General features: G+C 47.3%; 1 protein-coding gene across 1 annotated transcript; it reads left to right on the forward strand.

Moving 5' to 3' along the window:
* Window positions 1-29,924: 29,924 nt before the first annotated feature.
* LOC149442380 (vomeronasal type-2 receptor 26-like) lies at window positions 29,925-74,719 on the forward strand. The gene is made up of 3 exons (XM_089656172.1): window positions 29,925-30,002; window positions 36,804-36,927; window positions 73,321-74,719. The coding sequence occupies exons 1-3, from the start codon at window positions 29,925-29,927 to the stop codon at window positions 74,211-74,213; spliced, it is 1,095 nt and encodes a 364-aa protein (XP_089512298.1). The 3' UTR covers window positions 74,214-74,719.
* The last annotated feature ends 69,460 nt before the right edge of the window (window positions 74,720-144,179 follow it).

A 144,179-nucleotide genomic window follows, 5' to 3' on the forward strand; every position in this document is an offset into this window, starting at 1 on the left:
CAAATCTGCTCACCCTTGTACCTCCTGCCTCCAACACTTCTCACCTCTGCACCCCCTGGAACCCTAATTCCACACTGCTCCCCCTGCAATCATCCTCCAACGCTTCTCACCTCTGCACTCCCTGGAACCCTAATTCCACACTGCTCCCCCTACAATCCTCTTCCAACGCTTCTCACCTCTGCACTCCCTGGAACCCTAATTCCACACTGCTCCCCCTACAATCCTCTTCCAACGCTTCTCACCTCTGCACCCCCTGGAACCCTAATTCCACACTGCTCCCCTGCAATCCTCTTCCAACGCTTCTCACCTCTATACCCCCTGGAATCCTAATTCCACACTGCTCCCCCTGCAATCCTCTTCCAACGCTTCTCTCCTCTGCACTCCCTGGAACCCCAATTCCACACTGCTCCCCCTACAATCCTCTTCCAACGCTTTTCACCTCTGCACTCCCTGGAACCCTAATTCCACACTGCCCCCCCTGCAATCCACTTCCAACACTTCTCACCTCTGCACTCCCTGGAACCCTAATTCCACACTGCCCCCCCTGCAATCCACTTCCAACACTTCTCACCTCTGCCCCCCCTGGAACCCTAATTCTACACTGCTCCCCCTGCAATCCTCTTCCAACGCTTCTCTCCTCTGCACTCCCTGGAACCCCAATTCCACACTGCTCCCCCTGCAATCCTCTTCCAACACTTCTCACCTCTGCACCCTCTGCAACACTTCTTCAATACTATCCCCCCCAAAATCTTCTTCAAGTACTTCTGATCCAGCACTGATCATGCACTCTCTTCCAAAATTGCTCGGAACCGGAACATACCAGATATCCTCAGCAGTCTGCTGTGTCATTTATGCGATCTGCAGTTGCCTATCAAATTACATTTTTTTATGGTTTTCTAAGAAGTGCTAAGCCTAGCACACATGACCAGAAAATCGTACGGAAATTCCCGCTTTTTAAGCGATCGTACGATAATCTGATCGTCCGTACACAGCTATATGAAGGGACGAAATGTGTCTCATATGATATCAGATCATAAGATTTAATCAGTACAGTTTTCATCCGAAAATACAATACAAATACATGACATCACTCTAGAATTTTCTTTCTGTTGTACAAGAATGTTCGTAACGTTGGTAGACTCTTCACTTTCGATATGAGACTAGGACGCAACCCCCCAAAAAAAAACAGACGGTCATTCGTCCAATATTCTCATTGTGTATACGGGGCTTTAGTTTTGTGGGCTGTGGCCAAACTGTCCTCTCAGAAGTAACCATTTTCCATTTAAAACCTCTCAATATCTGGCAGTGTTGACATTGAAGAGTACAAAAGCATCTTGGCGATGATTACTGCTGTCGATGAGATAAACCAGAACCCCGATCTCCTGCCCAATGTCACCCTGGGCTATCATATATTTAGTACTTGTTCTAATCCAATGAAAACTTTGGGATATGTCATGAAGATATTGTCTGGAGAGAAGGAAGCTCCCAACTATTACTGTAAGGGAGACGGAGAAGTGGCCGGTTTTATTGGTGACAGTACTTTCTATACGAATAATGCGATGGCCCAATTGCTCAGTCTGTATCGGTATACACAGGTAAGTGATCACTTCCATATATTATGTATGTGTAGCGCTACAACAACTTTGTTGGGGTCTAGGGGTATGTGGGATGCCCAAGGAACTGTAGAACTTGAGGACAACTTCTTAGCACACACTGTACAAAATGTGGAACAAACATCAGCAACAGCTAATTTAAGGAGCACTGAGTCCCCTTTGTTGTACCTCCTCATACCCCAGGTGAATCCTTCCTCTTGCACCCGGCTGTCCTGAGGGTATCTCTGAGCAAGGCATTCTAAGATCTGCAATTAAGTAGTCCCAGATGAGAAGTTGGGTGTTGCACCTGACTGCCCTCTCCCTTCTGTGGCCCAGGGGGTGGAGGAGTACTCATACTGTCCTGTCCTGTAGCTTGGTGGGTTGGTAGCTGCTTTCAAACCTTACACTGGACTAGCTCCTTCCCTGCTGACAGGTTGTTCTCCCTAGGAGACTTGTGGCACAGTAGAGATCCTTCTGTCCAGCATCCAGCCAGTAGGTAGGCTCCCCTCCCTGGGGCCTTCTCCCGGGCTACACACTCCAGCACCTTCTCTTAGTCCATCTTCCACCAGACTCCAACAACAAACCCTGCTGCTCAGGCTCTGCCACATTTAAGGGCTGACCTTGACCACACTACCTGGCCTCTTGCCTGGGGATTGGCCAATTTCCCCTAAATATGCAAATCTGGGCCTACTCCCCTCCTCTGCCCCTCTTCCAGAAAGTGCCCGAAGTTTCTGGAAGGGTGGGAGAGCTCCAGAAGCCCTGACCTGTAGAGCCTCCCAGCTTGTCCTGAGGTGAACTCACTACCTCATTCCCAGGCTGGCTCATCCCAGACCGCTTCTCTAACAAAAATCCTATCTAGCTAGCCTAGAAGGGGCTACATATGTAAGATGGTGTGTTCAATAGATGGCTCTGTACAGTCTGGGTGGAATATTTTAGATTTACTTTTCCACAATGAGTGCAGATCAGAATACAGGAAATTTGAATATTTGGTGTACACAGAACATTGCAACTTGGGGGAATTATTCAATGATTATTATCCACAAATTCTTCTGGGTCCACCATTTTGCTTAACAGGTTTAGTTGCTTGAATGAGAGAACACTCCAGGTAGCATGAACTCAGCATGTTCATTTGGTAGGTTTTTAGAATTGCCTTTCCAGTGCCCAAAAAAATTAGCTCAGCAATAAGGAGATGTAAGAAAATAAGCTGTGCCATTTGTGGAAGTCTCCTTTATGTAGTTGTTTTTACACCAATCAGAATTGAATGTATCTGGACAGCTGCTGACAATATTTTGATTAGCACAAAAAATACTACTATTACTGAAATAATCATCCCCCAAGACCGTACTCAGTAGAGTACTCAATGACTTCCATCACATTAATCATCCTCAGGAGGTGCCATCAATATTTCCAATTTGAAATCTCACCATCCATGGATGGAAGCTTTAAACAAAATCCATCCCACACCTTGAATCCCTTGCAGGTGACATATTGGGATGGTGGGACACAAGTGGAGTTTTGACAGATCCAAGAAGATAAAGTAGAAGTGCTTGCAATAAAAATCTTAGCTTCCCAGCACCAGTGGAAATTCGGGCAGCACAGGAACCCATTTATTGTACTGAGAAGCAATGTCCAAACAGTACAAGAAGTAAATATAGCACAAATTGTGGGGGGGTGTCCAAGATGGCATTCTGAGAAGGTGCACCTGCACAAAGCTCTGTGATATGATCTCAGCTCTTATTAATCCCTGCAGTGCATTGTGTCCCCCGTAGCCTGTTTCTGCTCCTCTGTTCCCTGCTCCACAGATTTGCAGAGTGGGCACCGATCTCCAAGTCTGTAGTATGGTGGGATACACTGGTGACTTGGTGCTGTGAGTCCCATTCAGCCTGTTCTGCTTCAATAACAAGCTTTATCCAGAGATCCTGGCTGGGAGGTGAAGGAAACTAGAGTCTTGTAGAGTGGGAATCGCTCCTCAGCCTAAAGCCCTGGTGGGAGACATTGGAGGCTCTGTGAAGTGGTCTCTGCTGCTCTCTATCCTCCTGAAGCAGTTAGTTCCCGTAAACCTGTGTCTAACTTCTCCTTACCCCACCTCCTCAAGAAACTAGTTGGGAGGGAAGAGACACTGCTGCCTTGATTTGTAGAGCTTCTGTTTTCTGCCTCATGCTCTTGATTTTATCTTTTTGCGGCAGTGATAACATGCCTAACCCCTCTAAAGACCAGTATTTTCAAAGAAGGTAGGGGAGATGTTTCAAGATATTCTTTTTGGTGTTTTTCAAATCCATGATCAATTTTGTTTTTTTGTCTGTGCTGCCCCAGCTCCTCGGGTCTTGTGCTCCTCAGAAAGGAGTAAGAGACGGTCATCGAAAGGGAGGACTAACATTCCCGGGGAAGGACAGAGACCTTGTGTTCCCGTTCAGCCTCTAGGGGCCGGTGCTCCCCATCACGATACGGCAAGGATTCACATTATGACCAACCCAGACCAGGAGGATACTGAGCATGCCCTAGAAGAGCCATGCTGGGCAAGATGGCTTGTGAGACTTGCTTCAAAGAAACAACCAAACACCAAGAGCCCGATAAGGTGGAGATGGTATCGCTAATGAAGCAGGCATTTGAGGAGATGCTAACGGCGTTTCCTCGGAGGATGAGGGCCATTATGGCGGTTTTGATTGTGCCTTGGTCCAGCATTTCTTGAAAGAGATTAGGCAGCCTCTGATTTGGGAAGACACCAGGGAAGAACTGCTGAAGAAGCAGAGGATGTTTTTCATCAACATGAAAAAGGAGGGGGTGAATTTCCCATTCATGGAAGAAATTGAGAACATAATTACGGATAAGTGGAACCAAGCGGATAAGAGAATCTCTTTTAAAAATAGGTTCACAAAGCTATACCCCTTCAAGGCGGGGAATATTAAGAGTTTGGAGGAGCCTCCGGTGGTGGACGCAGCACTTATGCGCCTTGCTAGACACATAACCCACCTGCTAGATGATGCAGTGACATTCAGGGATGTGTTGGATAGAAGAGTGGATGTGGATCTTAAAAAGATTTACACACTTGCTGGTGGAACGTGTAGACCTTCTATGGCTTTGGCAGCTATTTCGAAGGCCATGGAGTCCTGGGTTCAGAAGTCAGAAGTGGCAGTGGGAAGTGACCTGAGCAAAGCCGAGGTCTTGGCCTCCTTTGCCAATTTGAAGCTAACAGCTTCTTTTATGATGGAGGCATCCATTGACCTAATTAAGATATTGGCCAGGATCATGATTATTGCAGTGACAGCCAGCAGAGCCCTATGGCTGAGGCCCTGGGTGGTCAACCCAGCCTCCAAGCAAGGATGGTATAAGATACCATTTGAGGGGCAGTTCCCGTTGTAAATAAATTTGACACTGCCATCGCAAAAGCCACAGGGGGGAAGTTGAGATTTATTCCCCAGGATCAGAGGCTCCTGCGCAGAAGAGTTGCTTACAAAAATTTGCCAAGGACCAGAGGTAGAGATGTTAAGTTTTACAGGCTAGGAAGAGAATTTTGTCGTCAATGGTCCAACACGGCAGCTCAAAGTTGTCACGTAGGAGTTCAAGTTCCGTCAGGTGTGAGCACAAGAGGTAAAGGAGCCTTGGGTAATTTCCACCATCCAGTTCTGCCATGCTTGGAAGTTCCTGAGGATTCCCTGCAGAATCTTTGTCCCGACAAAATTACCTTTGGCAAGAGAAAAGTAGGAGGTTTTATGGAAATGCATAGAAACCCTTCTCAACCAGGAAGTGATAGTTGCAGTACTCTGGCAAGAATGTTTTTCTGGAATCTACTCACCTCTATTCCTAGTATGAAAGGAGTCGGGAGCGTTGAGACCAGTGATAGACCTCAGGAGGTTCAACATGTACAGTGAAGGAAATAAGTATTTGATCCCCTGCTGATGTTGAATGTTTGACCACTCACAAAGAAATTATCGGTCTAAAAATCAAATGTTTGGTGTATTGTAACACTGAGAGACAGAATAGCAACAAAAAATTCAGCAACAATGCATGTCTAATAAGTGATGACTGATCTGCATGTTCATGAGGGAAAGAAGGATTTGATCCCTTATCATTCAGCAGGATGTCTGGCTACCAGGTGTCTTTCATACAGGTAACCAGCTGAGATTAGAAGCAGTCTCTTAAAGGGAGTGCTGCTAATCTCATTGTGTTAACTGTATAAAAGACATCTGTCCACAGGAGCAATCAAACAATCAGATTCCAAACTTTCCACCATGGCAAAGACCAAAGAGCTGTCCAAGGATGTCAGGGACAAGATTGTAGACCTACAGAAGGCTGGACTGGGCTACCAAACTATGGCCAAGCAGCTTGGTGAGAAGGTGACAACAGTTAGTGCAATCATTCACAAATGGAAGAAACACAGAACAAGTGTCAGTCTCCCTAGGTCTGGTGCACCATGCAAGATCTCACCTCGTGGAGTGTCAATGATCATGAGAACAGTGAGGAATCATCCCAGAACTACACGTGAGGATCTTGTCAATGATCTCCAGGCAGCTGGGACCACAGTCACCAAGAAAACAATTGGTAACACACTACGCCGACAAGGACTGAAATCCTGCAGTGCCCGCAAGGTCCCTCTGCTCAAGAAAGCACATGTCCAGGCCCGTCTGAAGTTCGCCACTGAACATCTGAATGATGCCGAGGAGGACTGGTGGGAAGTGTTGTGGTCAGATGAGACCAAAATCCAGCTCTTTGGCATCAACTCAACTCGCCGTGTTTGGAGGAAGAGGAATGCTGCCTATGACCCCAAGAACACCATCCCAACTGTCAAACATGGTGGTGGAAACATTCTGCTTTGGGGGTGTTTTTCTGCTAAGGGGACAGGACAACTGCACCACATCAATGGGATGATGGACGGGGCAATGTACCCTCAAATCTTGGGTGAGAACCTTCTTCCTTCAGCCAGGGCATTGAAAATGGGTGGTGGATGGGTGTTCCAGCATGACAATGACCCAAAACACACGGCCAAGGCAACAAAGGAGTGATCAAGAAGAAGCACATTAAGGTCCTGGTGTGGCCTAGCCAGTCTCCAGACCTTCATCCGATTGAAAATCTGTGGAGGGAGCTGAAGGTTCGAGTTGCCAAACGTGAGCCACCAAACCTTAATGACTTGGAGAGGATCTGCCAAGAGGAGTGGGTCAAAATCCCTCCTGAGATGTGTGCAAACCTGGGGGCCAACTCCAGGAAAGGTCTGACCTCTGTGATTGCCAACAAGGGATTTTCCACCAAGTACTAAGTCATGTTTTGTGCAGGGGATCAAATCCTTCTTTCCCTCATGAACATGCAGATCAGTCATCATTTGTTAGACGCATTTCTGCTGAATTTGTTGTTGTATTCTGTCTCTCAGTGTTACACCGAACATTCCATTTTTAGACCAATAGTTTCTTTGTAAGTGGGCAAACATTCACCATCAGCAGAGGATCAAATACGCATTTCCGTCACTGTACATCCCGGCCCACATTTATGAAGAACAATAATTTATTTGCAAACTTTTATAACAGAAAGTTTTTTCAAAATTTTATTTTTTTTTTTAATTTAGCAAAAAATAAAAACCCCAGTGGTGATTAAATATCACCAAAAGAAAGCTCTAGTTGTGTGAACAAAATGATAATATTTTAGTTTGGGTGCAGTGTTGCATGACCGCGCAATTGTCATTCAAAGTGTGAGAGCGCTGAAAGCTGAAAATTAGCCTGGGCACGAAGGGGGTAAAAGTGCCCGGTATTGAAGGGGTTAAGGACAGTGGATATCAGGGAGGACTTACTGTTTTACAGCAGCCTATTCCCCCTGAGGTCATCACAGAGGACAAGGGGGCGCGGTTTACATCTGGAGGAAAAGAAATATAATCTCCAAACACAGAAAGGGTTCTTCACAGTAAGAGCTGTGAGAATGTGGAATAGACTCCCTCAAGAGTTGGTTGTGGCCAGCTCAGTGGATTGCTGTAGGAAAGTCCTGGATTCTTTCTTGGATACACAGAATATAACTGGATATATATATAACTAGATCTCTAGGATATAAATTCTGGCAAGCACTTTTTATTAGAACAGATAAAATAAATATAGTTACATAGTTAGTCTGGCTGAAAAAAGACAAAAGTCCATCCAGTTCAACCATAAAAATATGATAGAGATCTTTGTGTGTCATTTATATATTGTCTTTGTTTGAATAATATTAATACCATCCCATGAAAATATCTCCCAACGTATCATCCAGCTTAGTTATCGAGTCACTCACCCTCTCTCGAGTGATGGAAGAATGTATCCAACTTTATTCCGTATGACACCGGACAGTCGGGCCTATTATACGGCTGTTGTACATTTCTTGAAGCATTTTGGGTGGAACTGGGTTGGAATAATATCATCATATGATGGCAGCGGTGATGAGGAGGCCCAAGAACTGAGCAGGATGATGAGCCAACACGGGATCTGCACATATTATATCTTTGACATCCCTTCAACTGTTGAAGATCAATATCGGAAATTAAAGATGATGAATGAATCAACAGCTAAAGTCGTGGTAATGTGTGGAACTTTCACAGAGTACTTTTCTTATATTGCTAATAATATGCCCTCTGCTATAGAAAATACCACATTTATTTTCCCGCCGTCGTGGAGTAAAGTCTTAGATATCGACTTTGGTAATTTTCCACCAATCAGCTGCAGCTTCATATTTCAGTGGCCACAAATGAAAAGCGTGAACTTCAATCATCGTGGTGTTGGTGTCAGCTTCTCCAGCTGCTTAACTGACCCAATACTGCAAGATATTGGGATTTCTTTGTTTCAGTGCCTTTCCCCAAATCCGGACAAAAATAACAATTTTCCGCCCTCTCTCAGACCTTGTACAGATGTAATTGATATTTCTGAAGTATTTTTTAATTATACATCTATACCTTCCTATGCATACAGGGCTGTGTATGTTCTGGCCCACGCTCTACACGGAATGTACACCAAGAAAATACAATCTGAACAAACTGGATTCCAGCACAGAGTGAGTTGGATAATAAGTGCTTATGTTACTCGGGGGTGTATATACCACAAGGTTAAACAAGGCATTTGCCTAGGGCGGAATTTTTTTAGGGGGGCAGCACTGGCCCTCAGCGGAGGGACATGGGGACCAGGTGGGATCCGAGAGAGGCTGTGGGCTGCTTGATGGTGTATGCAGAGTTCCACTGTCATTCCTGGGGATGGCCAGAGCTGTGAAGGTGATTGAAGGCTGTGTCCTCACCTTCACAGCTTTGGACATCCCCCCCCCCACGGAGAGAGCAACAACACCCCTGATCCACCCTCACCCGAGAGAGCCTTTGTCAGGGCTCCGGGTATGACCAGAGGTATGTTAACTGACGCAGGGAAACGCAGGCTTCAGATATGTTATAAACAATATAAGTTATTAATACTAACAATACAAAACGCAGTGCAATACTAAAACATAACACAGTGCAAACGAACCAAACCAACCACAGATAACAATACATACAATGCAAGCGTCGTCAGGCAGGCCGGGTCAATAACAATCGGGCAGGTAGGAACAGGAGGAGCAGGCAGAGAGTAGTCAGGTCACGAGCCGGGTACAGCAACTAACGGGCAGGTAGGTACAGGGGGTCAGGCAGAGAATGGTCGGGGTCACAAGCCAGGGATCAAACAGGAGAAGTCAGCAGAGGTCAGGATCAGGCAGGGTCGGCAACGAGTCAGTCAGGCAGGAACAGGAAAAGGAACAGGAATGCAGGTAACAAGATACAGGGGCCCATAGAAAAACACACACCAAGGTCCAGACTGTAGGTCTGGCCATCCCTTAAATACACCTCCGTAATCAGCTTCAGGTGTTTGGCTGACTGCAGGGTTGAGTCTCTGATTGCTGAGAGCACCCGCTGGCCAGCCCTGGTACTGCAGCCCACAAGGCAGGTGAGTCCCACCATTACTGGCAAGTCCATTCCTGACAGTACCCCCCCCTCAAGGAGCGGCCTCAGGACGCTCCAAACAGTCCTAGCTGGGCAAAATGTTCCACCGCCCGGGTCTGGTAACTGGTGGGGTATCAAAGACTGGCACATTGGGCTGGACTCCGGGCAGAGGCACATCGGGCTGGACTCCGGGCAGAGGCACATCGGGCTGGACTCCGGGCAGAGGCACATCGGGCTGGACTCCGGGCAGAGGCACATCGGGCTGGACTCCGGGCAGAGGCACATCGGGCTACCAGGCGGGGCAGCAGACATCGGGCCACGAGGCGGAGCAGCAGGCACCGGGCCCCCAGGCGGAGCGACAGGCCCCGGGCCCCCAGGCAGAGCGGCGGGCACCGGGCCCCCAGGAGGAGCGGCAGGCACAGGGCCCCCAGGCGGAGCGGCGGGCGCCGGGCCCCCAGGAGGGGCGGCAGGCACCGGGCCCCCAGGCGGAGCGACAGGCAACGGGCCCCCAGGCGGAGCGGCAGGCACCGGGCCCCCGGACGGAGCGACAGGCATCGGGCCCCCAGGCGGAGCGGCGGGCGCCGGGCCCCCGGGCGGAGTGGTGGGCGCCGGGCCCCCAGGAGGGGCGGCAGGCACCGGGCCCCCAGGCGGAGCGACAGGCACCGGAGCGCCGGGCACCGGGCCCCCAGACATGACAGCGGGCATCGGGTCACCAGGCACGACAGTGGGCTCCGAGTCAACTGGCATGACAGCGGGCACTGGGTCAGACATTGGATTGTCTGGCTCGACAGCGGGCATCGGGTCACCAGGCATCTTGTCATTTGGCTCGACAGCGGGCACCGCGTCATCTGGCAAGGCAGTGGGCACCGAGTCACCAGGCACGACAGTGGGCTCTGAGTCAATTGGCACGACAGCGGGCACCGGGTCATGAGGTACTGGATCGTCTGGCTCGACAGCAGGCACCGGGTCATCTGGCGCTGGATCCTCTGGCTCAACAGCGGGCATCGGGTCACCAGGCATGACAGCGGGCACCGGGTCATCAGGCATTGAATCGTCTAGCTCGACAGCGGGCATCGGGTCACCAGGCTTGACAGTGGGCACTGGGTCATCAGGCATTGGATCGTCTGGCTCGACAGTGGGCATCGGGTCACCAGGTATGATAGCGGGCACTGGGTCATCAGGCGTGATAGAATCATCAGGCTGGATCAGTTCATCAGGCTGGGTAGAGACATCAGGCTGGGTACAGACATCAGGCTGGGTAGAGACATCAGGCTGAAGTGCGGGTGCCGAGGCACCAGGCTGAACCACGGAAGGCAGGTTCTCAGACGGCAGGCTCACCGGTTTGGATACTGGCAGGATGGTATTGGTTGGAAAGAATTTTCGCTTTTTTCTGGTTTTAACTACTGGAGCACTGCAAGTAAACGCAGGTCTGCAAACAAATGGAGCAGCTGAGGACAGAGAAGAGCTGGAAGGTGGAACAGAGGAGGGAGCAGCCGCCACAGCGGACCTCTCCACAGGGCCAAAGAAAGGATAGGTGCAGCGAGTGGGAGCAGAGGACTGATATGTGGTAGTTAGCAGAGTATACTGGGCAGTCACTGGGGGTGCTGTCGGGGATGTAGGAAGAGTGCCTTGAGCAGAAGAATGACATTGCAAGCTGACTGAGGCTGGGTGCAACAGGTCTGTCCATGTCTGCAGTATGGGTTGAACAAAGCTGAGCTTACACAAAGCCTGTCTGACCAAAGACTGCACTGCGTTTATACAATCTCTTAGTACCTGTGGTGAACATGCAGCATAACGCTCCAAGAAGCAATCCACATCATCCTCTAATAACCATACCAGGGACTCTACCTGGTCGGCACTAAATGGTGGCAAAATGTCATCCCTGCATTCGGGGGTACCAGATGAAACCAACTCAGCACAAACCTGAATCAATGGCTGCACCTCAGAGCACTCTGTGCCCTGATCTACTAGAACATGAGCGATCGTATACATTCTAGCAGTTCATCCCGGGGATACTCCCTCAGAGCCTGATAAGCATATTCTCTGTCATCAAAAACCAACAGCGACAAATACACAACCTCATCAAGATCCATCCTTCCCAGCAACAAGCCAAGATGGCTTCCCTGTGCAGCCACTTCTGGTCAGGATTGGCCTTGGTGTAATGTCAGGGCTCCGGGTATGACCAGAGGTATGTGACTGACGCAGGGAAACGCAGGCTTTAGATATGTGATAAACAATATAATTTATTAATACTAACAATACAAAACGCAGTGCAATACGAAAACATAAACACAGTGCAAACAAACCAAACCACCCACAGATAACAATACATACAATGCAAGCATAGTCAGGCAGGCCGGGTCAATAACAATCGGGCAGGTAGGTACAGGAGGAGCAGGCAGAGAGTAGTCAGGTCATGAGCCGGGTACAGCAACTAACGGGCAGGTAGGTACAGGGGGTCAGGCAGAGAATGGTCGGGGTCACAAGCCAGGGATCAAACAGGAGAAGTCAGCAGAGGTCAGGATCAGGCAGGGTCGGCAACGAGTCAGTCAGGCAGGAACAGGAACAGGAATGCAGGTAACAAGATACAGGGGCCCATAGAAAAACACACGCCAAGGCCCAGACTGTAGGTCTGGCCATCCCTTAAATACACCTCCGTAATCAGCTTCAGGTGTTTGGCTGACTGCAGGGTTGAGTCTCTGATTGCTGAGAGCACCCGCTGGTCTGCCCTTGTACTGCAGCCCACAAGGCAGGTGAGTCCCACCATTACTGGCAAGTCCATTCCTGACAGCCTTCCACTAACACCCCCCCACCCGACAGAAAAAAAGACACTCACCTTCACAGCTCTGGACATCCCCTAAGTGTCCTCTACCCCTCTGCCAATGTGTCAGGAATCCCCGGGCTCGTGGCGGAGCACAGGTCGGCACATGCATAGAACGCCAATGCGCATTAGCCAGTGGGCACTAGGATATAGGCATCTGCTTCAACAGCGGCATCATCGCATGAGCACTCGCGATCACCGACACACGTCTAGCACCAATGACAGCGCAGGGCACGCTATTTAAACCTGCCCTGTGCATACTCAAGTTGCCGTATGGTCTTTGTTCCTTTTTCCCTGCTCGTCTATTCCTGAGAGATATACCTTGTTGCCAACCCTGCTTGATCCTGATCCCTGTTGACCATCTCCTTCTCTGACCTCTGGCTCGTTTGACTACTCTTCTGCCTACTCCTGATTACTTGACCTCCTGTTGCTGAACCTGGCTTGTGACCCGACTACTCTCTGTCTGCTGCTCTGTACCGTTCTGCCTCCGCTGTTACCGACCTGGCCTGTCTGATTACGCTATACTTGCACTGTCATCCGTCCATCCATCCTGCACGGATCCAGTCACTACTGCCCGGGCCTGCCAGCCTCTTCACATCAGGCTCTCTTCCATTACATTCCTTGGTTCCATCTACCACAGTTGGGTGTACTGAGGGGCCGCGACCTGGTTTCAGTCTGCTCCAAGTCCATCCCCACCATCAGGGGCTCTGGTGAATAAGCAGATTGAGGCTTAGACCCCGGGCCCTGGGGAATCCCGTTCTGTGGGATGCTAGAGGTACCGCCGGGCGGTACTTGATACAATCCCTGCACTGACCTCCATTCAGTGTCCTCCACCCCTCTCTGCCAATCCCTCTACTGGCCTCCATTCAGTGTCCTCCACCCCTCTCTGCCAATCCCTACACTGACCACCATTCAGTGTCCTCCACCCCTTTCTGCCAATCCCTCCACTGACCACCATTCAGTGTCCTGCACCCCTTTCTGCCAATCCCTCCACTGGCCTCCATTCAGTGTCCTCCAACCCTCTCTGCCAATCCCTCCACTGACCACCATTCAGTGTCCTCCACCCCTCTCTGCCAATCCCTCCACTGGCCTCCATTCAGTGTCCTCCACTCCTTTCTGCTAATCCGTCCACTGGCCTCCACTCAGTGTCCTCCACCCCTTTCTGCCAATCCCTCCACTGGCCTCCATTCAGTGTCCTCCACCCCTCTCTGCCAATCCCTCCACTGGCTTCCCATTGCCTAATGGATAAAATTCCAAACATTAACAATAACATATAAAGCCATTTATAACTCTGCCCCAAATTACATCACCAATTTTGTCTCCAAATATCACCAAAACCGTCCTCTCTGCTCCACCCACGACCTCCTGCTCTCTAGCTCCCTTGTCTCCTCCTCCCATGCTCATCTCCAAGACTTCTCCAGAGCTTCCCCCATCCTCTGGAACTCTCTACCCCAATTTATCAGACTATCGCCTACTCTGCTCACTTTTAGGCGATCTCTGAAAACCTCTCTCTTCAGGGAAGCCTATCCTGCCCTCAGCTAATACCGGAATCTTCTATTCCTCCTATCAGTCCATCCCCCACAGTTACTACCTTTTGTACCACTAGCCCCTCCCTCCTAGATTGTAAGCTTCAAGGATCGGGGCCCTCCTATTCCTCTTGTATTGATCTGTATTGTTGCTGTATTGTCTCCCGTTATATTGTAAAGCGCTGAGTAAACTATTGGTGCCATAAATCCTGTATAATAATAATAACTTGGATCTAACCACTTTGTATTTTGTAATTAGACTTTAATTTCAGAACCTTTATACCTGTATATAGTAATGTGAGTATTTCTGTCTTCCATGAAAAGCTGCACAAATATGTGAGAAATGTTCATTACACCGACCCAGACGGAGGCGAGATCTACTTCAATGACAGAAGAGAAATCCCAACCGATCTTATTGTACAGAGCTGCCTTTATTTAAAAAATATATCTTTTCCTCAAAGCAAAATTTCCGTTTTTCAAGGCCCGGATTTTGTACCCAAAACGTTTGATATGAGTAACATCTTCTGGAAAAATGGCAACGTAAGAAATGACTTCAATGTTTTCTGTTCATATCATTTGCTGAGGAGGTTCATAATTAGGATTTCTAGGAATTTGTGTCCTTGTTTTAAGATATTCCAGCAGATACGTATGTTCATGAAAGGGGTCATTCTTGGAGTCGGTGAAGGTTGTTAACTGCCATCATTTTGTGCAGTTTCCTATAAGTGATCTATTTCCTACTTTGTGTATGTATGTGTTATGAAATAAAGTTGTCATAGAAGGTAATGAGGTCTGTAAATCTCTGACATACAGTATGACACGGGATAGAATTATTACAGAAAACAGCAGCATTACAATCAGGACATTATTAGTAATACATCCAATTGGGCCCTCAAAGCAGTTCAGGATGTCCATGAAATGTATAAAAGAAATATAAATGTATAGAAAATAAATCTAACTGGGCAGCTCTTTGTGTTTTCCATGTTGCTGGTGAACATAAACTCCATAAGAACATTTAGAATCCCCTAGAGGTGTCTCCTGGATAAATGGTGACTGATCTAATGTGACCAAACAAGAATGTATCTTCAAGTTGGTGACAGATTATATACAGTGACATGAGTGGGTGTAACAGTTGTGATATACACTCACCGGCCACTTTATTAGGTCCACCTGTTCAATTGCTCGGTAACACAAATTGCTAATCAGCCAATCACATGGAAGCAACTCAATGCATTTAGGCATCTAGACGTGGAGAAGACATCTTGCTAAAGTTCAAACCGAACGTGGCATGCATGTTGATGCCAGACGGGTTGGTCTGAGTATTTCAAAAACTGCTGATCTATTGGGATTTTCCTGCACAACCATCTCTGGGGTTTACAGACAATGGTCCAAAAAATAGAAAATATCCAGTGAGTGGCAGTTGTGTGGAGGAAAATGCCTTGTTGATGTCAGAGATCAGAGGATAATGGCCAGACTGGTTTAAGATGATGGAAGGTAACAGTAACTCAAGTAACCGCTTGTTACACCCAAGGAATGCAGAATACCATCTCTGAACGCACAACATGTCCAACTGTCAGGAATGGACTTGCCAGTGGTGGTGGGACTCACCTGCCTTGTGGGCTGCAGTACCAGGGCTGGCCAGCGGGTGCTCTCAGCAACCAGAGGGTCACTCCTGCAATGAGCCATCACCTGAGGCTGATTACAGCAGGTGTATTTAAGGAATGGCCAGGCCTGTGATCAGGGCCTTGGTGTATGTTTCCCATGAGCCCCTGTACCTGCATCCTGTCTGCTTCCTGCCTGATCCTGATTCTGCTTTAATCCTGACTCTGCATGAACTCTGCCTGTCCTGACCTCGGCTATTCCTGACTACGCTTCCGCCTGCTCCTTGTACCTTGCCTGCCCGTTTGCTACCGACCCGGCCTGCCCGACTACGTTTAGTATTGTTCCTATTGTTATCTGTTGGAGGTTTGGTTGCACTGTGTTTATGCTTAGTCTTGCACTGCGTTTATGTATTTAGTCTTTAATAAATTGTATTGTTTATGCTATACCTGGAGACTGTGTTTCCCTGTGTCAGTCCACACATTTCTGGTCATACCCGGATCCCTAACACCAACCTTGAAGAAAATGGGCTAGAGCAGTAGAATACCACACCAGGTGCCACTCCTGTCAGCTAAGAACAGGAAACAGAGGATACAGGCTCACCAAAATTGGACAATAGAAGATTGGAAAAACGTTGCGTCTGATGAGTCCGGATTTCAATTGCGACATTCAGATGGTAGGGTCAGAATGTGACGTAAACAACATGAATACATGGATCCATCCAGCTTTGTATCAGCGGTTCAGGATGGTGGTGTCCTAGTGTGGCGGATCCATCCAGCCTTCTACCAACGGTTTAGGATGGTGGTGGTGGTGTCCTGGTGTGGGGGATCCATCCTGCCTTGTATCAACGGTTCAGGCTGGTGGTGGTGGTGTCATGGTGTGGGGGAGATTTTCTTGGCACACTTTGGGCCCCTTAGTACCAAATGAGCATGGCCTACCTGAGTATTGTTGCTGACCAAATCTATTCCTTTATGTTTCAATATTTTTATTGAGTTTTCAAGGATAAACATGGATAAAACAGGGAAAAACAGGGAAAAGAAATAAGGTTCAATCATACAACATTACAGTAGACAAATATGGTTGATCAATTAGTTGTAGATCTGCCCTCTGGACAGATGGGGTATTGGTCTTGTTTAGCAATATCATCAGAGGTATTTGTGTGCCTTTGAAGTGCCTTGGTGAGGAGTTAGGGGAATTAGGGGGGGATGGTGGTGAAGAGGTGGGGGAGGGGAGGGTTGGGGAGGGAGGAATATAACTGGGGAATTGAGTTGATACCAGTCTAAGTGCGGGGTGTGAGTTCATTTCCTGAGATGTCATCAAGGTTGTATAATACATTTAGGGTGGTTTAGTCATCAGGTCCACTGGAGATTGAATGTGTGATAGGAGGAAGTGTTGATTGTGGATAGTTTTTCCATTTGGCATTGAGTGTTAAGGTCTGTAATCAATGAGGTGATTGTGGGGGTATTATTTGTGTTTCATAGTCTAGTAATATTAATTTTTGCGGCAAAGACTATATGGGTAATAATTGTTCGGGAGCTTGGAGGGAGTTTCTCGATTCCAATGTGTAGGAGTGCTAGTGATGGGTTCGGGACTAATGGAAATTTGTGTATTTCAGAAATTAACTGGAATGTAGCATTCCAGAAGGAACAAAGTGATTTGCATGACCACAAAATGTGGATTGTTGAGCCTGGCTCACCACAGAGTCTCCAGCATGTAGAGGATTGTTTCGGGTAGTAGATGGAAAGTTTGACCCAAGTCAGGTACCATTGGTGGAGTATTTTTAAGTATGACTCCCAGTGGGAGCTACATTGGGTAGCTTTATAGGTGATGCTGAAGGTATTTTCCCAACACTTTAAAGTTATTTGGGTTGAAAGGATTTTCTCTCAATTGGTTAGGGAGGTTGTTTGCAGAGTGAATTGTGAGTTTGTGAGGTGCGTGTAGAACGTGGATATACCTTTACCCGGGTACTGGGGTTTGGTGAGGAAGGTGTAGGCTGTAGTTGGTATTATAGTATTAAAAAGGTTGGAGAACCACAATCGGGCTCAGGGTAGGATTTCTGCTGCTGCTCCTAATTTTGAGATATGGATTGCGTGCACGCCGGAAAATAATTACACGGACAACTGTCCAGTACAACCACTTTCACATCATCTCATCTCTGTTTATTGCAGGGCGGTGCTTAACCTTTTATACATAGAAAACAATAGAGTACACGTCACTATTACGTATATACAGTCACATTCTAAAAGGCACATGTTGCTTGGTTGAAATATAGGAGAAATGTAGAAACTTGATGCTTGCTTCTCATCCCGTTATCTCTTCACTCCTCCTCACATTCCCAAAGTCTAAGTGAAGTCCTCTGCGAAGGGAGGGGTTGAGAGCATCGCTCTGAGCAAAACAAGTTAAGGAGGACTACAAAGCCCAGCAGACAAAATATATATATATATATATATATATATATATATATATATACACACACAACACATATATTTAGAAATATAAAAAAGTATAAAAGTAAATATGTATAAAATGTATATTTTAAACAGAAAACAGAATAGGCATTTTACCAAATCCATCACAGTCCCCCCTTAAAATGACTATTTTCCTCTGTCCCTATAAAGCCTAGCTCATCTGTCCTTATGTACCTTGGAACTCTTTTATGCTGTACGTTAGACAAGTGATGACTATTTCATCACCTCCCTTGCCACAGACTTTGTACATAAGGAAGTCAGATGCTATCCCTACAAAATTGTGAAATTGCTGTTGACTTGGAGGGACCGTAGAGGAGTGAAAAGTTTATCCTCTTCCATCACAAAAGGATCCTCCTCTTCTTGATGGAGAAATATAGGTGTGCTGTTGTCTACAACCTTGCTTATTAACTTCTTTACAAATGATAGAATACAACATACAATCAGAGCTAAAAGAACTAGAATTATTAATACCGTTACCCCTATTTTTACCCCTATTTGGGCGAGCACTTTTTGCCACCCACTCATCCAGCTAAAATATTGGTCCCACGGGTCTGTGATACCTGAGTTCTTTTTCAGCTCCACTAACAGACCTTCTAATTTCTTTATAGCCAATGTAACCTTACCATTCGGCCAGTATTGTCAGGAATATATGTACAACATGTTCCGGTTCCTTCTATCATTTTACAGACACCTCCTTTTTCCGCTAAAATCATGTCCAGAGCCATCCTATTCTGGAATGTCATGTAGGATGTAGGGGCTAGCTGGTCAACGATTCCTTGGAGGGCATCCCTGGTGTAATTCACAAACCTCTGTTGGTTGTAGTATATGTAATTTATCCAATCTACATTTTTATTAACAGTTATCATGGGAATCAGGCATTCAAAACCTGCTTTACTTGGTCTCTGGCTTTAAATTTATTAGGCACCCCCCTTGGGACTCCAATGGCATCTATATACACATGTGGGTCAAAACTGCCAGAAGGAGCTTTTCGCTTTCTCCTACGGCCAGGCGTTGGGTCAGGGATATTTTCTGCTAGGATGTGGAGAGGCATAATGGCCTTTGCAAGGGCACACTCACCAGTCCAAATCCCTTCCAATCTGGTTCTAATCTTTTGGTTCCCAGTAATCACCCGTGACACATATGTATATTTACTCACTACTATCGGAACATGCTCATTATGTCAAGATCATATAGATTACGGTCATAGCACCACATGGGATCTATACTACAGAAATCAAAGATAAAAATAACTACATGAATATTGGATAAATTGTACCAAAATATAGTGGTGTCACCTATTTCGGTGATATCCACCTGTTGAGCCTCTGTCAGACTTATAGGAAAAAGGATATACAACATAGTTGTCATGGTGTAGATGACACCTTTTCCTCAGGGGTTGGACATTCTTGCAGTGGGAGGCGTGTATCCAAGTGTTCTTCCCGGCCACCTTGACAGAAGTGGCTGTGGTCAGCAGAACTTGGAATGGACCATTATATCTTGGCTCAAGGGAATGTTTCCTCATAAATGTCTTTACTAATACCCAATCTCCGGGTAATAGGATGTGAATTCCTGTATCTGACTCAGAATCTGGAATGGAGAAAACACTTGGACATAGATACAGGTTAATTCACGTGATAATGCAGTCACATAATCAGTTAACACATGAGATTGTAATTGCAACTGTTGCGGAAAGTAACAGCCAAGTCTAGGGGCTGAACCAAACAAAATGTCATAAGGGGACAGAGCATGTTTCCCCCAGGGGGTGTGTCTGACACTAAACAGAGCAATAGGCAAACTGTCTGGCCAACTCATGTTAGTCTCTTGGGCCATCTTTAGCATCCTGTTTTTTAGAGTCCCATTCATCCTTTCTACCTTCCCACTTCTTTGAGGGTGATATGGGGTGTGTAGGGCCAACTCGACCCCCAGTGCTGTCCAAATCTCTTTTATAAGGGTTGCTGTGAAGGCTGGACCCTGATCACTCTCTATCACCTCTGGGATCCTAAATCTACAGACTACCTCACTCAGTAGTTTCTTAGCCGTGGTCTTGGCTGTCATGTTTGTAACAGCATAGGCTTCCGGCCAACCAGAGAACATGTCCACCACCACTAGGGCATATTCATATCGTCCACTTTTTGGCATCTGTATATGATCAATCTGTATCCTCTGGAATGGATAGAGACGTTTTGCCAGATGTTTTTGTGGTGTCTTTTCCGTCCTCCCCGGATTGCATTTTGCACATACTACACACGAGGCGCAGTATTTTCTGGTTAAGGTGGTTATCCCTGGAGCCCAGTAATACTTGCTGATCAGTGAGTTCATTAAGTTCTTGGAGAGATGTGCCTGTCCATGCGCCCATTGGACAACTGCTGGATACATATGTTTTGGTAAACAAGTTTTTCCTTTCATCGAATACAATTCTCCATCGTAGTCTGCTCCTTTATCAATCCATTCCAGCCTTTCTTCTGTATAAGCGGCCATTTGCATAGAAATCAGGTATTGCTTGTCAGATGGCACATGCACTGCCAAAAGTATCTGTACTGAGGTCTCACTATCCTCTTCAGCCACCTCAGATGTTTTTCGTTGGTTTTTCGCTGCTTCTTTAGCAGCTATATCCGCCAAGTGGTTCCCTCTGGCCTCTTGAGAATTCAGTTTACCATGTGCTTTAACCTTCAAGACAGCCACTTGGTCAGGCAGGAGCAGTGCATCTATTAAATCCTTGATGGCTGGGCCGTGTTTTACCAGTTTTCCAGCCTCTGGCTTTCCAGATGATACCAGTCATGAGCTACTCCAAAGGCGTACCTTGAGTCTGTGTAAATATTGACTCTTTTACCTTCTGCCATCTTACACGCTGTAATGAGGGCTTGAAGCTCTGCTTCCTGGGCAGAGAAAGTTGGTAATAATGCTCCTGCTTGTAGAATTTCAAATTCCGAGGTCACAGCATAACCTGTGTGGTACTTGCCTCCTTCATCTGCATATCTGGAACCATCCACAAAAAGTGTGTAGTCAGGGTTTTCCAGAGGAATTTCACTCACTGTAGGGAGATGTGTGGTTTCCATGCGCATCATATCAAGGCAGTCATGTGGAGTAGTGCAGGGGTCTCCTTCTTCACCTTCTTCTCCCCCCTCGAAAAATGGCAGAAGAGTGGCTGGGTTGAGGGTAAGACACCTTTGGAGGGTCACATTGTCAGGAATGAGGAGGGAGATTTGCAACCGTAGATGTCTGGCTGTGGACAGGTGTCGGGGTTGTACCTGATTCAGGATGGCGGCAATGTCATGCGGCGCCAGGAGGACAAGTTCATGTCCCAGAACAATATCAGAGGTCTTATCCAGCAGAGCTTGAGCAGCAAAGACAGCTCTTAGACATGAAGAACCACCCCTAGCTACGGGGTCCAAATGGCAAGAATATTACCCAATGGGTCTGGTTTGCCCTCCATGTACTTGAGCTAGGACCTCTGTGGCGTGACCTTGCTTTTCTGATACAAACAGTTTGAAAGATTTCTCATAATCTGGAAGTCCCAAGGCAGGAGCGGTGGATATTGCTTGCTTCAGCAGAATAAAATTGTCCAGGGCCTCACTTGACAAGGTAAATGGCATAGACTTGAGAGCATCAGGGATTCATGTCCTGCAGTAGGATATGAGTCCAAAAAAAGGCATGCAGTTGTTTAGCTGCTTTAGGTTGGGGAATATCCTGGATTACAGCTACACGGTCCCCCAGTCTTGTTTGAGGATACTGCCATAAGGGGTGACACGGGTTTGCCCATTTCCTAACGAGAGTTGGGGCGTGGTGGTTGATATTCGCACTGCCCTTCCCGGGGGTCCCTGTCTTGTCTAGGATATCTTGGGGCTCTGCATTCTCTTCTAAAATGTTCCCATTTGTCACAGTTATAACAGGTGATCCTTTCCCTGATATTTGGCAAAGGTGGTGGACAAGTGTAGGTGGGATCTTCATCATTGACCACCATAAGGGGCGCTGGTTTTTTTTTTTTTTTTTTTTCTATGCCTCTGGCCGCCAACAGTAAGTCAGACATCTTCATAGAGCGGTATTCAGGGCAGGGCCACCATCAGACCTTTCCTAATATCCTCTTTGAGCCCTGAGACAAAAACAGTTGAGAGCATGTGTGTATGTGCCTTTTCATATTGAGAGAAGCCCAGATCATCAAAGGCCTGTATGAGTCTGGCATAATACTTCTCCACAGACTCCCCTTTATCTTGGGTGATGTCTTGAATCGTGGTAGTCTGATCCGCCAATTTCTCCTTTGCCCAGTCATGGAGCTGGGCACAGAACTCCACGCCTGAAGAATTGGAAATAACACTTGTCAGGCAGGCATCATTAAAGGCCATCTGCATAACCGGCCAGAAAACATGTCCTGCTTTAATTTGGCATAGACTGAGCAGGTCTTTCCAAGCAGCTGAGTAAGTTTCTTGTATCTGCACTACCCTGCGATAAAAGGGTATTGGCTGTTTCTCTGGGTCAGGCAGACTCGTCACTAAGGCCGCTGCTTGTGATGGGGTAAAAGCGACATACATTACCGGTGCCCCTTCCGGTAATCTTGAATGTCGGTGTTGTCTTGTGTACTGTTCCTGTTTAGGTTGTGCTCCACTGTGCGTGGGTTTGGGAGTCAAATCTATTGGCGCCCTTGTTGCTTGCAACTGTTGATCACTCCATTCAGATGCATTGTCATTCAATTGGACATCTGGCATAGGTTTGGGAGTCATACCTATCAGCATCCTTCCTGCTTGAGGTTGTTGATCATCCGACTCGAATACATTGTCATTCATGTATCCGGCTTGTGAAGGTGACACTTCCATATTGGGGAAAACGGGAGTGTGGTAGGAACCATCCTGGTTTAGAACAGGGAGAACTGGGTATATGCCTTATTTAGGCTTTCCGGGTGTACCAAGATGGCTGCCAGGCAGAAGTGCACTGGGCTGGACAGGAAATGACAACACAGGTGTAGCAAGATGGCTGCTAGCAGGAAGTGTACTGGGCAGGAAGTGACAACACAAGGTGTAGCAAGATGGCTGCTAGCAGGAAGTGTACTGGGCAGGGCTGGGGTAATGGGAATAAAGTAGGCGTTAGACAAAGGGCAGGGCTGTCCCTCCCCTCCTCCGCCCCACATTCCAACATAGGGCGGTGGTTTTAGAACACCTCTATTTACAATTTTGTGATACACATACATTATACAATTGCCATTTTCTTGAATTTCTTCCAACTATCCTTCTTTATGCAACACTTTTCCAGTTCTGTACCAAACTTCTGTCACTTTCAGCAAACCTTTATCACATAACATTCCTCTCTGTTCCTACAATGATTTATGCCAATCCTGACCTTCAGCTTACAAACTTTTGCTACTTTAGATAACTTTTTAACTGCTTCACTTCCTTCTCTCCTTTTTACAATATCACATACTAATAATCCTTTCTGTGGCTTGACTATCTTCTGACCCATCTTCCCCCCTCTCTCTGGGTCACCCAACTTCTCACTCTGTTCTGTTCTTTCACCATAGTCTCAGCTATCGGTTTCAGAGGCAGCGCGGGCAACTATTAGATTAATATCCCTATTCTGCTGCTTTCTGTCTTATCTCAGAACAAACAGTGATTCACAAATACACTCAGAACAGGACATTACACCTGCCGCCCCTTGCTCCGTGAAGCCTCAGCAGCTGAACTAAACCCTCAGGGGTCTCACACCGTCAACCCCGAGTCACCGTCCGTAGACGCTTGTTGCAAGGTTCCGTCTTCCAGGGGCCCACAGCTCACCTGGTCAGGACACTCATTGCAACATATTGCAAGGTTCCGTCTTCCAGGGGCCAACAGCTCACCTGGTCAGGACACTCATTGCAACTTATCTATCAGTCTACTGAGTTATCACAGTCGCACAGGATGACAGACACTGAACAAATACACAGTCAGCAGAAATCCAGTGGCAGGTTCGTTAAACAGCCCCAGGCGAGCAATAAAAATTACCTGCCGCTCTTGATGACCTCTGGAAGCCGACAAAACTGGCGCCAAGGCTGGACAGAAACAAATCGTACAGTGGTAAGTATAAAAAGTACCTACCGTACTCTCAGGGGTGCGCAAATCCCTTTTGGTCAGTCCTGGCCAGCCGCTCAGTCTCACGTGCGGACTTCCATCGGTCACAACCTGGGGCCCCACATTGGGCGCCAGCTAAAAAGGTTGGAGAACCACAATTGGGCTCAGGGTAGGATTTCTGCTGCTGCTCCTAATTTTGAGATATGGATTGCGTACACGCCGGAAAATAATTACACGGACAACTGTCCAGTACAACCACTTTCACATCATCTCATCTCTGTTTATTGCAGGGCGGTGCTTAACCTTTTATACATAGAAAACAATAGAGTATACGTCACTATTACGTATATACAGTCACATTCTAAAAGGCACATTTTGCTTGGTTGAAATATAGGAGAAATGTAGAAACTTGATGCTTGCTTCTCATCCCGTTATCTTTTCACTCCTCCTCACATTCCCAAAGTCTAAGTGAAGTCCTCTGCGAAGGGAGGGGTTGAGAGCATCGCTCTGAGCAAAACAAGTTAAGGAGGACTACAAAGCCCAGCAGACAATATATATATATATATATATATATATACACACAACACATATATTTAGAAATATAAAAAAGTATAAAAGTAAATATGTATAAAATGTATATTTTAAACAGAAAACAGAATAGGCATTTTACCAAATCCATCACAGTATTGTGGGGTAGGTTATTTGTTGGTATACAATGAGCGATTCTGAGGTATGTAAAATTTTCAGCAGTAGGAATATTGTATTTGGATTGAAGAGTTTGGAAGGGATACAAAGATTGATTGATGTAGAGGTCCCTTATGTTGGTTATTCCTTGTTTTGTCCATTGCGATAGATCCAGTGAGGGGATGAGGAGGTGTAGTATGTTGGTTGGGGTGGGTATTTGTTTAGTGTCTTTGAATTTAGTGAGTAGAAGGTCCTGCCAAGCTTGTAGGGAGGCTACAATGCAGGGATGATTTAGTTGGGGTTCTATACGTTTGGACGGAGGGATCAAAAGAATGTTTTGGGGTTTAAGTGGTCGAAAGGGGAGGGTTTCCATTATGGACCAGATTTTTTCCTTCGAAGGATTCCACCAGAAGTATAATTGGTCTAAGAGGGTAGCTGTGTAATAAGATTTGAGGTGTGGGAGTCCTGCTCCTCCTTTGGTTGTAGGTCTGATGAGAAGATTGGTGGTACATCTCGGTTTTTTTGAGTTCCATAAGAATTTTGTAAGAATTGTTTGTAGTTTAGTGAAGAATGAATTAGGAACTGGTAGGGGAAGTGTACAGAATATGTACAAGATTTTGGGTAAAATATACATTTTTAGGGTCGCCACGCGGCCTAGTTTGGAGAGTTCTGAGGTGCGTAGAGTGTTTAGTTCTCGGGGTATAGTTTCAAGCAATATTTTGTGGTTTGCTGTGTATAGATGGCCTGTCGCTGGTGTGAGTCTAATTCCTAAGTAAGGAATGCTGTTAGTTTCCCATGTAAACGGGAATTGTTTGGTCAGTTGGGTTTGGAGTTGGGTTGAGATGTGAAAGTTAAGTATGGAAGATTTGGGTTCATTAAGTTTATAGTATGACACTGTTGAGTAAGTAGATAGGTGTGAGCGAATCGTTTGGAGGGATTTTTTAGGGTTGGATACCATAAGTATTATATCGTCCACAAATAGGCTGATTTTGTGTTCCATGTTAAGATGTGTAATTCCTGTGAATGTTCTATCCTCCCTCAGTTTGGAAGCTAGGGGTTCAATAAGGAGTGTAAATATTATCGGGGAGAGTGGGCAGCCTTGTCTTGTACCATTTGATATGTTGAAGGGATTGGATAATGTGCCATCTGTCAGAACTCTAGCGGACGGTTGAGAATATAATGACAAGATGGCTTTCATCATCCAACCTGTGATGCCAAATTTTTGAAGTGTCAGTTTCATGAATTGCCAATGTATTCGGTCGAACGCTTTTTCTGCATCCAATGATAGGAGGAAAGAGGGGGTCTTAGTACTTTCTAAATTATGCAGGAGGGAAATAATTCTCCTGGTAGCATCGGGTGCTTGTCGACCTAGGATGAAACCTACTTGATCCGGGTGTATTAGCAGGGGAAGGTAGGGAAGAATTCTTCTGGATATAATTTTTGCGTAGAGTTTTATGTCGGTATTGAGTAGTGAGATTGGCCTATAGTTCTGAACTAGTTGGGGGTCTTTGCCAGGTTTGGTATAGTCGTTATAATGGATTGCAACATGTCTTAGGGAAATGAGCCTGTGGTGGCAGCGTGGTTGAAGAGTTTGGTCAGATGTGGTGATAGTTCTGTGGCAAGGTGTTATAGTATTCGTTAGTGTAACCGTCATTTCCTGGTGATTTATTAATTGGTAGTGTTTTAATGGTCATTTCTATTTCTTTGGGTGATATCGGGGTGGAAATGGAGTCACGTTTCTGTGGATAGCTGAGGAAGATTGGTTGTTTGGAGAAATTGTTGTATGGTCGCGGTCGTTGGTTGAATGGTGTTAGGGTCGTTTTTAAGATTATAAAGATTTTGGTAATATTCTGCAAAAGCGTTCTATATATCTTGTGGGTTTGTGTTTAGGGTATTTGTAGATGGGTGTTTAATTGAGGCTATTTTGGATTTCAGACGTTTTTGTTTTACCGATTTGGCTAACAACGAGCTGGCTTTGTTACCTGGTGAGTAGAATTTCACTTTCATTTTCTGGAGATTTAGATCATATTTCTGGAGTAAAAGGGATCTTAATTTATTTCTATCTGCTGTCAGAGACGCAGAGATTGCTGGGTCTTGAGATTTTTTGTTTTTTTCTTCATTTGATTTGATTGATGTTAGGAGGTTATCTATTTGTTGGGTTCTATTTTTGTTATTGCGGGCGTTTAGTTGTATCAGAATACCTCTCATGTATGCTTTATATGTTGACCGTAAAGTGGTTATGGATATATCAGGGGTATCGTTAAATTAAAAAAATGTTTTGTGCGCATCAATTATCTGTTGCTTGTAGACTTGGTTTTTCAGCAGGAACGAGTTCAGTCGGGGTATAGTCGAATATTGTTTGCTGTCAAGAGAGATTGTGATCGGAGCGTGGTCTGACCACGTGATAATGCCAATCTTGGAGGAGGTGATGTGCTGCAGTGTCCATTTATCGGTGAGGAAGAAGTCTATTCTAGAGTAGGATGAGTGGGATGGAGAAAAGTAGGTATAGTCCTTTTCTGTACTGTGTTGACATCTCCAGACATCGTGCAGATCGTTGGAATGGAGAAATTGGTTGAAGGTCCGTCTTGAAGATCTTGTATTGGATGAGGAGTCCAGAAGAGGATTACCGATGATGTTAAAGTCGTAGCATTGGTAATTCAGGTGCTATGAAGAGGAGTGGACTGTTCTGTGGTGGAGTCGATGGACCATCAGATGTGCGATTTTGTGAACATGGGACTGCTGCTTTTGTGGACTGGGTGTTCAGCTGTGCAGAGAGCGATGTTGAGAGGGACAATTCTCACTGTTGAAGACTGGTAGCTTGGGGTAAAAACAGGGGTAAAAATGAGGGTAAGAAAGACTTGCAGACAACGCAAGTAACATGTGTAGCAGTATCTTCTACTGTATATGAAGGAGGCGTGAGGAAGCATGACTCTTCCGAGAGCTCATGCTGGGGACGAACTTGGATGAACAGTTTGTTCGATCGATCGGGGCCGATTGCCAGCTTGTGTGTTAGTAATTGGTGCCCAGGGAATTGAGCGTGGAGATAATAATGCAACGGAGTGGAGGCTATATCCGCTCAGTTTCCATGTGTTGTAGTCAGTTGGATGCCGGTTGATGGGAGTCGGGTGGTATAATGCTCCATGACTTTAATAATTCAATGCCTGCTTCTAGGGAATTAATTGTGAAAAATCTGCCTTGGTATTTGACATTGAGTTTCGTAGGGAAGCCCCACTGATATGCGATGTTGTGGTTCCGTAATGCTTTGGTTATGTTGACGAGCTTTTTACGGTTGTTTAGTGTGGCTTTGGACAAGTCTGCGAACAATTTAATGTTTGCTTGGGCTGAAGGGATGGAGGACGGATTCCTGGCTGCAATCATAATTTTTTCCTTCACATGGTAAAAATGTATGCGCGCCAATATGTCCCTGGGAATCGTCGTAGGTAAAAATGTTGGTTTGGGGATTTGATGTGCTCGATCTATAGCCAATTCCACGTCAGTGAGGGTGGGAATAAGATTTTTCATATAATTTTGTATGAAAGGGACAATGGCATCTGTAGCTATGGATTCTGGAATCCAATGGAATTTGATGTTGTTCCGCCTGGAGCGACCTTCTACATCTGCCAGTTTGAGGTTGATTTGTTCGATGTCTGTCGTATGGTCTGTATGTACATCTATAAGATTGTTATGTGTGGTGCACATTTCTCCTAATTTTTTCTCGATATGGCGGATGCGTTTTTCCTGGTTTTGAACCGTGTTGGAAATTTGGGATAGTGAAGCCGTCAGATCATTTTGTAGTGTTTGTTGCAGGGAAAGGAGCATGTTCTTCATAGAAATCTCTGTGATAGGTTGGTCAAAAGCAGGATAGGATTCAATTAGAGATGGAGCAGCATCAGAAAGTAGGGTAGGAGAGAAAGAATGCAGCTGTCTGTCAGGGGGAGATCCCATATCCAGCCTAGGTCTGGATTTTGCCGGGCTGCTAGTTGTAGGAGACGGTGGGAGAGGACTCACCGGGGTCTCCTGGGTAGAGGGGTCCCTTAAGCCTGGGGTCCGGATAATGTGCAGCCTGGTGGTCTGTGGTCTCCCCTTCATGCTGTTGCTGGGCAGATGAGCCGTTTTGCAGGGGACCGGCGCCATCTTGGTTGCAGGGAGTGAGAGCTGGGTAAAAATGTATCATTTTTGCAGGGTGACCTGGCGCTTTCCTCCTGCGGGTCACAGCCCTGTTGGATGGTGAGGTTTTGATGGCTCTATGGAGCTAATTATAATTCCCTGGGGTCGTAGTGTGCCGGCGTTAGGCTGGCGGAGCTCTCTTCAGTGAGCGTCCATCCTCAGAGCCGGCCGCGCATGCGCCCCAATCCATTCCTTTATGACTCCAGTGTCCCCATCCTCTGATGGTTCCTTCCAGCAGGATAATGCACCATGTCACAAAGCTCAAACCATCTCCAACTGGTTCATTGACCATGACAATGAGGTCACTGCACTCCAATGGCCTCCACAGTCACCAGATCTCCATCCAATAGAGCACCTTTGGAATGTGGTGGAACGGGAGGTTTGCTTCATGGATGTGCAGCCGACAAATCTGCAGCAACTGCGTGATGCTATCATGTCAATATGGACCAAAATCTCTGAGGAATGTTTCCAACACCATCTTGAATCTATGCCACGAAGAATGAAGGCAGTTCTGAAGGCAAAAGGGGGTCCAACCCTCTACTGGTACGGTGTACTTAATAAAGTGGCCGGGGAGTGCATATTATTCGGTGGGCAGTGACATCAGTCAGTATCACGGTTGATGGGAGATTCTGAACAATGACTTATTTTATTATGGGATAGATTTAGATACAGTAAAATGGTGAGAGCCAACCTGTCATGACCCTAGTGCTACGAGCAGTCGGGGACCTCAATATAGTCATGTGCAGAATATGGAGCTATAGGAAGATCAGTGATAGGACAGCGTCATAGAAGCTCAGGTTGGGCATGGCCAGAAAGGGAGGACTGCCCTTTTCCTGGTGACCCAGGCTGAATGCAGGGATAAAGGTTTACTATGATTTTTTGGTGGGATCCCATGCCATTTTGCTTCCACAAAACTGTGTACTGTCCCATTTAAGATAAAATGGCATGGGCCCCCATAACATTTATACCACACCCTTATCTTGGCACGTGTGCGGGTGCAGCAGTAAAAACACAGAGTCCAGTTGCAGATAAATTAGAACTTGTGTTGTAGAATAATGTAAACTACAAACAACCCCAACGGGAGAGCGCCGCTAAGGGTATCACTCAGAGTTCAGTTCTTGGCAGAGGGGCGATGTGTAAAGATGCACCAACAGTATCTGTCTTTAGAAGGCAGAATGTGGTCTGGTCCCAAAAGGAAGTTGCAGCACAGGTTTGCGAGTCCCTAGTGTAGAATTAACCCCTTCACTAGTCACTAGAGATTTGGGTCCCCTTATAGTCCTGCACACCCAGGCAACATGCATTTCCTTCCAGACTTGCACTCCAGAGACAGTAACCAGTCCTTGATCTTGGGTTTTTTGTTTTATTAGGGGATTTTGAACTTGGATGGGGTAAGGGGTGTATGGGATGCCCAAAGGAACTGCAATTGAGGACAATCTTCCTGGAACTTTGTACAAGTCTCTTTAAAACAAAGAATCATCTTATTGGAGAGCTAGCCAACCTCTCCTGGTGTACCACCCCAGACCCTAGATACTTCTTTATCCAGCTGTCTGAAGGAATCCCTGAGCAGGGGATCCAGTTCCTGTCGCTTTAAATGTAAGGCAGTCCCGGGAAGAAAGCTAATCCAGTTTCTCACTAGAGTGCTCCTTCCCCTCTCTGGCCCAGGGGGTGCATGTCCACTCATTCAGTCCTCCTATGAGCTGGTGGTTTGGTTGATGCTCTCAGGCCTTCTGCTGGGCTGCTCCTTCCCTACTGCAAAAGTGATCCTCGCTCTGGGGGCTAGTGAAGTCCTGAGCTTTCCTCCTTTCCAGGACTACTGCCTATAGGTAAGCCCCTTCCCACCCGAACCCCCTCCCAGGCTCCTGCTCTTCAGCCTCTCACACATCTTCCACCCAAACTCTCCCTGCTGCTGAGCAGGATTGGTCACTCTTAAGGACTATCCTGGCCCCATGCCAAGCCTTCTGTTCAGGATTGGCCAGGATCCCTCAAGAGTGCAGACTAGCTCCACCTCACCCCCACCCACTGAGTTCTAGAGACTCCCCCAAGTCTCTAGATCAGGTGAGGTGTCAGGGAACTGCTCTACAGAGCATCTCAGCCCTGACTTAATTTCACCCTGCTAACTATTACACCTGGACTGCTGCTCAGCCCTCCCAACTACCAATTGACTCCATCTCCCTCTAGCTATCTAGGAGGGTGCTAGCCTGTTCCTATTCATCAGGAACCTTTCCCTTCCACTATCACTTTCCCTAATAGACGGGATGTGACAAAACATGGTGGTCACCAAAGATGGCCACCAAAGGTCACCTGAACACATAGTAGCGAACCGGAACGCTGCCTCCAGAAACCATAGAAAAAAATGATTTTCCTTTGACTTATTTTCCAGGATGTGTCGGGTGCCACCTACAGTGAAGAAAGCAGACTGCACCTGGCTACAGGCATACAGCCTTGGTGGCTTGTAGGGATGGTCTATATGTTCGAGTGTTCACTGAACACATGGACATCTGGGGCGTTCAACGGGCCATTCGCCCGTATGCCCCACAGTGCAATGCGCTCTGGTGACGCATTGTAATTGGCCAAAGCATTGCACCTGACCACAGGTCAGGTTCAATGCTTTGGCCAATCACAGCTGAATTCACAATAAGAGCCATGATTGGCCAAAGTCTCAGTGACTTTGGCCAATCATGGCTCACGGCAATTGAGTGGAGCTAGTGGTGATGTCACTGCTAGCTCCGCCCAATTGTGGATGATGGTTCTGACAGGTACATAATTGGCTGGAGCTAGAGGGGACGTTTGTTTTCGTCTGACTTGCAAATGTTGGTATCGGCGAGTACTCCGCAGGTGCAGACGGGTCGGCGGGTGTCGGGATTTTTTTAATTCGTCAGGACAACACGGGACGCTGTGATTGATGATGGATTACAACACTGAAACCATTTTTTAAAATAAAAGACTTGTCAAAAACAGATTTTTTGTTCAATAAAGGATATTTTCAAAAGTCTGGTCTATTTATTTTTTACAAGTACCCCTTACTCACACACAAGGGGAGCAGCATCAGGGTGTCCCCTTATTTAAAGGGGTACCCTGATACTAATGAGCCCCCCTGCCCACAGACCCCCCCCTGCCCACTGGACCAGGGATGTGGGGAAGAGGCCCTTGTTTTCCTTGGCATGAGGACATTTGCCCCACCCCCTCTCCTGGCTTGCCAGGCCTGTGCTCAGATCAAGGGTCTGGTAGGAATTTAGGGGGGATCCCATGCACTCCTCCCCAATTTTGGGAGGTGCGGTTCCCCTAAAAGTCCTACCAAGCCTAAAGGGCTAGGGGGAATCCCACACAATTTTTTAAAATACATTTTTACTGTGGGGTCCCTCCTAACCTTCCTACCAGACCTAAGGGGTCTGGTATAGATTTTTTTAAATGTCAGTCTTGCTGCAGCAGGTTTAATACACAGATGTGCAACTTTGCAGGTTGTTTAGGGAGACCCCCCCCAGGCATGATATTTAAAGGAATTTTTTCATTTTTTTTAACTTTTAGCAACGAAAATGACTACGCCTTTAAAAACAATACTTTTTGAAATGTTTTCTTTCACTGATTCATATCCCTCAGGGCAGTGCCCAAGTCCCCACATTTATGGCCAATAACTTGCATATAAGCCGTCCAAATGGGCATTTTTTAAATTTACAAGTTCAAGTCCCATAGACCTGCATTATGTTCAATGTTCGCAGTATAACTTTCTACCGCGACCCGAACACACAGGGGGTGTGCAGACCATCACTAGTGGCTGAGAAATGGGAAGTAATGATCATACAGCCTCTTCCTTAATGTACCATACGCCTCCCCCTTGCAAGGCACCCCGTGCCCATGTTCAGGGGGCAGTGGCCTCATCTCCACATTCTGTGCCCAAATAGGGTGGCTGCCTCATCCCTTTACACCCGAACACATATTAATGACACAGGTTCTGTGGCTGAGTAGGCTGGTAAGTAACTGTTTCCTGTCCACCATATAGCAGAAATACCGAATACAGAAAAATCACGTATATATACAGTAGGGTAGCGCCACCATTCATGGACGTGGCTGTAAATCACTGGATCCTGGCCGGTGATCACTCGCCCGGAGATTGCTGAGCATCTCCGATGAAGAGGACAGTTATCCTCCCTGTCAGCTTGTGCACACAGCACAGCCATCCAAAGCAGTGTGATTACAGTGAAGCACATGGACACAACTTATAGTAACACAGCACACATTTAACCCTTTGATCTCCCCAGATGTTAACCCCTTCCTGCCCAGTGCCATTAGTACAGTGTCAGTGCTTTTTCTAGCAGATCTGAGGGGAAGGCTGCTGGGATTCAGTGTAGTCCCGGGAAAATGGGGTCCTTAAAATAGATTAAATTTTCGGATTTTCTCCTCCTTCCTGGTCCCGATCCTCTCCTGGTCCCGTTCCTCTCCTCCTTCCTGGTCCCGATCCTCGCCTCCTTCTTGTTCCCAATCCTCTCCTCCTTCCTGGTCCCGATCCTCACCTCATTCCGGGTCCCAATCCTCGCCTCCTTCTTGTTCTCGATCCTCTCCTCCTTCCTGGTCCCGATCCTCGCCTCCTTCCTGGTCCCGATCCTCTCCTCCTTCCTGGTCCAGATCCTCTCCTCCTTCCTGGTCCCGATCCTCTCCTCCTTCCTGGTCCCGATCCTCTCCTTCTTCCTGGTTCCAATCCTCTCCTCCTTCTTGGTCCCGATCCTCTCCTCCTTCCTGGTCCCGATCCTCTCCTCCTTCCTGGTCCCGATCCTCTCCTTCTTCCTGGTTCTGATCCTCTCCTCCTTCTTGGTCCCAATCCTCCCCTCCTTCCTGGTCCCGATCCTCGCCTCCTTCCAGTGATGTCACTTCTGCCCGTGCGTTCCACGCGGGTTCCGGTGCACTTCCTCATATACACAGGGCATCCCGGCTCCGTTCTCCCATCTTCCAGCCCAGATGACAGCGGCAGACCCTGCTAAAGGAGGGAGCTAAGGACCTACTAATCTGATACGTCTGAAGTTTGTAGTCATCTTGTGAGTGTTTTAACCTCTTTAACCCCTCCCCCTCCAGAGGATCCCCCCCTCCTGACCAGGCCATTTTTTGCGGTACAGTGTGGCGTTACTTTAATTGACAATTGTGCGGTCATGCAACGCTGCACCCAAATGAAATTTACATCCTTTTTTCCCCATGAATTGAGCTTTCTTTTGGTGGTATTTGATCGTCTGTACATTTTTTATTTTTTGCGCTATAAGCAAAAAAAAGACCAACAATTTTGAGGAAAAAAACAAGATTTTGGACATTTTGCTAGTAAACATGTCCAGTAAAAAAATTTAAAAAATCAAATTTCATCATAAATTTCGGCCAAAATGTATTCTGCTCCGTGTCTATGCTAAAAAAAATCCCAATACGTGTAAATTAATTGGTTTACATGAAAGGTATAGTGTTCACAAATGGCGGTATAGATAATGAGATTTTTTTTTCTACTAGTAATGGCGACAATCAGCGACTTTTAGCGGGAATGCGGCAGACATTCTGACACTGGGGGGGAACCAACTTGGTGTCACTGACATCCCCAGTGACACCAATGCAGTGATCAGTGCTAATAAAAAGCACTGACACTGTACTAATGGCACTGGGCAGGAAGGAGTTAACATGAGGGACAATCAAAGGGTTAACTGTGTGCTGGGAGTGTATTACTAGGGGGCGGTGGTGTGTGCTTCACTGTAATCACACTGCTCTGGATGGCAGTGCTGTGCAGTGTGCCTGAGCTGACAGGGAGGAAGTTTGTAAACAAAACAATCTTCCTCCCCGTCGAAGATGCTCGGTAATCACTGGGCGGGTAATTACCGGCCAGGACCCGGTGATGGACAGTCGTGGGCGCAAATGGCTCACGCACGCCCCCTACCAGGAAATGAGAAATCACATATATATATTTCTTTATTTATTTATTTATTGCAGGTACTTGTATAGCGCTGTCAATTTACGCAGCACTTTTACATATATATTGTACATTCACATCAGTCCCTAACCCTCAAGGTGTGTACAATCTAAGGTCCCTAACTCACATTCATATACAAGGGCCAATTTAGACAGGATCCAATTAACCTACCAGCATATCTTTGGAGTGTGGGAGGAACCCGGAATACCCGGAGGAAACCCACGCATATATATATATATATATACACATGTGATTCTGCGCACAGATTCCCCCCTGGAGCAGTATATCTGCTATAGGGTGGTCCTTAAGCAGTTAATAAACCATCTTTATACACATACTGCACTTAGCTGGCACCTCCTGTCCCTCCCTACATAGCTGGTCACTCCCTGTGGACGGCTGCCGCCGGCAACTCTTTGGATTTTTTGTATATTGTGGAATTCTGGGCCTTAAAAGGACTTTGTCAGAGTAATTAGGACTTATAAGGACTCCCTTACATATTGTTTGCATTACCATTGGTCCTAGTTAAGCACCAGATCATACTGTTCTCTTTGTGGGGGGAAGCCCCCTGCACCAATTCACCCCTCCATGTTCAGGGCATGTGCCCTGGTGTAGTTTGGGGGGGGGGTGTCAATCACCCCCCCCTCTTTCCTGACCTGCCAGGCTGCAGGCTCAGATAAGGGTCTGGTACGGATTTGGGGGAGATCTCAAGTCATTTATTTTTTTAATTATCTGCACTGTCCTGACATTGGGGGATATCTGTACTGTCCTGACATTTGGGGGATATCTGTACTGTCCTGACATTTGGGGGATATCTGTACTGTCCTGACATTTGGGGGATATCCGTACTGTCCTGACATTTGGGGGATATCTGTACTGTCCTGACATTTGGGGGATATCCGTACCGTCCTGACATTTGGGGGATATCCGTACCGTCCTGACATTTGGGGGATATCCGCACCATTCTGACATTTGGGGGATATCTGTACCGTCCTGACATTTGGAGGATATCTATACCGTTCTGACATTTGGGGGATATCTGTACTGTCCTGACATTTGAGGGATATCTGTACTGTCCTGACATTTGGGGGATATCTGTACTGTCCTGACATTTGGGGGATATCTGTACTGTCCTGACATTTGGGGGATATCTGTACCGTCCTGACATTTGGGGGATATCTGTACCGTCCTGACATTTGAGGGATATCTGTACTGTCCTGACATTTGGGGGATATCTGTACCGTCCTGACATTTGGGGGATATCTGTACCGTTCTGACATTTGGGGGATATCTGTACCGTCCTGACATTTGGGGGATATCTGTACCGTTCTGACATTTGGGGGATATCTGTACTGTCCTGACATTTGGGGGATATCTGTACCGTCCTGACATTTGGGGGATATCTGTACCGTCCTGACATTTGGGGGATATCTGTACCGTCCTGACATTTGGGGGATATCTGTACCGTCCTGACATTTGGGGGATATCTGTACCGTCCTGACATTTGGGGGATATCTGTACTGTCCTGACATTTGGGGGATATCTGTACTGTCCTGACATTTTTAGACCTCAAGAAATTAGATTGGCCATCAGTACTTCAGGATTGATCGGTTTTCAGATCTATCCCATAGTTTGTGAACTCTATAACTTTCCTACAGATAAATAAAACATCCTAATTTGGGTTGTTTTCACCAAAGACATGGAGCAGAATACATCTCGGCCTAAATTTATGAAGAACAATTATTTATTTGCAAACTTTTATAACAGAAACAAAGAAAAATGTGTTTTTTTCAAAATTTCGGGTTTTATTGGTAATTTAGCAAAAAATAAAACCCCCAGCAGTGATTAAATCCCACCAAAAGAAAGCTCTAGTTGTGTGAAGAAAATGATAAAATTTTAGTTTGGGTTCAATGTTGTATGACCGCGCAATTGTCATTCAAAGTGTGAGAGCGCTGAAACCTGAAAATTGGCCTGGGCAGGAAGGGGGTAAAAGTGTCCGGTATGGAAGAGGTTAATAATAATGATAATAATAATAATGATAATAATGATAATAATGATATTAATAATAATTTCTGATTTCAGGTTCTGATATCTCGATGCTCAGATCCCTGTTTACCCGGCAGCAGAAAAAAGTTTGGCTCTTCCATACATAAATGCTGCTATGAGTGTTCCCCGTGTCCAGAAGGAGAGATATCCAACATTTCCGGTACGGTTTGTATTTGTTAGTAAGTGATTGTTGGACTCGGCAGACTTTACCAATGTAGTTAACCGGTTCCGTGCCGCCCTATAGCAGAAATACTGCTACAGCTCGGAACGGGTGCGCACAATCATGTATATATATGTGATTTCACTGTTCTGGGTAGCACCGCCATTCGCAGCCTCGGCTGTCAATCACCGGGTCCCGGCCGGTGATTACTTGCTGGCACCCGCTAATGATCACCGAGTATCTCCGACAGGGGAGAGACCTGTGTATAGACAAAACAGATCTCTCCTCTGTCAGCTCCTGCACACTGCTTTGTATGGCTCTGCATAGCAGCATGCTTGCAGTGAAACACAAACACAGCACACAGGTAACCCTTTGATCACCCCACATGGTAACCCCTTCCTGCCCGGTGTCATTAGTACAGTGTTGGTGCTTTTTATTAGCACTGATCACTGTATTGGTGTCACTGGGGATGTCAGTAACAGTAAGTCAGTCCCCCCCCCCCGTGTCAGAATGCCCGCCTCACTCCCACTATAAGTCGCTGATCGCCTCCATTACTAGTAAAAAAAACCCAATTCCAGTATATATCCCGCCATTTGTAAACGCTATAACTTTCACATAAACCAGTTAATTTACACGTATTGAGATTTTTTTTAGCAAAGACACGGAGCAGAATACATTTTGGCCTAAATTTATGAGGAAATTTGATTTTTTTACTGGACATGTTTTATAGCAAAATGTCCAAAATATAGTTTTTTTCCTGAAAATATTTTTTTTGTTTATAGCGCATGTAACGGAACCGGTACCCGACCGCCACAAACAACATGTTTTATACAGAGGGCGGGGAAACACAACCAGGAACAGGAAATACATCATCAGTCCACCCTCTCAGTGGGAAGGGCTACAGTATAGGCAGGAAACACCTCATCACCCCTCCCCATCCAACCAGACACAGAACAATGGGATGCAACCATGTGGCAAAGGACATTGACCAACCCCCACACCAATACACAAACAGTACATCTCATAATAGTTCGCTGGACAGGAAGACACAGCACCATGGGGGGGAGCACATGGCAAACAAACAATGGACAGCCATGTGGCCCAGAACAAAGGAATGGACACATGGCAGTAGACAATGGGCAACCACATGGCAGGGACAAAGGAACACACACTATACACAATACTGGGACATTCACTTTCACACCCTGTACCCCTTAACAGGCACAGGGTGGGTTAAACATAATGAGGGGGACATGAGCTGACCAAGCGGTCCAACCACCCCCAAAAGTCACTCCCGTCACATATCTCCCCTTTCGGCAAGAGAGTAACACAGGAGTAGATCCCAGACGGATGTACTCTGAAGTTACTCTGCACCTCCAGTCTCTCAATGCCGGCACCTGCACAGTACCCCATGCAAATTGTCCCACACCAAGTGTTACTCACCCAGCCAACCTCTGCCTCTCCCGTAGAACATACCCGCCGCTGGGGAGAAGTACGGACTGGTCCTTCTCCCGGAAATCCTCTCAGCCGCTGGAGAGAAGACAGGGTGGCTGGGCCGCCTTCATCCTTCTGTGGGGGATCTGGGCCAACTGCCCAGCATCCCTGGGGTATCCAGGTGGTGGCTGTAGTTGCTAGGCAGAGGCCAGCGGCCCTCTGCCCTGTTGCCAGCACTTCTGCTGGGGACCCCACATCTGCTCCGGCTAACCATAGGGGAGGTAGGCCGGCTTCCTCCCCTCCCAGACTGTGGATCTGCTGCTGGGATGGAATTCCACTGTCACTGTCCCCCTGGTGCACAGATCCTGGCTTGGGAGGGAAAACAGTTTCCTCCACTCTGGCTGACTGTGGGGGAGAGAGGACAACAACCTCCTCTCCCTTCTCACCCTGGGCCTCTGAAACTACCACAGGCATGGGACAGAGGTCCTGGACCCTCTGTCCGGTTGTCAGCACTTCAGCTGGCGGCTCCCCGGCTGGTTCCTCCTCAGAAAAAAAATCAATCAAATCCCCAGCCTCTGGAACTGGGGTTTGGGGATCGGGGCTCACCATCTCCTGTTCGTGGAACTCAGGAGACGTTACCAGTGCTGGGCAGAGTTCAGTACTGTTTGGCCCTGTTGCCAGGTCTACTGCTGGTTCCTCCTCAGCCGAGAGGTCTATCAGATCCCCAGTCTCTGGAATTTCCACTGCTGATTCTTGGGCATGCTGCCGAACATGTCCTAGCAGCTTCCTGTATGCCCTTTCTAGATCCAGTTCTTTCTTCAGCAGGTATTCCAGATCTGCTTTAAGTTCTGAGACCCCTCTGAGACTGAACATAGCCTCTCTGCCTTCTCGTAACTCCTCCAGAGTAGGTTCTCCTCTATCGCCAAACACAAAAAGGTCTGTAAGGCTCTCCCACAGCAATCCAGGCCCACCAAAGTCAAGTCCCTCAGGAGAGCACTCTGTGGACACCCCTAAATATTCCTGCTCTGCGTACCACTGCAGAGCCCGATATCTATTGTCCAGTTCTATCTCCTGCTGGACCAGTCTGTCCAACTCAGCCACCCATTGCTCCTGGGGTTGCTCTCCCAGGAATGGCATCCATGACTTCTGATGGTCCCTGGCCCTCTCCTCTGGGGTTGGATACCACTTGCCTTTGTCCATACCAGCAGCCTGGACGGCTCCTCTCCAAAGCACCTCCTAAATCCGCTGCCTGAGCTCCAGGTACTGATCCGTAGACACAGTCCTGGGGTATGTTGCAAGAACAGTCTGTAGCAGCCCTGGGAACTCTGATGCCAGGTCCATATCTCCACTGGGGTGACTGACGTCTTTTCCTGCTCTTGAATCCCGGTGGTGGTTTGGATGTGTTTACAGTTGGAAGCACAATCCCACCGCTTGCCACCAATGTAACGGAACCGGAACCCAGACTGCACTGAGTTTTTCCGTTATAGCACAACTTCCCCTGTCCGAACACCATCCACGGACCACACCCTCGACATCCCTCAGGAAAATAGACAATACCCAGCTCTTACTAAAACAGGAAGCCAACAACCTTTATTTTACACAAACAACATGTTTTATACAGAGGGCGGGGAAACACAACCAGGAACAGGAAATACATCATCAGCCCACCCTCTCAGTGGGAAGGGCTACAGTATAGGCAGGAAACACCTCATCACCCCTCCCCATCCAACCAGACACAGAACAATGGGATGCAACCATGTGGCAAAGGACATTGACCAACCCCCACACCAATGCACAAACAGTACATCCCATAATAGTTCGCTGGACAGGAAGACACAGCACCATGGGGGGGAGCACATGGCAAACAAACAATGGACAGCCATGTGGCCCAGAACAAAGGAATGGACACATGGCAGTAGACAATGGGCAACCATATGGCAGGGACAAAGGAACACACACTATACACAATACTGGGACATTCACATTCACACCCTGTACCCCTTAACAGGCACAGGGTGGGTTAAACATAATGAGGGGGACATGAGCCGACCAAGCGGTCCCCCCACCCCCAAAAGTCACTCCCGTCACAGCGCAAAAAATTAAAGACGCACAGACGATCAGATACACCCAGCACACCATCCCACCGATGGGTCCCAACACACCATCCCACCGATGGGTCCCAACACACCATCTCACCGATGGGTCCAAACACACCATCTCACCGATGGGTCCCAACACATCATCCCACCGATGGGTCCCAACACACCATCCCACCGATGGGTCCCAACACAGCATCCCACCGATGGGTCCCAACACACCATCCCACCGATGGGTCCCAACCATTCGCTTTAGCTTAAAAGTATGTGCCGCCTCCAAAGATCAACAACCGCCTCCGGAGCCAGAACACACCGAGAATAAAAAAAAAACACCCACACACACCCCCAGGGAGGGTGGGAGGAAAACTTGCTCCACTGATGCCCTATCCTGGACTGAATAGGATGACCCCCCCACAACCACACCCAAAGATGCTGAAGACCCCACCCTGCACTCCCGTCACCAATCATATAACCTGCCCATTTTCTAACTCCCACCTACTTTTCTCTTAACCCTTTCTTGTCTTTCCTACCCCCCTCTTAAGTCATGTCTACCCTGCGCTATTTTCTTTTTCTTGCTTTTTGCTACAGGCATCTCTTTCCAGTCAATGTTAACACCTCAGCCACTTCTCAACTACTCAACTTAATTTCCTCTTTTAACCTAATACAATGGGCACAAGCCACCACTTACTCCAATGGCAACACCCTCAACCTCGCATTCTCCCACTTAAGCACTCCCAGCAACCTCTCCAACATCCCTTTTCCTCTCTCTGACCACAACCTTCTCAGTTTCACACTTCCCCTGTCTCCTACCTCCCATGCCTCCAACCAGCAAACGGTTACCCGCAGGAAACTTGGCCACCTCAACCCTTCCCTTCTTCATCCTGCTACTGACTGCCTTTATGATAAAATTGCTCCCCTGTCCTTCCCAGACCTGGGCACTTCTGCCTACAACAACATTCTGTCATCCTTCCTGGACACGCTCCTCTCACTACACGCAGAACCAGGCCTCACCTGTCACAACCCTGGCAAACAGATGACACCAGAAGTCTCAAGAGATGCAGCCGTGCTCTTGAGCGAGTATGGAGTAAAACTAAATCCCTGAAAGACTTCACCCTCTACAAATCCCTCCTTCTCAAATACAGCTCCTGCCTTCATACTGCTAAACAAACCCACTACACAAGTCTCATCAAAACCCTCTCATCCAAATCCTGTCAACTCTTTTCTACCTTTAATTCCTTACTTCACCCCACACTGCCTACAGCCACCAACTTGCTTACTGCCCAGGATATTGCCAGTCATTTCAATAACAAAATCAATACAATTAGTGAGGTGAGATTAATGAGATAGCCAGCATCCAGCTTTCTCTACCAACCAACTCACCAACTCCAACACCACAATCAACACTTTCCTCTTTCAACCCCATTACCACTGAGGAAGTTGCCAAACTCCTTTCCTCTGTCCACTTCACCAAATTTCCCCTGGACCTGTCCTCTCTCAATTACTATGGCCACCTTCCTGCTCCATCCTAAACTTTCAAACCCACATCTTCAACCTTTCCCTCTCTTCAAGCACGTTTCCCTCCACGCTCAAACATGTACTGGCCACCCCCATACTTAAAAAATCCTCACTGGACCCCACCTGTTTGAATAACCTAAGACCCAGCTACCTGCTGCCATTTGCCTCCAAGCTTCTTGAATGCCTTATCCACAGTGGTATGAGTTGCTACCTCCTTGACAACAACCTTCTCAATCCCCTACAGTTCTGCTTCCTCCCACAATGTTCCACTGAAAATGCTCTATTAAAATTCACCAATGATCTTTTAACTGCTAAAACCAACGGCCATACTCCATACTCATACTCTTAGACCTTTCTGCTACCTTTGACACAGTTGACCACCCACTCGTCCTCAACAAACTCCACTCCCTTGGCCTCCATGACTCTGCTCTTTCCTGGGTATTCTGGTACCTATCTCTGTGCACTTTTAGTGTCACATACAATACCATCTACTCTGCTCCTCTTCCTCTTTCTGATGGGGTCCCCCACGGCTCCGTCCTTCAGCTCCTCCTCTTCTCCCTCTATATCTCTTCTATAGGCCAGTTGATAACCTCTAATGGCTTCCAATCCCACCTCTATGCTGATGACACCCAGATCTATCTCTCAACTCCTCATTTCACCCCCTCAATCCCCTTACAGGTCACAAGTTTACTAAGTGACATATCAGTATGGATGGCACACCGCTACCTCAAACTCAATCTTTCTAAAACTGAGCTTCTAATAGTTCCTCCTTCTGTATCTCCTCCCCATGACTTTACCATTGAGATCAACGGCACAACCAATGGTCCCTCCACACATGCTAGGTGGTGCTTGGTGTAATCCTAGACTCTGACCTCTCCTTCATCCCCCACATCCAATATCAGGCTAAATTTTGCAGCCTCAAACACCGGAACATTTCCAGAATTCTCCCCTTCCACACTAAAGACACCACACAACAGCTTATTCACTCCTTGGTTATTTCCCAACTTGACTACAACTCCCTTCTCACTGGCCTACCCTTACACAGGCTATCCCCCCTTCAGTCTGCTATAAATGCTGCTGCCAGACTAATGCACCTTACTAACCAATCCATGACTACTGCCCCTCTGCCTATCTCTTCACTGGCTTCTACTAGCCCAACATATCATTTCAAAATACTAACCACAACATGCAAGGCCATCCACAACATCGCCCCCAGCTACATCACCAACCTCATCTGCAAATATTGTCCTCTCCTCCCAAGACCTCCTGCTCTCCAGTTACCTCCTCCCACACTCGCCTCCAGAACTTCTCTCCCATCCTCTGGAAGATGGCCACCTAAAAGCAAAGGATTTGAGTCTCTGTGGCATGACCTCCGACAGGTTCAAGCTGAGTGCCACAGACTTCTGATAATTTATTTGAAAATTAGATAATTCACCATAACGTCTAAATTCAGCCATCAAGTTGGGAATGGTGACATCCAGTTAACTGCTAAAAAAGAGCAAATCATCTGCATAAGTAGAGACCTTATGGCATTTATGCCCAGTCAAGATATTATGAATGTTCTGCTTACTCCTAACATAGTGTAGAAATGGTTCACACATTAAAAGGAAAATGAGAGGTGAAAAGGCACAACCGTGTCTTGTACCATTTGTAACAGGGAAAGGAGACAAGAGCAATCCATTAGCACCTGTGCTGTGACTCAGTCCACATTCTCATAGTCGGACTAAGGCCTATGTCTTCCAGTGTGACCCTGATGAAGGACAAATTCACGCTGTCAAAGGCCTTTTCACATCAGTAGAACGAAGGAGAGTTGGAGTAGTCCCTGGCAGGACAGAATGTATAACATTAAGTCTTCGGATCATACCATCACATGCCTCTCTGTCTGGTATAAAGCCCACCCGGTCATAATGGATAATGTTATTAAGATAAGGAATCAGATGGGTAGCTAAGATTTTAGTGAATAGTTTTGGAGCAAGCTTGAGCAGAGAAATAGGCCTTTAGTTGGAGCATCGAGTGGGATCTTTCATTCTTTGGTGATCACTGAGATATGGGCTGTTAATGTTTCTGGGTGTACAGTGTGTTCATGGGCACTGAGCAGGCTTTTCCTGAAAGCACTTTTACTAGGCCAGGGAGAAGCCATCTGAGTCTGGTGCTTTGCCAGTTTTCATTTGCTTGATGACCTGGGAAAAATCCAGAGAATTTATTGGTTAAGCAAGGCTATAGATTGTTTCCAGAAGGCATTCTGGTGCTCCGACCATAATCCAGAATCCTCTCTCTGAGTATATCACAAAGCACATTTATTTATTCTGGGCTGGAGTGACAATGTATAAGGAAGCAAAATACTCCCTAAATGCTTACGCTATCTCAGAGGGCATGAACAGGTGGGTTACAGTAGTGGCGTACTACCAGTAGATATGCTTTGGATTTCCATTGTCTAAGCACTCTAGCAAGAGACTGACCACATTGGTTTCCATATTTGTAGAAACTATGTCTGCATTTAACAAGAGTGGCTTTAGCATTATCTAGAACTCAAATATACTCAAAGGATAAGTTCACCTTTTGTAGCAAGTTACATGTCACAGCTATATTCAGGGTGCAACATGTAGCATGTAATGAACGGACTGCCCCCCTCCACTAGCTGTAACAATTTAAAAAAATGGGGGCTCTGTCCACCCGGCCATGTCACTCATTCACAGTATTCTGTGCATATCTTCTCAGTCTTCTCAGAAGCCTGCCTCACTACCTGCCCCCTGGACCCTATCCCCTCTCAACTCCTCCGGTCACCCCCCTCTTCCCTCATCCGCTCCCTTACCCACATCTTCAATCTCTCCCTCTCTACTGGCGTCTTCCCCTCCCCCCTAACACATGCACACATCACCCCCATACTCAAAAAGCCCTCCCTGGATCCCACGGACCTCAACAACCTCAGACCAATTTTCCTGCTGCCACTCACGTCCAAGCTCCTTGAGCGCTTGGTCTACGATCGCCTAAGCGCCCACCTAACTGACAGCAACCTCCTTGACCTACTACAGTCTGGCTTCCGTCCCCTACACTCCACCGAAACTGCCCTCCTCAAAATCACCAACGATCTACTAACCGCCAAAGCCAAAGGCGACTACTCTGTCCTCCTTCTCCTAGACCTCTCTGCGGCCTTTGACACAGTTGACCGCCCCCTCCTCCTTAATAAACTACTCTTCCTTGGCATCAGAGACACCGCTCTCTCCTGGTTCTCGTCCTATCTATCCCAACGCTCCTTCAGCATTTCCTACAACGGTGCCACCTCCTCTTCCCTCCCCCTCTCTGTTGGGGTCCCCCAGGGCTCTGTCCTTGGACCCCTTCTCTTCTCCATCTACACCTCCTCCCTTGGCAAACTCATACACTCCCACGGCTTCAACTACCACCTCTACGCTGATGATACTCAAATCTACCTATCCACCCTTCACCTGACCCCCACATTTTCCGCCCGCATCACTCACCTCCTACACAACATCTCTGACTGGATGTCGCTACATTTCCTCAAGCTCAACCTCTCCAAAACCGAGCTTCTCGTCTTTCCCCCTTCCCGCGCCCCCCATACATCCTTTCCATCACTACCAACAACACCACCATCAATCCCGCCCAGCAAGCCAAGGTCCTTGGCGTCATTCTGGACTCAAACCTTTCCTTTCAACCTCATGTCAAATCACTTACAAATACATGCAGGCTCTACCTCCGGGACATCGCCAAGATACGCTCCTTCCTTACCCCAGACACCACTAAACTACTCGTACACTCCCTGATTATCTCACGCCTTGACTACTGCAACTCCCTCCTCACCGGCCTACCCCAGTGCAAACTCTCCCCGCTTCAGACCATCCTGAACTCAGCTGCCAGACTCATCCACCTCACCAGCCGCTCCACCTCTGCCACCCCCCTCTGCCTCTCCCTCCACTGGCTCCCCATTGCCCGACGCATTAAATTCAAACTGCTCACTCTGACCTATAAGGCCATTCACAAGACTGCCCCTAACTACCTCACCGACCTGATTCCCAGGTACCACCCTACCCGTACCCTTCGCTCTTCACAGGACCTCCTTCTATCTTGCTCCCTGGTCTCCTCCTCCCACGCACGACTGCAAGACTTCTCCAGGTCCTCCCCCATCCTCTGGAACTCACTACCCCAATCCATCAGACTGTCACCTTCCCTCCTCACCTTCAGGCGCTCCCTGAAAACCCACCTCTTCAGGGAAGCCTACCCCACCCTCACCTAACAGCCGCTGCCCTTCCCTCCTACCACTCCATCCCCCACAGCCATTCCCTCCTGTACCTCTACACCCTCCCTCCTAGATTGTAAGCTCGAAAGAGTAGGGCCCTCTTACCCCTTGTGTGCTGTTTGATGTTACTGTACTGTTTCATGTATTGTCCCCCCCTCTATTGTACAGCGCTGAGCAAACCCTTTGGCGCTATATAAACTCGATAAATAAATAAATAAATATGAAAAAACTACAAGTTCCGACAGTCTTTATAACCATCGGCTTGTAGTTTTGAAAGCTTGAAAGCTTTTGGCCCAGGGGACAAGTACAACCCAGAAGCCCATGGTGCAGTGACTTGGCCCCCTCCCACTTTCCCTCTTTCCTGCCTCCTCCTGTCCCCCATCCCAGGCTAAAGTTCTCCTTCAGGTACTCTCTGCTCACCCGGTGGGATGGGTTGGACAGCGCCTGGTTCAACTGGCATCAACTCCAGGTTCCCAAACTGGCCAGAAGGGGCTGCAGGAGGAACTCAGGGCAGCTTGGTTGGGGCTGGCCAGGGAAGGAGAGCCTCCGCTGAAGCACAGAGCTGGCCAGAAACAGCATACACCATCCATGTCAGGGGGTGGCCTGCGTCTGAGCTCACTCGGCAATGTTCTGGACATGCCCAGAGAATGTTAAATTTGTTGTCAAAATTTGACAAACTGAATTCTTGAAGTGTATATCACAGCAAAAAAAATGTGCAGGACATGAACATTTCTCAGCATTTTGTCCTTTTTAAAGGCCCAATAATAAATTACCTGTTGACCTGCTAGAAATGCTCTGACTTCTTAAGTCCTATTGTGGGCTGACAATACCCAGCACTTTTGTGGACTTAATGGTGTCAGCTCTGTCCAGTTCTCTTTTGCTAATCTACTGAAAGAATCCCCCATCCTGTTCTGTACAAAATAAAGACTAATCACTTTGTAGTCTTCAGATAAGAACCAGGAGGGCTAATTAGACTGTGCTGAGATAACTAAAGGCTTCTCCTGCTGCCCTCTCCTATGGTGGTCTCCAGTGGACTCACTCACCCAGACCTAGTGGATGGAAAGGAGGTGGAGTTGCATTCCTTCTATCCCCACAGAGCACCTTGGACTTGGCTACCCTACTTTCTCTCCTCTGAATTACACATTATCATTCTTGGTGACTTTACCATCCCTGTTAGTGTTAACAGCCGGGCTACAGCTCAACTTCTCAACTTAACCTCATCTTGTGACCTAACACAATGGACATTCACTCTGATGGTAATACGCTTGGCCTTGTATAACCCCATCTCTGCACTCCTGGCAACTTCACCAACACCCCCTGTCCTTTCTATGATCACAACCTCATCAGTTTCACAGTATACTTGTTTTCAACCACCTATCCCCCCAAGCAGCAAATGATTACTTGTAGAAACCTTCACCCTTCTCTTTTCTGTTCTGTTACTGACCACCTCTATGACAAAATCTCTCCCATTTCCTGTCCTAACCCGGCCACCGTTGTCTACAGCAGTTCACTCTCATCTTCAGTGGATGCACTTGATCCTCTAACTAATGAAATGACTAATGAAACCACCAAGTTACTCATTCACTCCCTTATTACATCTGCCTTGACTTTTACAACTCCCTTCTCATATGCCGATCTCTCCATAGGCTATTCCCTCTCCAGTCTATCATGAATGCTGCTGCCAGGATCAACTACCTTACCAACTGCTCACTGTTTGCCACCCCTCTCTGCCAATCCCTCCACTGGCTTCCGATTGCCCAGTGAATTAAATTCAAAATGCTAACAACAACAACATACAAAGCTATTCACAACTCTACCCCCAGCTGCATCACCAGTCTTGTATACAGATATCTCCCAAACCATCCTCTCCGCTCCTCTCATGATCTCCTGCTCTCAAGATCCCTTGCCTCCTCCTCTCCCATTCTCTGGAATTCTTGACCTGTCTGGCTATCCCCTACTCTAGATGCCTTTAGGTGATCCCTGAAAACTCATCTGTTCAGGGAGGCAAAACATTGCAGAACAAACCTCCAAAATTTTTTTAAATATATTAATAGTAAAAAAGGTCCAGTCCGAGCATGTAGGCCCTTTACAGAACCATCTAGAGGGGGTGACTGGGGACAAAGAGAAGGACAATGTATGAAATCCCTTCTTCAGCTCTGTGTATACAAAGGGGCATGGGGGGGCTCTTGTCCTCAATGGGTATGGTATTGACACAGCTCCAGATGATCCACATTGGCTAACAATTGATATGATCCAAAAATATTTAGACAGAATAAAGGTGAATAAAGCCCCTGGACCGGATGGCATACACCCACGGGGCCTTAAAGAATTGAGCTCTGTCATCTCACAGCCATTGTTTCTCATTTTTAGGGCCCCTTTAATGACTGGCATAGTACCACTGGATTGGTGTAAGGCCAATGTGGGACCAATATTTAAAAAGGGGTCAAAATCTTTCCCAAGTAATTATAGGCCTGTTAGTGTAACTTCTATAGTTGGGAAGATACTGGAGAGTTTAATAAAAGACACACAGAGGAGTACTTGCTGGAAAAAAAATATTTTAAGCAACAGACAGCATGGATTCATGAAAGACAGAAGATGTCCAACAAATCTGATTTCTTTTTATGAAGAGGTGAGCAAAATCTTGGAAAGAGTGGATGTGGTATACTGGGACAGAGGGGTGGTTGTGGACATGGTATACTCGGACTGAGGGATGACAGTGGACATATTATACTTGGACAGAGGAGTGGCTGTGGACGTGGTATACTTGGACAGAGGAGTGGCTGTGGACGTGGTATACTTGGACAGAGGAGTGGCTGTGGACGTGGTATACTTGGACAGAGGAGTGGCTGTGGACGTGGTATACTTGGACAGAGGAGTGGCTGTGGACGTGGTATACTTGGACAGAGGGGTGGCGGTGGACGTGGTATACTTGGACAGAGGAGTGGCGGTGGACGTGGTATACTTGGACAGAGGAGTGGCGGTGGACGTGGCATACTTGGACAGAGGGGTGATGGTGGATGTGGTATACTTGGACAAAGGGGTGGCGGAGGACATGGTACACTTGGATTTTGCAAAAGCGTTTTGCACAGTTCCCCACACACGGCTAATATGTAAGGTAAAGTCTACAGGCTGGAAAAATCCAAATGTAAATGGATAGAAAACTGGCTAAAAGATCGTATTCAAAGAGTAGTGGGTAATGATTCATAATCTGAATGACCTAGGGGTTGTCAGTGGGGTACTCCAAGGTTCAGTGTTATTAGTGGGGTTCCCCAAGGTTCAGTGTGATTAGTGGGGTCCCCCAAGGTTCAGTGTTATTAGTGGGGTACCCCAAGGTTCAGTGTGATTAGTGGGGTCCCCCAAGGTTCAGTGTTATTAGTGGGGTACCCCAAGGTTCAGTGTGATTAGTGGGGTCCCCCAAGGTTCAGTGTTATTAGTGGGGTACCCCAGGGTTCAGTGTGATTAGTGGGGTCCCAGAAGGTTCAGTGTTATTAGTGGGGCACCCCAAGGTTCAGTGTGATTAGTGGGGTACCCCAAGGTTCAGTGTGATTAGTGGGGTACCCCAAGGTTCAGTGTTGGGACCCTTACTTTTTAATATATTTATAAACAATATAGGATTTGGGATTATAAATCCCATTTCAGTGTTTGCAGATGACACCAAGCTGTGCCGGGAATAACGTCCTTACAGGATGTCTCCAACTTACAAGCCGACCTCAATGTTCTGTGTAATTGGGGGACTATGGGGCCAATGAGGGTTAATTTTGATAAATGTAATGTTCTGCACTTGGGGGCTAAGAATATGCATACATCATACATACTGGGGGGGGGTACAATTGGGGGGTCAATGGTGGAGAAGGATCTGGGGGGTCAATGATGGAGAAGGATTTAGGGGTTTTCGTAAATCACAAGCTTAATAATGGCATGCAAGTTGTGGGTTGTAAAGCGAGCAAAATCCTCTCTTTTATTAGGAGAGATATAGACTCCATAGAGAGAGATATCATCCCCCCCTCCCCCCCAGGCACATATCATTATTAACACCTCATCTAGAATATGCAATTCAGTTTTGGGCACCAATTCACAAAAAGAACATTGGGGAACTGGAGGGAAAAAAGCGAAGGGAAAGATTAGAGGAACTGAATGTATCCTCCACTTAAAAGAGGAGATTAAGGGGGAATATGATCACCATGTATAATACATAAGGGGGATATGATCTCCATGTATAATACATAAGGGGGATATGATCTCCATGTATAATACATAAGGGGGGATATGATCTCCATGTATAATACATAAGGGGGATATGATCTCCATGTATCATACATAAGGGGGGGATATGATCTCCATGTATAATATATAAGGGGGAATATGATCTCCATGTATAATACATAAGGGGGGATATGATCTCCATGTATAATACATAAGGGGGGATATGATCTCCATGTATAATACATAAGGGGGATATGATCTCCATGTATCATACATAAGGGGGGGATATGATCTCCATGTATAATACATAAGGGGGAATATGATCTCCATGTATAATACATAAGGGGGGATATGATCTCCATGTATAATACATAAGGGGGGATATGATCTCCATGTATAATACATAAGGGGGGATATGATCTCCATGTATAATACATAAGGGGGGATATGATCTCCATGTATAATACATAAGGGGGATATGATCTCCATGTATCATACATAAGGGGGGGATATGATCTCCATGTATAATACATAAGGGGGAATATGATCTCCATGTATAATACATAAGGGGGGATATGATCTCCATGTATAATACATAAGGGGGGATATGATCTCCATGTATAATACATAAGGGGGGATATGATCACCATGTATAATACATAAGGGGGATATGATCTCCATGTATAATACATAAGGGGGGATATGATCTCCATGTATAATACATAAGGGGGATATGATCTCCATGTATAATACATAAGGGGGGGATATGATCTCCATGTATAATACATAAGGGGGAATATGATCTCCATGTATAATACATAAGGGGGGATATGATCTCCATGTATAATACATAAGGGGGGATATGATCTCCATGTATAATACATAAGGGGGATATGATCTCCATGTATCATACATAAGGGGGGGATATGATCTCCATGTATAATACATAAGGGGGAATATGATCTCCATGTATAATACATAAGGGGGGATATGATCTCCATGTATAATACATAAGGGGGGATATGATCTCCATGTATAATACATAAGGGGGGATATGATCTCCATGTATAATACATAAGGGGGGATATGATCTCCATGTATAATACATAAGGGGGATATGATCTCCATGTATCATACATAAGGGGGGGATATGATCTCCATGTATAATACATAAGGGGGAATATGATCTCCATGTATAATACATAAGGGGGGATATGATCTCCATGTATAATACATAAGGGGGGATATGATCTCCATGTATAATACATAAGGGGGGATATGATCACCATGTATAATACATAAGGGGGATATGATCTCCATGTATAATACATAAGGGGGGATATGATCTCCATGTATAATACATAAGGGGGATATGATCTCCATGTATAATACATAAGGGGGGGATATGATCTCCATGTATAATACATAAGGGGGATATGATCTCCATGTATAATACATAAGGGGGGATATGATCTCCATGTATAATACATAAGGGGGATATGATCTCCATGTATAATACATAAGGGGGGATATGATCTCCATGTATAATACATAAGGGGGGATATGATCTCCATGTATAATACATAAGGGGGGATATGATCACCATGTATAATACATAAGGGGGATATGATCTCCATGTATAATACATAAGGGGGGATATGATCTCCATGTATAATACATAAGGGGGGGGTATGATCTCCATGTATAATACATAAGGGGGGAATATGATCTCCATGTATAATACATAAGGGGGGATATGATCTCCATGTATAATACATAAGGGGGGATATGATCTCCATGTATAATACATAAGGGGGATATGTTCTCCATGTATAATACATAAAGGGGGGGGATATGATCTCCATGTATAATACATAAAGGGGGGGGGGGTTATGATCTCCATGTATAATACATAAGGGGGATATGATCACCATGTAAAATACATAAGGGGAGGATATGATCTCCATGTATAATACATAAAGGGGGATATGATCTCCATGTGTAATACATAAGGGGGGATATGATCTCCATGTATAATACATAAGGGGGGTATGATCTCCATGTATAAAACATAAAGGGGGATATGATCTCCATGTATAATACATAAGGGGGGATATGATCTCCATGTATAATACATAAGGGGGGGGTATGATCTCCATGTATAATACATAAGGGGGGGTATGATCTCCATGTATAATACATAAGGGGGAATATGATCACCATATATAATATATAAGGGGGGATATGATCTCCATGTATAATACATAAGGGGGGGGATCGTGATCTCCATGTATAATACATAAGGGGGATATAATCTCCATGTATAATATGAAAGGGGGGATATGATCTCCATGTATAATACATAAGGGGGATATGATCACCATGCATAATACATAAGGGGGGATATGATCTCCATGTATAATACATAAGGGGGGGATATGATCTCCATGTATAATACATAAGAGGGGATATGATCTCCATGTATAATACATAAGGGGGGGATATGATCTCCATGTATAATACATAAGGGGGGATATGATCTCCATGTATAATAAATAAGGGGGGATATGATCTCCATGTATAATACATAATGGGGGGATATGATCTCCATGTATAATACATAAGGGGGATATGATCTCCATGTATAATACATAATGGGGGGGATATGATCTCCATGTATAATACATAAGGGGGATATGATCACCATGTATAATACATAAGGGGGGATATGATCTCCATGTATAATACATAAAGGGGATATGTTCTCCATGTATAATATATAAGGGGGATATGATCTCCATGTATAATACATAAGGGGGGATATGATCTCCATGTATAATAAATAAGTGGGGATATGATCTCCATGTATAATACATAAGGGGGATATGATCACCATGTATAATGCATAAGGGGGGGATATGATCTCCATGTATAATACATAAAGGGGATATGATCTCCATGTATAATACATAAGGGGGGGATATGATCTCCATGTATAATACATAAGTGGGATATGATCTCCATGTATAATACATAAGGGGGCATATGATCACCATGTATAATACATAAGGGGGGATATGATCTCCATGTATAATACATAAGGGGGGATATGATCTCCATGTATAATACATAAGGGGGGATATGATCTCCATGTAAAATACATAAGGGGAGGATATGATCTCCATGTATAATACATAAGGGGGGATATGATCTCCATGTGTAATACATAAGGGGGGATATGATCTCCATGTATAATACATAAGGGGGGATATGATCTCCATGTATAATACATAAGGGGGACATGATCTCCATGTATAATACATAAGGGGGGATATGATCCCCATGTATAATACATAAGGGGGGGGGGTATGATCTCCATGTATAATACATAAGGGGGGATATGATCTCCATGTATAATACATAAGGGGGGGTATGATCTCCATGTATAATACATAAGGGGGGGTATGATCTCCATGTATAATACATAAGGGGGAATATGATCACCATGTATAATACATAAGGGGGGATCGTGATCTCCATGTATAATACATAAGGGGGATATAATCTCCATGTATAATACGAAAGGGGGGATATGATCTCCATGTATAATACATAAGGGGGATATGATCACCATGTATAATACATAAGGGGGGATATGATCACCATGTATAATACATAAGGGGGGGATATGATCTCCATGTATAATACATAAGGGGGGGATATGATCTCCATGTATAATACATAAGAGGGGATATGATCTCCATTTATAATACATAAGGGGGGGATATGATCTCCATGTATAATACATAAGGGGGGATATGATCTCCATGTATAATAAATAAGGGGGGATATGATCTCCATGTATAATACATAAGGGGGGGATATGATCTCCATGTATAATAAATAAGGGGGGATATGATCTCAATGTATAATACATAAGTGGGATATGATCTCCATGTATAATGCATAAGGGGGGATACGATCACCATGTATAATACATAAGGGGGGATATGATCTCCATGTATAATACATAAGGGGGGATATGATCACCATGTATAATACATAAGGGGGGGATATGATCTCCATGTATAATACATAAGGGGGATATGATCACCATGTATAAAACATAAGGGGAGATATGATCTCCATTAGAGATGAGCGAATCGAAGTATCCGAAGTGGAATTCGAGTCGAATATCGGAAAAATTTCGATTCGCGCCGAATCCGAAAAATAGCCTAATTCGGACGCGAATCGAAATTTTTCCGAAAATGGCGGCTGACATGTGCGGCGACGGAGCGGGGATGTCTGGGAAGGCGCGCAGACAAGGCGCGCTGACCCATAATGCATTCCTCAACGACATGTGATCGCATCAGCCAATCAGCAGCCAGCCAGCTAGCACTGTGTAATGGTCGAGCTATAAATAGCGGCCATTTTGGAATTCTTCATTTGCCTGCAGTCATTGAACAGAGGCAGACCGCTCTGTACTAGGGACAGGGACAGAGTTAGGGCCACAGAAACGATACTTGGGGACAGAGAAACGATACTTAGGGACACAGAATTGTTAATTAGGGACAAAGAAACGCTAGTTAGGGCCACAGAATTCATACTCAGGGACAGACAGAATTGTTACTGAGTGCCAGAGAATTGTTATTTAGGGCCACAGAAACGTTATTAGGGCCACAGAATTGTTACTCAGGGACAGACAGAATTGTTACTGAGTGCCAGATAATTGTTACTTAGGGCCACAGAAACGTTATTAGGGCCACAGTATTGTTACTCAGGGACAGACAGAATTGTTACTGAGTGCCAGAGAATTGTTACTCGCACAGACACAGAATTGTTACTCGCACAGACACAGAATTGTTACTCGCACAGACACAGAATTGTTACTGAGGGCCACAGAACTGTTACTTAGGGCCACAGAATTGTTACTCGCACAGACACAGAATTGTTACACAGGGACACAGAACTGTTACTGAGGGCCACAGAACCGTTACTTAGGGCCACAGAATTGTTACTCGCACAGACACAGAATTGTTACTCGCACAGACACAGAATTGTTACTCGCACAGACACAGAATTGTTACTGAGGGCCACAGAACTGTTAGTTAGGGCCACAGAATTGTTACTCGCACAGACACAGAATTGTTACTCGCACAGACACAGAATTGTTACTGAGGGCCACAGAACTGTTACTTGGGGCCACAGAAACGTTAATCAGGGACACAGAATTGAAACTGAGGGCCACAGAACTGTTACTTAGGGCCACAGAATTGTTACTCGCACAGACACAGAATTGTTACACAGGGACACAGAACTGTTACTGAGGGCCACAGAACCGTTACTTAGGGCCACAGAATTGTTACTCGCACAGACACAGAATTGTTACTGAGGGCCACAGAACTGTTACTTGGGGCCACAGAAACGTTAATCAGGGACACAGAATTGTTACTGAGGGCCACAGAACTGTTACTTGGGGCCACAGAAACGTTAATCAGGGACACAGAATTGTTACTGAGGGCCACAGAACTGTTACTTAGGGCCACAGAATTGTTACTCGCACAGACACAGAATTGTTACACAGGGACACAGAACTGTTACTGAGGGCCACAGAACCGTTACTTAGGGCCACAGAATTGTTACTCGCACAGACACAGAATTGTTACTCGCACAGACACAGAATTCTTACTCGCACAGACACAGAATTGTTACTGAGGGCCACAGAACTGTTACTTGGGGCCACAGAAACGTTAATCAGGGACACAGAATTGTTACTGAGGGCCACAGAACTGTTACTTAGGGCCACAGAATTGTTACTCGCACAGACACAGAATTGTTACTCGCACAGACACAGAATTGTTACTGAGGGCCACAGAACTGTTACTTGGGGCCACAGAAACGTTAATCAGGGACACAGAATTGTTACTGAGGGCCACAGAACTGTTACTTAGGGCCACAGAATTGTTACTCGCACAGACACAATTGTTACTCAGGGACACAGAACTGTTACTGAGGGCCACAGAACTGTTACTTAGGGCCACAGAATTGTTACTCGCACAGACACAGAATTCTTACTCGCACAGACACAGAATTGTTACTGAGGGCCACAGAACTGTTACTTGGGGCCACAGAAACGTTAATCAGGGACACAGAATTGTTACTGAGGGCCACAGAACTGTTACTTAGGGCCACAGAATTGTTACTCGCACAGACACAGAATTGTTACTCGCACAGACACAGAATTGTTACTGAGGGCCACAGAACTGTTACTTGGGGCCACAGAAACGTTAATCAGGGACACAGAATTGTTACTGAGGGCCACAGAACTGTTAGGGCCACAGAATTGTTACTCGCACAGACACAGAATTGTTACTCGCACAGACACAGAATTGTTACTGAGGGCCACAGAACTGTTACTTGGGGCCACAGAATTGTTACTCGCACAGACACAGAATTGTTACTCAGGGACACAGAACTGTTACTGAGGGCCACAGAACCGTTACTTAGGGCCACAGAATTGTTACTCAGGGACACAGAATCGTTTAATTAAAGAGTATGTCAGACAACATGCAGAGGAGTGGCAGAGGAGGCAATGTTTTAGGAGCGAGCAGACGTGGCAGCAGAGGAAGGGGTCGAGGCAGCACTATTCGCAGCCAGAGGCTAGTGCTCCCGGTGTCATCCAGTACAGTGAGGAAGAGCTAACAGAGGGCGGTCAGGAACGGGGGGAGACATCCGCCTCTTCAGCAGCCAGGCGAAGAAGTAGTGGCGAGGAGAGTGGCTCGGTAGCCGGTCTAGAGACAGGTCTGTCTCCTGACCCACACGCAGCCGAGGGGGCTAGTAGTGAGGCGGAGACCCTAATTGATTATGATGAGGCTGATCGCACTTGGCAGCCTCGTCGTCATCAGGCTATTGCTTCCGCATCATCAGGAGAAGAGGGTGGCAGCTTGGCAGCGAGCAAAACAGTCGGTGGGTTGTCTCCATCGCCACACTCTGCCATGTGCCACTTTCAGGTCTCCTCACACACTGCTGGTGTGTTGAATTTTTTGACATAGGGTGCTGGCAGATTACGGGCCTCCCATAGATGCTGCCAGGCCCCTAATCTGCCATGGGCCCCTATATACCGCCTCCTCATGCTGCTGCCAAGTCCAAAGTCTCTCATGGGTCCCTGTACGGCCTCCCATTGCTGCTGTCTCCATCGCCACACTCTGCCATGTGCCACTTTCAGGTCTCCTCACACACTGCTGGTGTGTAGAATTTTTTGACATAGGGTGCTGGCAGATTACGGGCCTCCTATAGCTTCTGCCAGGCCCCTAATCTGCCATAGGCCCCTATATACCGCCTCCTCATGCAGCTGCCAGGTCCAGAGTCTCTCATGGGTCCCTGTACGGCCTCCCATTGCTGCTGTCTCCATCGCCACACTCTGCCATGTGCCACTTTCAGGTCTCCTCACACTGCTGGTGTGTAGAATTTTTTGACATAGGGTGCTGGCAGATTACGGGCCTCCTATAGCTGCTGCCAGGCCCCTAATCTGCCATAGGCCCCTATATACCGCCTCCTCATGCTGCTGCCAAGTCCAGAGTCTCTCATGGGTCCCTGTACGGCCTCCCATTGCTGCTGTCTCCATCGCCACACTCTGCCATGTGCCACTTTCAGGTCTCCTCACACACTGCTGGTGTGTAGAATTTTTTGACATAGGGTGCTGGCAGATTACGGGCCTCCCATTGCTGCTGCCAGGCCCCTAATCTGCCATGGCCCCTTATACCGCCTCCTCATGCTGCTGCCAAGTCCAGGGTCTCTCATGGGTCCCTGTACGGCCTCCCATTGCTGCTGTCTCCATCGCCACACTCTGCCATGTGCCACTTTCAGGTCTCCTCACACACTGCTGGTGTGTAGAATTTTTTGACATAGGGTGCTGGCAGATTACGGGCCTCCCATAGCTGCTGCCATGCCCCTAATCTGCCATAGGCCCCTATATACCGCCTCCTCATGCTGCTGCCAGGTCCAGAGTCTCTCATGGGTCCCTGTACGGCCTCCCATTGCTGCTGTCTCCATCGCCACACTCTGCCATGTGCCACTTTCAGGTCTCCTCACACACTGCTGGTGTGTAGAATTTTTTGACATAGGGTGCTGGCAGATTACGGGCCTCCCATTGCTGCTGCCAGGCCCCTAATCTGCCATGGGCCCCTATACCGCCTCCTCATGCTGCTGCCAAGTCCAGGGTCTCTCATGGGTCCCTGTACGGCCTCCCATTGCTGCTGTCTCCATCGCCACACTCTGCCATGTGCCACTTTCAGGTCTCCTCACACTGCTGGTGTGTTGAATTTTTTGACATAGGGTGCTGGCAGATTATGGGCCTCCTATAGCTGCTGCCAGGCCCCTAATCTGCCATAGGCCCCTATATACCGCCTCCTCATGCTGCTGCCAGGTCCAGAGTCTCTCATGGGTCCCTGTACGGCCTCCCATTGCTGCTGTCTCCATCGCCACACTCTGCCATGTGCCACTTTCAGGTCTCCTCACACACTGCTGCTGTGTAGAATTTTTTGACATAGGGTGCTGGCAGATTACGGGCCTCCCATTGCTGCTGCCAGGCCCCTAATCTGCCATGGGCCCCTATACCGCCTCCTCATGCTGCTGCCAAGTCCAGGGTCTCTCATGGGTCCCTGTACGGCCTCCCATTGCTGCTGTCTCCATCGCCACACTCTGCCATGTGCCACTTTCAGGTCTCCTCACACTGCTGGTGTGTTGAATTTTTTGACATAGGGTGCTGGCAGATTATGGGCCTCCTATAGCTGCTGCCAGGCCCCTAATCTGCCATAGGCCCCTATATACCGCCTCCTCATGCTGCTGCCAGGTCCAGAGTCTCTCATGGGTCCCTGTACGGCCTCCCATTGCTGCTGTCTCCATCGCCACACTCTGCCATGTGCCACTTTCAGGTCTCCTCACACACTGCTGGTGTGTAGAATTTTTTGACATAGGGTGCTGGCAGATTACGGGCCTCCCATAGCTGCTGCCAGGCCCCTAATCTGCCATAGGCCCCTATATACCGCCTCCTCATGCTGCTGCCAGGTCCAGAGTCTCTCATGGTTCCCTGTACGGCCTCCCATTGCTGCTGTCTCCATCGCCACACTCTGCCATGTGCCACTTTCAGGTCTCCTCACACTGCTGGTGTGTAGAATTTTTTAACATAGGGTGCTGGCAGATTACGATCCTCCTATAGCTGCTGCCAGGCCCCTAATCTGCCATAGGCCCCTATATACCGCCTCCTCATGCTGCTGCCAGGTCCAGAGTCTCTCATGGGTCCCTGTACGGCCTCCCATTGCTGCTGTCTCCATCGCCACACTCTGCCATGTGCCACTTTCAGGTCTCCTCACACACTGCTGGTGTGTAGAATTTTTTGACATAGGGTGCTGGCAGATTACGGGCCTCCCATAGCTGCTGCCAGGCCCCTAATCTGCCATAGGCCCCTATATACCGCCTCCTCATGCTGCTGCCAGGTCCAGAGTCTCTCATGGTTCCCTGTACGGCCTCCCATTGCTGCTGTCTCCATCGCCACACTCTGCCATGTGCCACTTTCAGGTCTCCTCACACTGCTGGTGTGTAGAATTTTTTGACATAGGGTGCTGGCAGATTACGGGCCTCCTATAGCTGCTGCCAGGCCCCTAATCTGCCATAGGCCCCTATATACCGCCTCCTCATGCTGCTGCCAAGTCCAGAGTCTCTCATGGGTCCCTGTACGGCCTCCCATTGCTGCTGTCTCCATCGCCACACTCTGCCATGTGCCACTTTCAGGTCTCCTCACACACTGCTGGTGTGTAGAATTTTTTGACATAGGGTGCTGGCAGATTACGGGCCTCCCATTGCTGCTGCCAGGCCCCTAATCTGCCATGGGCCCCTATACCGCCTCCTCATGCTGCTGCCAAGTCCAGGGTCTCTCATGGGTCCCTGTACGGCCTCCCATTGCTGCTGTCTCCATCGCCACACTCTGCCATGTGCCACTTTCAGGTCTCCTCACACACTGCTGGTGTGTAGAATTTTTTGACATAGGGTGCTGGCAGATTACGGGCCTCCCATAGCTGCTGCCAGGCCCCTAATCTGCCATAGGCCCCTATATACCGCCTCCTCATGCTGCTGCCAGGTCCAGAGTCTCTCATGGGTCCCTGTACGGCCTCCCATTGCTGCTGTCTCCATCGCCACACTCTGCCATGTGCCACTTTCAGGTCTCCTCACACACTGCTGGTGTGTAGAATTTTTTGACATAGGGTGCTGGCAGATTACGGGCCTCCCATTGCTGCTGCCAGGCCCCTAATCTGCCATGGGCCCCTATACCGCCTCCTCATGCTGCTGCCAAGTCCAGGGTCTCTCATGGGTCCCTGTACGGCCTCCCATTGCTGCTGTCTCCATCGCCACACTCTGCCATGTGCCACTTTCAGGTCTCCTCACACACTGCTGGTGTGTAGAATTTTTTGACATAGGGTGCTGGCAGATTACGGGCCTCCCATAGCTGCTGCCAGGCCCCTAATCTGCCATAGGCCCCTATATACCGCCTCCTCATGCTGCTGCCAGGTCCAGAGTCTCTCATGGTTCCCTGTACGGCCTCCCATTGCTGCTGTCTCCATCGCCACACTCTGCCATGTGCCACTTTCAGGTCTCCTCACACTGCTGGTGTGTAGAATTTTTTAACATAGGGTGCTGGCAGATTACGGGCCTCCTATAGCTGCTGCCAGGCCCCTAATCTGCCATAGGCCCCTATATACCGCCTCCTCATGCTGCTGCCAGGTCCAGAGTCTCTCATGGGTCCCTGTACGGCCTCCCATTGCTGCTGTCTCCATCGCCACACTCTGCCATGTGCCACTTTCAGGTCTCCTCACACACTGCTGGTGTGTAGAATTTTTTGACATAGGGTGCTGGCAGATTACGGGCCTCCCATAGCTGCTGCCAGGCCCCTAATCTGCCATAGGCCCCTATATACCGCCTCCTCATGCTGCTGCCAGGTCCAGAGTCTCTCATGGTTCCCTGTACGGCCTCCCATTGCTGCTGTCTCCATCGCCACACTCTGCCATGTGCCACTTTCAGGTCTCCTCACACTGCTGGTGTGTAGAATTTTTTGACATAGGGTGCTGGCAGATTACGGGCCTCCTATAGCTGCTGCCAGGCCCCTAATCTGCCATAGGCCCCTATATACCGCCTCCTCATGCTGCTGCCAGGTCCAGAGTCTCTCATGGGTCCCTGTACGGCCTCCCATTGCTGCTGTCTCCATCGCCACACTCTGCCATGTGCCACTTTCAGGTCTCCTCACACACTGCTGGTGTGTAGAATTTTTTGACATAGGGTGCTGGCAGATTACGGGCCTCCCATTGCTGCTGCCAGGCCCCTAATCTGCCATGGGCCCCTATACCGCCTCCTCATGCTGCTGCCAAGTCCAGGGTCTCTCATGGGTCCCTGTACGGCCTCCCATTGCTGCTGTCTCCATCGCCACACTCTGCCATGTGCCACTTTCAGGTCTCCTCACACACTGCTGGTGTGTAGAATTTTTTGACATAGGGTGCTGGCAGATTACGGGCCTCCTATAGCTGCTGCCAGGCCCCTAATCTGCCATAGGCCCCTATATACCGCCTCCTCATGCTGCTGCCAGGTCCAGATTCTCTTATGGGTCCCTGTACGGCCTCCCATTGCTGCTCTCTTCATCGCCACACTCTGCCATGTGCCACTTTCAGGTCTCCTCACACACTGCTGGTGTGTAGAATTTTTTGACATAGGGTGCTGGCAGATTACGGGCCTCCCATTGCTGCTGCCAGGCCCCTAATCTGCCATGGGCCCCTATACCGCCTCCTCATGCTGCTGCCAAGTCCAGGGTCTCTCATGGGTCCCTGTACGGCCTCCCATTGCTGCTGTCTCCATCGCCACACTCTGCCATGTGCCACTTTCAGGTCTCCTCACACTGCTGGTGTGTAGAATTTTTTGACATAGGGTGCTGGCAGATTATGGGCCTCCTATAGCTGCTGCCAGGCCCCTAATCTGCCATAGGCCCCTATATACCGCCTCCTCATGCTGCTGCCAGGTCCAGAGTCTCTCATGGGTCCCTGTACGGCCTCCCATTGCTGCTGTCTCCATCGCCACACTCTGCCATGTGCCACTTTCAGGTCTCCTCACACACTGCTGGTGTGTAGAATTTTTTGACATAGGGTGCTGGCAGATTACGGGCCTCCCATTGCTGCTGCCAGGCCCCTAATCTGCCATGGGCCCCTATACCGCCTCCTCATGCTGCTGCCAAGTCCAGGGTCTCTCATGGGTCCCTGTACGGCCTCCCATTGCTGCTGTCTCCATCGCCACACTCTGCCATGTGCCACTTTCAGGTCTCCTCACACACTGCTGGTGTGTAGAATTTTTTGACATAGGGTGCTGGCAGATTATGGGCCTCCCATAGCTGCTGCCAGGCCCCTAATCTGCCATAGGCCCCTATATACCGCCTCCTCATGCTGCTGCCAGGTCCAGAGTCTCTCATGGGTCCCTGTACGGCCTCCCATTGCTGCTGTCTCCATCGCCACACTCTGGCATGTGCCACTTTCAGGTCTCCTCACACACTGCTGGTGTGTAGAATTTTTTGACATAGGGTGCTGGCAGATTACGGGCCTCCCATTGCTGCTGCCAGGCCCCTAATCTGCCATGGGCCCCTATACCGCCTCCTCATGCTGCTGCCAAGTCCAGGGTCTCTCATGGGTCCCTGTACGGCCTCCCATTGCTGCTGTCTCCATTGCCACACTCTGCCATGTGCCACTTTCAGGTCTCCTCACACTGCTGGTGTGTTGAATTTTTTGACATAGGGTGCTGGCAGATTATGGGCCTCCTATAGCTGCTGCCAGGCCCCTAATCTGCCATAGGCCCCTATATACCGCCTCCTCATGCTGCTGCCAGGTCCAGAGTCTCTCATGGGTCCCTGTACGGCCTCCCATTGCTGCTGTCTCCATCGCCACACTCTGCCATGTGCCACTTTCAGGTCTCCTCACACACTGCTGGTGTGTAGAATTTTTTGACATAGGGTGCTGGCAGATTACGGGCCTCCCATTGCTGCTGCCAGGCCCCTAATCTGCCATGGGCCCCTATACCGCCTCCTCATGCTGCTGCCAAGTCCAGGGTCTCTCATGGGTCCCTGTACGGCCTCCCATTGCTGCTGTCTCCATCGCCACACTCTGCCATGTGCCACTTTCAGGTCTCCTCACACTGCTGGTGTGTAGAATTTTTTGACATAGGGTGCTGGCAGATTATGGGCCTCCTATAGCTGCTGCCAGGCCCCTAATCTGCCATAGGCCCCTATATACCGCCTCCTCATGCTGCTGCCAGGTCCAGAGTCTCTCATGGGTCCCTGTACGGCCTCCCATTGCTGCTGTCTCCATCGCCACACTCTGCCATGTGCCACTTTCAGGTCTCCTCACACACTGCTGGTGTGTAGAATTTTTTGACATAGGGTGCTGGCAGATTACGGGCCTCCCATTGCTGCTGCCAGGCCCCTAATCTGCCATGGGCCCCTATACCGCCTCCTCATGCTGCTGCCAAGTCCAGGGTCTCTCATGGGTCCCTGTACGGCCTCCCATTGCTGCTGTCTCCATCGCCACACTCTGCCATGTGCCACTTTCAGGTCTCCTCACACACTGCTGGTGTGTAGAATTTTTTGACATAGGGTGCTGGCAGATTATGGGCCTCCCATAGCTGCTGCCAGGCCCCTAATCTGCCATAGGCCCCTATATACCGCCTCCTCATGCTGCTGCCAGGTCCAGAGTCTCTCATGGGTCCCTGTACGGCCTCCCATTGCTGCTGTCTCCATCGCCACACTCTGCCATGTGCCACTTTCAGGTCTCCTCACACACTGCTGGTGTGTAGAATTTTTTGACATAGGGTGCTGGCAGATTACGGGCCTCCCATTGCTGCTGCCAGGCCCCTAATCTGCCATGGGCCCCTATACCGCCTCCTCATGCTGCTGCCAAGTCCAGGGTCTCTCATGGGTCCCTGTACGGCCTCCCATTGCTGCTGTCTCCATTGCCACACTCTGCCATGTGCCACTTTCAGGTCTCCTCACACTGCTGGTGTGTTGAATTTTTTGACATAGGGTGCTGGCAGATTATGGGCCTCCTATAGCTGCTGCCAGGCCCCTAATCTGCCATAGGCCCCTATATACCGCCTCCTCATGCTGCTGCCAGGTCCAGAGTCTCTCATGGGTCCCTGTACGGCCTCCCATTGCTGCTGTCTCCATCGCCACACTCTGCCATGTGCCACTTTCAGGTCTCCTCACACACTGCTGGTGTGTAGAATTTTTTGACATAGGGTGCTGGCAGATTACGGGCCTCCCATTGCTGCTGCCAGGCCCCTAATCTGCCATGGGCCCCTATACCGCCTCCTCATGCTGCTGCCAAGTCCAGGGTCTCTCATGGGTCCCTGTACGGCCTCCCATTGCTGCTGTCTCCATCGCCACACTCTGCCATGTGCCACTTTCAGGTCTCCTCACACACTGCTGGTGTGTAGAATTTTTTGACATAGGGTGCTGGCAGATTACGGGCCTCCTATAGCTGCTGCCAGGCCCCTAATCTGCCATAGGCCCCTATATACCGCCTCCTCATGCTGCTGCCAGGTCCAGATTCTCTTATGGGTCCCTGTACGGCCTCCCATTGCTGCTCTCTCCATCGCCACACTCTGCCATGTGCCACTTTCAGGTCTCCTCACACACTGCTGGTGTGTAGAATTTTTTGACATAGGGTGCTGGCAGATTTCGGGCCTCCCATTGCTGCTGCCAGGCCCCTAATCTGCCATAGGCCCCTATACCGCCTCCTCATGCTGCTGCCAAGTCCAGGGTCTCTCATGGGTCCCTGTACGGCCTCCCATTGCTGCTGTCTCCATCGCCACACTCTGCCATGTGCCACTTTCAGGTCTCCTCACACTGCTGGTGTGTAGAATTTTTTGACATAGGGTGCTGGCAGATTATGGGCCTCCTATAGCTGCTGCCAGGCCCCTAATCTGCCATAGGCCCCTATATACCGCCTCCTCATGCTGCTGCCAGGTCCAGAGTCTCTCATGGGTCCCTGTACGGCCTCCCATTGCTGCTGTCTCCATCGCCACACTCTGCCATGTGCCACTTTCAGGTCTCCTCACACACTGCTGGTGTGTAGAATTTTTTGACATAGGGTGCTGGCAGATTACGGGCCTCCCATTGCTGCTGCCAGGCCCCTAATCTGCCATGGGCCCCTATACCGCCTCCTCATGCTGCTGCCAAGTCCAGGGTCTCTCATGGGTCCCTGTACGGCCTCCCATTGCTGCTGTCTCCATCGCCACACTCTGCCATGTGCCACTTTCAGGTCTCCTCACACACTGCTGGTGTGTAGAATTTTTTGACATAGGGTGCTGGCAGATTACGGGCCTCCCATAGCTGCTGCCAGGCCCCTAATCTGCCATAGGCCCCTATATACCGCCTCCTCATGCTGCTGCCAGGTCCACAGTGTCTCATGCCATGTGCCACTTTCAGGTCTCCTCACACTGCTGGTGTGTTGAATTTTTTGACATAGGGTGCTGGCAGATTATGGGCCTCCTATAGCTGCTGCCAGGCCCCTAATCTGCCATAGGCCCCTATATACCGCCTCCTCATGCTGCTGCCAGGTCCAGAGTCTCTCATGGGTCCCTGTACGGCCTCCCATTGCTGCTGTCTCCATCGCCACACTCTGCCATGTGCCACTTTCAGGTCTCCTCACACTGCTGGTGTGTAGAATTTTTTTGACATAGGGTGCTGGCAGATTACGGGCCTCGCATTGCTGCTGCCAGGCACGTAATCTGCCATGGGCCCCCGTACCGACTCCTCATGCTGTGACGTTGCAACAAGGTGGAATTCAACCCTACATATGTTAGACCGCCTTTACGAACAGCGAAAGGCCATCACAGATTTCCTGATGTTAAAAGCGGATAAAGGTACTCCCTGTGTAACTTAGATGTCAGCCATTGGCAGCTCATGCGTGACACCTGCGCTTGCTCAGGCCCTTTGAGGAGGCCACGCTATTCGTGAGTCGGCAGGACTATGGGATGAACGACGTCATTCCTCTGTTGCACGTCCTGGAACAAATGCTGTTAACAATGGCTGGTCAGGGTGCGGTAGACGTGGCGCACAGATCTCAACGCCACATGACCCCTGTGGGGGCAGGACAGGAAGAAGAGGAGGAGGTAGAGGAGGACATTGGTGCTCAGGAATTATTGAGTGAAATGGGTGGTTTTTCCACTCAGCGGACAGGAGTGGAGGAGCAGGAGCATCTGGTAGAGGAGGAGGAGGAGACAGAGGACCCAGACGCACCGTGGCAGTATGCTGTGGAGATGGAGGCAGGGAGTCCCTCGCATTCCTTGGCACAAATGGCCCATAGCATGCTCGGTTGCTTGCGTAGCGACAGCCGAATAATAACCATCAGACAGAGGGATGACTTTTGGCTGTCCACCTTGTTGGACCCTCGCTACCGTTCAAAAATGGTGGCCTTTTTCACACCTGCTGAGAGGGAGGCCAAAATAACGTACTATAAAAACCACCTATGTAGTCAGCTGGTCTCTGCCTGTCTGCGCCAACGTCCATCCTCAGACACTGTGGGCCCTGTGCGCTCGCGTTCCGCTGCCATGGCAGCAGGGGAGGGGTGGGGTGGTAGGAGCAGTGGCAGCTCCACCAGCAGCGGCTGCCTCAGTCTGCAGTCGATGATGAGTAGCTTTCTTCACCAGCGCAGTGAGGAAACTACTAACCAGCCGCAGCAGCAGCAGCAGCAGCATCAGGTGGACCTGGAGCAGGACCTCAAACAACAGGCTTAGGCCTACTTGGACAGCACCCTGCCAACCGAGGTAGACAATCCCCTTGACTACTGGGCAACGAAACTTGACCTTTGGCCCCAACTAGCTGAATTTGCCCTTGAAAGGCTGTCATGCCCGGCCAGTAGCGTGGCATCGGAGCGCGTGTTTAGTGCGGCAGGAGGTATTGCAACTCCGCGGAGGACACGACTGTCCACCCAAAGTGTGGAGAGACTGACGTTTGTGAAAATGAATCAGGCGTGGATTAGTCTGGATTTCAAACCACCAGTTCCTGACACAACTGACTAAATCCGCCATGAATCATGCCCCAAACATGTGCCACTTTCAGGTCTCCTCACACTGCTGGTGTGTTAAATTTTTTGTCATAGGGTGCTGGCAGATTACGGGCCTCCCATAGCTGCTGCCAGGCCCCTAATCTGCCATGGGCCCCTATACCGCCTCCTCATGCTGCTGCCAAGTCCAGAGTCTCTCATGGGTCCCTGTACGGCCTCCCATTGCTGCTGTCTCTATTGCCACACTCTGCCATGTGCCACTTTCAGGTCTCCTCACACTGCTGGTGTATTCCATTTTTTGTCATAGGGTGCTGGCAGATTACGGGTCTCCCATAGCTGCTGCCAGGCCCCTAATCTGCCATGGGCCCCTATACCGCCTCCTCATGCTGCTGCCAGGTCCAGAGTCTCTCATGGGTCCCTGTACGGCCTCCCATTGCTGCTGTCTCCATCGTCACACTCTGCCATGTGCCACTTTCAGGTCTCCTCACACTGCTGGTGGGTTCCATTTTTTGTCATAGGGTGCTGGCAGATTACGGGCCTCCCATAGCTGCTGCCAGGCCCCTAATCTGCCATGGGCCCCCGTACCGACTCCTCATGCTGCTGCCAGGCCCGTAATCTGTCATGGGCCCCTGTTGTCGCTTGTTGGCATATTCCGCTCGTTCAGATGCTCCTTCTCCTGCTACTCCTCTTCACGGATTCTGTCAGCAGTCTTTCTTGGAATCCGTTTCCAAGAGACAACAGTTTGCGAGCACGCACCAGACGGTGCAGAAGCTGAACGTCCTCCTGTCCAAGTTGCTGCTGCCAGGCTCGTAATCTGTCATGCGCCCCTGTACCGCCTCCTCATGCTGCTGCCAGGTCCAGAGTGTGTCATGGGCCCCCGTACCGACTCCTCATGCTGCTGCCAGGCCCGTAATCTGTCATGGGCCCCTGTACCGCCTCCCCATGCTGCTGCCAGGTCCAGAGTGTGTCATGGGTCCCTGTACGGCCTCCCATTGCTGCTGCCAGGCCCGTAATCTGCCATGGGCCCCCGTACCGACTCCTCATGCTGCTGCCAGGCCCGTAATCTGCCATGGGCCCCTGTACCACCTCCTCATGCTGCTGCCAGGTCCAGAGTGTGTCATGGGTCCCTGTACGGCCTCCCATTGCTGCTGTCTCTATCGCCACACTCTGCCATGTGCCACTTTCAGGTCTCCTCACACTGCTGGTGGTTTCCATTTTTGTCATAGGGTGCTGTATGGCCTCCCATTGCTGCTGCCTCCACCGCCACACTGTGGCTCCACACTCTGGTTTTGGCCCCGTGACTGCCCAAATGAGTGAAGTGTGCGGTGATTCTAAGATCGACGGCACTCATCTGCATGTCATACTGACTGACAGTATTATTTCTCTTCCCCAGCAGACTCCAAGGGCATTTAAATTAAAGGTACAGTGTTCAGCACTAATATTAAGTCTCTCTGAAGCCTAGAAACACCCTTTTTTAAGTTAAATTCACAGCGAATATATTCGACTCGAATCAAAATTTTTCCACGAATTCGCCGAATCAGTCGAATCGAATTTTTGAATACTTCGCTCATCTCTAATCTCCATGTATAAAACATAAGGGGGATATGATCACAATGTATAAAACATAAGGGGGGATATGATCTCCATGTATAATACATAAGGGGGGATATGATCCCCATGTATAATACATAAGGGGGGGATATGATCTCCATGTATAATACATAAGGGGGGATATGATCACCATGTATAATACATAAGGGGGGATATGATCTCCATGCATAATATATAAGGGGGATATGATCACCGTGTATAATACATAAGGGGGGATATGATCTCCATGTATAATACATAAGGGGGGGATATGATCTCTGTGTATAATACATAAGGGGGGATATGATCTCCGTGTATAATACATAAGGGGGGATATGATCTCCATGTATAATACATAAGGGGGGATATGATCTCCATGTGTAATACATAAGGGGGGATATGATCACCATGTATAATACATAAGGGGGGATATGATCTCCATGTATAATACATAAGGGGGAATATGATCTCCATTTATAATACATAAGGGGGAATATGATCTCCATTTATAATACATAAGGGGGATATGATCTCCATGTATAATACATAAGGGGGGGGATATGATCTCCATTTATAATACATAAGGGGGAATATGATCTCCATTTATAATACATAAGGGGGAATATGATCTCCATGTATAATACATAAGGGGGGGATATGATCTCCATGTATAATACATAAGGGGGGATTTGATCTCCATGTATAATACATAAGGGGGGTATGATCACCATGTATAATACATAAGGGGGGATATGATCTCCATGTATAATACATAAGGGGGATATGATCTCCATGTGTAATACATAAGGGGGGGATATGATCTCCATTTATAATACATAAGGGGGGATATGATCTCCATGTATAATACATAAGGGGGATATGATCTCCATGTGTAATACATAAGGGGGGGATATGATCTCCATTTATAATACATAAGGGGGGATATGATCACCATGTATAATACATAAGGGGGGATATGATCACCATGTTTAATACATAAGGGGGGATATGATCTCCATGTATAATACATAAGGGGGGATAAGATCTCCATGTATAATACATAAGGGGGGGGATATGATCTCCATGTATAATACATAAGGGGGATATGATCTCCATATGTAATACATAAGGGGGGGAATATGATCTCCATATATAATACATAAGGGGGATATGATCTCCATGTATAATACATAAGGGGGGATATGATCTCCTTGTATAATACATAAGGGGGGATATGATCTCCATGTATAATACATAAGGGGGGATATGATCACCATGTATAATACATAAGGAGGGATATGATCTCCATGTATAAGACATAAGGGGGGGGATATGATATCCATGTATAATACATAAGGGGGGGATATGATCTCCATGTATAATATATAAGGGGGGTATGATCTCCATGTATAATACATAAGGGGGATATGATCACCATGTATAATACATAAGGGGGGATATGATCTCCATGTATAATACATAAGGGGGGATATGATCTCCATGTATATTACATAAGGGGGGGATATGATCTCCATATATAATACATAAGGGGGGATATGATCTCCATGTATAATACATAAGGGGGATATGATCTCCATGTATAATACATAAGGGGGGATATGATCTCCATGTATAATACATAAGGGGGGGATATGATCTCCATGTATAATACATAAGGGGGGATATGATCTCCATGTATAATACATAAAGGGGGATATGATCTCCATGTATAATACATAAGGGGGATATGATCTCCATGTATAATACATAAGGAGGGATATGATCTCCATGTATAATACATAAGGGGGGATATGATCTCCATGTATAATACATAAGGGGGATATGATCTCCATGTATAATACATAAGGGGGGATATGATCTCCATGTATAATACATAAGGGGGGATATGATCTCCATGTATAATATATAAGGGGGGATATGATCTCCATGTATAATACATAAGGGGGGATATGATCTCCATGTATAATATATAAGGGGGGATATGATCTCCATGTATAATACATAAGGGGGGATATGATCTCCATGTATAATACATAAGGGGGGTATGATCACCATGTATAATACATAAGGGGGATATGATCACCATGTATAATACATAAGGGGGATATGATCTCCATGTATAATACATAAGGAGGGATATGATCTCCATGTATAATACATAAGGGGGGATATGATCTCCATGTATAATACATAAGGGGGATATGATCTCCATGTATAATACATAAGGGGGGATATGATCTCCATGTATAATACATAAGGGGGGATATGATCTCCATGTATAATATATAAGGGGGGATATGATCTCCATGTATAATACATAAGGGGGGATATGATCTCCATGTATAATATATAAGGGGGGATATGATCTCCATGTATAATACATAAGGGGGGATATGATCTCCATGTATAATACATAAGGGGGGTATGATCACCATGTATAATACATAAGGGGGATATGATCTCCATGTATAATACATAAGGGGGGATATGATCTCCATGTATAATACATAAGGGGGATATGATCTCCATGTATAATACATAAGGGGGGGATATGATCTCCATGTATAATACATAAGGGGGTATGATCTCCATGTATAATACATAAGGGGGTATGATCTCCATGTATAATACATAAGGGGGGATATTATCTCCATGTATAATACATAAGTGGGGATATGATCTCCATGTATAATACATAAGGGGGGGATATGATCTCCATGTATAATACATAAGGGGGGATATGATCTCCATGTATAATACATAAGGGGGATATGATCTCCATGTATAATACATAAGGGGGGGATATGATCTCCATGTATAATACATAAGGGGGTATGATCTCCATGTATAATACATAAGGGGGGATATGATCTCCATGTATAATACATAAGGGGGGATATTATCTCCATGTATAATACATAAGTGGGGATATGATCTCCATGTATAATACATAAGGGGGGATATGATCACCATGTATAATACATAAGGGGGGATATGATCTCCATGTATAATACATAAGGGGGGATATGATCTCCATGTATAATACATAAGGGGGGTATGATCACCATGTATAATACATAAGGGGGATATGATCACCATGTATAATACATAAGGGGGAATATGATCACAATGTATAATACATAAGGGGGGATATGATCTCCATGTATAATACATAAGGGGGGTATGATCACCATGTATAATACATAAGGGGGGATATGATCTCCATGTATAATACATAAGGGGGGATATGATCTCCATGTATAATACATAAGGGGGGATATGATCTCCATGTATAATACATAAGGGGGATATGATCTCCATGTATAATACATAAGGGGGGGGGATATGATCTCCATGTATAATACATAAGGGGGATATGATCTCCATATATAATACATAAGGGGGATATGATCTCCATGTATAATATATAAGGGGGGATATGATCTCCATGTATAATACATAAGGGGGATATGATCTCCATGTATAATACATAAGGGGGGAAATGATCTCCATGTATAATACATAAGGGGGATATGATCTCCATGTATAATACATAAGGGGGGATATGATCTCCATGTATAATACATAAGGGGGGATATCATCTCCATGTATAAATACATCAGGGGTTCATATAGGGATCTCGGTGTAGTTATTCCCCCTGAGGTCATCACAGAGGACAAGGGGGCGCTCTTTACGTCTGGAGGAAAATAAATGTAATCTCCAAACACGGAAAGGTTTCTTCACAGTGAGAGCTGTGAGAATGTGTAATAGACTCCCTCCAGAGTTGGTTGTGACCAGCTCAGTGGATTGCTGTAGGAAAGTCCTGGATTCTTTCTTGGATACACAGAATATAACTGGATATATCATTTATAGGGAAAGTTGATCCAGGGAATATCCGATTGCCTCTCGGGGGATCAGGAAGGAATTTTTTTCCCTGCAGGAGCAAATCTATCTATTATCTATCTATCTATCTATCTATCTATCTATCTATCTATCTATCTATCTATTATCTATCTATCTATCTATCATCTATCTATCTATCTATTATCTATCTATCTATCTATTATCTATCTATCTCCCTCCCACAATTAACTGATGGAAATCCCATTACTAGCTGTGAGACAACACAAGACAGTTCATTTCCTCAGAAGCTCTGACCCCGATGCTCATTGTGTTTATATTGTTCTTCCTGCAGACAGTGAAAACTGCATGAAATGTCCTGATGATGAATGGCCAAATGAGAAGAAGGATCGGTGTGTTCCAAGAGTGGTGGAATTTCTCTCCTACACTGATGACACCATTGTTGCAGTATTTTCAGCCGTCTCCATCCTCTGTTGCCTTCTGACTGGTTTAATATTGGGGATATTTATATATTACCGGGACACCCCCATTGTTAAAGCCAATAACCGGAACCTGAGCTACCTTCTCCTGGCCTCCATCATGCTGAGCTTCCTCTGTGTCTTCTTGTTCCTCGGCCATCCAGTAGATGTGACCTGCATGCTGCGTGTCACCTCTTTTGGTGTCATCTTCTCAGTTGCCGTCTCTTCTCTACTTGCCAAAAGTATCATGGTGTGTATTGCCTTTAAGGCCACCAAACCTGGGAGTCTCTGGAGGAAATGGATGGGAACCAAACTGCCCAATTGTATCATTTGTGTCTTCTCACTGGTCCAAGTCATAATCTGTGTCACTTGGTTGTCTATTTCTCCCCCCTTCCAGGACCGAGACGTTCACTCTTATCAGGGGAAGATCATCATTCAGTGTAATGAGGGTTCAGTTATCGGCTTCTACTCTGTCCTGGGATATATGGGGCTTCTGGCAGCTGTGAGCTTCATTATCGCTTTTATGGCCAGGACATTACCGGACAGTTTTAATGAGGCCAAGTACATCACCTTCAGCATGCTGGTGTTCTGCAGTGTCTGGATTGCCATGATCCCGGCCTATCTGAGCACCAGAGGGAAATACATGGTGGCTGTGGAGGTCTTTGCTATAATAGCATCAAGCTTTGGACTTCTTGGCTGTATATTTTTCCCAAAATGTTACATAATTCTGTTCAGACCCGACCTGAATACAAAGACAGTTATCCGCTGATATGTATGGAGCAACACTGGGCTACCTGTAGTTATGGCATTATCTCTATTATTATATATTTTAGTATTGTACTAGTGTTTGGGAATTTAAATATTTAATACTTACCTCTTCAGGACATGGTCAGTCTAATTGAGTCTCTCTTGAAGAGCTATGGATGCCACTAGTATCAGATACTTTGGGTTTGTTGGAAACCTTGTCCCCTGCTGGGTGTAGTGATTCCTCCCATCAGCCGTTACATCACTACAGAACAATGTAGTCTATTATTGAGGAGGAACCACAGTGATCAGAGGGGGACAAAGTATCAAAAACATCCTAAAGCGTCAGATACCAGAGACACCCATCACTCAAGAGAGGGAAGATTTCTGTCATCACCTTCCATAAAGGTAAATATTAAACACGTTCTCTTAGAAGATGATTGTGATGTCATTTGTCAGTGTCACATTCATTATATTTATCATTGTATGTAGATGTATCCGACTATATCAATAAATTCATAAAGCAGTAAAGGTGTACAGAAGAATGAAGTCATACAAATTACAGGAGCATAAATGACACAAAGAAAAACAGTAATGCAAACAGCAGGTCACATAGTATTAGTAGCCTGAAAGGTAGTTTACAGCCAGTAGTAATGGTGGAGAACAAATGTCTTCATCTTGGGGATGTAAGAGGGAAGGAAAAGGGAGTGTAGAGAGGGAAGTTAAAGTGGAGCTCCACCCAAAAGGGGAAGTTCCACTTGAAGCCTTTGTCCCTCGCTCCTCATTAAGGATTTGCACCTTTGGAGAGTGGGTACCCGAATTTGACAGGTACCCGCTCCCACTTCCCCTGCAATCGCCTGGGCAATCGGAAGCGGAAGTTGTCCTCCCCCCCTCCCTCCCCGTAGTCTTTTGTGTCACGTGACAAGTCCCAGAAGACTATGGGGCCATTCAGGAAGTGTAACACTTCTCACACATGCTCAGTGGGCACCCCGGCTGTGAAGCCTCAAGTTGTCACAGCTGGGTGCCCACATTGAAGATGCCGGCGCCGGGGAGAGAAGACAGCCGGTGAAATCAGCGGTGGTGGTGAGGACACTACTGGACCGAAGGACAGGTAAGTGGCCGTATTTTAAAGTTTTTGTAGCTACTGACTTTTATTTTTTTTCCAGGTTAAACTCTGCTTTACGGTTAAGGCAGGGTAGAAGGAGGAGAAATATTGGAGGAGGGTAATCAAACACGGGAGTGGACTAACAATACAAGGAAATAGTTCCAGTCAGCAATACAAGGCAATGTAAGTACATGTCATCAATCTTATAAAGTACAATCTGCGTTATTTAGCCATATGGACCAAATTAGAATGAATTTTTTGTGCTAATAATTTTTTTTAATTCTGGTATTTTTTCCATTTCGCATTGGTAGTTTAAATCTCTAAGAGTGTTGACCATACTGGGCTGTGAAAGGGAATTCCATATTCTAACAATGTTGCGTTCAGCTGCAAAAAGTAGGTAGAGAACCACAAAATGTAACATTAGAGGGTATTTGTAAAGTACCTAAATTCAGTAATGTAAGGACAGTGTCAGGTGAGATCTAAGTGCCCTATAATATTAGAGGCTAGGAAGTAGATAGCATTCCAGTAAGGGTGCCATAAAATATGGGGAAAATCCTGTTTGTCCACATAGTCACCAGCACCTAGGGGACCATGTCAGGTATAATTTAGGTAACATGAAGGGGGTAGGATACCAATGATGGAGTGTTTTTTGGTCAACTTCCCGGTGACTGAAACAGTACAGCTTATATATAGTGGAGAGTGCGGCTTTCCAGCTCGCCTTGGTGAGGACTTTATCTATGTTCCCCTCGCACATATTCTTGGAAGTACGGCTCATCAATGGTGGGTGATGTAGTAACTACCAGCTGGGACTGGAAACATCCTAGGCAAACGTACACATTCATACAAAATGAAAGAAAATGCCACGATATAGGTGGATCACCCTATAGAATTACTCTGACTCGTCAGTCAATATAGATGTGGGTTAATACCGAAAAATTAGAGCATACAAAAAATAGTCATCCCTGAAGAAGGACTGTAAAGTAACGGTTTAAAATGAACCCAAGCAGAGTAGTTAATGGTACAAAAATTACTTTATTATAAATCTTGCATAAAAAAATATGAAACCTTGCAAGGTGAGAAATACACATCACAATATAAAAACTTGAGCAATCCGGATTGCAAAGGCCTAATGTCACAAGTTAGCCTGCAGTTTCTTGTTTGCGTGTTCTGACCTCCTTGCTGCAGTGCTGTTCCTGATCCCTTTCACATGTGTGAACTGTCTGTGCTCACCTATGGGCGTCGTCTGCTGTTCTCTGGGTTTTATTTCCTTCCCTTCCATCACTTCCTGTCCCGCCTCCTTGTTTGCCTGCCTATATAAGACATGCTCAGTCTAGGCCACTTTGCCTGAGCAACTTCCTAGTTGTTGGAGCTCCTGTGTGTTGCTACTGCCTCAGGGGCGGACTGACAACTCATGGGGCCCCCAGGCAATAGGGAATGATGGGGCCCCTGTGTCCTTGCCCACACTCAAAGCACACCCAAAAAAGCCTATAAAAGTTACCATGGGCATTTCATGGGGCCCCCTACTGACCCCGGGCCCTCAGGCAGTGCCCGAGTGCTCGAATGGTCAGTCCACCCCTGTACTGCCTATATCATGCATTAACTACTTGTATACCGACCCCGGCTTCGTTCCCTGACTGTGCTTGTTTTCTGCCCGTCCTGACCTCGGCTAGTCTATCAGATTTCCATTTGTCTCCTCCCATTGTACTCTGCTCCCCCAAGCGGTCTCCTCATCCTCAGCTGGGAGTACTTGGGGCCACAACCTGGTCCCAGCTTGCTGCAAGTCCATCCCCACCATCAGGGGCTCTGGTGAAGAAGCAGGCTGGGGTTTAGACTCCATGCCCTGGGGAACCCCAAGTTGAGCATCTACAAGGGCTCACTACCACAGGAGCTGACACCTCAGGCTAATAAATATACCATACATCATAGATAAGCTCCATGAAATAAACACAATCCATTATTCACAGAAGTGGTAAATACCATCTTACTTGGTAAATGAATTGCAATATTTCATCATCAATTGCAAAAATTATGTTAGATGGCATATGAGCTGAGCATCAGGATGATAAGTGTTCCAATCACCCCATGAGGATTGAAATGGGATCATGTAAACCCCAGAGGAACAAAAATAATCATACAGGCCCAGGAGCAAATATATACATATCACAACATGCCAATAAAGATGATGGAATACGGCACCGTTAGCAATCAATAAGGGACAACAGATATTAGGCCATGTAAGGCTCCATGTACACGGGACACTTCTGAACGATGGAAACAGACTGCTGGAAAACGTAGGTTAAAAAAAGTCTGTTTAGCTACGTGTTTATGCACGTATATGTGTGTAACGGAACCGACCCCAGACTGCACTTGGGTACTTCCGTTAGACTCCCCCTCCGAACACCGACAACAGACACCACAGCCGACCATACAAGACTAGACAACACCAGTCTTGAAGTAAACCAGGAAGTAGCCTAGTTTATTTGAACACAGATACAAGATATATACACTCAGGGGATAATCCCCCCTCCCTGCATAATGACACAGGGCGGGGCAATCTACATTTATTAACAAGTGACACACCAGCAGACAATCCCATCAGGAAGCAGGGCTGCTGGAGACACCCCCCACCAAGCCAATACCCATAAACACATACATCCCATAATAGTTTGCTCCCAAGCAAGACACACAATAGAACAATGGGATGCAACCACATGGCATTAAACAATCAACATCCCCCTCACCCCAATATTAGGACAGATCACCCTTTACCCCTAACAGGCACAGGGTGACTTACATATAAGAGGGATTTGGGGAGCTGAGACAGGGGTCTCCTCATCTTTCCAAAGTGAGTTGAATTCCATGGGCCCCCTACCCAAGGTGACTCCCGTCACATAGTGCATTTGCGTTTACAAGCGTTTTTTAAAGATAAGCACAGGAGAACCTCCCAAATGCCCGGATTGCACTGAAAAGTGGTAAATTATTAACTATTTCAGACTGTTTCAGAGAAATACAGAGAGTAGAAGCAGAGACCGCAGTATGTGTTGAGATTAGCTTAGGTGTGAGTTGCTCATTAACATTTCTTTTGTTTCCAAGGGTGGGAAAGGTGGCTGGTGGAGGGAGTCATTAAGGCCACCTGGCAGGAATTTGAGGTGTGAATGGTCATTACAATGTGTGGCAAGATTGGTGGGAACATCCTGTGTTCAGTGTTTTGTCCATCTGAGTACCTTGAAAACGCTTTGCATTCATTTTTCATGATGAAAAAAGGCTCTGGACAGCATTGGGAACTGGAAGATTCAATTTGCAGCGTTTACAAGCGTTCACAAGCATTTTTCATTTGAAACGCTGATAAAATCGACTGCTAAACGCAAGTTTTCTGCGTTCGTAAAAACGACTGTAAACTCAACTGCCTGTAAACGAAGATGTGTACACGGACACATAGGAGAACATTAGGGGGAGTTCAGGAGCTGCTGAAAAACAACGCTGAACAGCTCCTAAATGTGAGTTTATCACCCGCAGTGTATATGAGCCCTAATACTGAGCACATTACTGGGGTATCTACCAAGGTAGCCTCATCACATTAAGTGACTGAATTAAACTGACAAGAAGTCATCTGTGTCATATGGTGACCTGATATGGAATAAAGTGTAACATTTGTATGAGATAGTACCAATCATCCCAGAACGGGAGAATTGTTAGATGGACAAGTACTAAGTCCACAAAAACGCAATTCAAACCGTCCAGCACATGTGAAGATCAGTAATAGAGATCAGCTGAAATAATGGCGCTGAAAGTCAAACGTTGCGGGAATTAACCCCGTGGATTTCCACTGATATGCAGACCTTAGTCGGTATATGCTTCAAATGGCACCGGGGTATAGAAGTGCCAGCATGTAAAAAATGTAAAATACGGCATAAATCATACATTGAAAGTCAAATGTTGCAGGATAAAACCCCGGGAATACCTGGAAGTACGGCTCATCAATGGTGGGTGATGTAGCAACTACCAGCTGGGACTGGAACCATCCTAGACAAACGTACACATTCACCAGCACACCATGGAACTTTCTTTTGGGATGTAATCTTATTGCAATAAAAACCTTTTTTGGACCATAGTGGAGATCCATGGTGTGCTGACGACTATGTACGTTGCCCTTGGTGAAGAGCCGCCCATTTTGGTTTCCCATTTGTGCATAGTATTGCATTATTTTAGATTAGATCGCTATTTTCTTTTTTTGTGGTGCTTCTGATCATTGAACAATGACTATACAAAGGAAGGAGGTTCTACGTATTAATGGGGAGGGTTTTTTTATAAAACCGTTTATCGAGATCCCAGCAAAAGGAATCCAATATTATACAAAATACAGTAATGTGAGCGTGTTTACATAGTAGGGATTACATATAGAAACTGTAGAAAGCTTGTACAGGGATAACACAGCAAGGCCTCTCAGAATCTCAGCAGCATTCAGTATCCCAATACACTGGCCTCTTGTGGTATACTACCAGCTCTGAATGGACCGATCTGGGTAAGAAGGCCATCTATATGGGACTGAACAGAGAAGAGAGGGCGCTTAAGGTATCAAATAGCCAAACAGAAACCTGAACGGGAGGAGAACAAAGAAGAACACGTATAGGACCAAAAGGTAAAAGAAGAAAAGAAGAAAGGAAGGAAAAAAATTGAGGGTGTGTCAAATGAGGCAGGAACGAATCAGCTATGAGCTCCCCTTCCTACCCTCCAAAACGGTAGGGGGGAGAGAAGTCCGGTCATTTGCCTCCTGCAGATTATGGCGCTAAGAGTCATCCCAGCGTGCAAGAAATGGGCCATGTCTAGTGTGGTATTTTATAGGTATGATTTGTATTATGGTGTGGTTTTAAAGTGGATCCAGTAGGCCGATGTGGTGACAAATTTGGAACTCATATGAATGAATTCCAAAGATATGTCATCTGGTGACAAATTGTGAAACAATGAATGAGTTATTATTATTATTATTATTATACAGGATTTATATATCACCAATAGTTTGCTCAGCGCTGTACAATATAACGGGAGACAATACAGCAACAATACAAATCAATACAAGAGGGATAGGAGGGCCTGATCCTCGGAGCTTACAATCTAGGAGGGAGGGGCTAGTGGTACAAAAGGTATTAACTGTGGGGGATGGACTGGTTGGAAGAGTAGAAGATTCCATTATTAGCGGAGGGCAGGATAGGCTTCCACGAAGAGATCGGTTTTCAGAGATCGCCTAAAAGTGAGCAGAGTAGGCGATAGTCTGATAAATTGGGGTAGAGAGTTCCAGAGGATGGGGGAGGCTCCTGGAGACAAGCATGGGAGGAGGAGACAAGGGAGCTAGAGAGCGGGAGGTCATGCAAGGAGCGGAGAGTACGGTTTGGGTGATATTTGGAAAAAACATTTCTTCAATGTTGGCCAATCTGGTCAAGCATTCCCTGACCGTCAGAACGCGTGTGGAACGCCAGTGCACTGGTATGCAGAGTCTGTCAGCGGTAACCATAAATATAGCTAAGGATTTATGGTGGGATTCCTCAGATAAGGAAGTGTAATATAAAAGGTATTGGACTGGTTTATAGTCCAAAGGTAGTGCAGACACTTCTGCGGTAATCTAGTGGAAAAAATGGGAGATGTGTAAGTAGAAGTTCTGGTGTTAGAAAATTCAATTTGGTGTATAATGTTTTGAACATTTGAAATGCTTGGTTAGAGAATAGTTGGCTTATTAAAGTGAGACCCTTGGGTTTCCATGGCAAAGGTGCTGGTTAAGGAGGAACTGATGCAGTAGGTCAATGGGGAGGTTGGTCATCTGTAGAGATGAGGAGATATTCGTTTGTGTTGAGGTTTGGGACCAAATATGGTGTGATATAGAAACCCGCTGGGTATTCTGACTTAGAAGGAGGTAAACCTAGCTTCATTGTCAGTTTGGAGTTTTTAGATATAAAAAATGAAGGCTCCATCAGGGACCAGGTTTTATCTGGTGTTGGGTTCCACCAAAGGTGGAGTTTGTCTGGGATGGAAGCTCTATAATAAAGGGATATGTTTGGTAGCACTATGCAATATTTACAGTAGATCTATGTCTAAGTATAATAGTAAGCTTCCATATGGGAGGTTTGTTACCCCCCCATACATATTGATTTATGGGACAATGAATTGCCATAACATATGATGGAGTGAGTGGGTAATATTAGCTTTGAATATGGAGAGAAGTTTAGGGAGCAATATCATTTTTAGAGCTGCTATTCTACCCGCGACAACTGAATGGATAGATAGATAGATAGATAGATAGATAGATAGATAGATGATAGATAGATAATAGATAGATAATAGATAGATAGATAGATAGATAGATAGATAGATAGATAGATAGATAATAGATAGATAGATAGATAGATTCTACCCGTAAAAAAAAGATCATGGGAGTGCAATTGTTTTAGTTTCTGGGGTAAAAAGGATAAAAATGTTTTTTTCATTAAGGTCATAGAGGTTTGAGATGGATGCCGAAATGCATAGAACCTAGAAAGGTGATTGCGATGTTGCCCAGACATATGGGAAATGTAAGTGCTGAGGTGTGTGAAGGCTTTGAATTTGCTCTTTAGCTTTGTTTAGTTTATACTAAGAGGCAGCACTAAGAGGTAGGACATTGTATTTCTTGCAGGGAAGAGTTGGGGGTCGGAGACCATGAGGATAACATCATCTGCAAATACGATTATTTTATGTGCGGTGTCATGAATTGTTATTAAAAATCCTGTAAATCCGCATAGAAACCCCAAGTTCAAGTTGCAACTATCCTACACCACAAATAAAAAAGTACGTGGACCCCTGCACTATCCAACTAATAACAAAGTGAAAATTAACCCCTTCATGTCCTGACACTTTCACCCCCTTCCAGTCCGGACACTTTCCCCCTCTTCCAGTCTGGAAACTTTCCCCCCTTCCAGTCCAGACACTTTCACCCCCTTCCAGTCCGGACATTTCCCCCCCCCTCCATTCCGGACATTTTCACCCCCTTCCAGTCCGGACGCTTTCACCCCTTCCAGTCCGAACACTTCCCCCCCTTCCAGTCCGGACGCTTTCCCCCTGTTCCAGTCCGGACACTTTCACCCCCTTCCAGTCCCGACACTTTCCCCCACTTCCAGTCCGGACACTTTCCCCCACTTCCAGTCCGGACACTTTCCCCCTCTTCCAGTCCGGACACTTTCACCCCCTTCCAGTCCAGACACTTTCCCCCCCTTCCAGTCCGGACACTTTCCCACCTTCTTGCCCAGGCCAATTTTCAGCTTTCAGCACTATCACACTTTGAATGACAATTGCGCGGTCATGCAACACTGTAAACAAATGAATTTTTTTGCCAGTCCGGACACTTTCCCCCCCCTTCCAGTCCGGACAATTTCCCCCCTTCCAGTCCTGACACTTTCACCCCCTTCCAGTCCGGACACTTTCCCCCCTTCCAGTCCGGACATTTTCACCCCCTTCCAGTCCGGACACTTTCACCCCCCTTCCAGTCCAGACACTTTCACCCCCTTCCAGTCCAGACACTTTCACCCCCTTCCAGTCCGGACACTTTCACCCCCTTCCAGTCCGGACAGTTTCACCCCCTTCCAGTCCGGACACTTTCCCCCCCTTCCAGTCCGGACACTTTCCCCCCCTTCCAGTCCGGACACTTTCCTCCCCCCTTCCAGTCCGGACACTTTCACCCCCTTCCAGTCCGGATACTTTCTCCCCCTTCCAGTCCGGACACTTTCCTCCCCCCTTCCAGTCCGAACACTTTCACCCCCTTCCAGTCCGGATACTTTCCCCCCCTTCCAGTCTGGACACTTTCCCCCCCTTCCAGTCCGGACACTTTCCCCCCCTTCCAGTCTGGACACTTTCCCCCCCTTCCAGTCCGGACACTTTCCCCCCCTTCCAGTCCGGACACTTTCCCCCCTTCCTGCCCAGGCCAATTTTCAGCTTTCAGCACTATCACACTTTGAATGACAATTGCGCGGTCATGCAACACTGTACCCATGTATATGTCTTAAAAAAAATGCAAAAAAATTCATAACTTTATTTTGGTGGTATCTATTCACCACTGGGATTTTTATTTTTTTCTATATAAATGAAAAAGTCAAAACTTTTTGAAAAAAAAAGTGTATTTCTTAAAAAATTTTGCAAATAAATAATCTTTCTTCATAAATCTTGACCAAAATGTATTCAGCTATCTGTTTAGTAAAAAACAAAAAACTCAAATTAGTTTATAACCAAAAATTATAATTTTTAAAAAAATTTTTTACATTTTTATTTTTTTTTTTATATTATTTATGCGGTTTTTTTTTTGTATATATACTGTCACCCTAGCAGTACAGTGTCACCATGGTGACACTGTACTACTTGTGGGGGGTGATGAAGATTTCTTTTTCTTTTTTTACACTGATTAAGTTTATACCCATAAAGGCTGTAAAAGCAATCATTTCTCCTTCTCTCTGGCTGCATTCCTGCAGCCATTAAGAAATACTGACTGAGCTGTGATTGGTCACAGCTTGTCACATGGTACAAGGCTGTTGTGAATAGCAATGTACCATATGATCTCTGTGATCATTCACAGATTTCACACGTAGTAAGCAATGATGTCAGCAAGTGACATCTTACTACTATTCATGTGATCACTGATTGGCCAATCAGTGATCACATGAATAGGAACCTCACACAGAGGTCCCGTACAGCCGTTTTATTAGGGGATTTGAACTGGGATCGAGTTAAGGGTGTCCGAGATGTCCAATGAAACTGTGAAATCGAGGACAACATCCTGAAACTATACTGTATACAAGTTTTAACAGCAAAATCCTCTTGGAGAATCTACCCCATGAAGTCAATCTTCCCGACGCGTCGTATCTTCAACCCAGATCCTAGATTATGGGCGAATCCCTGAGGGAATGACACTTTAAAGTAAGACAGTCCGGGGTAGTCGCTAATCTGATTTCCCACCAGAGTGCTCCCTCCTTTATCTGGCCCAGGGGGTGCAGCTTTACTCGCTGGTGGGTTGGTGGCTGCTACCAGGCCTTCTAACTGGGCCAATCCTTCCCTGCCACACAGGTAGTCCTCTATCTATCTATCTATCTATCTATCTATCTATCTATTAAAATTGATCTATTTTACTAAATGATTTGATGAGACATAACTTGTGTAAAACTGTTCTGTTGGTTAAGATACTTTTCTTGTGTCTCTCATGTGCTGTGTGTTGGGTGTCGGTGTCCCCCGGGAAGGTACAGATGATACTATAATAAAATCATTGTATTCTGCAGCTCAGTATAGCTATGAAAACCATCACATTGCCATCACTGTAATCAATAATCATCACTTAGCTGGTAGGGGCGTCTCGGCAGGGAGGGGTGTGAGGAGGTTCAGCAGCTGTGATCTGTCTTTCTATGAATGTGTCCCCCTCTGTAATTATGTCTCCAGGTGACAACGTCCTCTGTGTATGGATACAACTACTGTATACTGATAGACAGAGCCAGGTAAGGATGGAGGGAGGGGGAGGATGACGGGAGGGGGATCGCAGTCTGGCAGATGCTCATACAATTCTTTTCCCAGAAGATACAGATGGCTTACAGTAGACATCCCTATGAGATTTAAAAAAAAAAAAAAAAGTTTATAGAAAATGACATTTCTGATCAAACTGATAGTAATGCCATTACACAGATACACTTCTGATTAAATTTTCACATTTCATTTACAGACCTTATAATTCAACAATACATTTTATTAGTTATGATACAAATTGGAGGCATTTATTTATTTAGTTATTGGGGGAGCAATGCTTTCATTTGGTGATATTGTCTGACAAGAGTGAACTAATTATCTGTATATTTAAAAGGCAAAAGAAGCAAAAAAAAAAACTTAAGTTTGACCACTGATAATATTTAACAAAACATAAATAATTGACCAGTGATAATTAAAAAAAAGAACAAAAAAGTGTTACGAAAGTCAGTCTGTAAGAATTTTATGACCAATGTATTTGATGTTGGCCCAATATTTTCCCAATAATCTTTACCATCTTCCCACCTGCCGTATAGCAGATTGACAGCCGGGCGGGACGCTCCTCCTTCTGAGTGAACGTCATATGATGTCCCATCAGAAGGTGCTGCCCATGTGGCCACGGAGCCGCGCAGAGTAGTACAATCTTACTATGGTAATACTGTATTGCTCTGGTCACAGTGTGTTGAAAAAAAAATTGAATAAAAAAAAGAAAAATGTGAAAAAACCATTTGGTTTTGGTCACAACGGTCACATGGTACAGACAGGGCTAATCACACCCATCTGTATCATGTGATGAGCTTTGCCCAGTCACAGCTAAACATAACAAAAGACTGAATGAATCGGTTTCATTCAGTAACAATGATTGCTATTATCAATGAAATACATTGGTATTAGCAATCATAATGTGTAAAAAAAAAATCCTGATCACTTGCCCAGAGTAGTACAATCTCACTAAGGTATCACTGTATTGCTCTGGTCACAGTGTGTTGAAAAAAAATAGTATAAAAAAAAAAGTAATAAAAATGAAAAATTTAGAAAAAAACATTTGGTTTTGGTCACAACGGTCACATGGTACACGGTCAGATGGTACAGACAGGGCCAATCACAGCCCATCTGTATCATGTGATGAGCTTTGCCCAGTCACAGGTAATCGCAACAAAAGACTGAATGAAATGGTTTCATTCAGTAACAATGGTTGTGTCACATACCTGATGGGAGACTGAAATGATGAGGTCGGCCTCATTTGTGTCACTAGCCCTGACCCCACTGGAGTTGGAACTGAGGGAGTCTAGGACCCAGGGGAACAAGAGCGCCAGTAGTTGTTGTTTGCAGCTCTTGCAGATGATGACTCTGGAAGACTGATGATCTTCTGATTCAGGCACAGTAGTAACAAGCAGAGTGGCTCTTGTAGATTGCCAGGCGTGCACCAGAGCAAGGCAGGTAGTGAGGGTAAGAGACTGGAGCAGTGTCATGGGAATAGCCGGGGTCATCAACAGTTGGGCAGCATGGTACAGAATCAGAAGGAAAGCCAAGGTCAGGAGCAGAGCTGAAGTCAGGAACCAGTATCAATCAGGAGAGCAATCAGAGTCAGGTGAGGAACAAGCCGGGTCAGCAACAAAGGAATCACACAGGAATAAGCAGGACATGGGGGAGCTGAAGACCAGTCAACACTCAACATGGGCAGAGACACTCTTTAAATAGGCTGTCTGGTGGCAATCTTCGCCGTGCGTGTGCACGATCGTGCATTTCTGTGTGCATGCGCACAACCGGTAATTCCTATGCGCATTTCGAAACGCGATTCGTCTTGCCGGAAATCCCTTACATTGCCCCCCCCCCCCTTAGGGGCAGCCTCCGGATGCCCACTAGGGCTTGTTTTTCAGGGTGAAGATGGAGGTAGGCTTGAACTATCTGTGGGGCATGTGGCACATTAGTGGATGGTTCCCAGGGATTATCTTCTGGTCCATAACCTTTTCCCTTGATGAGAAACTGGGTCTGTCCACCCCTCTTCCTACAATTCAAGATAGCAACCTCGTATTCTTCATTTCCCTCAACCAGCAGTGCGGCAGGTGCCTCCGGATCTCGATTGGGAAATCCACTTAGAATATGTGGTTTTAGCAAGGAGCAATGGAACTCCGGATGAATCTTCATATTAGCAGGTAGTTTTAATTTGAAAGCTACAGGGTTAAATTTCTCTTGATAGTAAATGGTCCCAGGTATCTTGGACCAAGCTTTATCGAAGGACAATTCAATTTTAGATTTGCCGTGGATAACCAGACTTTATCCCCTTGTTTCAGTTTTAAGTTGCCCCTTCTTCTTCTGTCAAAAACTCTTTTGTTACTCTCCTGAGCTTCGGAAATAGTTTTTTGCAATATTTTACCGTTCCTCCTGAGGAACATCCTTTCTTGTACTGCCAGGACAGCGGGTTCCACTGGTATTTCCGGAAGGAAAGAGGGGTGATATCCATAGTTGGAGTAAAAGGGGGATTGCTTGGTAGCCGAGCGAATGGAATTATTGTATGCGAACTCCGCTAACAGAAGAAGAGATACCCAGTCATCCTGTGAATATGAGGAGAAGCATCGGAGGTATTGTTCCAGAGTTTGGTTCCTTCTCTCCGTCTGTCCATTTGTTTGTGGGTGATATACAGAGGAGAAGCATAATTCAATCTCTAATGCCTCACCCAGAGTTTTCCAGAACTTGTATGTAAATTGTACTCCTCAATCGGATACAATATTGATAGGAACGCAATCTTACTATCTCTTTGATGAAGGCAGAAGCAGTTTCCGTGGAGTCTCTCTCAAGGGAATGAAGTGAGCCATCTTTGTTAGGTGGTCAACTACTACAAAAATAGCGGTGAATCCCTCTGATGGGGGAATTTCCACAATAAAATCCATGGAGATCATATTCCAAGGTTTTTCCGGTACGGGCAAAGATTCCAACAGGCCCCAGGTCTTGACTTTGTCAGATTTGTTTCTAAGGCAAACTGCACAAGATTTTACATAGTTCTGGCAATCTTTCATTGAGTTGGCCAGCAGAAGGAACGAGAGACCAAATATGAGGTCTTGTGTTGATCCCGAAGTGACCCGCTAAGGGGTGATCGTGACACCTTTTGAGGATAAGAGTCCTGAGTTCTTCGGGCACCAAGATTTGTTCCTTATGAAAATACAGACAGTCCTTTAGCTGCAGATGCATATCTATGGAGGGTGGATGATTGTCCACCACTTCTCTTATTTGTGTTACAAGGTCTGTCTGCAGCACTAAAAAATTCTTGGCTGGCAAAATCGTGTCAGGTTCAGACTGTAAGATTGGGTCAGGAAACATACGGGAGAGTGCGTCGGGTTTACCGTTCTTTGATCCAGGACGGTATGTCAAATGAAAGACAAAGCGGGAGAAGAATAGCGCCCATCTCGCTTGTCGTGGGCTTAGACATTTTGCTTTTTTCAGATATTCGAGGTTCTTATGGTCTGTGAAGATGAAAATAGGATGGGATGCTCCCTCCAGTAAGTAGCGCCATTCCTCAAGTTCTGCCTTGATGGCTAGCAGCTCTCTGTCTCCCACATCATACAGTAGTTCCTTTCAGAGGCATTTAACTTCCTGGAGAAAAATGCAACAGGGTGCAGAAGGGATTTGAGTCCCTGTCTTTGTGACAAGATGGCTCCTACAGCATTCTCAGAAGCGTCCATTTCGAGGACAAAGGCTAGAGCAGGATCTGAGTGCTTCAGGTGCTTCAGGTGCGGAGGTGAACAAGGTCTTTAATTGTTCAAAGGCTGTTTGGGCCTCAGGAGTCCACTTGAAGGGAATATACTGCCTAGTGAGCTGTGTTACTGGTGCGATGATCCCAGAGAAGTTTTTGATGAATTTCCTGTAGAAATTTGCGAATCCTATGAAACGTTGCACTGCTTTCCTGTCTCCTGGAACGGGCCATTCTAATACAGAGGACACCTTTTGGGGATCCATAGAAATGCCCTCGGGGGTGATCACAAGTCCGAGGAACTGAATAGTCTGTTTCTCAAATTCACATTTTTCAGCCTTTGTGCAGAGGTGATGTTGGCGTAATCCAGTCTTTTTTACGTGATCCCGATGTCTTTCTATTGAACTGGAAAAAACTAAGATGTCATCCAGGTAAACAATAATGAATAGATCCAAATAGTCCCGAAATATATTGTTTACAAAGGTTGCTGGGGCATTACAGAGACCAAAAGGCATCACCAGGTATTCAAAATGCCCGAAGCGAGTTCGAAAGGCCGTCTTCCATTCGTCACCATTGCGAATTCTAACTAAATTCTAAGCGCCTCTCAGATCCAGTTTTGAAAAGATACATGCTCCTTATAGCCTTTGGAATAACTCAGGAATTAGAGGAAGGGGATAACGATTTTTGACCGTTATCTCATTCAGGTCACGGTAGTCCACACAAGGTCTGAGGGTGTGATCCTTCTCTCAACAAAGAAAATTCCAGCTCCTGCTGGTATGTAGAAGGCTGAATAAACCCTTTTTGCAGACTCTCATCAATATAACCCCGGAGGACGTCTAATTCTACTTCGGATACGGGGTAAATTCGTCCGAAAGGAATTTTGGCACCAGACAGGAGCTCAATCGGACTATCATAGGAGGGATGTGGAGGAAGAGTATTGGCACTCTTTTTATTAAATATGTCCAGATAATCGTGGTAAACAACAGGAACGAGTTTCATGGTCTCAGGATCAGAGTGAATACTAAGAAGAGGGGTTGCTGCGCTTGGTTCTTTAGGAATGCAGTGATTCAGACAGTATTCCGAAGGAAAGAGGATCTCTCCGGACAACCAGTTGATGGTTGGGTTGTGTGCTCTTAGCCAGGGCATGCCGAGAATAACTGGAAATATCGGGGAAGTAATAATATCCAGACACAGAAATTCCTGGTGTCCCGAGGAGGTGAGGCATAACATTGACAAGGTCTCTTGTGTCACAGGGCCAGAACTGATCCCAGACCCATCCGCTAGATGAACCGAAAGTCTTTGTGCCTTGATACGGAGCGGAATCTTATTCTGGGTAGCGAAGTTTGCATCCATAAAACAACTACAAGCACCCGAGTCTATAATGGCTGGGAACGTGATCATCCTTTCGGCCAGTTGTAGTTGAAGGTGGAAGGAGAGATGCGTTCGGCTTGTTCTTTGGGGATGCATCATATAGAACCAGTTGGGAGAGGGCTTATGAGGTCTTATTGGACACGTCACTACATAATGACCTGTGTCACCACAGTAGAGACAGAGATTGAACGTCTGTTGTTGAATACTTTCTGCAGCAGACAACTGTGGTCTCCAAAAGCTTCTTCTAGATGGATTAAGATGTTTTCTTTTATTAATGGGTAACTCTGATGGAACAGCAGTCGTAGAGGGCACAGGGGTCCCCATTTCTGGACATATCAGAATCTCCCCGTTAGTTTTCTCATCCTGTCTTTCCCGAATCCGACGGTCAATGTGGATAGTCAGGTCTATCAGGTTCTCCAGCCTGGTTGGTACCCCCACTCAGGCAAGCTCATCTTTCAGGGTGTCAGAAAGGCCAAGACGGAACTGGTAGCGGAGAGCAGACTCATTCCATTGAGTATCGGAACTCCAGATGCGGAAATCGGTAACATGTTCCTCAACAGGCCTTTGGCCCTGCTGTAACTTGCTGAGCATGGATTCAGCAGTCTGACACAGGAACGGATCAGCATAGAGTTGTGCCATTGCTGTGAAAAAAGAGTCCACCGAAGTTAGAGCAGGATCGTGTTGCTCACGAAGGTGGTGTGCCCAGGATTGAGGTTCATTCCTAAGAAGTGTGATGATGAACCTCACTTTGGTGCTTGGTGAAGTAAAGGTCCTTGGATGCAGGGAAAAATATAACTCACAGGAGTAACGAAAAGTTCTGAACTTCCTGTGGTCTCCCGTGAAAAACTCAGGCGTAGGCACCTGGGGTTCTGGCAGGGAAGGAGTTCCAAAGATCATTCTGAACTCTGAGTGGTTACATCTGAGGCTGCAGTGAGATCCGTGGCTATGGGGTCCTTAGACTCAGTTTGCAGTTAACTCTCCAGATGCTCAAAGTTTCTCTGCAAATCTTGCACCAAGTAAAACAAGGCAGATACTGATTGACAAATGTCCCCCAATGTGGAGGCCTCCCTTTCAGACTCCATCATTGGCTGACTGGTACTGTCACGTACCTGATGGGAGACTGAAATGACGAGGCCGGCCTCACTTGTGTCACTAGCCCTGACCCCACTGGAGTTGGAACAGAGGGAGTCTAGGACCCAGGGGAACAAGAGCGCCAGTAGTTGTTGTTTGCAGCTCTTGCAGATGATGATCCTGGAAGACTGATGATCTTCTGATTCAGGCACAGTAGTAACAAGCAGAGCGGGTCTTGTAGATTGCCAGACGTGCACCAGAGCAAGGCAGGTAGTGAGGGTAAGAGACAAGAGCAGTGTCATGGGAATAGCCGGGGTCATCAACAGTTGGGCAGCATGGTACAGAATCAGAAGAAAAGCCAAAGTCAGGAGCAGAGCCGAAGTCAGGAACCAGTATCAATCAGGAGAGCAATCAGAGTCAGGTGAGGAACACACCGGGTCAGCAACAAAGGAATCACAGAGGAACAAGCAGGACACCGGGGAGCTGAAGACCAGTCAGCATCTAACATGGGCAGAGACTCTCTTAAAATAGGCCGTCTGGTGCCAATCTTCGCCGTGTGTGTGCACGTGCGTGTGCACGATCGCGCATGCGCACAACCGACAACTCTTCTCTAGGAGTTCCTAATGCATTTCTAATCGCAACTCGTCTTGCCGGAAATCCCTTACATGTTTTCTCTTCTGTGGAGAGCTATCCAGCCTCTCCTGGTGTACCTCCTCAGACCCCAGATGAAATCTCCTCTTCGCCCAGATGCCAGAGGGAATCCCTGGCCAAGAGGTCCCAGAAGCTGCTATCTTAAATGAAAGCAGTCCCATACGCGGGATAGTCAGGTTTCCCAAATTCCCTTTCCCCTTATGCCACCCAGGGGATGTGGGGTTACACACTCAGTCTGTCCTGCAAGCTTGTAGGTTGGTGGCTACCTTCAAGGCCTTATGCTGGGCTGGCTCCTTCCCTGCTTCCCAGGCTGTCCTCTCTCAGGGGACGGTGAGGCTGAGAGATCCTCCCTTCCAGCTCCTCTGCCTGTAGGTAGCCCTTCTCCTTTAACCCCCCCCCCAGGCTCCACACTCTATCCTGCTCACTCCATCTTCCACCCAAACTCTTCTGCTGCTGAGCAGACTTGATCACTCTTAAGGGATGCCTTGACCCCATGCCAAGCCTCGTTCTTGCGACTTGGCCAGGATCCCTTGAGAGTGCAGACCAGCCACTCCTCACCCCCGCACCCACTGACTTCTAGAGACTTCTCCAGATCAGGGGGAAGTTCCAGAGCGCTGGTCTGCAGAGCTTCTCAGCTCTGACCAAAATTTGACCGGGCTGCTCTAACTAAAATCAATCAGCCAGCTCCCCCTACATACCTAGGGGGGTGCTACAGAAGCAATAGACAGACATGTGTGTAATGATTCCTTACCTGATACTTTATTTTCCTTTCTCCAGACCCTTATCTTGTTGTCTTCATCCTGCTTTGCAATTTGTTTAGGGTAGAAAACCTCCACTTTCACCAATGTGTACTTTTTATTAGCTCTTAATTTATTAATTATCCAAACCTCCCCCACCCCATCTAATGATAAATTCAATAAAACTCTTTGGGGCGGCAGATGAGGGGTAAGCACGGCCATTTTTGTGTAAAGGGCCATTTTCTGCCTTAAGTGTTTGGAACATTTAATACAGTACTTTGACAAAGGCGCATCAATAAACACAAGTAGAAGCATTCATGCTCCACTCCAAACAGTCTGCAAGTGTCCTTTCATCTCTTACAGTATCTCTCTTCCTCGGCCTGCTTTTCCCCTCTCTTTCCCCTCTAACATGTTCTCACTGACCTTCTTTTTTGTAATAATGTCCACTCTCCTCAGACTCTCGTTTCTTTACCCCTCTCCTCCACCCCACAACCTATACATATCACCCTTACTTCTGCACATTCAAAATGGATGCACTTGTCATCTCCTGCTCTTTCTGAGCCCATATAACGTCATCTCTTCCAAATCACTGGGGAATTTGCCCTCATATTTCTCCTCTCGCCTCCCTCACTCCCTCCCCCAATGCTCCTAACTTCCAGGGATATCACCCCAGACCCTGGTCCTCCACCATAAACGTCTCACTGCCCAGAACTGGCAGTCTCTCCTCTCTGGCAGCAGCCACAATCCTCACTCACAATTCCACCTGCTTTCAGCTGGTTGAACTGGATGGACTTTTGTCTTTTTTCAGCCAGACTAACTACCGTATTTTTCGCTCCATAAGATGCACTTTTTTCCACCCCAAAAAAGGGGGGAAAATGTCAGGGGGGAAAATATATTATTATACAGTATTTATATAGCGCCAGAAAGGTTTGCTCAGGGCTGTACATTATAGTGGGGGACAGCACATGAGACAATACAGTAACAAAACAATACACGAGGGGTTCGAGGGCCCTGCTCTTTCGAGCTTACAATCTAGGAGGGAGGGGATAGTGGCACAGGAGGAAGTGGCTGTGGGGGATGGAGTGGTAGGAGGAGTAGAGGAGATTGGCTGTTAGGTGAGGGTGGGGTAGGCTTCCCTGAAGAGATGGGTTTTCAGGGTGCGCCTAGGTGACAAGGTGAGGAGGGTAGGTGACAGTCTGATGGATTGGGGTAGTGAGTTTCAGAGGATGGAGGAAGTCCTGGAGAAGTCCTGCAGTTGGGCGTGGGAGGTGGAGACCAGGGAGCTAGAAAGTCGGAGGTCTTGTGAGGAGCGAAGATTACGGATTGGGTAGTATTTGGGTATCAGGTCGGTGAGGTAGTTTGGGGCAGCGTTGTGAATGGCTTTGTATGTCAGTGTTAGTAGTTTGAATTTAATGCGTTGGGCAATCGGGAGCCAGTGGAGGGGATGACAGAGGGGGGTGGCAGAAGCGGAGCGGTTGGTGAGGTGCATGAGTCTGGCCGCTGGGTTCAGGATAGACTGAAGTGGGGATAGTCTATGATGAGGTAAGCCCGGAGAGAAGGGAGTTGCAGTAGTCCAGACGTGAGATAATGAGGGAGTGAACGAGTTGTTTAGTAGTGTCTGGGGTTAGGAATGAACATATTTTGGAGATGTTGCGGATGTGGAGCCTGCATGAGCTTGCCAACAATTGGACATGGGGTTGGAAGGACAGGTTTGAATCTAGAGTGACACCTAGGACTTTGGCTTACAGGGTGGGACTGATGGTGGCGTTGTTGGTCATGAAGGAGAGGGTTTGGGGGGTGAGCAGGGGGGGGGAATTAGGAGCTCGGTTTTGGAAAGGTTCAGTTTGAGGAAATGAAGCGACATCCAATCTGATATGTCGTTCAGCAGGTGAGTGATACGGGCAGAGACCGAAGGGGTGAGGTGAGGGGTGAAGAGGTAAATTTGCCTGTCATCGGCGTAGAGGTGATAGTTGAAACCGTGGGAGTGTATCAGTTTGCCGAGGGAGGAGGTGTAGATGGAGAAGAGAGGGGCCCGAGGACAGAGCCTTGGGGGACCCCAACAGAGAGGGGGAGAGAGGGGGAGGTGGTAGCGTTATAGGTAATGCTGAAGGAGTGTTGGGATAGATAGGAGCAGAGCCAGGAGAGAGCGGAGTCTCTGATGCCAAAGGAGTGTAGTTTATTAAGGAGGAGGGGGTGGTCAACTGTGTTGAAGGCCGCGGAGAGGTCAAGGAGTAAGAGGACTGAGTAGTGGCCATTAGCTTTGGCGGTTAGCAGGTCGTTAGTGATTTTGAGTAGGGCGGTTTCGGTGGAGTTTAGGGGACGGAAGCCGGACTGTAGTGGATCGAGGAGGTTGTTGTCAGTGAGGTGGGAGCTTAGGCGATTGTAGACTAAGCGCTCAAGGAGCTTGGAAGTGAATGGCAGCAGGGAGATGGGTCTAAGGTTATTCAGGTCGGTGGGGTCCAGGGAGGGTTTTCTGAGTTTGGGGTTGATGTGTGCGTGCTTTAGGGGAAGGGGAATGCACCAGTAGAGAGGGAGAGATTGAAGATGTGGCTTAGGGAGCATAGGATGGAGGAGGAGGGTGCCCGGAGGAGTTGTGTGGGGACAGGGTCAAGGGGGCAAGTGGTGAGGTGGGCTTCTGGGAAGACCTTAGTGACCTCCTCAGTGGTGGCAAGGCTGAAGGAACGGAGTGTTGGGGAGGTTATAGTGTGCGGGTTGTTAGGTGTGGTGGGGGGCAGGGCGGTTGTGAGGTCAGAGGAGGGAAGAGTTGGTGGGGTTATAGTGGGAGCGAGGCTATGTGGGGAGGTAGGTTGAGCATTGGCGATGTCCTTACGGATTGCGTCGATCTTATTTTGGAAGTGATTGGCAATCTCGTGGGCGGTGAGTGAGGTACTGGGTGGGGGTGGGGGGGGGAGAGTAGGGAGTTGAAAGTGGAGAAGAGCTGGCGAGGACTGGAGGAGAGGGTGTTGATGAGGATTAAGAAGTAGGCTTGTTTGGCGGCGTGGAGGGAGGAGGTGTAGGTGAGGAAGGCAGATTTGTAGAGGGAGAACGCTCAAGGGGGTCTGGTTTTGCGCCATAATCGCTCCAGCGCATGACTGCATCGTTTAAGATTTGTAGTGAGATTTTTAGTGAGATAGATCAACTCAGTACAATTTTTGACTCTTACATAGATTTTTTAAAGAGCCTCCAGGCATTCAGGTGCAGTGCATCTTATCGTTCTTTAGATTCCAGATTGTGTCTGAATCTGGAGCCGTAGGCTCTTGATCACTATCTGACTCTTGACATTGTCAGCCACTTCCCACTCCTCGATGGCTTGAATTGAAGACCTTCTGATGGCTTACCAAACTCAGCCACAAGAGAAACTGAGAGTCCTTTAATTCCATGGCAGGAGTGGAAGTGGCTACTTTTGGGTCAGATGTGGCTCGCCCAGAGCTTTCTGGATTTGGTCTTGGTCTGCCTAATTGAATTAACTGGGCTTCAATTGAATCAGCAAGTTGGAAACTTCCCCCTTGCAGCACAGCAGGAATTCCTTTCTTCCATTCTGTCAGGACACATTTGCAAAGAGTGTATGGACTTGTCTTCACATTTAAGGATGAATACTTGTTGGCCAGGGACCAACGCTACTGGTGTCTGTCACACCTGTTCTTCAGACCATGTGCCCCCAGGTACACTATACCAATCACCACACAGTTCCAGTTAGGCATTTTGTTCTTGGTACCACTTATCAGCTGCTGTGGGCTCCATGGTTATCTTCTTCTCTCATTAAATGACTTACTGGCACATAAACCAGAGGAATCCTGGACCAGCCCCCACATGTAGTGCTATACCCTCAGGGGCCGATGGTTGATTTTGGTGCTCTGCTCTTGTCTAGCCCTATGTGAGGCCTCAGTCCCACTGACACTACCAGTTTATCTTTCTGTGGACCTTAACAAGCACACAAGAATTAGACTTACAACTCTATGAAAGAATAATAGAATGTATTGAAAAGTTAAATTCAACCAGCATAAACATAATAATGAGCACACAATTAGATTCACAGGGTCCCTTCCAGAGATTTTAAATTCCAGCATATACTGTGCTCCCCAACGGCATAAACTGTAGCTCTCTATATGAGATGATTTGCCCCAAGTGACCACAAAAGTAATAGCAGAGATCAGGCTATGCCACTTGAGAGCTCTCAGACAAGGGGACTAGGGTTAGTCCTGAGGAGAAGAATTTAAAGTTAAACACAAGTCTGCCTTCAGGATTATTATTATTATTATGATTATTATTATACAGGATTTATATAGCGCCAATAGTTTGCTCAGCGCTTTACATTACAATGGGAGACAATACACGAGGGTTTCGCGGGGGGCTGGAGGCTGGAGGGGAAAACTAGGAGCTCAGTTTTGGAAAGATTTAGTTTGAGGAATTGGAGTGATCTCCAATCCAATATGTCGCTTAGTAGGCTTGAGATACGGGTGGAGACTAAAGGGGTGAGGTGAGGGGTAGAGAGATAGATTTGCATGTCATCGGCGTAGAGATGGTAGTTGAAGCCATGAGAGTGCATTAGTTGGCCAAGGGAGGAGGTGTAGATGGAGAAGAGAAGGGGCCCGAGGACAGAACCTCTGACACAGTCTCTGAGGCCAAGAGAGTGTAGTTTTTTGAGGAGGAAGGGGTGGTTGACCATGTCGAAAGCCGCAGAGAGGTCGAGGAGTAGGAGCACTGAATAGTGGCCATTAGCTTTGGCGGTTAGCAGGTCATTGGTGAGTTTGAGTAGGGCAGTTTCGGTGGAGTGTAGGGGGGTGGAAGCTAGACTGTAGGGGATCAAGGAGGTTGTTGTCAGTGAGATGGGAACACAGGTGATCATAGACTAAGCGCTCCAAGAGTTTGGATGTAAATGGCAGCCGGGAGATGGGTCTAAGGTTGTTCAGGTTGGTGGGATCCAGGGAGGGTTTTTTAAGTATCGGAGTGATGTGCGCGTGCTTCAGAGGGGAGGGGAATGTGCCAGAAGAGAGGAAAAGATTATAGATGTGAGTGAGGGAGTGTAGGATGGAGGAAGATGGTGATCATAGACGTTGTGAGGGAACAGGGTCAAGGGGGCAGGTGGTGAGGCGGGCTTCAGAGAAGACCTTAGTGACCTTTTCAGTGGTGGCGAGGTCGAAGGAGTGGAGTGTTGAGGGGGTTTTAGTGTGAGGGATGCTAGGAGGGGTGGAAGTGTGAGTAGTGGCGATGTCCCTAAGAATTGCGTCGATCTTGTTTTTGAAGTGGTTAGCAATCTCGTGAGCGGTGAGTGAGGTACTGGGTGGGGGTGGGGGCAGAGAAAGTAGAGAGTTGAAAGTAGAGAAGAGCTGGTGAGGACTGGAGGAGATAAAGTTGTCTAACTATAGTCCTTAAAGTAAATCTTCTACCGGCTAGGTTGGGGCCCTTGAAGACAATATGAGAAGGACATGTCAACTTCTTGCAAGTGGACACTATCAAAGGCTCAGCCTAACTGTAGGTCTGTGACCCACTCACCACTCTCTCTGTCTGGAATCCTCCTGTATCGGTTGGTTGAAGTGTTGGAGGGGCCCTCCTTTATTTGCTAACTCTTACTTGTGGCAGGAAAGATGACAGGAAAAATGTTTTGCTTCCACCAGGGACCCAGCTCTGTGCCTGTGTCCATGCTGTGACAGGCATCGTCGGCCATCTTGGCTGCAGGAGGAAGAGAGCCACATCCCTCCGCTCTAGCCGCCGACTCGTGGCCGGACTGCGCCGGCAGAAGGTACCGCTCCATGCTGGGGGCCGATGCGGGAAGGTAAGGGGCACCCCTAATCTAAAAAGCGGGTGTCCCCGAGGCAGTATGCGGGCCTTATAAAGCCGGGATTCCAGGAGCCGCGAGTCCCACGAGTCACAACATCCGGCGCCGGAACCAGACGTCCACCAGGGACTGTTTTAAGACATTCTAGCTATCCACTTGGACCAGTCCTCTTGTTCCACAATGGTAATAAACTCCTGCTCTGATGCTAAAATCTTCTGATAGCCTATTGGGAGAATTAACTTTCTGGGTATAAGATGCAAAAATGGTCCCCCAGTGTGGCAGGCGCAGCACCCTTTGGTGCCTAGTGCGCTGTGGCATTAGAAAAATGATGCAATTGCTGTTTCTTTGTTTGATTAGACTGACTTTACTCTGTAATTCCTCCAATGCCGCTCTATGGATGCAGTAGGTTTAAAGAGCACACCGAATACTTTAGTTAACTTCTTTAATAACTTCAATCTTCTTCATATAACAGCTTACAATGGCTTGTTTCTTTCATATTACAATGGTTTAATTCGTATTACATTGGGTTGATTCGATAGCTTGATAAATTCGTTAGATTCGGTAAATTCGTTAGATTATGATTACTCTACAGTGAACTGATTCGTAAGTTTGTAAGTTCGTAAATTCGGTGGAACTACAAGTAAACACACACAACAGATTTTACACACAGATTTACCTGCACTGTTAAACAACAGAGGAACACACAAGTGCATTAAATACCTATTTGGCCTTCTCTGCTTCCATAAAGCTTTTCTGATTGGAACTTTGTCTGTTTCCTCTTCTGTCTGGTGAGCATGTGTCTCTAGAAAATCCTAGCAGGGAGTTTTGCACAGGCACAAATGTGAAACTGCCTGGGATTGGTTAAGGCTCTGTGCAGTGTGAGGCTGTCTGTGATTGGCTCACCTTTAACTAACTCTTAAAGGCATATTTTCCTTTTCTGCTTCTGCTAACACAATGAATATATAAATGTCATATAACAATCAAAGACATAAATCACAGCAATAATTCTGCTTTTGGCTTTAACATGTGCCCATATACACTGTACTGAGGTTATTGGCAGGTTTGGTATACACATATATGTGAACCATATGAGCAACCTAGGGCTGGTCTTAGCTGGCCAGCTACACTCCCACCAAAATTACCTATAATTCTATGTTCTCAGTAATAGGATTTGAACATGAATTTGAGGAATTTTCCATCAGTTTCTCAACTCTCAAGTGTCTTTGTTACTCTCAAGCAGAACAACTAACTTTTGTATTGGACATTCCAATACATTGGACGTTCCGTTGGAGTTGTGAGACGTTTTCCCTTTTTGTCCAGTCTTGAGTCTCCCATTTGTAACAAAACTCTTCTTACTAGTCCTTCTTCATCCTTTCGAGCTTCTAGGACTTTGGCCAATTTCCATTGACTTCTAGGTAAGTCGTCTTCCTTTACTAACACTGTCATCAACATGAACATTTCTTCTAGACGTTTGCCATTTACTTCTTAGTATGAGATGAGCTAAGTACTCCTTGCTCCATCTATTCCAAAACTGCTCTGATAGATATTGAACTCTTCGCCATCTTTTCCTTGCATATAAATCCTCTTTGGTGAAGTTGCCAGGTGGTGGCTGTATGTAATCAGACTTAAGGTGAAGTAGATGGTTGGGAGTTAGAGGTTCCAAACTTGTTGGGTCGTTGATGTTGTTGACTGTAAGTGGACGACTGTTAACAATAGACATTACTTCATAGAATAGTGTCCTAAGTGAAGCATCATCTAATCTTCCGGCGTTCTTATTCAACACTAAACTTAGTACGTTTCTTACAGTTCTGATTTGCCTCTCCCAGACTCCGCCTGTATGGCTTGCATGTGGAGCATTCATGTGAAAATCACACTGTTTCTCTAACAAGTACTCAGTTACTTTTTCTTTATCAATCTCTATTAGAGCCTTGTTCAATTCGTTCTTTGCTCCAACAAAATTAGATCCTTGGTCAGATCTAAGTTCTCTGACAGTACCTCTAATGGCTATGAAACCTCTTAAGGCATTGATAAAGGCGTCGGTTGACATATCTTCCAACATTTCCAGGTGAATTGCTCTGGAGCTTAGACACGTAAATATCAGTCCATATCTCTTGTACTCCTTGCGGTTTTGTTTGGTGATAAATGGGCCGAAGCAATCCATTCCGCTATAAAGAAATGGTGGTGATGGGTTTACACGATCAGCTGGTAGATCAGCCATTCTTTGTTCTTCTGTAGGTCTACGTGTCTTTCTACAGATTACACATTTACTTATGTACTTCGCTATAATTTTGCTTCCTTTCACTATCCAGTAACCACCTTCTCTCAAACAGCTTTGAGTAAAGCTTCTTCCTTGATGCAAGGATTTGTTGTGGTAGTGATTGATAATCAATCTTGTGAAGGTAGAATTTTTGGGTAGAATTGCTGGATGCTTAACTCTGTTAGGTAGCGACGCATTTTCCAGCCTCCCTCCCACCTTCAGTATACCATCCTGCAGAATAAGATTAAGCTTGTACAATGGGTGGTTGTTTGGAAGTCTCTTAGGTTCTTGACTAAGTCTCTTCAATTCTTCACTGTAGAATCTTTGATGAATGAGTCTTCAGCTTTCACTCTTTCCTCTACATTCAACGATTCTTTCTTTCTGATTCCTTTTGCTAAGCATTGAATTCGAGCTACAATGTTTATGACTGTATTCCACTTTGAACATCTAGCTAGTCGTTCAAGTATGTCATCTTGACACTTGGCGGCAGTGCTCAATGTTTGAACTACCTTTACTTCTGGATCACCCATGGACAGTTCTGTATAACCTTCACTGGGTATGATTTTCTTTTCCCAAAGGAACTCTGGACCGGTGAACCAGTTTGAATTCTTCAATTCTGTTACATTTAGGCCTCTTGAAGCATGATCTGCCGGGTTTTGCTTTGTGTCAACATAGTGCCAATGTTCTGGATTCATTGTTTTCCGAATTTTTTGAACTCTGTTAGCGACAAAAGTGTGTAATCTTCGAGCTTCATTGTTTATGTAACCTAGGACAACTTGTGAGTCTGTCCAAAAATGCTCTTCATCTATTTTCAATTCCAATTCTTCTTTCAGAAACTGACTTACTGATGCTGAAACGACGTTTGCCGTTAGTTCGAGTCTTGGTATTGTCTGAATATTGTTGGGTGCGACTCTGGCCTTTCCCATAACTAGGGCACAGTGTATCTTTCCTTCTCCTACTGCTCTGATGTAGGAGCACTGACCATAACCATGACTACTGGCATCTGAAAAGTGATGAAGTTCTATTTCCTTGTACTTTCCGAAATCAGGAGGTACAAAACATCTGGGTATCCGAATTTTTTTCAAATTTTGCAAGTCTCTTATCCAACTCTCCCACCTTGGCCTCAAGCCTGCAGGTATGGGTTCGTCCCATCCCAACTTCTGTCTGCATAATTCTTGCAGTATTTCTTTTGCTCTGAGGATTACTGGTGATAGGAACGGATCATATATTGAGGCTACTGTGGAAAGAATGGTACGTCTAGTTGGAACTTTCTCTTCCATGGATATTTCAAAGAAAAAATTGTCATTTTCTACATTCCATCCCAATCCGAGTACATTCTGAACTGGAAGAGGATCATAGTTAAGATCCACATTCTTTATTGTTGATGCACGTTCGGAGTCACTGATGGATTCTAGTACCTCTCTGTCATTTGAGATGAATTTGTGAAGACGCAGGTTTGCCTTTGCGCATAACTCTTGGCTCTCTCTCACCAACTGAATTGCCGATTCTGAGGATTCTAGGCTTATAAGACCATCATCTACATAAAAGTTTTTCTTCACAAAATTTGCTGCTGATGGACAATCCTTTTCATTCTGATTGGCCAGATAATTCATACCATAATTAGTACAACCTGGGGATGATGCTGTTCCAAACAAGTGTACTTTCATCCTGTATTCTGCTGGCTCTGTATCTGTATCCCCGTCTTCCCACCATAGGAACCTCAGGAAGTCTCTATCTTCTTCCTTCACATGAAATTGGTGGAACATCTTTTCAATGTCGCACATGACTGCTATGGGATACTTTCTGAATCTACAGAGTACTCCAGGTACAGTGTTTGTAAGATCTGGTCCCTTTAGTAGATGATCGTTCAATGCAACATCATTGTACCTTGCTGAGCAATCAAAAACTACTCTGATCTTATCCGGTTTCTTTGGGTGATAGACACCTTGATGTGGGATGTACCACACTTCTCCATTTTTAGGCTGACCATCAACTTTCTCTGCATGCCCTTCTTTGAGGATTTCTTTCATGAATTTCAAATAATCGTCTTTGAGTTTGGGATCTCTTCCCATCCTTTTCTTTAAGCTTTTCAATCTTGCCAGGGCAAGATCTCTGTTATTTGGCAGATGAGGTCGTTCTCTAAAAGGTAGGGGCATTTCAAGATGACCTTGTTGATTTTGCTGAATATTATCTTCTAGAATTTGAACAAACTTTATGTCCTCTTGGGATACACTCTTTTCATTACAACTTGCGTCTGCAAAGTCGGATTCTAGGATTTTGAGTACTTTCGCTGGACTTACAGTTGGTAACTCTTGGACAGATATTCTATGACACAATCCTGTCACCTGTCCTGAATCTGCAATCTGTTGTTTTCCTCCAACAACACCCCATCCTAGATCAGTTTGGACTGCGTAGGGTTCACCCTTTCCTCCTGCGATTATCTTTCGTGGCACCAACGCCTCGGGACAGTCGTAGCCTATCAACAGCCCAACACCAAATTCCTTCAGCGGGGACATTTCATGAGATATGACAGATAGGTGTTCCCATTTGTTGGCTGTTTCACAGGTAGGTATGCGATCTCGATCCAGAGGTATGTCATCTTTTGTATAAGCTGGAGGTAGATCTAATATGCAGTTTGAATGGAGTCCTCTAACTCTCAGTCCTCTGACTCTTTGACTGTTCACCAATGTGTCTCTTCCTGTCATTGTGGTGAGTTTGAGTTTCACTGGTTCTGTGGCCACTTGTAATTTCTTGCAGATTTCTTGATCAATGAAGGTGACGTCACTCTGGGCATCCAGTAGCGCATAGGCGTATACCTTCTTGTTCTTCCTTTTAGGATTTGAAATACACACTGGTACAACCATTGACGTGCCATTGATTTCTCTTTCTCTCACTCTGCAAGAGAATACTGTTGCTTTATTTTCTTCCTCAGTGTCCTTAGGCATTAAGGATTTCTCTTTCTTTGGACGTTCTTCATGTAGTGGTGTAGGATGACGTCCTTTACAAACACTGCAAGTGGCCTTTTTCTTGCATTCTTTAGTAATATGGCCTTTTCTTAAACATCCAAAACACAGCTGATTATCAAACACAAACTTCTTCTTTTCTTCTGGAGATCTTTCCTTCAATCGTTGGCACTTATGTATGGAGTGATTCTCTTCACAGAACATACACTTGAAGGTAGTCTGAAGACTTGTCAGTTCTGACTCTTTACTGATCCCAGTAATGACATTGAACTTGCTCTCATGGGCATCTGGACCTTTAGTAGCTGTGTTGGTTGCAAAGCTAGTTGCTCTTGAGCGTCTTATCTCTCTTGTGGCCTTTCTTCTAAAGGTTTTAAGACATAAGATGCTGTTACTGGATTACACGCTATTCGCGCTTTTGAAACTTGGGAAGTTTTTGCCTTGATCTAACTGTTTAGTCACATAGCGATTCCATCCAGAAGCCACTTGTTCTGGTAGCTTGGCTAGGATCCTGTGGTTTTCTAGATAGTCGTTCAATACTTCTAGTCCTTGAACATGTGGGATAGCATTGCTGCATGCTTGCAGGAAGTCGCCATACTCTTGGAGTTTGAAGTGTTCTTTAAGACCTATTTTAGGCCAGTTTATCAACTTCTCTCTGAAAGCTCTTTGTACTAAGAAGGGATGACCATATCTTGCATTTAATTTTGCCCAAGCTTGCTTGTAGGCTTCTTCATCTTTCCTATAGAAGTTACCTTCAAGAACCTTTTTTGCTTCTCCGCCAGTATACCGCTGGAGGTAGAATAACTTGTCCACTGGACGGGAGCAATTATGTTCAATGATCATTTCAAAACTTGCCTTCCATTCTATAAACTTCAGTACATCTCCAGAGAATATAGTAGGTTCTGGAACAGGAAGTCTAGTGAGAAATATTCTCTGAGGTTTCGCCGGGTCAACAGTTGTAACATCCTCGTGACCACTGCCATGACATATGAGAGTTGAATTATCTGGTTCTCTTTTTCCACTTTGTTCTGAATCAGGTGAGTCTCTCTTCTTTTCTCTCTGAGCAGGGATGAAAGGACTATGACTTATTTCTTCACTACATGCTGGAGATTTCCTTCCATTTTCCTGGGCGTAAGGAAGAACGCAGGAGTCAGCTTCTCCACTTAGCACTGATTTGGATCTATGACTACCCTGATTTGTATCCTCTTTGTGCACTCTGAGTCTGGCTTCTATAATCCTAACTTCCTTCTGCCTTTCCAGACTTTCCATTTTATGGCACTGAGCTTCCAGTTCGGCTTCCATTTTATGGCGCTGAGCCTCTATTTTGGCTATCTGTAGACGCTGAGCCTCAATGGCAGATTCCATCTCAACTTCTGCTCTTTTGGCAGCGAGTTGTTCAGCTAATTCCTTTCTTTTGGCTGATGTACTTGAGGACTCTGTTATGTGGCTGGTACTTCTGCTAGTGATGGAAGTCAGACTTGAGATTGTGGTTCCTCCTAAGGACCTAGCATAGTCTTTCATGAAGAGCTCATTCATTCCCTTTCGGGCCTTGACTTCATCATAATTTGCTGCAGATGATAGTTCTCTCATAAGCTTCACTAAATCCCTAGTGACTGCGGTACATGTATCCATGTTCCTTACAATATCCTGGGAGGGTGTCAAGGACGACCGCAAGTTGACATATGCTGTCATAAGCTCTGACTCAGAATCTTCTACCATCTCTATTATTTCACTCAAATTCTCCTTTATGCTTTCTTGTTTTAGCTTTCTGCGAATGTCTTTGATGTATGCTTTCCACCTCTCATACATTCGGGCAAACTTTTTTTCTTTCAGTGCTGCCTCTTGCTCCAAATTTTCCAGCACCTTTTGGGTTGGTTTTCTGTCCCGTGATGAACGTCTTAGTTCACCTGTTTCAGCTATATTTGTTTGGGGCGAGACTACCGTTACATTGCACCTTTCAGATTCAGACAGGTTCTCTTGCTCTTCACCTTCTACCATATCTATCATTGCATCCGCTAACAGTGGGGTGGCAATGCTAGGCTCAGCCATTTCTGAATGCTATAACAATTAATATGAAAAATAAGGACCTGTCACTTTAAATGCAATACTAACAAATGCAAGAATAAATGACTTTCACTTTACATGTAATAGCACCAAAATGCAGGCAATAAATGACTTTCACTTTAAATACTTCAGAGTCATATATTATAACTGTCTTTTTTTTTTAAAAAAGTCTGTATTCTCTTGAGCACAAAAATGTCTCTTGCAGAAACCTATGTGCATAAGTGAGTAATAAAGGAAAGCTCTGACTTTAATTGGAAAGCAGGATACCGTGATCTGAAGGTTGCAGAAACAAATGTCAGTCTTAAAGGAGACTTTTCTTTTCTTGATGCGGTGACTTTGCAATGCTCTGCGGTGACTTTGCAATGCTCTGCGGTGACTTTGCAATGCTCTGCGGTGACTTGCGATTAGTATTGTGAGCTCTCTGGATGCAACACCTGGTCTCTTGATGGATAGCGGTGCGGGCACTCTAGCTCTGGACTCTGGCCCTCCCCCCATGCATCTCTTTCTCTCTCTAGGGGTGCAGGAGGTTTGGCGCTCTTTCTCTGACTGTCTTGCCTTTGCCGTTATGCCACTTTAAGAGTCGGTTGCAGTCTGACTAATGCGCACGTGCTATGGCCTGTACTGTTCCGCTGAGGTGTCTTCACGTGGCAGTATATGCTGGCGCTCTGTTTCTCTAGTGTACTCTTTACTGTGCAAGTTGAGGAGCGCTGTTGCTTGACCTCAGAGGGTAATAGTTCCACTGTGGCAGGCGCAGCACCCTTTGGTGCCTAGTGCGCTGTGGCATTAGAAAAATTATGCAATTGCTGTTCTTTGTTTGATTAGACTGACTTTACTCTGTAATTCCTCCAATGCCGCTCTATGGATGCAGTAGGTTTAAAGAGCACACCGAATACTTTAGTTAACTTCTTTAATAACTTCAATCTTCTTCATATAACGGCTTACAATGGCTTGTTTCATTTATCATACAGTAGCTTATTTCTTTATATTACAGTGGTTTGATTTGATAGCTTGATAAATTTGTTAGATTCAGTAAATTCGTAAGTTCAATTCGATAAGTTCGGTGGAACTACAAGTAAAACACACACAACAGTTTCAACACACAGATCCACCTGCACTGCCAAACAATAGAGGAACACACAAGTGCATTAAATACCTATTTGGCCTGCTCTGCCTCCATAAAGATCTTCTGATTGGAACTGTCTGTTTCCTCTTCTGTCTGGTGAGCATGTGTCTCTAGAAAATCCTAGCAGGGAGTTTTACACAGGCACAAATGTGAAACTGGCTGGGATTGGTTAAGGCTCTGTACAGTGTGAGGCTGTCTGTGATTGGCTCATCTTTAACTAACTCTTAAAGGCATATTTTCCTTTTCTGCTTCTGCTAACACAATGAATATATAAATGTCATATAACAATCAAAGACATAAATTACAGCAATGATTCTGCTTTTGGCTTTAACTAGAGATGAGCGAATCGAACATGACAAAGTGGAATTCGTTTCGAAGATTAGGAAAAATTTGATTCGCGCCGAATCCGAAAATTAGCAAACTTCGGATGCACAAATCGAATTTTCCCAAAAATGGCGGCGACATGTGTGGCGACGGAGCGGGGATCTCTGGAAAGGCGCGCAGACAAGGCGCGCTGACCCATAATGCATTCATTCATGACATGTGATCGCATTAGCCAATCAGCAGCCAGCCAGCCAGCACTGTGTAGTGGTGGAGCTATAAATAGCGGCCATCTTAGAATTCACCATTAGCCTCCGGTCATTCAAGAGAGACAGACCTCTGTGTATTAGGGACAGAGTTAGGGCCACAGAGACTTTAAGGCCACAGAATCGTTACTCAGGGACACAGAATTGTTACTCAGGGACACAGAATTGTTACTCAGGGACACAGAATTGTTACTCAGGGACACAGAATCGTTACTCAGGGACACAGAATTGTTACTCAGGGACACAGAATTGTCACTCGGGGACACAGAATTGTTACTTGGGGACACAGAATCGTTACTCAGGGACACAGAATCGTTACTGAGGGACACAGAATCGTTACTGAGGGACACAGAATCGTTACTCAGGGACACAGAATCGTTACTGAGGGACACAGAATCGTTACTGAGGGACACAGAATTGTCGTTGAATTAAAAAGTATGTCAGACAACACGCAGAGGAGTGGCAGAGGAGGCAATGTTTCAGGAGCGAGCAGACGTGGCAGCAGAGGAAGGGGTCGAGGCAGCACTAGTCGCAGCCAGAGGCCAGTGCTCCCGGTGTCATCCAGCGGTCGTGTCTCCACCGACAACCCTGCCGTCATCGATTGGTTGACTCGGTCGTCTTCCTCTTCCCAGGTCACCTCTGACACCTACAGTCAACGGTCGGTGGGTACGTCAGACACAACCGTTAGTTGGCATGGCCCGGGAGCAAGCCCACTGAAATCACGTGTCCTCGACCTGCCCCTGTCCTTTGGTGTTCCCTCACCAAGCGAAGTATCGCATGCTGTGGGCTCAGCCCCACTGTACAGTGAGGAAGAGCTAACAGAGGGCGGTCAGGAACGGGGGGAGACATCCGCCTCTTCAGCAGCCAGGCGAAGAAGTACTGGCGAGGAGAGTGGCTCGGTAGCCGGTCTAGAGACAGGTCTGTCTCCTGACCCACACGCAGCCGAGGGGGCTAGTAGTGACGCGGAGACCCTAATTGATGATGATGAGGCTGATCGCACTTGGCAGCCTCGTTGTCATCAGGCTATTGCTTCCGCATCATCAGGAGAAGAGGGTGGCAGCTTGGCAGCGAGCAAAACAGTCGGTGGGTTGCCCAGGAGGCAGCAGGGTTGCAGCAGTGTCAGTGGAGGCAAACGGCCACGGAGTAGAGCACCAGCTCCACTGCAGCCTACCACCACGGCCAGTAGTGGTGCCGGTGTGCACGGAGGAAGTAGCAGTCAGCCAGTGAGGAGTATCGGGGGCAAAGTTTCCTACTCGGCGGTGTGGCAATTTTTCGTCAAGCCGCCCGAGGAAGTAAACGTAGCCGTATGTCGACTATGTGGCCAGAAATGCAAGCGTGGTCAGGGGGCCCATGTTGGGACTACAGCGTTGCGTCAGCATATGCAGCGTCGCCATTCGGTGGCCTGGGAAAACCGTGATAAAGATACGGCGGTTCTGCCTGCCCCAGCCCCCGCTCCATCACCCGCTCCGTTACTTGCTCCGTCACCCGACGTCAATCGCCCTCTATCAGCCAGTCAAGGCTCCAACACCTCTGCTGAGGGGAGTTGTCGCTCGTTGGCATCTTCCGCTCGTCCAGATGCTCCTTCACCTGCTACTCCTCTTCATGGATTCCGTCAGCAGTCTTTCTTGGAATCCGTTTCCAAGAGACAACAGTTTGAGAGCACGCACCCGACGGTGCAGAAGCTGAACGTCCTCCTGTCCAAGTTGCTGGTGCTGCAGTCCCTCCCTTTCCAAGTGGTGGACTCAGCACCTTTCCGAGAAATGATGGCTTGTGCCGCGCCGCGGTGGAGAGTGCCAAGCCGGAATTTCTTCGCCAAAAAGGCAGTGCCAGCCCTGCATTCACATGTAGAAGAGATGGTGGGCCAGTCTTTGAGCATGTCGGTCTCTGCCAAAGTGCACGGCAGCACCGACGTGTGGAGCTGTAACTACGGTCAGGGACAGTACATGTCATTTACGGCCCACTGGGTGAACGTGGTGCCGGAACAGCCGCACCAGCAACTTGGACAGGTCACGCCGCTTTTGCCTCCACGTTTGCACGTCCTTGGTCCAGCAAAGATGTCTGCCTCTACCACCTCTTCTTCCGCCGTGTCCTCAGCCGCCACCCCCGTGCCAAGTCCCATTACCCGACTGGCATATCACATGTGCAGGGCGCAACGGTGTCACGCTGTGCTGCACCTGGTATGCCTTGGCGAACGTAGTCACACAGGGGAGGAACTTCTGAGTGTAATGAACAGAGAAATCGACAGATGGCTGTCTCCGCGCAAACTGAAAATCGGAACCATGTTGACCGACAACGGAAAGAACATGGTGTCTGCTCTGCGTCAAGGAAGGTTGTGCCATGCGCCATGCATGGCTCACGTGTTCAATCTGGTTGTCAAGCGGTTCCTAAAATCCACCATCCCACTGCAAGACATCCTTAAAATGTCACGTAAACTTTGCATGCATTTCAGCCATTCCTACACCGCAAAGCACACCCTCCTTGAGCTGCAGCGGCAGAACGGAATTCCACAGCATCGCCTGATCTGCGACGTTGCAACAAGGTGGAATTCAACCCTACATATGTTAGACCGCCTTTACGAACAGCAAAAGGCCATCACCAATTTCCTGATGTTACAAGCGGATAAAGGTACTCCCCTGTGTAACTTAGATGTCAGCCATTGGCAGCTCATGCGTGACACCTGCCGCTTGCTCAGGCCCTTTGAGGAGGCCACGCTATTCGTGAGTCGGCAGGACTATGGGATGAACGACGTCATTCCTCTGTTGCACGTCCTGGAACAAATGCTGTTAACAATGGCTGGTCAGGGTGCGGTAGATGTGGCGCACAGATCTCAACGCCACATGACCCCTGTGGGGGCAGGACAGGAAGAAGAGGAGGAGGTAGAGGAGGACATTGGTGCTCAGGAATTATTGAGTGAAATGGGTGGTTTTTCCACTCAGCGGACAGGAGTGGAGGAGCAGGAGCATCTGGTAGAGGAGGAGGAGGAGGAGACAGAGGACCCAGACGCACCGTGGCAGTATGCTGTGGAGATGGAGGCAGGGAGTCCCTCGCATTCCTTGGCACAAATGGCCCATAGCATGCTCGGTTGCTTGCGTAGCGACAGCCGAATAATAACCATCAGACAGAGGGATGACTTTTGGCTGTCCACCTTGTTGGACCCTCGCTACCGTTCAAAAATGGTGGCCTTTTTCACACCTGCTGAGAGGGAGGCCAAAATAAAGTACTATAAAAACCACCTATGTAGTCAGTTGGTCTCTGCCTTTCTGCGCCAACGTCCATCCTCAGACACTGTGGGCCCTGTGCGCTCGCGTTCCGCTGCCATGGCAGCAGGGGAGGGGTGGGGTGGTAGGAGCAGTGGCAGCTCCACCAGCAGCGGCTGCCTCAGTCTGCAGTCGATGATGAGTAGCTTTCTTCACCAGCGCAGTGAGGAAACTACTAACCAGCCGCAGCAGCAGCAGCATCAGGTGGACCTGGAGCAGTACCTCAAACAACAGGCTCGGGCCTACTTGGACAGCACCCTGCCAACCGAGGTAGACAATCCCCTTGACTACTGGGCAACGAAACTTGACCTTTGGCCCCAACTAGCTGAATTTGCCCTTGAAAGGCTGTCATGCCCGGCCAGTAGCGTGGCATCGGAGCGCGTGTTTAGTGCGGCAGGAGGTATTGTAACTCCGCGGAGGACACGACTGTCCACCTAAAGTGTGGAGAGACTCACGTTTGTGAAAATGAATCAGGCGTGGATTAGTCTGGATTTCAAACCACCAGTTCCTGACACAACTAACTAAATCCGCCATGAATCATGCCCCAAGCATGTTATTATTTTTAACATAGGCCTCTGTATGGCCTTCAATTTAAGCTGCTTACGCTTCGCCACTCTGCCATGGGCCCCTGTACCGCCTCCTCTTGCTGCTGCCAGGTCCAGAGTGTGTCATGGGTCCCTGTACGGCCTCCCATTGCTGCTGACTTCATCGCCAGACTCTGCCATGTGCCACTTTCAGGTCTCCTTACACTGTTGGTGGGTTCCATTTTGTGAGAGGGTGCTGTATGGCCTTCCATGGTCTCGTAAGTAGATTGCACGGAGGAGTAGAGTTCGTTATTGGAATTTACTGTGAGGGACTTTTAAACCTAGGCCTGTGTATGGCCTTCAATTGAAGCTGCTTCTGCTCCGCCACTCTGCCATTGGACTCTTGATAGTCGTCTCCCCACGCTGCTGCTGGGGGGACTTTTTAACATAGGCCTCTGTATGGCCTTCAATTTTAGCTGCTTACGCTCCGCCACTCTGCCATAGGCCACTGTACCGCCTCCTCATGCTGCTGCCAGGCCCGTAATCTGCCGTGGGCCCCCGTACCGACTCCTCATGCTGCTGCCAGGCCCGTAATCTGTCATGGGCTCCTGTACCGCCTCCTCATGCTGCTGCCAGGTCCAGAGTGTGTCATGGGTCCCTGTACGGCCTCCCATTGCTGCTGTCTCCATCGCCACACTCTGCCATGTGCCACTTTCAGGTCTCCTCACACTGCTGGTGGGTTCCATTTTGTCATAGGGTGCTGTATGGCCTCCCATTGCTGCTGCCAGGCCCGTAATCTGCCATGGGCCCCCGTACCGACTCCTCATGCTGCTGCCAGGCCCGTAATCTGTCATGGGCCCCTGTACCGCCTCCTCATGCTTCTGCCAGGTCCAGAGTGTGTCATGGGTCCCTGTACGGCCTCCCATTGCTGCTGTCTCCATCGCCACACTCTGCCATGTGCCACTTTCAGGTCTCCTCACACTGCTGGTGGGTTCCATTTTGTCATAGGGTGCTGGCAGATTACGGGCCTCCTATAGCTGCTGCCAGGCCCCTAATCTGCCATGGGCCCCTATACCACCTCCTCATGCTGCTGCCAAGTCCAGAGTCTCTCATGGGTCCCTGTACGGCCTCCCATTGCTGCTGTCTCCATCGCCACACTCTGCCATGTGCCACTTTCAGGTCTCCTCACACTGCTGGTGGGTTCCATTTTGTCATAGGGTGCTGTATGGCCTCCCATTGCTGCTGCCAGGCCCGTAATCTGCCATGGGCCCCCGTACCGACTCCTCATGCTGCTGCCAGGCCCGTAATCTGTCATGGGCCCCTGTACCGCCTCCTCATGCTGCTGCCAGGTCCAGAGTGTGTCATGGGTCCCTGTACGGCCTCCCATTGCTGCTGTCTCCATCGCCACACTCTGCCATGTGCCACTTTCAGGTCTCCTCACACTGCTGGTGGGTTCCATTTTGTCATAGGGTGCTGTATGGCCTCCCATTGCTGCTGCCTCCACCGCCACACTGTGGCTCCACACTCTGGTTTTGGCCCCGTGACTGCCCAAATGAGTGAAGTGTGCGGTGATTCTAAGATCGACGGCACTCATCTGCATGTCATACTGACTGACAGTATTATTTCTCTTCCCCAGCAGACTCCAAGGGCATTTAAATTAAAGGTACAGTGTTCTGCACTAATATAAAGGCTCTCTGAAGCCTAGAAACACCCTTTTTATACGTTAAATTTGCAGCGAATATAATCGCCTCGAATCAAATTTATTCGGCGAATCAGCCGAATCGAATTTTTGAATAATTCGCTCATCTCTAGCTTTAACATATGCACATATATACTGTACTGAGGTTATTGGCAGGTTTGGTATACACATATATGTGACCCATATTAACAACCTAGGGCTGGCCTTAGCTGGCCAGCTACAGCTCCGACTCTGCCTGAGCCCCATTGGAAGAAGGGGGACCCCAGAATCTACATCAGCTTTACCTGAGACTACCGCATCAGCTCTGCCTGAGACTACCGCATCAGCTCTGCCTGAGACTACCGCATCAGCTCTGCCTGAGACTACCGCATCAGCTCTGCCTGAGACTACCGCATCAGCTCTGCCTGAGACTACCGCATCAGCTCTGCCTGAGACTACCGCATCAGCTCTGCCTGAGACTACCGCATCAGCTCTGCCTGAGACTAGCACATGAGCTCTGCCTGAGACTACCGCATCAGCTCTGCCTGGGACTACCGCATCAGCTCTGCCTGAGACTACCGCATCAGCTCTGCCTGAGACTACCGCATCAGCTCTGCCTGAGACTACCGCATCAGCTCTGCCTGAGACTACCACATCAGCTCTGCCTTAGACTAGCACATGAGCTCTGCCTGAGACTACCGCATCAGCTCTGCCTGGGACTACCGCATCAGCTCTGCCTGAGACTACCGCATCAGCTCTGCCTGAGACTACCGCATCAGCTCTGCCTGAGACTACCGCATCAGCTCTGCCTGAGACTACCGCATCAGCTCTGCCTGAGACTACCGCATCAGCTCTGCCTGAGACTACCGCATCAGCTCTGCCTGAGACTACCGCATCAGCTCTGCCTGGGACTACCGCATCAGCTCTGCCTGGGACTACCGCATCAGCCTTTCCTGAGACTACCGCATCAGCCTTTCCTGAGACTACCGCATCAGCTCTGCCTGAGACTACCACATCAGCTCTGCCTGAGACTACCGCATCAGCTCTGCCTGAGACTACCGCATCCGCTCTGCCTGAGACTACCGCATCAGCTCTGCCTGAGACTACCGCATCCGCTCTGCCTGAGACTACCGCATCAGCTCTGCCTGAGACTACCACATCAGCTCTGCATGAGTGTATGCTTTCCTTGTGTTATCTGACTGCTTATGAACTGCCTCTTGGATTACAAACTGTCGTAGAGACTTTAACTTTGCCCACCGGGGCTGGATTGCAAGTATTTTGGACTCTCTCTCCCTGCACTGCTCCCCATTGAGTGACTGTTGTCTGGTTTAATAAAGCTTTAAGTGTTTGCCGTCTGCCTTGTGTGTTCTGTCCTGCCTACCGTCACAATACATATACATGATTTGTGCTCCTGTGGTTTTCATGCCCCTCCCAGATGGCGTCAGATTGCCAGTCAGTACACCAGTCATCACATTTAACCCCTTCACTGCCAGGAAGACGCTCATACACAATAAACCTCCATTGCTAGTATAGTGTCTGAACGGATCAATATCTTTGATCAGATCTGCACTATACCAGCATTCACATTAGTATAGTGTCCTCAAAAATGCAGCGTTAGTGAGATCAGCCCCGGCACTTGCCAGCACCTGCGTTTAGTCTCGACGCTTACCCCCCCCTTTTCCCCCAGCAAGTGCAGTGTCAGTAGGTCACTGTCACTGATACATTGCACACAAAACTGCAGTGTTGGCAGAATCAGTCCTGATCTCTGTTAGCACTTGTCGGTAAATTTTGAGGACTCTCATATGCAGCAGAGTGCCAGTACTAGTGCCGCGCTACCTTTTGGTGAACTGGCGAGCACCAGCGGTCTAGTACATCTTGGTCTTTCACATATCTCTTAGATTGTAAGCTCCCAGGATCAGGCCCTCCTAACCCTCTTGTATTGTTGCTGTATTGTCTCCCGTTATACTGTAAAGCGCTGAGCAAACTGTTGGCTCCATAAATCCTGTATAATAATAATAATACCAGCCCTGCAGTATGACTTGGTGATGTGCGAGTCCCATAAGTCCAGTACAAGTCGGTGTGATGGTGAGCACAAGTATTGTCCCGCGGCCACCAAGAATTCGCACACAGGCCCGTAGAGCTCCTATTATCCTTCCGGATGTGCTTGCAAATCCCGATTGGCAGTCCACAAATTCTGCAGCACCCGTACTTCCCCCACTCACTGCCCAACCTGGAATTCAGGTGGAAATAGCAAATTTAAATACTCCCCTTGATTTTTGGAGCTGTTTTTCACAGAATATCTGTATGCGTTGATTGTGGATCAAAGCATTTTATATGCACAACAATTTATCGCCACCAACCCAAATTCAAACGTTGCCAGACCATTCGCATGGAAACTCATTACGGTTTTCGAATTTACTTTTTTTTTCCCTTAGTAATACCCTCAACATGGGCATTACTAAGAAGAATGAATTGCGGTTTTATTGGTCCGCAGACCCGATTCATCATATGCCGTGTTCTCTGCTGCCATGGCCAGGCATAGATATGAGAGTATAATGTGTTTTATGCATTTCAATAACAATACACTCTGTCATCCTCGGGGGGACCCTGAATTTGACCGGCTCCACAAAATTCAGCCCCTCGTAAATCACCTTAACCAAAAATTTGCAGATGTCTATACTCCCCAGCAAAACATCTGCATTGAGGAGTCCCTCATTCATTTTTCTGGCCGCCTTGCGTTCAACAATTTCTCCCCAGCAAGCGTGCCAGATATGGGGTCAAGATGTAGAAAACCTGTGAGAGGACAACAGGCTATACTTATAAGTTTCAGATTTACGAGGGACAAGATAGTCACGTGGAGCCCCCCGGATGCCCAGACTACATGGGGAGCAGTGACAAGATAGTTTGGGACTTGGTGTCATCCTTTTTCCATATGGGGTACCACTTATACGTGGACAATTTTTATTCAAGCGTGCCACTATTTAGACATTTGTACAATCTTGGAACTGGCGCATGTGGCACCGCGTGACCTAATGTGTGCCCACCATTAGAAGTGGGTGGATGCAGGGCGGTATATTCTAATGGTGGGTGTAACGGAAGCGTAGGCAGAACAGAGCACACGGAGAAGATGGGGAACACACAAACTTTATTGAAGCAACAAATTGACAGACACTCAATAGGGAAATGGCAGGGAGCGTGATGTGTGCGCAAACCAGGGACTATTCCAGGCACGGGGGGGGATCTTCAGCGACAGGCAGGCAATCTCCCCCCCTCGACTTGGGGCCTCTGCTGAGCTCCCTCCGTGACTGGACAGTGGATTGGAGACTCGGGCAACAGGTGGCAACCTACCACTGGGCAGGGGCCTCGGGCAACAGACGGCAACCTACCACTGGGCAGGGGCCTCAGGCAACAGACGGCAACCTCCCACTGGGCAGGGGCCTCGGGCAACATGCGGCAACTTACCACTGGGCAGGGGCCTCGGGCAACAGACGGCAACCTACCACTGGGCAGGGGCCTCGGGCAACAGACAGCAACCTACCACTGGGCAGGGGACTCGGGCAACAGACGGCAACCTACCACTGGGCAGGGGTCTCGGGCAACATGCGGCAACTTACCACTGGGCAGGGGACTCGGGCAACAGACGGCAACCTACCACTGGGCAGGGGCCTCGGGCAACAGACAGCAACCTACCACTGGGCAGGGGACTCGGGCAACAGACGGCAACCTACCACTGGGCAGGGGTCTCGGGCAACAGGCGGCAACCTACCACTGGGCAGGGGTCTCGGGCAACAGACGGCAACCTACCACTGGGCAGGGGCTTCGGGCAACAGGCGGCAACCTACCACTGGGCAGGGGCTTCGGGCAACAGGCGGCAACCTACCACTGGGCAGGGGCCTCGGGGACTCAACGGGACTCTAGCTGTGGAGGCTGGCCACAGCACAGCTCCCACCCAGCTTTCTAGGGTCATTGGGTTCACAGGGACTCAACAGGTAGCGATGGCTCAAGCACTCAGGGACACCACAGGTAGCTATACTCTGGGCATGCCATCAGGACACGGGTGGTCAGTGCACACACAGCGGGGCGGTTCGGAACACGGGAGGTCGGTGCACACATCGGGGACAGTTCAGAACATGGGTGGTCGGTGCACACAACAGGAACAGTTCAGGACACGGGTAGTCAGTGCGCACAACAGGAACAGTTCAGGACACGGGTGGTCAGTGCACACAGCAGGAATAGTTCAGGACACGGGTGGTCAGTGCACAGAGCAGGAACAGTTCAGGACACGGGTGGTCAGTGCACACAGCGGGGACAGTTCAGGACACGGGTGGTCAGTGCGCACAACAGGAACAGTTCAGGACACGGGTGGTCAGTGCGCACAACAGGAACAGTTCAGGACACTCACGGTAAGCAGCTTGCAGACCCTCAGCGGCAGGCGGCTCCAGACAGGGACGACCAGCGGTCAGCATTCCATGGACAACCAGCGATCAGCAGACAGCAGCAGCTCCCAGGGCACTCAGCAGCAGACAGCCTCCAGGGACACGCAGCCATGGATAGTGTGCAGGATCCCTCAGCCACAGCTCCCAGGGCACTCAGCAGCAGGCAGGGTGCAAGGGTGCTCAGTAGACAGGCTTACAGACTGGCAGGGTCTCAGCTGTGGGGTCTGACCTTTGAGGAAAAGGCTCATGCAGAGCTATGGAGACTCCCAACCCTGGGGTATTGTAGAGGGCTCGAGTCCTGACCTTTTGGGGGTCTGCAGAGTGCGCATGGGGGGATGGCTGGGGAGGCTCGGTCCCCCTCACCCGAGCCTCCCAGCATCTTTCTGGGAGCAGGATGATTCTACCCACATTGCCAGGAACAAAAGGGAAGGCTGCTTCCTGTGTGGGTCTCTTGAAGATCATGTGGGACGCGGCTAGGTTGCCTCGGCAACGGCTGGCCCAGCCCTGTCCATGGAAGCCCCACAGACCTTCTAATGTACAAGGAGGAAGGGAGGGGTGGAGGGATATGGCGGGGGATGGGAGAGGCACTGGCAGTCTGTGACAGTGGGCATACCACACACTTTTTCTGGCAGAGATTTCTTCTCTTTTTTTCATTCAGTCTACAGGCTGCATACAAAAAAAAAAGAACATATCATATACACCCAACAAGGACCAGCGATGTACTGGTACATCACTGGACTTTGAATGGTTATACCAGGATGATGCCTACAGCGATTGCACCATGCATGTGAGGTATCGGCGTGAACGTCAGATCCAGGGCAGTAATTCTAACACTAGACCTCCTCTGTAAATCTAAAATGGTAGTTTTAAAGGCTTTTAAAGCGTTGCCAATGGATATTAAAAACGTATGCAGATTCTCGCCATTGCAAGGGGCATGCACAGTCTTAAAGCATGTCATGTTTGGTATCCATTTACTCGGTATACCATTATCTTTTATATTTTACCAAATAATTGGTCAATATATTGTGTTTTTGTACATTAAAAGTAAAAAAAGTGTATTTTTTTTTTTTTATTTGCTTTGAAAAATTGTTATGCAAGTACTATGTGCCATAAAAAATTGCAGCACCCACCATTTTATTCACTAGGGTGTCTGCTTTAAAAAAAATATATAATGTTTGGGGGTTCAAATTAATTTCCTAGCAAAAAATACAGATTTTTTTCATGTGAACAAAAAGTTTCATTAAAGGCTTGGTCTTCAGGTGGTTAGAAGAGTGAGTGATGTGTGGCATAAACTACTAATGCTGGGCATAGAATGCCCCCACCCCCCCAAAACGACCCCTTTTTGGAAAGTAGACACCCCAAACTATTTTCTGAGAGGCATGTTGAATCAATAGAAGAATTTATTTTTTTACCACAAGTTTTTGGAAAATGACAAAAAAAAAATTTTTTTTTTACACAAAATTGTCACTTAAATGATTTACTGCTCACACAAGCCATGGGTATATGTGGAATTACTCCCCAAAATACATTCTGCTACTTCTCCCGAGTATGGGGGTACCACGTGTGAGAGACATTTTGGCAGTCTAGCCAAGTACAGGACCCCAAAATCCAATAAGCACCTTCAGGCTTTTAAAGGACTTTATTTCCTCATTACACTTCCAGACTACCTATCACAGTTTCGGAGGCCCTGAAATTTCAGGATAGCACCTAACCCCCCCCCCTCCCCAAATGACCCCTTTTTTGGAAAGTAGCCACTCCAAGGAATTTGATAAGAAGCATGGTGAGTATTTTCCAGATCTCATTTGTTGCCACAGGTTTTTGGAAAATGAAGAAAAAAAACAAATTTTTTTATATTTCAAAACCTTGTAAGAAAAAATGAGATCTGCAAAATACTCACCATGCCTCTTTTTAAATTCCTTGGGGTGTCTTCTTTCCAGAAAGGGGTCATTTTTGGGGGGGGGGGGGGGGGTTGGTGCTATCCTGGCATTTCAGGGCCTCCGAAACTGTGATAGGTAGTGAGGAAGTTACACACCTTCAGGCTTTCAAAGTGGTCATTGGATTCCAGGCCCCTGTATGTGGCTAGGCTCCCAAAAAGTCTCACACATGTGGTATCCCCATACTCGATAGAAGTAGCATAATGTATTTTGGGGTGTAATTCCACATACAGTGAGGAACAGAAGTATTTCAACACCCTGAGATTTTGCAAGTTCTCCCACTTAGAAACCATGGAGAGGTCTTAAATTCACCTTGTAGGTGCATTCCCACTCTGAGAGACCAAATTAAAAAAAAAATTCAGGAAATCACATTGTATGATTTTTAAAGAATGTATTTGTCTCGCACTGCTGAACAGAAGTATTTGAACCCCTGAGAAGATCCGTGTTAATATTTGGTACAGAAGCCTTTGTCTGCAATTACAGAGGTCAGACGTTTCCTGTAGTTCCTGACCAGGTTTGCACTGCAACAGGGATTTTGGCCGACTCCTCCACACAGATCTCCTCTAGATCTGTCAGGTTTTGGGGCTGTCACTGAGCAACATTGAGTTTCAGCTCCCTCCAAAGATGTTCTATTGGATTTAGTTCTGGAGACTGGCTAGGCCACTCCAGAACCTTGATATGCTTCTTACGGAGCCGCTCCTTGGTTCTCCTGGCTGTGTGCTTCGGGTCGTTGGTCATTTTGGAAGACACAGCCACGACCCATCTTCAATGCTCTGACTGAGGGAAGGAGGTTGTTGCTCACAATCTCACAATAAATGGCCCCATTCATCCTCTCCTTAATACAGTGCAGTCGTCCTGTTCCCTTCACAGAAAAGCAGCCCCAAAGCATGATTTTACCACCCCCATGCTTCACAGTAGGGATGGTGTTCTTGGGATGCAACTCATCCTTCTTTTTCCTCTAAACACGACTAGTGAAGTTTAGACCAAAAAGTTATACTTTGGTCTCATCTGACCACATGACTTTCTCCCATGCCTCCTCTGGATCATCCAGATGGTCATTGGCAAACTTCAGATGGGCCTTGACATGTGATGACTTGAGCAGGGGAACCTTGAATTTGAAACCATGATGGCATAGTGTTCTACCGACAGTGACCTTTGAAACTGTGGTCCCAGCTCTCTTCATGTCATTGATCAGCTCCACCCTTGTAGTTCTGGGCTGATTCCTCACCTTTCTTATCATCAGTGATACCCCACGAGGTGAGATCTTGCATGGGGCCCCAGTCCGAGGGAGACTGACAGTTGTCTTTAGCCTCTTCCATTTTCTAACAATTGCTCTAACAGTTGATTTATTTTCACCAAGCTGCTTGGAAATTGCCCCGTAGCCCTTTCCACCCTTGTGGAGGTCCACAATTTTGTCTCTGTTGTCTTTTGACAGCTCTTTGGTCTTGCCCATGGTAGTAGTAGGCGTCTGAATGACTGTGGTGTGGACAGGTGTCTTTAAAGAGCTCAGACAGGTGCTACTAAGTTAGATTAAAGAGTGGAGTAGAGGTGGACTTTTTAAAGGCACAGTAACAGGTCTTTGAGAGCCAGAATTCTTGCTGTTTCTTAGGTGTTGAAATACTTCTGTTCAGCAGTGCGAGACAAATACATTCTTTAAAAATCATACAATGTGATTTCCTGAATTTTTTTTTTAAATTCTGTCTCTCAGAGTGGGAATGCACCTACAATGTGAATTTCAGACCCCTCCATAATTTCTAAGTGAGAGAACTTGCAACAGGCTGTTCAAATACTTTTGTTCCTTACTGTATACCCATGGCTTGTGCGAGAAATAAATCATTTAAATGACAACTTTGTGTAAAGAAAAAAAATGTTTTTGTCATTTTCCAGAAACTTGTGGAAAAAATAAATCTTACATGGACTCAATATGCCTCTCAGCAGATAGCTTAGGGTGTCTACTTTCCAAAAAGGGGTCATTTGGGGGTGTTTGTACTGTCCTGGTATTTGGGGGTGTTTGTACTGTCCTGGTATTTGGGGGTGTTTGTACTGTCCTGGTATTTGGAGGTGTTTGTACTGTCCTGGTATTTGGGGGTGTTTGTACTGTCCTGGTATTTGGGGGTGTTTGTACTGTCCTGGTATTTGGGGGTGCTTGTACTGTCCTGGTATTTGGGGGTGTTTGTACTGTCCTGATATTTGGAGGTGTTTGTACTATCCTGGTATTTGGGGGTGTTTGTACTGTCCTGGTATTTGGGGGTGTTTGTACTGTCTTGGTATTTGGAGGTGTTTGTACTGTCCTGGTATTTGGAGGTGTTTGTACTGTCCTGGTATTTGGGGGTGTTTGTACTGTCTTGGTATTTGGGGGTGTTTGTACTGTCCTGGTATTTGGGGGTGTTTGTACTGTCCTGGTATTTGGGGGTGCTTGTACTGTCCTGGTATTTGGGGGTGTTTGTACTGTCCTGGTATTTGGAGGTGTTTGTACTGTCCTGGTATTTGGGGGTGTTTGTACTATCCTGGTATTTGGGGGTGTTTGTACTGTCCTGATATTTGGAGGTGTTTGTACTATCCTGGTATTTGGGGGTGTTTGTACTGTCCTGGTATTTGGGGGTGTTTGTACTGTCTTGGTATTTGGAGGTGTTTGTACTGTCCTGGTATTTGGAGGTGTTTGTACTGTCCTGGTATTTGGGGGTGTTTGTACTGTCTTGGTATTTGGGGGTGTTTGTACTGTCCTGGTATTTGGGGGTGTTTGTACTGTCCTGGTATTTGGGGGTGCTTGTACTGTCCTGGTATTTGGGGGTGTTTGTACTGTCCTGGTATTTGGGGGGTGTTTGTACTGTCCTGGTATTTGGGGGTGTTTGTACTGTCCTGGTATTTGGGGGTGTTTGTACTGTCCTGGTATTTGGGGGGTGTTTGTACTGTCCTGGTATTTGGGGGTGTTTGTACTGTCCTGGTATTTGGGGGGTGTTTGTACTGTCCTGGTATTTGGGGGTGCTTGTACTGTCCTGGTATTTGGGGATGTTTGTACTCTCCTGGTATTTGGGGATGTTTGTACTCTCCTGGTATTTGGGGGTGTTTGTACTCTTCTGGTATTTGGGGGTGTTTGTACTGTCCTGGTATTTTAGCACCTCAAGAAATGTGATGAGCAGTCAGTAAGTAAAAGCTGTGTAAATTCCATTATCTCTCCCATAGTTTGTAGACACTATAACTTTCACACAAAGCAATCAATATACACTTACTGGGGTTTTTAACCAAAAACATGTAGCAGAATACATTTTGGCCTAAATTTATGAAGAAATTTTAGTTTTTTTGGATATTTTTTATGACCGATATGAGAAAATAATGTTTTTTTCTTCAAATTTTTTCTGTTTATAGTGCCAAAAATAAAAAGTGTACAGGTGATCAAATACCACCAAAAGAAAGCTCTATTTGTGTGAAAAAAGGACATACATTTCATTTATGTACCGTATTGCATGACCGCGCAATTGTCCATTAAACTAGCGCAGCGCTGTATAGCAAACAAATGGCATAAATTACAGTATCTATACCATAGATTGTAGACGCTATAACTTTCACACAAAGCATCACAATTTTTGGTCTTTTTTTGTTTATAGCATGAAAAATAAAAAGCACACAGGTGATCAAATACCACCGAAAGAAAGCTCTATTTGTGTGAAAAAAAGGACGTAGATTTCGTTTGGGTGCAGCATTGCATGACCGCGCAATTATCAGTTGAATTAGTGCAGCACTGAGTAGCAAAAAGAGGCGTGGTCATTAAGGGGGGTAAATCCTCAGGAAGGCGAGTGGTTAATGATGTTTTACAGTATTGCCCCTTTCTGAACTTGCTATAAAAGGTCTTAATGGCAGCTTCCACTTCCATACCACCTTTCACTATAACTTGGTGAAGAATTTTGCCTAGTCACCTGACATAGTCTGACAGCTTCTCATTCTCTTGTTGTCAGGTATGTTTGGAGAGATATATCAACTCAGTACTCAATTTTTGGCTCTCACATAGATTTCTCGAAGAGCCTCCAGGCATTCCGGTGCAGTGCATCTTATTCTTTAGATTCCAGATTGTGTCTGAATCTGGACCCTGTAGGCTCTTGATCACTCTCCGACTCTTGACATTGTCAGTCACTTCCCACTCCTCGATGGCTTGAATTGAAGACCTTCTAATAGCTTCCCAAACTCAGCCACAAGAGAAGCTGAGACCTTTAAAGGTCATGGCAGGAGAGGAGATGGCTACTTTTGGGTCAGATGTGGCTCGCCCAGAGCTTTCTGGATTTGGTCTTGGTCTGCCTAATTGGATTAACCGGGCTTCAATTGAATTGCCAGTTGGAGTCTTCCCTCTTGCAGCACAGCAGGAATCCCTTTCTTCCATTCTGTCAGGACACAGGTGTGACGAGTGTATGGATTTGTCTTCACATTTAAGGATGAATACTTGTTGGCCAGGGACCAACGCTACTGGTGTCTGTCACACCTGTTCTTCAGACCATGTGCCCCCAGGTACACTATACCAATCACCACACAGTTCCAGTTAGGCATTTTGTTCTTTGTACCACTTATCAGCTGCTGTGGGCTCCATGGTTAACTTCTTCTCTCATTAAATGACTTACTGGCACATACAGCAGAGGAATCCTGGACCAGCCCCCACATGTAGTGCCTCACCCTCAGGAGCCAATGATTGATTTTGGTGCTCTGCTCTTGTTTAGCCCTATGTGAGGCCTCAGTCCCACTGACACCACCAGTTTATCTTTCTGTGAACCTTAACAAGCACACAAGAATTAGACTTACAACTCTATGAAAGAATAATAGAATGTATTGAAAAGTTAAAGTCAACCAGCATAAACATAATAATGAGCACACAATTAGATTCACAGGGTCCCTTGCAGAGATTTTAAATTCCAGCATATACTGTGATCCCCAACGGCATAAGCAGTAGCTCTCTATATGAGATGATTTGCCCCAAGTGACCACAAAAGTAATAACAGAGATCAGGCTATGCCACTTGAGAGCTCTCAGACAAGGGGACTAGGGTTAGTCCTGAGGAGAAGAATTTAAAGTTAAACACAAGTCTGCCTTCAGGATAAAGTTGTCTAACTATAGTCCTTAAAGTGAACCTTCTACCGGCTAGGTTGGGGCCCTTGAAGACATTGGGAGAAGGACATGTCAACTTCTTGCAAGTGGACACCATCAAAGGCTCAGACTAACTGTAGGTCTGTGACCCACTCACCACTCTCTCTATCTGGAATCCTCCTGTAACAGTTGGCTGAAGTGTTGGAGGGGCCCTCCTTTATTTGCTGACTCTTACTTGTGGCAGGAAAGATGACAACACTCTGGCAGTTCACCTTTGTGATTCCTTAAGTGGGTCTGAATAGCAGCAGCCTGGTTCACAGACTGGAGATCCAGAAAGGGTACTGGAACAGGTGATGGCGCAACAAAGCCTAGCTTACTTGAGCTTGCTGGGTCAGGGTACATCAGTGATCAGCATACTGCAGATCAGCAGCTCTTGCCACTCCCAGCGAGACATAGCACAGTCTTTTTTCAGCCACTGCTTGGTGTTCTCCACATCTGCCTTACTCTTTAATGGACTTTTCTATTCTTAAAACGTCTCCTGATCTCAGGCATCACTGGATACTGTAGTCAATGGCAATGATTCTAATCCCCCTCCAAACTACATCTCCCAGAATGCTGCAGCCCAAAGACAATCACAAGCTAAAAAGCACACCTCCTGCTGCTGCCATCTCATGGATGAAAGGGAGTCCTGCAGCGCCAGTAACATTACTTTCTGCTACATCCCCACAACATTTAACACATCCCCTTTTAGTTGGTGTCAGGGATCGCGGTGGCGCACGGGTCTGCGCATGCATAGAACGCCGATGCGCATTAGCCGGCGGGCACTAGGGCATAGGCAACCGCGGCAACAGCGGCAGCCGCGCATGCACGCTCGCGATCGCGGACGCGCGCCTGGCACCAATGATAGCACAGGGCGCACTATTTAAACCAGTCCTATGCATCCCCAAGTTGCTGTATGGTCTTGTTCCTGTGTTCCTGCTCGTTTCTGTCTAGTGATTGCCTTGTTGCCGACCCAGCCTGACCCTGATCCTGTTGACCGTCTCCTGCTCTGACCTTTGGCTCGTTCTGACTATTCTCTGCCTGATCCTGATTGTTTGACCTCCTGTTACTGAACCTGGCCTGTGACCCGTTATCCTTTTGCCTGCTGCTCTGTACCATCTGCGTCCGCTGTTACCGACCTGGCATGTCTGATTACGCTACCACCTCTTCACATCTGGCTCTCACCTGCCACTTGCCACTGGTGACTACCTCTACCACAGCTGGTTGTACTCGGGGGTCGCGACCTGGTCTCAGGCTGCTTCAAGTCCATCCCCACCATCAGGGCTCTGGTGAACCAGCAGACTGAGGCTTAGACTCCGCGCCCTGGGGAATTCAGGCCTGTGGGTCGCTAGAGGCTACCGCCAGTCGGCTCCTGACAGTTGCACTGTCATTTGCAACTGAGGGAGGAGTCAGGAAATATTTCCCCAGTTTAGTTGGTACCAGTTATCATTTAGAGAAAATGTTTTTAGACATTCTAGCTCTCCACTTGGACCCGTCCTCTTGTTCCACAATGGTATTAAACTCCTCCTCTGATGCTAAAAGCTTGTGATAGCCTATTGGGAGAATTAACTTTCTGGGTATAAGATGCAAAAATGGTTCCCCCAGAGCCCAGGTAACACACTAGTTTTCAAAAGCTGTCATAGCACATAGACCTGTGGCCTTTCAATAAATTATTTACTGTAGATAGTGTGAGATTTGTTACCAGTGAAATAATTCTGCCTGAGCCATGTCTAATTTCTCTCTCCTCTCTCCTCATCCCCTTAATAAAATGATGTACCCTATGCAGGCACTTGTTTAACCACCACACAGAGGTACGTTGTTTCGTCAAGACCCTTGTTCCAGCAGGGCAGCGTCTGTGCCCAGAGCAGCCACCCCTTCTTCCTACCCCTTGTAACGGCCCTGCCTGCTGTCGCTTGCTATGGGGGCACTTGTGTGGGCCTGCTCCCAAGCTAGCTCTGTGTGTCAATAGACATCTCATGGCCTGTGATTGACAGCAGTGGGAGCCAATGGTAAGTATAAGGAGGGGGCTGGGGAGCTGCATGCAGAAAGTTTTGTACCTTAATGCATAGAATGCCTTAAAGTAAGAAACCTTCACCCTTTAGAACCACTTTCACCATACAATGATCTGCTGGAAGCTCTGTCTGTAACACCACGGGTCCCTATGAAGTGTCTCTGCCAGGTTTTATGGATGGAATGTAGCCGAGATATGGAGTCACATGTCTGCCATGCTCCATCACATGTACCGTAGGTGTCCCCTTTTGTCAGGTTTTAATTCTCACCAAGTCCTAGCTGTGGAAATTTCCCTTTATATCCTGCCTTTGAGAGAATGATGATTGGGAAATAAAGAGAAAGGTAATCACTCCTACAGGGACATGGACAGCATTGAAAACTATTTTTTTCATACAGTATAGACCAGGGTTTCTCAACCAGGGTTCCATGGAACCACAAGGTTCCTTCAAAGGTTGAGCAATGTGCAATTGCTGCCTATCAGATAAGTTCCCACTGACACCACTTATCTTTAGCTATCTGTAAGGGGGGGGGGTTCTTCCCAATGACCTCAGGTGTAAGGAGCATTCTTCCCACTGACCATCACACCAATGTATCATGAGTTGTAGATATAGTCATTTTTATCCGGGGTTCCCTGAGACTGGAAAGTTTCTTAAATAGTACTTCTATGTTGAAAAGGTTGAGAAAGGCTGGTGTAGACAATACTGAAATGTTTTAGTGCTTTGCCCCTGTTGGGGAGTTTTCTGAATATTGTGTTCCGATAAGCATTGCTAATGAAATAGAGAGTAAAGGTAAATTGGTGAGAACATTTTGAAACAGCTAGAAAGACTGCAGAAAGGATCTACCAATCCTGTACAACGGAGTGCTAAGGGGTTCAATAATTCTGTACCAATACAGATCCTAATCAGCATGTCCCTCCAACTCATTAAACTCCATAGCTCATTCTAATGACCAATTTTTGTTGTGGGTTTTCCCTAGAAGAGTGGGTCTTGTGTCCAAACACCCAACAAATCAAATCATATATGACTCATTCGCCCCTATTGGACATCCCCACCCTGGGATGCAAAGTATTTTACTAGAAAAAATATATATATTTAGGGAAATATATCTTATAATTTAATAATTATAATTCTGAACTACTGAAGGTGTACTGAGTAAGAAATATAAGAATAAACCAACTTTGTTAGATCAGCTACACTGCTGGATATAGATTTCATATTTTCAGATTGATGTTACTGTTACCGTTCTTTGTTCTGTAGTGTAAATCGGTCTCAGTCCATGTTTCTATTCTTCCCTTCTTTGTTCTGTAGTGTAAATCGGTCTCAGTCCATGTTTCTATTCTTCCCTTCTTGTTCTGTAGAGTAAATCGGTCTCAGTCGATGTTTCTATTCTTCCCTTCTTTGTTCTGTAGTGTAAATCGGTCTCAGTCGATGTTTCTATTCTTCCCTTCTTTGTTCTGTAGTGTAAATCGGTCTCAGTCGATGTTTCTATTCTTCCGTTCTTTGTTCTGTAGTGTAAATCGGTCTCAGTCAATGTTTCTATTCTTCCGTTCTTTGTTCTGTAGTGTAAATCGGTCTCAGTCGATGTTTCTATTCTTCCCTTCTTTGTTCTGTAGTGTAAATCGGTCTCAGTCGATGTTTCTATTTTTCCCTTCTTTGTTCTGTAGTGTAAATCGGTCTCAGTCGATGTGTATAAAGTTCTGGTGATTGTGTCTCCTCCTGGGCAGATCTGCCGGTGACTGAGAGGATCTGCTGTGTGACATGAGATGTTCTCTGCTCCTCTGTGTCTGTTACCTGCTCATCCTCATCCTTCACATCACATACTATGGCATCGTATTGACCTGGAGATCAGCACCTCATTGTAGACTTAACATGCAAAAGCCATTGTTTGAGTATGAATATTACCAGAAGGGAGACGTGATTATCGGAGGACTGATTTCTGCTCACTTTACTAGTCAATTTCAGACAAATTTAACTGAAGGCAGTATTTCTAATTCAGTTGTATGCTTCTCTTATTGTTACCTGTAAGTCTCTTTTCATCATCTTTGCTCTGTCTGTATGACTCAACAAAGAGAAAATATAATGCTTTGTCTTCATTTTCACTGTAATATTTTATGAAAATGTACAAATGTTTCTAATGATGTTTTATACATTTTCTGATTACTTGATTCCAGTCTGTGTTTCACCAAAAAATAAATGTGATAACTATGGCTTGCATAATACTTTGTCTTCAGGCCGTGCCTATTGACAGCTCCAGCAGAATGAAAATCTTGATGGCTCTCTTTCTGCCAGGGTGTATGGGGTGTACAGGATGTATGGGGTGTACACAATGTATTGGGATGTACGGGGATGTACGAGGTGTACGAGATGTGTGGGATGTATGGGGATATATGGGATGTATGGGATGGAGGAGGTGTACGAGATGTATGGGATGTACGGGGATGTACGGGGATGTATGGGATGTACGAGGTGTGTGGGATGTATGGAGTGTACAGGATGTACGCTGTGTACACAATGTATGGGGATGTATGGGATGTACGAGGTGTACAAGATGTAGGGGGATGTATGGGATGTACGAGGTGTACGGGATGTATGGGATGTACGGGATGTACGGGGTAGGGGCGGACTGACCATTCGAGCACTCAGGCACTGCCAGGGGGCCTGGGGTCAGTAGGGGGTCCCATGAAATGCCCCTGGTACTTTTTATAGGCTTTTTTTGGGTGTGCTTTGAGTGTGGCCAAGGACTCAGAGGCCCCATGATCCCCTATTGTCTGGGAGCCCCATGAGTTGTCAGTCCGCCCCTGGTACAGGGTGTACAGGATGTACGGGGTGTACATGATGTATGGGATCTACGGGGTGTACGGGAATGTATGGGATGTACGAGGTGTACGAGATGTATGGGATGTACGGGATGTATGCGATGTATGGGATGTACGGGGATGTATGAAGTGTATGGTATGTACAAGGTGCACAGGATGTATGGGCTGTATGGGGTGTGCAGGATGTACAGGGGTCTATGGGGTGTATGGGATGCACGAGGTGTACAAGGTGTATGGGATGTACAGGGTGTATGGGGATGTATGGGCTGTATGGGGTGTATAGGGTTGTATGAGGTATATGGGATGTACAAGGTGTACGAGGTGTATGGGATGTACGGGGTGTACACGATGTATGGGATGTACTATGGGAATATATGGGGATGTACAGGGTGTATGGGGATGTATGGGGTGTATAGGATGTATGGGATGTATGGGGTATATGGAATGACCTGGGATGTACAGGGTGTATGGGATGTATGGGGTGTATAGGGTGTATGGGGTGTATGGGATGTATGGGATATATGGGATGTATGGGGTATATGGGATGACCTGGGATGTACAGGGTGTATGGGATGTACGGGGTGTATGGGATGTACGGGGTGTATGGGGTGTACGGGGTGTATGGGATGTACGGGGTGTATGGGATGTACGGGGTGTATTGGATGTACGGGGTGTACGGGATGTACGGGGTGTATGGGGTGTACGGGATGTACGGGATGTATGGGATGTACAGGGTGTATGGGATGTACAGGGTGTATGGGATGTACGGGGGTGTATGGGATGTACAGGGTGTATGGGATGTACGGGATGTACGGGGGTGTATGGGATGTACAGGGTGTATGGGATGTACGGGATGTACAGGGTGTATGGGATGTACAGGATGTACGGGGTGTATGGGATGTACGGGGTGTATGGGATGTACGGGGTGTATTGGATGTACGGGGTGTACGGGATGTACGGGGTGTATGGGGTGTACGGGATGTACGGGATGTATGGGATGTACAGGGTGTATGGGGTGTATGGGGTGTACGGGATGTACGGGATGTATGGGATGTACAGGGTGTATGGGATGTACAGGGTGTATGGGATGTACGGGATGTACGGGGGTGTATGGGATGTACAGGGTGTATGGGATGTACGGGATGTACGGGGGTGTATGGGATGTACAGGGTGTATGGGATGTACGGGATGTACAGGGTGTATGGGATGTACAGGATGTACGGGGTGTATGGGATGTACGGGGTGTATTGGATGTACGGGGTGTATGGGGTGTACGGGATGTATGGGGTGTATGGGGTGTACGGGATGTATGGGATGTATGGGATGTACAGGGTGTATGGGATGTACGGGATGTACGGGGGTGTATGGGATGTATGGGGTGTACTGGATGTATGAGATACAAGCAGATATACTGACAGGAAGAATGAATGAACTACCATGGAGCTGTGAGTTCATTGAGGACTACGAGCCGACAGCCACTAAGGATTTTAGGACTTGTAGTCTCTCCTTCACAGAGGACTGTAAATGAGAAATGCGGCCAGGTGGGCAGGGCCCCGCATGGGCATGTTTTTTTTTTTAAATTTGACAGCTAGGGAGGGGGGAGAGGATCCCCTGGTGGCTGTCACAGTGGGGATTGGGGGGTGCGGGGCCAGTCTGATCATTACATGTTACATGTTACCCCCTGAATATGGCTGTAACATGTTACAAAAGGGGAACTTATCCTTTAACACTGTTTTCCTTAATAAATGTCAGTGCTGCTGTCTCAGTTTTTGTCCATCACTGAAATGCGTCACTTCAGAGGAAGGATTAAAAACCTGCACTACTCTACAATACCTGGTTATGTAGAACAAATACATGATGTGAGGTCAGGGGTGGACTGACAACTCATGGGGCCCCCAGGCAATAGGGAATCATGGGGCCCCTGTGTCCTTGCCCACATTCAAAAAAGCCTATAAAAAAGGTACCAGGGCATTTTATGGGGCCCCCTACTGACCCCGGGCCCTCGGGCAGTGCCCAAGTGACTGAATGGTCAGTCCGCCCCTGGGTGAGGTCTAATAGAACAAACTTACACATGAGTGCATGCCTTAACAAAATAAATATTACTGCAAAATAATAGTGCAAAAAAACCCCACACTAGTCTATTAAAAGTCTTCAGCATCAACAAAAACTGAACCCATCTTCCACAAGGCCATGGAAATTATTCTGCACAAAAATGTGTTCACTCCTCCACCATGAGCTCAAGAGGACAAACTCTCCCTCCTTGGTAGGACCTTTAAATTATAAAAGGTTGGAATGGGCAGATCCCCCTTTAACCACTTCCAGTCCGGACACTTTCACCCCCTTCCAGTCCAGACACTTTCCCCCCTTCCAGTCCGGACACTTTCCCCCCCTTCCAGTCCGGACACTTTCCCCCCCTTCCAGTCCGGACACTTTCACCCCCTTCCAGTCCAGACACTTTCCCCCCTTCCAGTCCAGACACTTTCCCCCCTTCCAGTCCGGACACTTTCCCCCCCTTCCAGTCCGGACACTTTCACCACCTTCCGGTCTGGACACTTTCCCCCCCTTCCAGTCCGGACACTTTCACCACCTTCCGGTCTGGACACTTTCACCCCCTTCCAGTCCGGACACTTCCTCCCCTTCCAGTCCAGACACTTTCCCCCCCTTCCAGTCCGGACACTTTCCCCCCCTTCCAGTCCGGACACTTTCCCCCCCTTCCAGTCCGGACACTTTCACCCCCTTCCAGTCCGGACACTTCCCCCCCTTCCAGTCCGGACACTTTTCCCCCTTCCAGTCCGGACACTTTCACCACCTTCCAGTCCGGACACTTTCCCCCCCCTTCCAGTCCGGACACTTTCCCCCCCTTCCAGTCCGGACACTTTTTAGTAAAAAATAAAATAACCCAAATTAGGTTATAACCAAAAATTATAATTTTTCTAATTTTTTTTACATTTTTATTTTATTTTTTTATATTATTATTTATGTTTTTTTTTTTTACATACTGTCACCCTAGCAGTACAGTTTCACCATAGTGACACTGTACTACTTGTGGGGGGCAATGAAGATTTTTTTTTCACTGATTGCTTTTACACCCATAAAGGCTGTAAAAGCAATCATTTCTCCTTCTCTCTGGCTGCATTCCTGCAGCCATTGAGAAATACTGTGTGAGCTGTGATTGGTCACAGCTTGTCACATTGTACAAGGCTGTTGTAAATGGTACTGTACCATGTGATCTCTGTGATCATTCACAGATTTCACAACTAGTAAGCAATGATGTCAGAAGTGACATCTTGCTTGCTACTCTTCATGTGATCACTGATTGGCCAATCAATGATCACATGATCGGGACCTCACACAGAGGTCCCATACAGCGATCGGTGTTCTGCTGTGTCCACCGCAGTACTGCGCGCACAACCAGGGTGGACGTTTATAAACGGCCACCCGCCCCTGCACCGCTCCCGTCCGGCCGTCCGGCCGTTTTTGTACATGGGCCGGACGGGAAGTGGTTAATTAGCCGGGATAAGCTGCACTAGAGGGTTGAAGGTCTTCCCTATCATCAGGGCCAGCTCCAGGGAACATGTACAGCATTGCCACTCAACCATAGTGCTCTCTATTGAATTCTTAAAACCAGATTTTTTATTAAAAATCCACTCAAAATCCAAGGAGCACCTTTGGCCTTTAAAGGAACATAAACTACGCATGTCATTTCCTGACTACCTTTCACATTGGTGGAAGCACTGGAGCACCAGGACAGAGGAAACACCTACAAAATTACCCCATTTTGGAAAGCAAATGTCAGGTTTCTTGTTCAAATATTTTATTGTTTTAACATGAAACAACACAAAATGATAAGTAAGGATGTGGGGCTTTGAAGGTGTACAGTAACTGCACAATAGAATTTCCCATTAATACAAGGTCAGGCATTACTAACATAAGTAGCTATCAACTGGCAATTGAGGCCTAACAAGAAGGGGAGGGGGAAGGGGAAGGGGAGGGAAGATGGATAGGGGCGCACGGCTCCACAGAAAGCGGAAAAGGAAGGGAACCGCAGTATTGGTAAGGAATGGTACTAGTAAAGCAAAGGACATAGGTTACGGATTGAGAAGGGAGTCATCAAAATTGGATGGGAGGAAATGCTCTACCCAGGGATTCCAAATCTTCTTAAACTTGGGGATGGAATCTAGAATAGTGGCTTCTATTTTCGCGTGAATCATCGCCCGAGTGACCCTGTTCGTAACTGCAGTCATACTCAGCGAGGGAGATTTCCCTGACTTACCAATAACCTGCTTGGCTGCAGTGGTGACTTGTAAAATGAGTTTGAAATTTGCCTTTGTGATGTCCGGAGGTCGCAGGTTGAGAAGCGCAACCAATGGACTTGGTTGGAGGGTTATGGCACTGAGTGTAGATAGTATTCTAAAAACCTCCACCTCCAAAATGCTCGGACGATTGGGCAATCCCACCAAATATGAAAAAATGTACCCAGGTCTGCGCAGCCCCTGAAACAAGCTGAGGGGTAACCAGGGGCAAATTTTGCAATTCTAGCTGGGACTAGGTACCAGCAGGTCAGGACTTTGTAGTTGGTCTCCAGGGCTACAATATTCTGCGATAAACAAATGAGGTCCCAATCTGAAGGGTCAATTTGCCGGCCTAAATCCACTTCCCATTTATTTGTATACAAGGGTAACAATGGCACGGTTGAGGTTGTGAAGAGGGAATATAAATAGGTAATGAGGCCCCGTCTATGGGGGACCCTGAGACAAGCTCGCTCAAAAGGAGACAAAGTAGATACTGGGTTGGTAGCCATTGCGTATGGAGCAAAGAAATGTTTCAACTGCAGATACCTGAATAACTCAGAGGTAGGGAGGTTATGGCACTCACATAGTGAGACAAAGGATTTAAATTTATTCCTAAACACGAAGTGTCGTGTCTGGGTGAGACCAGCCGTAGACCAATGAGCAAAGACATGTGGTGCAGACCAGGCTGGGGGGGAGGCTGGATTTCGAAGGTATGAAAGGAGGGGATTATGTGGTGATTGTAGGAGATAGCGGGACTTCAATTTATCCCAAAGGAACAAGATGTAACGGAACCGGAACCCAGACCGCACTGAGTTTTTCCGTTATAGCACAACTTCCCCTGTCCGAACACCATCCACGGACCACGCCCTTGAAATCCCTCAGGAAAATAGACAGCACCCAGCTGTTAAAACAGAAAGCCAACTCTCTATTTTAACACAAAACACAGAATATATACAGAGGGCGGGGAAACACAACCAGGAACAGGAAATACATCATCAGCCCGCCCTATCAGTGGGAAGGGCTACAGGGAACCACCCCAACCAACCCAAGACACAGAACAATGGGATGCAGCCATGCGGCAAAGGACATTGACCAACCCCCACACCAATACACAAACAGTACATCCCATAATAGTTTGCTGGACAGGAAGGCACAGCACCATGGGGGGGGAGCACATGGCAAACAAACAATGGACAGCCATGTGGCCTAGACAAAGGACAACACACAAATGCACAATACTGGGACATTCACATGTACACCCTGTACCCTTAAACAGGCACAGGGTGGGTTAAACATAATGATTTGGGGAGATGATACAGGGGTCCCCCCACCCCCAAAAGTCACTCCCGTCACACAAGAAATGTGAGGTGATGGGATTCTCAATCGTGCGGCGGTCAACACTTCTCAGCCAAAGAAGGTTTGCTGTAGAAAAGGGGTCGCACGCAATGGATTCAAGAATAACCCACTGCGGGGTTTCGTAGGTAGCGTGATATTTTTGCAGTTGTGCCATATGCGCCGCTTGGTAATACTTGCTAATGTCAGGAAGGCCCAGACCGCCATAGAGTTTGGATCAGGATAGAGTAGAGCAAGGAACACGGTGGTGGGTGGACTTTGCCCCAAACATAGGAGGAAATGTGGCGCTGCAAGACGCGAAGGTAATGGGTGGGTACTGGGATAGGGAGAACTCTGAAGAGGTAAAGGATTTTGGAAAGGATCGACAACAGCTATACTGCCTAGCCAAACTATTGGAAGGGAGGACCATTTGGTCATAAGTGCCATTAGATGAGCCAGCATAGGGATGTAGTTAGCGGTATAGAGACCTGAGATATGCAGAGTTTGTGTTATACCCAAAAAGGGAACAAAACCTTGCGACCATGAGAACGGCAGTATCAGTTTTAGGTGAGTAAGCTCGTTAGGTGAGAGCGAGATATTGAGCGCCAGTGACTTCTGGGGAATAATTTGAAGACCAGAGAGCATGCCAATCCTATCAAGTAGGCAAAAAAGGGTAGGTGTGGATGTTAAGGGAGAGGTGAGAAAAAGTAGGATGTCATCTGCAAATAGGCACAGTTTATGTGAAGTGCCTCCTATCTCAAGTCCACGGATATCCGGGTCAGTCCTAATCAATAGGGCCAGCGGTTCTATAGCTAGTGCGAAAAGCAGGGGGGATAGAGGACAGCCTTGTCTGGTGCCATGTAAAATTGGAAAATGAGCAGATCGGTGTCCTAGGTATTTAATTCTGGCCGAAGGGCCCTGGTAGAGAGAGAAGATCCAAGTTAAGAAATGCGGGCCAAAACCCCAACGGTGTAGAATGTAGTGTATTTACGGCCACGAGACAGTGTCAAATGCTTTCCGTATGTCCAAGGACAAGAAGCAAGCAGGGATATTGCGAGACATGGCTAAGTGTGCTAAAAGGGATGCACGTCTGAAATTGTCCCCCACTTGTCGGGTTGGTATGAAGCCAACCTGATCATTGTGGATTAGGGATCCAATGCATGTATTGAGACGAGTAGATACAATTTTGGCTAACAGTTTAACATTTACATTAAGGAGGGAAATTGGTGTGTAATTGGACCATTGCGTGTCATCCGAGTTCGGCTTGGGAATCATAGAAATGTTGGCTTGCACTGTATCTGAGCTAAAGGTATGACCCGAAAGTATGGCGTTAAACGCATTTGTCAAAACAGGAGTGAGTATGGGGGCAAACGTTTTATAATACATGGCTGAAAAGACATGGGCATTTGTGGGGTTTAAGGAATTAATAACATTTAAGGTTTTAGACTGCTGAAATAGGTCGTTCCAGCGCTGCAAGTTGATTTTCGGCCAATTTTGGGAAAGGAAGGGAAGCAAAAAGGGCTTCGGCCTGGGAAGAGTCAAAGGGTGTGGAGGCAGAATAAAGACATGAGAGATGCTTGTGGAAGGTTTGCAGAATCCGTTCAGAGTTGCTGGTGAAATTTGTAGATGAGGTCCGTAACTGTTATGATCCGCCAGGTGGTGCCTCTGGCAGCCCACTGGACAGACCTACCTAAAGCGTGGAATCTAAGTCCCGGTCTGTGCTTTCACCAGGGCCCCTGATGGTGGGGATGGACTTATAACAGACCAGGGCCAGGTCACAACCTCCGAGCAGGCCTACCAGTGGCAGAGGCAACCTCCGGGGATGTATAGGTACTGGGAGAGCCAGATGCGAGGAGGATGGCGGGACCTAGCAGGATGGGTCACGAGCAGCGGTCCCGTGGGGTAAGCGAGGTACAGAATCGGCAAGCGTGAGCCGTCGCCAGTGCGTGTGCGCCAGAAAGGGGAGTCGCCGCGATCCCTGACATTGCCCCCCCCCCATGGGTACCCTCCGGGAGCCCCACCGATCTCTCCACCGCGGGTGGCCACGAAAGAATTCCCGGATGAGCCTGGGGGCGTGAACATTCTGGATGGGCTCCCATGAGTTCTCCTCAGGGCCATAACCATTCCATTTTATCAGGAACTGCGTCTGGCCTCCCCTCTTTCGGCAACTGAGAATAGTTTCTACTTCATATTCTTCTTTTTCACCTATGGTGACTTCCTCGGGAGGTCTGGATTCGCGAGAAGGAATCCGGTCTGGATGGTTTCAGGAGAGACACATGGAACACAGGGTGTATTTTGAAGGTTTCCAGGAGCTCGAGTTCGTAGGCCACTTCGTTGATTACCCATTTAATTGAGAACGGGCCAATGTACTTCGGTCCTAGCTTCCTCGAGGGACACAGCATCTTCAAGTTGGTCGTAGCCAACCATACCTGATCCCCCGGTTGGAGCAACAAGTCTCCTCTTCTCTTCCTGTCGAACACCTTTTTACTGTCTTCTTGGGCTTTAGCGATGGCCTCCTGAATCGTCTTGTTATTGACAGAAAAGAAATGCAAGACATCTTGAGATGCTGGTACCGGATTTTCAGGCATCAGGTCGGGGAGAAATGTAGGATGATATCCGAAATTGGTAAAGAACGGGGATTGTCCCGTAGCTGAGTGGTTCGAGTTATTATAGGCAAATTCTGCAGAAGGCAACAGTGTTAGCCAGTCGTCCTGAAGGTAGGATGTGTAGCATCTTAGGTACTGTTCCATCGTTTGATTGGTCCTTTCCGTTTGCCCGTTGGTCTGAGGATGGTAAGCGGATGACAGGGACAGCTTGATTCCCAACGCTTCACATAAGGCTTTCCAGAACCTTGATGTGAACTGGACTCCCCGATCCAACACTATGTCTTCGGGAACCCCATGTAGCCTCACTACTTCCCTAATGAAAATCCGTGCAGTCTCCGGCGCCGACAGTGTCCCTTCCAGGGGCACGAAATGAGCCACCTTCGAAAAACGATCCACGCTCACCATTATTGCAGTGTAGCCTTGAGATGGTGGTACAAAATCCATGGCTATCATTTGCCAGGCCCGTTTGGGTATCGGCAACGGACGCAACAATCCCCAGGCCTTGCTTCTGGAGGGCTTGTTCCTTTGGCAGGTGGGACTGGTCTGGACGTAGCGCTCGCAGTCCTTGACCATGTTTGGCCACCAGAACGAGCGCTGCAGTAGTTCCTGAGTTTTCGTCACCCCAAAGTGCCCTGCCATTGGATGGTCGTGGCAGTGCCCCAGGACCAAAGTTTGAACTCCTTCTGGCACCACGATCCGATTTTCCTTCCAAAGCAGACCCTCGCGGTTCTGGAGGGGCGACCCAGGCGGGACTGGCAGTCCTACGGAAGCGTCAATCAGTCTGGAGCGAAGTTCCGTTTGAAGGGCGAGGAAGCTTCCGGACGGTAAGATTGTGTCAGGTAACACTGTATCGTCGGGGTCCTCAAACATGCGAGACAGAGCGTCTGGTTTCGTATTCTTAGACCCAGGTCGGTACGTTATATGAAAGACAAACCGAGAGAAGAAAAGAGCCCATCTCGCCTGGCGTGGTCTCAGTCGTTTTGCCGTTCTTAAATATTCGAGGTTTTTATGATCCGTGAATATTAGGATTGGGTGTGTGGCTCCTTCCAGGAGATACCTCCATTCTTCTAGAGCAGACTTAATGGCCAGGAGTTCCCTATTTCCAATATCATAATTTCGCTCCGCCGGTGTCAACTTCCTGGAGAAGAACGCCACAGGATGCAGTAGCTCCTTGGTACCATTGGTACCCTTGGTCCTTTGGGAAAGAACCGCTCCTACCGCGTTTTCGGAGGCGTCCACTTCCAAAATGTATGGGAGAGAAGAATCCGGATGGCAGAGAATGGGAGCAGAGGTGAACAATTTCTTGAGCGCGTCCAACGCAGTCTGAGCTTCGGGAGTCCATTTAAAGCGGATCCCTTGTTTAGTCAGTTGCGTGATTGGGGAGACCAGCCCAGAGAAGTTCCTGACAAACTTTCTATAAAAGTTCGAGAACCCGATGAAACGCTGTACCCCCCGCTTATTGGCGGGTGTTGGCCAATCTAAGATCACCGTGACTTTCTGGGGATTCATCGCGACCCCCGCGGGAGAGAGGACCAGTCCCAAGAACGTGATTTTACGCTGTTCGAAACAGCATTTTTCTGCCTTGGCGTAAAGCCCGTGTTGGCGTAAACGTTCTAAGACCCTTGCCAAATGATCCCTATGAGCCTCCAGTGAGGGTGAAAATATCAGGATGTCATCTAGGTAAACAACCATGAAGACATCGAGGAAATCACAAAAAATGTCATTGATAAAGTGTTGGAAGGTGGCCGGTGCGTTACAGAGCCCGAACGGCATCACCAAATATTCGAAATGACCGAATCTCATACGAAAAGCTGTCTTCCATTCATCCCCCTCCCTGATACGAACAAGGTTATATGCCCCCCGCAGGTCTAATTTAGTAAAAATCATCGCTGACCTTAATCTCTGGAGGAGCTCGGGAACCAGAGGTAACAGATAGCGATTTTTTACCGTGATCTTATTCAGGTCACGATAGTCTATACAGGGCCGTAACGATTTGTCCTTTTTTTCTACAAAGAACAACCCGGCCCCGGCTATGGACGTGAACGGGCGAATAAATCCCTTCCGAAGATTTTCGTCAATATACTCCCTCAAAACTCCTGATTCTAGTTCAGATAAAGGAAAAATGCGACCAAACGAGATCTCAGACCCGGGTAGGAGGTCTATGGGGCAATCGTATGAACGGTGCGGGGGAAGAATGTCTGCTCCTCGCTTACTGCACACGTCTAGGAAGTCGTGGTAGGCCGGAGGAATAACCCGAGAAAGATCTGTATCACCATCCACACACAGAAGAAACCAGGGAGCCACGGACCCTGGGACGTGGCAGTGACTCAGGCAGTATGGTGACTGAAATTGAACCGTTCCCTTCTCCCAATCAATCTGGGGGTTATGGGCCCGCAGCCAAGGAAGCCCCAGAATGATTGGAAAAAGGGGGGATGCGATGGCATCCAGACGGAGGAACTCTTGGTGATGGTCTGCCATCGTGGTAAAAATAGGAGGCGTCTCCTGATCCACCACCCCCGATTTTATGCTAGACCCATCTGCCAAAAAGATGTTAAACCCCCTTTCTTTGGTCTGGAGAGGGATTTTTTGCCGGTGAGCAAAAGTAAGATCGATGAAACAACTACATGCTCCCGAATCAATGATTGCGGACACCGTCAAGGTTCCTCCGGGGAGCTGTAAAGACACAGGTATTGCCAGGTAACTAGATTGATCACCCCTTTCTGTAGGTAAAGGAAAAAAACAGGAAGCGGACTTACTCATTTTTGCAGGACAAGAGCGCACCTGGTGACCAGCTTCCCCACAGTACAGACATAGGTTCTGCGATCGTCTCCTCTGACGTTCCTCGGCCGATAAAGTGGAATGGGCCAGTCCCAGTTGCATGGGTTCCGAGGTGTCCCCTGCTTCCGTGCTCCGGGTATGGTTCCCTGGGGTTGGAGCTGCTTCTCTCGGTGGAATCCATGCCACCCTTTTACCCTGGCTGCTCCTTTCCAGGCGACGCTCTCTCAGTCTGCGGTCAATTTGGATGATCAACTCTATCAGTTTCTCAAGAGAGTCAGGTAGGCCTACTCGTGATAATTCATCTTTTAGCGACTCAGACAGCCCGATGCGGAACTGGTGACATAATGCCGCATCGTTCCATCTGGTATCTCCCATCCAACGCCTAAAATCGTACTCATATTCTTCGGCTGCCCGGCGGCCTTGCTGTAGAGAGTATAGGGCAGCCCACTGGGGGTCGTCATATAAGACGGCCATGGCCTGAAAGAACTCAGTCACAGAATCAAGATGGGGGTCGTGCTTCTCCATCAGACGGTGAGCCCAATCCTGGGGCTCATCCTGAAAGAGAGAGATTATAAACCCCACCTTGACGGTCTCGGCGGTGAACGTGCGGGGCTGTAAGTCAAAAAATAAAGTGCATGCATTCCGGAAGGCCTGGAAGCGGCTTCGGTCTCCACGGAATCGTTCCGGCAGGGGAACGCGGGGTTCGGGAGCTAGGGGTGCGGCAACTGCTCCGGATGCTGGGGTAGCGGGTGATTCCGCAGTTGAGGGACTCGGAGCAGGAGGAGTCAGGGTGGCTAACGTCTCCATGCGGTCCTCAAGACAGGTGCAGCGGCTGTGAAAATTCTGGACGGCCTGGGTCAGAGTTGCCAGGTGCTGGCATATATCCTCTAGGAACGCCGGTCCTCTTCCTGGCTCTGTCATGGCCGCAAGGTACTGTTATGATACGCCAGGTGGTGCCTCTGGCAGCCCACTGGACAGACCTACCCAAAGCGTGGAATCTAAGTCCCGGTCTGTGCTTTCACCAGGGCCCCTGATGGTGGGGATGGACTTGTAACAGACCAGGGCCAGGTCACGACCTCCGAGCAGGCCTACCAGTGGCAGAGGCAACCTCCGGGGATGTATAGGTACCGGGAGAGCCAGATGTGAGGAGGACGGCGGGACCTAGCAGGATGGGTCACGAGCAGCGGTCCCGTGGGGTAAGCGAGGTACAGAATCGGCAAGCAAGAGTAGTCAGGTCACACGCAGGGTCAGCAGGATAAGTCAGTCCGCAGATAGGTCAAACAAGCCGAGGATCAGGAGAGGAGAAGTAGCAGAGTAGACAGGGCAATCCGAGTCAAATGCAGGAGAAGGCAGCGTAGTCAGGACAATCCGGGTCAAAGCACAGGAGAAGGCAGCATAGTCAGGGTCAATCAGGGTCAAAATGCAGGTACAGGAACTCAGGATCACAGATAGACCTTGCTGCGATTAGTGACAGTGCAGGGCATCTTTAAATATTGAGCCCTGCACTGTCATTGGCCGTCCAGAACGCGCCCCCGGGCTGTCATTGGCCGCCCGAGGCGCGCCCGTGGCTCCTACTGCGCATGCGCGGCGTCCTGTCATCTGCGGCCCGCCGGGACCTGGTGCTTGTGTCCCGGCGTGAGCTGTTGCCAGTGCGCGTGCGCCGGATGGGGAGTCGCCGCGATCCCTTACAATAACCATATGGGCTTAACAGTTTGGTCTAGCTTACAGAGAGAAAGAGCAAGAAAAGTGCCAGGTTTATTGGCTTTAGTGTAGCATTTGTGTCGAGATCTGCAGATGGAGAGCTCGGCTTGGTCTGTAAGGAAGAGATCCAGGGCTAGCTGAGAGTGCTCAAGGGCTTCTTTGTTAGTAGGGGTGGGGGATGCTTGGAAGGCGATATGGGATTGGTCATAAGCTTGTTCAAGGAGGAGGCGTTTCTGTCTCCTTTCTCTGCTCAGGTAGGAGGCTTTACTGATACAGAGTTCACGGAGTACAGGTTTGTGAGCTTCCCAATATAGGAGGGGGGAGATCTCAGGGGTTTGATTTAAGGAAAGATAATCCTTAAGCACAACTTCTATCTCCGAGCAATGAACAGGGTTAGCCAGCAGGCTTTCGTTGATGGTCCAAGAGGGATCAGGGGGAGATGGGGCCAAAGAAGCAATGGTGGTGATCACTGCACAGTGATCTGACCAGGGGATTGGAAGGATGTCGGAAGCCAAAATACGGGGGGAAGATCTGGCGGTCATAAAAATATGATCAACTCTTGAAAAAACCTTATGTGGGTGGGAGTAAAATGTGTACTGGTGTTTAGTAGGATTGATTTCCCTCCAAGAATCGACCAGTGAGTAGTGCTGCAGTATGGATTGGAAAGAGTGTTTGGGGGTGTGCGGAGAGGGGAATTGCGGGGATTTGTCTAGAAAGGGGTATACAGTTAGAGTCTCCACAGACTATGAGCGTGCCTTGTTTATGATGATCAATAACTGAGAAAAGATGGGAAAGAAATGGCAGAGGACCCTGGTTCGGAGCATAATAAGTGGCAATGGTGACCTCAAAGTCCAGCAATTGCCCAACAAGCAGAAGATAACGACCCTCTGGATCCTTAATCTCAGTATGTAACTTAAAAGGTGTTGTATGGTGAAGGGCAATTAAACCCCCCCTGCACTTAGTAGCAGCAGAGGCCGTGTAGACCTGTGGGTAGCGAGGGCCAACAAATTTGGGAATAGAGGTAGGAGTGAAATGTGTCTCATAAAGGCAGACTATATGGGCATTAAGAGACGCAAATGAGCGGAAGGCTTTGTTGCACTTCTGTGGGACGTTAAGACCCTGAACATTCAGGGTGAGAATATTTAGGGGACCCATGGGTAGAGCAAGCAGTGATTAAATAGACAATGGGGTACCATCAGGAGGGATATCTTGCGGGTTAGGCATGGGGAGAACAAGCGGATACTGAAACTAGGCACTAACGTGGAGTTGTACGTGAGAGCAAGGGTAGGGATGGGGAAAGGGAAGGGTGTTCTAGAGTAAACAAAGGAGACCATAAGGAGGCCAAGAGAAAAAGAAAAAGAAAACGGTCCCCGGGAGCACCCAGAACCCGGGTAGCCCGGGGAGCGGGTGTAGCCCAAGTGGTGTAAAAAAAACGGGACACCAAGGGGGCTAGTGGTGAGTGCACAGGTACGCAGGCGGCTAGGAAGACAGTATGCAGACAAAGGCATGTTAAAGCAATCCTGGTGGGAAAGGAAACATCAAAATCAGAGAGCATGGAGCCTGGAGAACCCCAGTGTGAGCGGCCTCAGCCAATCGGACACAGCCTCAGGGAGGCCGGAACCAAACCAACCAAGTCACCGGGACCGAGAGTCCACCATGTGAGGTAGAGGCTCAACAATAGCCCAAACATGGCTAACAATAAACCAATAAAATTCCCATCTAGGGCAGCATGTATCCTGAGCTGGTCAGACGAAGGTAAAAGGAAAATAAAAGGAGCCCAACAGACAAGTATAAAGATACAAGTGCGCAACGTCAACAGGCAGGTAGAAGGTCAACTGACTAAATCTTGCTAATAGCGACTGTGTGGGTGACAACGGTCCACCGCATGAGGAGCAGGATGGAGAATCCGAAGTGGTCGACAGGATTCAATCCATAGAATCTTGTGGAGAGGGAGCAGGAGATGAAAAGCATCCCAGCTTGTGTGTGTTAAGGTGACCATTAGAGACCCGTGGTGGCTGCGACTTCTGCGGTGAACACGACGCCGAACACCTTCTGGAAGTCTCGGACGGTGCTGCAGGAGGGAGCAGCTGGAGGTTCCGTAGCGTGTCCTGAAGCTCATCAGTAGTCTTGCATACCTGGTCACAGCTTTGATACCAGAAACGCACTGCAAAGGGGCAGCACCATTTATATGGTATACTATGTTGCTAAAGCACTAGCAAGTGCGGTTTCATGGCTCTGCGCTTGGTGATGGTAGTGGGGCAAAGGTCCTGGAACAGCTGGTAAGCATGACCTTGGAACAGGAGGGACTCTGAGTTGTGGGCGGCTTGAAGCAGTTGCTCCTTTGTTTGGAAAAAATGAAATTTAGCTATGATGTATCGCGGCGGGCCATCAGTGCGCTTTGGAGCTAGTGCCCTGTGAACCCTATCCATCTCAGGGCATTCTATCGGAATAACAGGGGGAAAGCTCTTGGAAAAGCACAGTAACTGTAGAATGAACATCAATGATTGACTCAGGGAGGCCACGAATACGCACATTGGAGCATTTGGCCCGGTTCTCAAAGTCCTCTAAGCGCTCCTGAAGTGTAGTGTTTTCGTCACGCAGCAGGTCAAGCTT

The sequence above is a fragment of the Staurois parvus genome, unplaced genomic scaffold (genome assembly GCF_062004578.1).
Source record: "Staurois parvus isolate SC_StPar_1 unplaced genomic scaffold, SC_StPar_1.0 ptg000893l, whole genome shotgun sequence".
NCBI classification, from domain to species: Eukaryota; Metazoa; Chordata; class Amphibia; order Anura; family Ranidae; genus Staurois; species Staurois parvus.

What these genes read in the sequence shown, in the direction of transcription:
- LOC149442380 (XM_089656172.1), top strand. Translation starts at nt 29,925, where the DNA reads ATGTGTAAAGATGCACCAACAGTATCTGTCTTTAGAAGGCAGAATGTG. An exon ending in AAAAGGAAGTTGCAGCACAG is followed by an intron (nt 30,003 to 36,803) that starts GTTTGCGAGTCC and finishes TTCTGATTTCAG; the next exon opens with GTTCTGATATCTCGATGCTC. An exon ending in AGAGATATCCAACATTTCCG is followed by an intron (nt 36,928 to 73,320) that starts GTACGGTTTGTA and finishes TTCTTCCTGCAG; the next exon opens with ACAGTGAAAACTGCATGAAA.